The sequence below is a fragment of the Spea bombifrons genome, chromosome 6 (assembly GCF_027358695.1).
Source record: "Spea bombifrons isolate aSpeBom1 chromosome 6, aSpeBom1.2.pri, whole genome shotgun sequence".
Lineage (NCBI taxonomy): Eukaryota > Metazoa > Chordata > Amphibia > Anura > Pelobatidae > Spea > Spea bombifrons.
The window spans coordinates 47,572,316-47,716,494 of NC_071092.1; the positions used below are offsets into that span (position 1 = coordinate 47,572,316).

Sequence of the window (144,179 nt, forward strand, 5' to 3'; positions counted from 1 at the left end):
TGACACGTCAGGGGGACGCGTGATAAGCGAACTTATAAATACAGACAGCCGCTATAATAATTATATTATATACCCGCCGCAGAGAGGACTCACGAGGGGGGGGGGATTACTAATCATTTTACTGATAATTATAATAATTTACTATAATGTTAATTTAAAAAAAAAAAAAACTGCAAACATGAACAGAACGAAGCGTCCGGCTGTTACAAAGAGGGAGAGAAAGAGTTAAAAACGTGCCGGGGCTGAACAAATTAAACAAGACCTTCGCTCTGTCTCCGCGTCTCTCTCCTGTATATAAACCGAACGATCAGGTTTTACGGATGAGAAACAGACACAGCGGCAGCTTCTTCCCCTCAAACTGCAGCTTCTTCCCCTCAAACTGCAGCTTCTTCCCCTCAAACTGCAGCTTCTTCCCCTCAAACTGCAGCTTCTTACCCTCAAACTGCAGCTTCTTACCCTCAAACTGCAGCTTCTCCACGCGCAGCGAACGACAGGAAGAGCGAATTCCGATCTGCAGCTTCCCGATATTATTTTGCATAAACAGCAACCAAATTCAATCAAAAGTCACTTTTTTATCTGGCATTAATCATATGCTGAGACTCTCTCTCCATTATTTATATATTAGGGTGACTCCATTATTTATATATTAGGGTGACTCCATTATTTATATATTAGGGTGACTCTCCATTATTTATATATTAGGGTGACTCCATTATTTATATATTAGGGTGACTCTCCATTATTTATATATTAGGGTGACTCTCTCCATTATTTATATATTAGGGCGACTCTCCATTATTTATATATTAGGGTGACTCCATTATTTATATATTAGGGTGACTCTCTCTCCATTATTTATATATTAGGGTGACTCCATTTTTGATATAAATATAGCGGGTGAGATTTGCTTATAATCCCTTTGGACGCAGAGGGAAGGCGCGAGGGACCCCTAGGCGGGTTCAGCGAGGGTGAAGCTCTTAGTCTGCATATAATTTGTCGCTGAAGAAAGTAAACACTCGCCCTCAAGTTTACATTACAAGAAGCACTTGGATACGAGCGAGTATCGCACAACGATCTTCTTAAAGGGGCGCCTGCGGCATAAATAACAGGCAGCGAAGAGGTTTTGGGGATACTTTTTAAGGTTTACGTCACAGACGCAGAGATCAGCGACAAAAGCGGCATAAACGCCATAACTCCCAGTATATGAGCAACTTCTCCCCCCCCCACAAAGGATCACTGAACCAATCAACGATTTAAAGGAGCCGTTCCACCTGCTCGCTCTATTACTCCTTAAATGATCCGTTCATCTCTTGCATGCCACAAAATAAGTATTTATGTTTGAAAAAGACACTAATGTAACATACAGGGCAGGACTCTGTTGCTAAGCAGCACCTGAAAGTTAATTTACCTTGTAATGCTGCTTTTACGGGGCAGGGATCGTGGGGGGAGCGTCACGCCTGGTCATTTTCATTCCCTCTGCACGATGCAGAGATTATCTGGTTGTATTTTATTAGACATCATAGGTGTAACGGCAACTTTAACAGAGCAGAGCGAGGAGGAATAAACACAGATCTCTTTGCAGCCCTCGTAAAATTGCTAAATGCAATGTGCAAAAGTATTAATGGATTAGAAACATTTATACCAAATATAAAACGCACTAGAATTTACTACCGTCCTCACCGGCATATATATCAAATTAAAGAAAATAAAGAGTGTAAAACTTTCAACTTTCTCCCGCTATTATATCCGGGGGGGGGGGACCAAGGAGTTGGAAAATCAACCCATTAAGTGTAAAACGTCTCAGTATGCGCCGCGGACGAGCGCAGGGCATCAAAGACACTTAGAAATAAACAGGTTATTAACCCCATCAAGGTTAAAAAAAATTACGCCGAGGATTTAATTCAGTTTGTGAGTCACACGGGGGGGGGCGATGACGTGCAGGGTGCGAGTGCGGCCTCCACGCACAGATTAATGACACAAAGACTAAAATCCAGCTAATGACATCATAAAGAACTCCTCGGAGCAGACGCTCGGCCTTTATCCTCTGCATAGAAACACGCGGGATACGGTTTTCCGTTGTAAAGGGAGCATATTTTCTGATAAATGTTTGTCTGCAGACTGATCCTTGAATTCCTCCAGTTGTCGTGAATAAACTACTCCATAGTACCGTCTGGTCGCCCGTTTCTCCTGCTGTAACGACTCAAACCTTAATCAGTCGCTGGTCTCGTCTTAGATTCAGGAGCCGTATGTCTATCCCATGCGTGTTTAATCCCCTCGCTGTATTACCCTCTACCACTTCTGCTGGGAGGCTGTTCCACTTATCCACCACCCTCTTGGTAAAGAGAGATGGGCACAGAGGCAGGTCTGCAGTTTTTACCCCAGACTATTAGTCCGGAAAAACTTTTTGGAATTGAGTAAAGGACCTCTCTGCGAGGTTTGTCATACCTCCTGGGGCGCGTTTCTCCATCTATAAACACAAGCGGGACACCCGAGACCCCACTGCGACCGTCGCTAAGCCTGGAAACGCAGCCAAGTCGGAAGCTCCGCCGGTGAATTAGGATCAGTGAGATTACTATAGATGTGGAAATATACCTGTCGGGTATCAGCGACCGCAGAATAACCCACGAGCTGCCACTGGGATAAGAAAGTGGTGCCAACAACGGCATTTATTTGGGCCGCCGTCTGGCTATCCCGGCCCTTCTTCCAAAATTAAAACGTCAGTAAATTCTATTCACATCATTAATGAAATCAAAGGACTTGCAGATATAAGACAAAGTTCATCGTACTTCTCAATACCAGAATGGTGCGCAAAGTTTTTTCGGTGACCTTAATTCATGTAATATGTGCTGATCGTTCTAGATGTGAAACCTGGATAGCATGCGGCTCTGGGTGAGAATGCCTCGGAGTACTGAGCCAGGGAACATGCGCAGGGTGTAATCCGATAATACCGGGATGAGAACAAACGCTGCAAGGCAACCTGAAGGACGAGGGACAAGTCCGTCAATTACCAGCCGCACACATCCCTAAACGAGACCACAGAGACCTGTTACGTAAACGCGGCAGCCGGCTCCGAGACACGGCCCCAGCGGCCCCAGCGTGAAGGAAAAGACCAGCTAAACACCGAGGCATCTGCTACTGGAAAGAAGGACTTAACAATGACGAGCACACTGTAGCTACTATATTTCTAGATTGTAAGCTCCTTTGGGCAGGATTTGCTTCTGTAAATCCAAATTGTTTAGTGATGCGCTTCTCGTTATGCCCTTTTCACCTAGAGTACAGCGCTGTGTAATATGATGGCGCTATATACATATTTCTACGGCAGAATGGGGTATTTTACAGGGTATAAGGAGATCGTATACAGTATATGGAGACCGTTTAAAAGGGAACGCGCACGAACACTACCTTTAGCGGTTAAAAGCCCTATCGGTAAGAAGGCAGTGTGATGTAATGCAAGTCCGCCATGATGTAACTTGATATCGGGTCTAAATCGGTGGCATGATGTAAGCGCCATTTGTTTTAAGCTGAGTAAATGTAAAATGAGCAATCGCTTCTAAAATAAAATTCCGCACCAACTATAAAACCTTGCGTCTCCGATGCCACGAGATGATTCTGGGGCAGATTTGTGACTTCTTACCCATCGGTGCTCAGGCCGGCATCCGGCCACAAAACGGAACAATGGTTACTAAAAACACAGAATGCAGGAATTTTCAAAAATAGATATAGATTTTAAATATATAAATAAAAAAGTGTATTTTTTGCTTTCTGCCCTTAGTATGAAGTGACTTTTCTGTCCACAATTGGCAAGTTACATTTACATTCAATGGGGTGGATCCAGCCCCCCCCCCACCACCTATACAGTAATGGTTATACTTTAGATTGTAAGCTCACAAGCCGGGCCCCCCTTCCCCTGACTCTATCGCTGTGTCTCAGTCTGTCGGTTCTGGTTTTGTCAGACCCTTTGAACAAAGGGACTGTAAGAAGGGCTGCGGGAACTGTTGGCGCTATAGAAATAAAATATATTATTAATCTACTGCACGGAATCAAACCCAATGCATCTCCAACAACCGATCTCCCCTCGGTGATCTTACAGCAGATTTGGACAATTTAAGTTGCTCTGCTACAAGCTAACAAACAAAAACAATATTCAGATGCATAAAGATCAATGTCATTTGGACAGTTTAAATACTAACCTTTGCACCGATTATACCCGTTCAGTATGTAAGCCGGTAAAAAAACAGAATGCCAGGAAAAAATGTTATAGCTGATTTCAAAAAGCCATAAAACACAGAGATTGGCTTATAGGAAATAATCAGCGGTCAAAGAAAAGCACAAACCGGGACTTCCAACAGCTCCAGGAAGACGAGAAAACATCCCAAATCTGCAAAATCCCAGGAAACTTCTTATCAGCGTGCCGGCCAGCAGTGGAAACGCGACGCAGACCGCAAAAAACGGCTAATCCGCTGAATGCAGCGATAAAAAAAGGTCTGTTTACCGTCTACTGTCTGGGTATTAACCATAAAGAGTCGTTTATAATCCTCGGATACTAACAGCGAAACATCAGATCCAGCTATACCCTGGCGCCATCGCACCTTCACCAACCGCCATCGCACCTTCACCCAGCCGCCGGCACCAGCAGAGAGCCGACCCTTCACTAGATTCCCCCAAAGAATACCCCAAAATATAAGCCACCAAAAAGCAGAACCCATTCTCCGCGAGGACGGGGAGGCCTATGGTGCGTTTCTTAATGATAATAATAATAATGAAGTAAAACATGCGCAAGAGAGACTCAAATAACTTTTTTTCTTAATTGTATAATATGCCCCTGGCTACACATTTAATTTTAAGGCTACTAAGTTTTACGTAACATTTCTTTATAAATCATTTAGTAAAATCAGAAAAAAATATCCAATATGGTGATTCTTCATTTTTTTGCGGCCCTTTTTAATAAATTATCATGTGAAAAAAGAAACACGCTTGAGTCGTAGCGCAGGGTTAACGATACATTGCATACCGACTCTATTCCCTTCCTACTTGGCGACGGGCCGGCAACCTAGAGTAAAGCATCTGTGAATGGGTCGCCTTTTAACTAAAATTGCCGCCGAGTTGCAGAAACGGCATTTAAAAGGATGCGGAAGAAGAAGTTACCGTAACCAAGCGGAGAGATTTTATCGCAGAGATTCCGCTCCTCGTCTTGGCTCCGGATCACGAAACGCTCTGTTTGCTAAAGATCACCTTCACAGAATGTAAAGCGATCGTTTCCGTTCCGACCGCAGCAACGTATCGTTAACCCTGCGCCCAAGGAGAGTACATTGTAACGATTTATAACGCTATATATAAAAACATACACGCGATCCTGAAACATCACGCAGCGGTCACCTCTTACCTACATGGAGGACGTCTGCAGAGCTGCGCTTGGGGTTTTAGCGTAAATCGAACTGCCACAGATAGGATTTTTGGTGAAATTCCCATGTAATCCTCATTTCCTCCTCCCCTACACATTTACTGCACCGCTGTAGGGCATTGTACGCAACATACACACGCGGTCATCGGGACAATGCACACATACATCGCACAAACACACACTCTGTCATGAAGAACAGCGCACACCAACACGCACCGCACACACGCACCGCACACACGCACCGCACACACGCACCGCACACACGCGGCTATTTTTTTTGAAGTCAAAAGTGGCTTTTAAAATCTTTTCCCCAAAACAAAATAAGCGGAAGGATCTGCCAGCGCCGGTCAGATCACGGATTAAACAAAACCGCTCCACAACCCACAAAAGGAAGACTCATCACAACACAGTGAAAGGGATTTATCAGTAAACACACTTTACCCATCGCTAAAGCAACCCAAGAGCTTACAATTAAAAACCAGCAGCCTTCTAGAAGTTGACAAATTATACGAGAATTTTTAGATTCCAGGATTCACGGAGTTCGGGACACAAACGCGCCCCGTGCCAACAACCGAGCCCCGTGCCAACAACCGAGCCCCGTGCCAACAACCGAGCCCCGTGCCAACAACCGAGCTTAACCGAGAAACTGTAAAACTGCTGAAAAGTAAAGGTTGTGATCCACTGGGGGTTAAGAGCGGGAGTGGGCACAAAATACATACAAAAAAAACACACAAACACCACACACACCTCAAGAACAAAGGAATTATAAAACAAGAATAAAAGCAAGCAAACAGGATCAGCTCCCGCTGGAAGAGCCTTTAAACACCCATTATTGGCTCAGCGTCTCCTCGCCGGATACATAAAACGAGATTTTCTTCTTTTAACGAGCCTCGTGACATTCTACTGAAACGCGTCGAGCCTGGAGAACCTACGGCGAGGTTCAGCAATCGACACAACGCACGGCGCGCGGCCGGCACACAACAGCCTGCTCTCGCAGGGAAAGTCAAGGACTTGTTTACAACGGAAAATAACTTTTTATTCCTTCCATATTTTACCCTGGGGGGTGGGGTGGGTTCTACTACTTTATAGTCTACCAGAACTCAAGCAGTTAAAACATTCAGCGCCTCCTGAGGTTCGAATGTGGTCGGGGAGGAGGTGAAAGATCCGTTTAACGCACCGGGATCCACACAAAGTCCGCGCAGCGCATTGTAAAAAGAATCAGAATCTTGGCAGGAATTCCAAATTCACGTGGCAGGAAAACAGGGAGTAAAGTTACGCTTTATTACACAAAACATTCAAACTGATTCTCCTCGGCGTCAAACCTACACGTTAAATAGAAATTGGGTACAATCCAGTGCTGGGGGGGGCAGGCTGATGAAAACACCAACAGAGCCGCTCCCCATGCGCAGAATACAGGAGCAACAATATAACCGATGACAGCGCCAACACAGAGTAGGACTAAAACCGCTGGGTATGTAGAATAATAGACATGTAATATAAATAGTACATTTAAAGCATACGCCGATGATATAAGAATGACCAGCAAAGCATAAAACAAAATACCGCTTGTTAATAATAAGTGCAATGTGAGGAGGACCCGGCGCGTTTCGCCGTGCGGCCTCTTCGGAGGTAACGATCGACAGGCAGAAGTTTAAAACTCCTGAAAGCGAATGACAAATCGGTTTTATTCTCCCCCTCGCGCTCTACGGCCGATACATTAGGTGGATAACCGGATACTGTATCTTCACCCCAACAACCGTAGTGTTATTAGATCCCCTTTTACACCAACATTGCAGCTTTTATTCCGCAGCCACCTCGTCACATATCCTTTATTACCCCTGAAGAAGCCGTTAGTGAAACGCGTCAGGTCCTCTTCATATTGTGTTACTGAGAAACAAGCTTTGCGGCCTTTTTTAGATGACTGGGGTATGTTTTATGTACTATTTACATTCATTTATTTTTGTCTATTATTGTATAAACCCGGTGTCATTTATATTGCCAAACCTACAAGTTAACAGGATAAATTAACTCAACACGCGTACGTATGTTGTATATAAGCTGTTCCTATATAGTACGTGTTATATTGGCACAGCTTTTCCTTATTTACAGATTGAAAAAATAACATTACATGATTTAAAAGCCAGATAGATGACACGCAATTTATGTTCTGGCTGCATTTGTTAAGTCTGGCCAGAAATTAAAGTGAACGAATATGTTTTGACAGTTAAGCATCTGATGAAAGCCATCAATAATTGGTTTAATGTGTTATACGAGTCAAAAAAAAATTACAAAAAATCTGCATACTAATCCTGGTTTTAGAGGCGGATAAATTACTTGGATTTCTGGAAACCAAATGTTAAAATATCTCCAGATGGTCAGTTTTCAATCTGGCTTATAAACCAAAATCAGTTAATGTGTAAGTACTGAGTACACCCTTAGGATCAAAAGTTTGGGGTCACTTAGAAAATCTCCTTGGTTTTTGAAAGAAAAGCACATTTGGTCCATAACATGAAATGGATCGGAAATCCAGCGCAGACGGGGTTAATGGTGGAAATGACTATTGTAGCTGGAATTTCTTCATAGGTGTACAGAGGCCCTCTATCACTCCCATCACTCCTGCGTCCCAATGGCCCTTTATCACTCCCATCACTCCTGCGTCCCAATGGCCCTTTATCACTCCCATCACTCCTGCGTCCCAATGGCCCTTTATCACTCCCATCACTCCTGCGTCCCAATGGCCCTTTATCACTCCCATCACTCCTGCGTCCCAATGGCCCTTTATCACTCCCATCACTCCTGCGTCCCAATGGCCCTTTATCACTCCCATCACTCCTGCGTCCCAATGGCCCTTTATCACTCCCATCACTCCTGTGTTCCAATGGCCCTTTATCACTCCCATCACTCCTGTGTTCCAATGGCACGTTGTGTTTGCTGATCCAAGTTTAAGTTTAAAAGGCTAATTGATCATCAGAAAACACTTTTGTAATTATGTTACAGCCAGAAATGTCCTGATTTTCCATGAAAACAGCTCAGTGACCCCAAACTTTTGAACAGCTGTGTATTTATTTAATTGCTAGAGAAGCAGGATCATTGATTGTGTAGTTTCAGAATATTACACACAGAGGAGCGATCCGAATATTAAACACATACATTTATTGATCATAAAACTGATGTGAGGCCCCAGAACAGAGCTTTAAAGTGTGCAGCCTATGCAGCTATTCTATAACTCCATGCGCAGGCACATTGTATTTCACATCAGCACACACACACACACACACACAACCCCCCCCCCGCACATACAAGTAAAAACGATTTATTTAATACCATTAGCTGTACTATGAATGTTGAGGTTGCCGAATTGGTCTGGAAATATCAGGAAATTATAACTTTAGATAATATTTAGAAATAATTAACAAAAACAAATAAATAAAACACCCATAAAAAAGAAAGTAAAATTAGAACCAAACTCCCGACGCTGAGGAAGACGGAGCTGATAGAATATTATTCAAGGTTAAAAAGCCGGCCATGCAAAGGCCAACGTTCACGAGTCTCAGCAAAGGAAGTAAATGAACCACAATGTAAACAAACTCGCTGGGAATACAACTTCAAAACCAAAGGAACAGAAACGCAGAACCGGCTGGCAGATCGGCCCCATTCGGCCCCCGTCTAGTCGCCCATTTCTCCTGCTGTAAAGACTCAAACCTTAATCAGTCGTCTTCGATCCCATGCATGTTTAATCCCTTCACTGTATTACCCTCTACCACTTCTGCTGGGAGGCTGCTCCACTTATCTACCACCCTCTCAGTAAAGCTTCCACAAATTGAATATGTTTCATAAAAACAGGAATTCTGACAGACGCAGAGCATTAACGGGCGGGATTTGGGGTTTTATTATCTGTTTGCTTTGTTGAGACGATTTAGAGAATCACTATATGGTTTCATAAACAAGCGGAACCGATCGCTCGGACAGACAGTCACAGGGCGATATGACAGAACGGGCAACAGATTTATACTTTTCTCTGCTCTGCTACTGAATATAATTGCGGTTCTGCTCCAGGTGTATAGATTGTGTGCTGCGCTCTGCCTACACACTTACTATATAGACCCTCTATGATCCATGGACACAGGACCATCGCGTCAGTAGGAGGCACACACAGGGATTTGCCCCCTTAAGCCTGGCACATCATGTTGTGGGGCACTCCCCAAGTTCAATAGGTCAGGAGGTGCCGTGTCCTTTCCCAACAAGCCCGAAGCGACCCGCTGCACCACCTCTCCCTAACAAGCCTGATGCCACCCGCTGCACCACCTCTCCCTAACAAGCCCGAAGCGACCCGCTGCACCACCTCTCCCTAACAAGCCCGAAGCGACCCGCTGCACCACCTCTCTCTAACAAGCCCGACGCGACCCGCTGCACCACCTCTCCCTAACAAGCCCGACGCGACCCGCTGCACCACCTCTCCCTAACAACCCTGACGCGACCCGCTGCACCACCTCTCCCTAACAAGCTTGACTCGACCCGCTGCGCCACCCCCTTCCCAACGCGTCATGTTGTGTCACCCCCAAGAAGCCCGAAGCACTAGGCTTCTCTTCACTCCCACATTTGCCCATTCTGTGCCATGACCCTCAAAGCCAAGGCATCGCAGTGTACCCCACCTGCGCTCACGTCTGCCACAGCAGCCCCCTGGCATCTCACCTCATGGTTGCCCCCCTAGTCTGGTGCCTCAGGCTGTTCTGCTTCCCCCCTCCCAGCCCCGAGCACCCCGGTACCTCCTGTGATGGGCTCTCCCCAGTCAGGCGGGTTGGCCCGTGACAAACACTCCCTTAACCTGGCATTTCAGACTGAGGGGCTCTGCCCGTACCTTCTGTGCCAGGTGCAGTCATACTTCCTATTTGTGGTGTGTCAGGGCGCGCGCTCTCCGTGCCCGGTGTGTGGTGGGGCGGGCATTCGCTGCATGTATTTCGGATGGGCGCGCGTTCCCCGTGCCTGATGTGTCACCGGGGGGACGGGCACACTCCCTGTACGTGTGTCAGGTGGGTGCGCGCTCCCTGTCCCCGGTGTGTCTCTCATGGCAGGGCGCCCTCCCCGTACCAGGTGTGTCTCTCGTGTAGGGGCGCACTCTCGTACCGGTGCATCTCTCATGTCAGGGCACCCGGTGTGTCTCTCGCGTGGGGCGCACTCCCCGTACCCGACGTGCCAGGTTAAGGTAACCGCCTCGCCCACCCCCAATGCCCGGTGCCTACCTCAGCCTGAGTCCCGCCCCGGTTGTACGAACCGCAGCTCCCTCTGCCTGGTGTCACTCCGCTGACCTCTCACCCGGCCGCGCCTCGGTCTCACTCCGCGGTTGCCAAGGAGAGTGAGCGCAGGGAATGCTGGGGAGCAGCGTGACGTCAAAAATCCCTCCCGCGACCAACCCGCAGCTTCTCAACAAGTGGGCGGGGCCTGGACGAGCAGTCATATGTCACTTGGGTTAGAAAGCACAATTCCCATTACTCTCAGGCAGACTGAGAGGACGGAGACTCAATCCCATTTCCTACATTGCAACTCCCATCACGCTCAGTTGTATGGCTTGAAACTGAACAAAAAAAAGTATGCTTGTGCTGTGCACTACAACTCTTTAACGCTCAGCCAGCCTAGGACTAAATATCTACTAACCCCTGTCAGTCAAAGCACTATAATTCCTGTCATCTTGCATATCTCTGATGGAATGGGAGTTGTAGTATCTGAAATGACCGAGGTTGCCTGGCACTCCAATGTGACCCACCGTTGTGGCTGAGAGTGAAGAGAGTTGTTCTTCAAAGTTACCTTGGGCCTGGTTATGATTAAATCTATTCTGGCTGCATAGAATGATGGGAGTGGTGGTCAGCTGGAAAACGAACAGAAATATCCCCCCTAAAAATACAAAACTGGGTTTTAGTGCTGAGGAAGCAGTGTACTTTTTTTTATTAAAGTCAGCCAAAACCCCCCATAAATTGACCCAAAATGCCCTGGGCCCTTTTGTTGCTTGTGGCTCCCAAAGCTGGGAAATCAGCCCTTAGTGAGGCTAAGGGGTTAAAGTGATGCTGTCATCGAGGTTATGATGGCAGGACGGGGCCAACAGAAATCTTGGGGCCCAAACATGCCCTTCCTGCCACCCTGCCCATGCTTGTAATGGGGCCACGGGCTCTAAAATCTTGCATTGACTCCACTGGGCCACAAATTCTGGAAAGGTGTCCCCAGGCCCCTAGGTCCAGAAAGGGGCCACAATGCACAGAAATGGGGCCTCTAGGCCCCAAAGCATGAAAGGGCCCAGCCCCGGGTAGAGAGCCACAAGGGGAGTAATCCTATATAGCAGGCTGTGAGAGCCAATGAAGGAGCCCATAGCAGGTGAGAGAGGCCGGACCCCACGCTCGGGCCCTGCACCAAAAGTTTCATGCCACCCCAGTCTCGGGGCAGATTCTCGGGGTCACAGAGTCTGACTCCTTCCTATTACCCCCCCCCCCGCTGTGATCATATATAAGACTCCCAGTTGGTGCTTTTGCTCCCGGTACATTATGGTTAATATCCCTGCTTGAATGCAGGTGACTCAACTTAGTGTATCTTTAAATAATGACAAGTCAAGGTTTCCATGGTTATATTTTTAGCGGTGCTTGTGCTGTATGGTGACCCAGAATTTTCACCTTAAGTCATAACTTTATAGCAGGTGAGAATGATTTATTATCCCGTATTCAGGGCGCGGGGCAGGCTACGGATTTATTATCACCTATGGCACGGCATCCTCTGTTCCTTCCTCTTAGGACGACATTCCTCTGCGTGGCTCAATGTTCCTGAAACGGCTCAAAAAACAAATACTTTACGCCCCTACTTCTCCCTTCTGGAGCATCACATCCATCCGTATCATGGGAGCAGCCATCTTCACTTCCTGCTCTCAGGATCTGCTTATTTATTCCTCCCCATTGTGCCCTTTACTGTTCTGTCTTTAGAATGATCGTCGCCAGGGACGTCGGTGAAGTCAGAGCCCTTTGATGTCATTAATACGAGCCTTTAAACTTTATCAATGGAGATTCACCTCATGCCATGAATGTGTTAACCGGCTGGCTGCACTGGGCAGATGTAAAGCAGGAGCCGGCGGTTGCTGTTCTGGAACCGGGAATTCCAGGCAAACCTGTCCGTTATGTCAATTATTGTCCTCGGTCGGTCGGTGGATCAGATAAGATGACCTTTCAGAGGTTCGACCAGGGAAGAGTCCAGCGCTCAGACTCTGAAGGCTGTGGTGACGGCACTGGAGACCGTTCTGATTCAAGGCTGTAGCCAATAAGGGTTAATAAATGCCTCCACTGTCAGAATCGCTTATCCGATGGCCTCCACTGTCAGAATCTCCTATTCCTTACATGAAATTACTAAAATTGCTTATTTCAAGCCTCCCCATTGGTTGATCACCGAATCGATTATCCACCACTGTTCCAGTCACTCATCCCCTGCCCATCAATGTGACTTATCCCATGCCCCCAACTGTTAGAATCACTTATCCCATGCCCCCAACTGTAAGAATCACTTATCCCATGCCCCCAACTGTTAGAATCACTCATCCCATGCCCCCAACTGTTAAAATCTCTTATCTCATACCCTCAACTGTTTGAGCCCCTCCACTGTTGAGTATTCAGTGCCGGCCCCCGTTAGTCACTTATCCCCTTCCAACCACTCTTATAAATGATGACATCATAAGTGAATCCATGACTTGGAAACTCTCGCAGGAACGGCATTGTATTTCTTTCTACAGTATCTTGGGAACGCGGGCGAAATGCCTCGGCCGACTGTACCCTGGATACTTGTACCAACTTCTACACATTGGTTTCCAAATGGATGCGACACCCCCTACTGTCACAATCTCTAAAAAACCCCTACTGTCACCATCTCTAAAAGCCCCCACTGTCACCATCTCTAAAAGCCCCCACTGTCAGAATTGCTCAGTCGAGCCCCGTGCTGTTGTGCAGTAGGGGGGGCAGATATTAGTATGGAGGGGGGGTATTTAGGGTTCATATCTCAATACACCAAGCACCTCCTAGTTCCATTTTACATTCGCTGCTGCTTAACATTCCAAGATCTGAAGACAAGCAGGTAATTACCCTGTGCCTGTTCTAGAGGCGCGGACCCGGCCCCTGCCCGGACTGGCAGAACCTGCTGCCTGCGGTCTGCTGCCAAACGCCTGCAATGTATTCACTAACAGGTTCGAGCTGCCGGGTGCCGGTAATCCTAGACGGCGGATATAAATCACCGAGGCGAAGGAGACTCTGTACGGGGGGGGATCTGTCACGGGGTTGGGGTTTTGGGGGGTTATACGCAGTTTTTCCCCAGTATGGAGCTGCGCAGGTGCTGGGGGGTTTGGAGACGACCCGCGGTCCTGTCCGGGCAGATCCTGTGCAAAGAAACCTTCTTCTTTTGTTACAATGTAATAGGAATATTTTCTATTCTTTCGGATGAAGCTTCTGGGGACTAAATCTCATCACGCTCAGCCAGTTAAAGAGTTTCCCCCTTTCCTTTCTTCTCTCTTCTCTCCTTCTCTTCCTTTTCCTCCTCTCACTATATTTCTCCCTACTTTTCACGTCTTAGATTCAGGAGCCATATGCCTGTCCCATGCATCTTTAAATTATTTCACCGTATAAGCCTCTACCACTTTTGCTGGGAGGCTGTTCCATTTACCTACCACACCTATGACCACACCCAGTCACACCACCATGCACAAAATCCCAGAGTGTCCAGGAAACAGCCCTTCAAAAAGTCACAACCATAAGTTTTCCAGCTGTTGTAGAACTACGACTCCCATGATGCTTGTCCAACCCACAATAGGCTGTGCATCATGGGAACTGTAGTTCAATGGAACTAACTTGGGCCTTATACTTACATCAGATTCAGTACTAACCACCTGGGGCAAAAGTTTATTTTTATGGGGGCAAATGGGTGTGGCCAAATGGTAGACCCTCCCAGTCTTGTGCACAGCCAATCCGCTTCTTGGGCTGTAAATCAGTTTAAAAAACGCTGCGCCCGGTCCCCCGTCCCGCCGATCGCGTAAAATAAACATTTCATTCAATTCCGGACAAAGTTCACCAGATTTCATTCTAAAGAGGAAGGAGATAATCGGCTTAAATCCCTGACCCGGGAGACTCCGTTCCGTTCTCAGACGCCGGGCGGAAATTTAATTAGTTTTGTTGGAAAAATTGATATAATTTGCCCGGCAGACAACAAACGTCTCTTACATTCAATGTATTCAGCCTGTAAAAGGTGGGATCACCGGATCACCGGATCACCAGGCAGACCGGTGAAGGCGGAAGCTGACGGGATCACCGGATTACCGATCCCATCGGATTAGCCAGCAGCCTGCACTGTTTTGTCTGTTTTTCAATAAATTATTTTGGGGATATTTAGTTTAAATTTAGGTAAACTGAGTTTGGTGGCAGCCTGTGGCAGAGCCAGTTTTATCTGATCAAATTTATCTGATCTCTCCCTTCCCCTCGCCCACCCTTTACAACGGCTGCCTGAACCAGTCAGCAACAATCAGCGATTTAATGGCGGAGAGATAATTTAATGGGGAGGAATAATCCCGCAGATACCGGCAGCAGGAGGTTAAGGTGGCCGCCCCACCTGTTACTTGAGTTTGTAAACCTGTAAAGCAGGATTTGGAAAAGCGGCAGATCTGCCGTAACATCACCTGATTTACTATTCAACGGCAGTGACCTTATTTAACCCAGAAACTCAAACACCCCCCAATATCTACCCCCGGCGAATCGGGACGCTATCCGTGGGAAATGCGGGGCAGAGCTGCAAAATCGGGACTGTCCTGCACAAAGCGGGCCAGTTGGGAGGTATGCTGTAGCTAATGAAAAACCCAACAAATTGGTACCCCGCCATATGCATTTAATATTGTCTTAGGAATCAGGGGCAAATTTTGTATTTGGGTAATCAGGCGCTCACACCTCTCAACATGTCAAATGTCCATATTTGGGCACATTTGTTTTAGGGGTGTGGTTAGAGGCGTGACTGGGGCGGAGCTGTATCCAGACTATTTATGTGACTTTGTGCCCTATTGCTGGGTATTTGTGTAACTGGGTGGGGCATTTAGAAGAAGAATAATGGGGTTTATTTACCCCGTTTAATCTGAGAGGTATGATAAATGTTGTTTGATACATTTCGGGGAATGTGGCAGAAAGGATCTGTAGCAGATAAATCTTTTCTTCCCCTTGAGGAACTAACGGGTCTAAAGAAATGAGGTCAGAAAACACGATCTTAAAACGCGATTACAGTCAAGAGCTGCGCCAGAAAAATAACAACATGAAAGAAACGGCTCGTATTTTATATAAGAAATGCTTATTATGCTAATTTATCATGTAAATAACTATCCAAACGGGACGTTTCCCCTCGGAAATTATGTTTTATACCCTCTAAAAATCCACATCAACCAACCCTTTCTCAAAATAATTAAATGGAAAAAAATTTAAAGGCTTCGATAATTTCCTTCTCTAACGAGGCTTAGAAATTTACTGCAGATACAAAGTAGTCAAATTATTATTATTATTATTATAATATTAATATATTATTATTGTTATTGCTGCTATTAATATATTATTGTTATTATTAATATTTTGTTATTATTATTATATTATTATTATGATCTTTTATTTATATAGGACTACCAACAATTTGCACAGCGCTATATGATGCCTATATGATCATCCCCAGTCCGGCCCTGATAGCAAATCTATGTGTATTTAAACTCTGGCATTGAAAAGGTTAAAAAGTCACAATTTTTCTTTAATTTTTTTATTGTACAGGATTTTTTTTTTCCACTCAGATTTTTTTTCGCTCTCTGCCCAGAAGTCATATTTGGGGGTCAGTCACTACCTGATTGCCGAATCATATGTCTATCCCATGCATGTTTAATACCCTTAGCGTATTACCCTCTACCACGTCTGCTGGGAGGCTATTCCGCTTATCTACCACCCTCTCGGTAAAGTAAAGCTTCCTCCCATCCCATCTAAGCCTCTGACCCTCTAGTTTTAGATCATGGCCTCTTCTTCTAACATTTCTCCTCCTTTGAAATAGACTTAAAAAAAGGTGATCGATATACCGCTCACCTTCCTGGCACTCAAAGAGTTAATTTGTGATTATTCTTTTTCAGCTATTTCATAACTTGTCTTTTTTACAAAGTCCTGACGTGTTTTTTTTTTATTAATTCTGTTTTCCAAGATATTCCGGCGCCCTCATTCTCCGCAAGACCGCCAATAGCTTGTGAATGGCTACGATGCGACCCCCCCGTGGCTGGGTGTGCTGGGAATCGTCCTCCGTGTTGGCGGCCTCGGCCATTATGATTGCCATACCTCTCACAGAGCCTCCGGTCAGAGGAGTCATTCAGACGGTGCCATTCATGTACACAGCTTGGGTATAATGGAGGACGTATTCAGTGTTAACGTAAAGGCCGTAGGGCTTATGAATGGCGGCTGGGGGGGGCAGGCGCGCCTTCTCAGCAGCTCATTGTTACATTCTATAAAGGAATTGCCACGGGCTGCTGGTTACGGCCGCAGAAGGAACGCATTACTGCGGGCGGACGAGCTTTTGAGGTCACTGAAAAGTAAATCAAATTGTGTTTCTCCCTCAAGGGCAGATTCTGTGTCATTGGAGGCTTTAATGGGGGGGGGGGTTACGTATCTTCTCAAGGCTGAGAGAAATACATTGTTACATCTGCACCCCCCCCCTTATCTCAGTCGCCCCCTCTTTATAACGTGATTTAAAAGGAACCGGAGGAGCTTTGCTGGTGCGGAGCTTGTGCTTGGTTACATCGAGCAAACTGTGATTTGGGGAGGAATAATTATGCTGATCATGAGAATAGGATGTTAAGATGACTGCTCCCATGGGGTACACATAAGCATGGAGGGGGTTAATAATACATATATCTGTATATATATATATTGCTTTGAACATCGCAGCGGAGCCGCCTTGGAAAATGCCCCACTCTCCGGGGCGGAATGAATTGCCCGTGGCTATTTCTACAGGCAAATCACATTAACAGATGGAAGATAATAGCCGCAGACGAGGAGACCACTATGGCTTCAACCATGCAGGGTATATCCAGCCTTATCGCGCTCTGTATATAAAGCATGAGAAGACATGAAGTCCATTATAGAACCCTGCGATCCCCTCATACCCCGCAAACATTCTGACCTCCTAGAAAAGAGGGGCATCAGGGGGAGGAGAGAGGGGCATCAGGGGGAGAAGAGAGGGGCATCAGGGGGAGTAGAGAGGGGGCATCAGGGGGAGAAGAGAGTGGCGAAAGACTTATCTACGATCCCAGCGGGGAGAATAGGAAGGAGTCAGAGTGAGTGACCCCGAGAATCTGCCCCTTCACCCTGAGATTGGGGCAGAAAGACTCAGGGTCCCCAGGTATAGCAGTCACTCCTGGTCTCCGTGTGTCCGGATTAAAGCTGCCTGCGGTGCTGTGCCCTCCAGCGCTGAAAGGGTTAAATAAAATCCCTGTATGCTTTTCCATCTTCGGCTGGCAGACGCCAGATGTGGCCCCCGTCCCGCTTCCTGCGATTAAACAAGTCAGTGACACCAGATCGCGGTCGTTAACTAGAGATTGACCCTGCCGTTGGGGTCGTTTTAACATCGCCCCTTAACTCTTTCCGCCCCCCCCCCCGAGGGCCACACAGACATATCCCGGCACTGCTAGGGTTACGTGATTCCGGACGGCTCCTTGAACTGGATCTACGGAATAAATACGACGACCGAGGAAGCTGAATAGCCCGAACCCGTCAAGTAACGACGAAATAAGAATTATTACCGTTATTATTATTTATATAGCGCCATCATATTCCACAGTGCTGTACAATAAGTATGCAGAATTCATAGTAATCTCTACTGGGAAATGCAGCACATGTGCCCTCCTGTGGCCACACGAGGAACTGCAGCCTGTATTTCACACACTTTTTAATTATTGATTTATTCAGTACCATCATATACCGTAGAGATGTACAGTGGGTGCTCCATTTCTATCACCACACACAGAGCATTTCATGCAAATGCCCCTCTGCTTCCCATGATCCCGCAGTGCGGGACTGGAATTGGAATCCCATTGGTCAGCCCGAGCAGGAAGTTGGAAGCCGCTTCCTGTTCTCTCCCCGCGTTGGTTTAGCGGACGGCGCAGGAGCCTCTAGCGCTAGAGATTGTTTCCGGCCGCGCAGGTCCCTCCGTAACGCTATTATCACAGATATCTCACAGCGAGGGGGTGATTTAACCCTTTGATAGGGCAGCTAGATGGCAGCTTCTGCATTGAGCACAACAGAGGAGTAAAAAGGCAAGTTTTATGTTGGTATTTAGGTAAAAAAAAGAAAAAAAAACATAATTGATGAGACACATATAGCTGTGAAAATTAGGACTGGGGATTATCTTGAACGAGGCTGGCCAGTTTACGGCCCCTGACAGGCCCACTCTGTGAGTACTTTCATATGCATTCTTCTTCTGCGGTAGAAGCTGCAGCTTCCCTTCTCCTCTGTGGTTCTTTCCACTGATTGGCTGCTTGAAGCACGTATACGGACAAAGACATCTCTTGTAATGCAAATAGCGGGGGTGGTAAACGGGCAAATGAGTAAGGGGGTGTTTTGCAAAAATGTAAAGGAACCACACGGCTGTCATATACATTAAAGTGCATATGTGGGCCGGAGTGTTACTTTAATTATAATTCATGGTTAAACCTGACATCTGGCTGTTTGGGGTGTTTTGGGGTCTTTGGGGGGGGTCAGGGAAAATGCGACATCGTCCAGAACAGACAGTCCCATCTGCCCGCTTTGTCCTGCGTGAGGGTGAGACGCATTCCTGGAGCGAGCAGCCAATTACCGCAGTAATGGAAACACGCGGACGGAATCGCATGGAATGCACTCAGGGATGGAGAACATTGCATCTCGTGTTGTAAATACAGACAGTCTTTCATCTTTCACTTTAGTCTCGAGTGATGAGCTGAGGGTCTCGTCCACCTGGCTCTTCCCAGCGTCCGTCATTCTCGCTTCCATGGTGGAACGAGAAAAACAACATCACAATCTTTCTTTTTGTCGAAGACCCAGATGGCGCGCATAGGTGGTCTGGATGGTTTTAGGGGAGGAGGGGCAGGTAGAGTTGTTTTTTTTTTTTTTTACTTTATTTGGTAGAGGAAGGGGCAAAATATCAAATTATTTTGCAGAGACGCTAAAGCTTGTTTGAAATATGCTGCTTGCAGGGTAGCTTGTAATACCCTACTTGGACAGCAGGTGGTGCTAAAGTGCATTTGGATCCTGATACAAATATATGGAGTGTTTGAATATTACATTTATTTATATTATTATTTATTCTTTTATATAGCGCCATCAGATTCTGTAGCGTTGTTACAATAGGGAGCGGTGAAAATAACATTTAACACACAATAAGACATATTGGTACAGAAGGAGAAGAGGGCCCTGCGATTGTGAGTTTACGAAATAGTCAAATATATTGGAATATATTTAGATTTTATTTGGACGCTGGGTCGGACTAGAGTAAAAAAAATAAAAAAATTATATAATTATATATATATATAAATAAAAAAATAATAATAATAAGCCAAATTCCATTAGAAAATAAAAGCTCAGGCATTGGGGATGGGGGGGATGGGGGGGACCTCTGATCTCTCCTGACCAGCCTAGGGAGCGGTTAAATCAATGGGGTTTGCGCAGTTGCAGCCAGAACTCTATTGCAGTGCTCAACACGGCCACCTGGTGGCGCTCAGCAAATGCGCCTCTTGCCAAACATCCCCAAGACAAATGTCCCAGTTTACATGCTGGGGGGCTGGCGTTGACTATATCACGGCCGGACCCTGGCACTTTAAGGCCGCTGGCCGCCTAACGGGGTGATTGTAGCCAACGGCTGGGTGTGAGAGGCCACACATTAACCTTTTATGCTCACGTCTAGTATGGCCGGGCGTATCTAGCCGCTGGATGATTGTGGAGTAATGTTTTCCAGCGGCCCACCACGTATTTGCATAGCGTGCCAGGTGGTCAGTCCTGGGCTATGTCAGTTAAATGGCTGGAAGGACGAACATCACGATCGCCGAACGCGTCTTTACATAATAAACGGTGCTTTTGTTAGAAATAGAGATAAAAATAAATTCGGTATAAGGAACGTTTTGTGTTGGAGCCTCGAGTGCCCTGCACTGACACAACGTATCTAGTAAAGGTCCCTGAGACGTTCTGCTTCTGTTTATTCTGCGTCATTTTCCTCGCTGGAGGTGAGAGGAAGGTTCAATGATAAATACATCGGCGTTGTTATGTTCTTATATTCACTAAACCGAGCTTTTCACTTAAAAGAACAAATAGAAGCCAGCGGAGGATAAAAATATTCTGTGCGCGGTGATGACGTTTTGGTCCAGAGCTATTTGTTTAAAAAAAAATGTAATTAAATTAAACTTTAATGCTGCTGAGCTCACTGTTGGAGTCAGACAGTCCATGCTCTGAGTCTGGCACCGGTTATACATGTTAAAAACATTGATGTGCAGCCAGGCGTATCTAGTGAAAATAGCGCCTATGGCAAGCACTGAAATTGCGCCTATGGCACGAGCCATAGCTGCCATACCCTAGATACGCCTCTGTGTGCAGCCCTAGTGCACGCTGTCATGTGATCAACGCATTGGAAGGATCTCCCAGCAAACATTCTGAGCTCCTAGAAAGGAGGGGCATCGTGGAGGGACTGGCCAGACTAAACAGGGACACTTGTCAGTTATAAAATTAGCACTTGATTTGTCTAAATCTGTGCCATAGAGAAGCGATAGAGAAACCGTCGCAGCTGGAAAGGACGGAACGCATTACAGAGCTCCCCCTAGTGGCTGGTGGAAGCAAAACGCCCTCCTGTCAATAAAAGGAGCTTTTAAATGACTTTTATAAAAACATATATCATTTATAATATTTAAAAAAAAATCGAAGGATACAAAAGAACATTTTGTCCATTAAAATAACATAAAATGGATCAGAAATCCAGCGCAGACGGGGTTAATGCTGTAAATGACTATTGTTGCTGGAAACGGCTGATTTTTAATGCAATCTCTTCATAGATGCACAGAGCCCCTTTATCACTCCCATCACTCCTGGGTTCCAATGGCCCTTTATCACTCCCATCACTCCTGTGCTCCAATGGCCCTTTATCACTCCCATCACTCCTGTGTTCCAATGGCCCTTTATCACTCCCATCACTCCTGTGCTCCAATGGCCCTTTATCACTCCCATCACTCCTGTGTTCCAATGGCCCTTTATCACTCCCATCACTCCTGTGCTCCAATGGCCCTTTATCACTCCCATCACTCCTGTGTTCCAATGGCCCTTTATCACTCCCATCACTCCTGTGCTCCAATGGCCCTTTATCACTCCCATCACTCCTGTGTTCCAATGGCCCTTTATCACTCCCATCACTCCTGTGCTCCAATGGCCCTTTATCACTCCCATCACTCCTGTGTTCCAATGGCCCTTTATCACTCCCATCACTCCTGTGCTCCAATGGCACGTTGTGTTCGCTGGTCCAAGTTAAAGTATAAAAGGATAATTGATGATTAGAAACACTTTTGTAATTTTGTTACAGCCAGAAATGTCCTTGTTTTCCATGAAAACAGCTCAGTGACCCCAAACTTTTGAGCGGCGGCGTGTAAATATATACCGTGTATAAAATTTCTTACGATTTCTGTAAAACAGAAGCATAATTTCTGGCTGCAAATTATTCATGAGCCAAAACCCTCTTAAAAACCGCAAGGCTTTTATTTTCCGCAGATAAATCTTAAAGGCCGCTTTCTGGCTTCTCAGCGGACGGACGCGAGGTGACGGCGCCGGCGACTCAGTCGGCTTTTATACCGGTTTAAAAAAAAAAGAAAAAGAATGAAGAAAAAGGAAAAAATCTTTCATACCGGATCTTTCTGTCAGATCCGGTATGAATTCTGCCCACACTCCCCACTCAGCCGCTCCCTTGGTGATTACTGAGTTGGAGTCGGAGTGACTCTGATGGGGATTTAAAGAGACGCCAGGGATTTCCTCCTCTCTCTCTCTCTCTCTCTCTCCATCACCTCTCTCTCTCTCTCCATCCCCCCTCTCTCTCTCCATCCCCTCTCTCTCTCTCTCCCCTCTCTCTCTCTCTCTCTCTCTCTCTCTCTCTCCATCACCTCTCTCTCTCTCTCCTCTCTCTCTCCATCCCCTCTCTCTCTCCATCCCCTCTCTCTCTCTCTCCATCCCCTCTCTCTCTCTCTCTCCATCCCCTCTCTCTCCATCCCCTCTCTCTCTCTCTCTCTCTCTCTCTCTCTCTCTCTCTCTCCCTCTCTCTCTCCATCTCCTGTCCCCTCTCTCTCCCTCTCTCTCTCCATCTCCTCTCCCCTCTCTCTCTCTCTCTCTCTCTCTCTCCATCCCCTCTCTCTCTCTCTCTCTCTCTCTCTCTCCATCCCCTCTCTCTCTCTCTCTCTCCCTCTCTCTCCATCTCCTCTCTCTCCACCCTCTCTCTCTCTCTCTCCCCTCTCTCTCCATCCCCTCTCTCTCTCCATCCCCTCTCTCTCTCTCTCCATCCCCTCTCTCTCTCTCTCTCTCTCTCTCTCCCCTCTCTCTCCATCCCCTCTCTCTCTCCATCTCCTCTCCCCCCTCTCTCTCTCTCTCTCTCTCTCTCTCCATCCCCCCTCTCTCTCTCTCTCTCTCTCTCCATCCCCTCTCTCTCTCTCTCTCCCTCTCTCTCCATCTCCTCTCTCTCCACCCTCTCTCTCTCTCTCTCCCCTCTCTCTCCATCCCCTCTCTCTCTCTCTCTCTCCATCACCTCTCTTTCTCTCCATCCCCTCTCTCTCTCTCTCTCTCTCCATCCCCTCTCTCTCTCTCTCTCGCTCAGTCCGGACGTGTTGAGATCCCACAGGCTGATCATTCGGTTCCCTTTAGGGATAACCAAGCGGGGACCCCGAACCTGCGCAGCGCTGAGCGAACCCCGTAAGAAGATCAATGACTAAAACAAAAGCCTCGTTTACGGAAACGCTCAGATTTAACGAGGTTTTCATCAGTTTTTGGCTTTTTTCTAAACCGCGTCATGAATCTCATTCATTATTCCTCCTCCTTTAATTAAATAAAATCCGCGTTTAATGATTTCTGGGAATCGCGGCCGATCGATAATTCCTGGAAAGTCTAAAATGACTCAAAAAATCCGCGGCTGACGAGAGAGTCCCGGCTCCGTAACTAAAGTGAAAAGATATCGAGCGGCCAACGATCTGCCGACCGGCAGAAGCAACAGGGCCGGTCACTGATTTATCTATACATTATACAGGGATCCGGCTCGCTGATTTATCTATACATTATACAGGGGCCGCTCGCTGATTTATCTATACATTATACAGGGGCCGGTCACTGATTTATCTATACATTATACAGGGGGCCGGTCACTGATTTATCTATACATTATACAGGGGCCGGTCACTGATTTATCTATACATTATACAGGGGGGCCGGTCACTGATTTATCTATACATTATACAGGGGGCCGGTCACTGATTTATCTATACATTATACAGGGGGCCGGTCACTGATTTATCTACACATTATACAGGGGGCCGGTCACTGATTTATCTATACATTATACAGGGGGCCGGTCGCTGATTTATCTATACATTATACAGGGGGCCGGTCACTGATTTATCTATACATTATACAGGGGGCCGGTCACTGATTTATCTATACATTATACAGGGGGCCGGTCGCTGATTTATCTATACATTATACAGGGGGCCGGTCGCTGATTTATCTATACATTATACAGGGGGCCGGTCGCTGATTTATCTATACATTATACAGGGGGCCAGTCACTGATTTATCTATACATTATACAGGGGCCGGTCACTGATTTATCTATACATTATACAGGGGCCGCTCGCTGATTTATCTATACATTATACAGGGGCCGCTCGCTGATTTATCTATACATTATACAGGGGCTGGTCGCTGATTTATCTATACATTATACAGGGGGCCGGTCGCTGATTTATCTATACATTATACAGGGGGCCGGTCGCTGATTTATCTATACATTATACAGGGGCCGGCTTGCTGATTTAACTATACATTATACAGGACATCTCACTGATTATGTATACATTATACAGGGCTGTTTCTTCATGATGTTCAGCGTCCAGGAAGGGGTTAAAGCTCTCCCGCGATGTCCCTTTAAATCCTTCCCCTGGTGCTTCTGTTTTTCCTCCCCGCTATTGATTATTCCATGAGCTGCTGTTTGTGGAGCGGCTGCTTGCGCGATGCCCCGGGGAGCTCATTAACCGCATTGTGTGGGGTTTATAGCATCGCCTGGCAACCTGCATGCTCCAGACTCGCATCGGGATATTCAGGGGCCGGCCGGGGCCACCAGGGGCCCCGGGCTCCTTATCTGCACCCTCCGTGCAACCTCAACAACAACGGGAAATAAATAGAAATGATGTCATCTTGTTATATTATGTCCCGCCTTCCCTTTGTACAGCGCTGCGGAATATGCTGGCGATATATAAATCAATAAATAATAATAATATAAAAATAATAAACAATTCAGCATTTTCCTCCTCATAATGTGTTGTTTTTGGGTTAAAAACCAGCTGGCTGAGGCTCTGCTTTCTGATTGGCCGGCGGGGGACAGGGCCTCATCTGACTGCATCGCAGGTTTCCGTCTCCAGGAAGGAACATGTATGAAAAACCTACCCCGCGCATGCTTATATCCCCTCACTGTATTACCCTCTACCACTTCTGCTGGGAGGCCGTTCCACCCATCTACTACCCTTTCAGTGAGGAAAAATTATGTTTATAAGGCTAATTTGTTTTTATTACAATTTTTTGTTTTCTGTAGAAGATTCCGGAAAAGGTTTCAGCTTCTGAGTGTGGTGGAGATAAGAATCATTTCCCGGGAGGAGGCGAGAGTCCCGGGGGGCGACGCGGAGCACAGGGTCTCGAGAGAACGCTCTGAAAAAACACAAACAGCTCCCGTCGGTCCCGGGGCCCCTCTGAAGATTATTTCAGTATTTTTTAACCATTGAAATATATTTGGGGTCCGAGGCGGGACCTGCACCGTGCGGCCCCCGCCATTCGCCAGCCGTGACCTGGTCCCCGGTGATTAAATCTATCCATTGAACCATTTTAATCCAAGACATGTTTTCCCATCTACCACTTCTGCTGGGAGGCTGTTCCAGCTATCTACCACCATCTTGGTAAAATTAACTTCCTCCCATACCATCTGACCCTCTCGTCTCAGATTCTGGGGTCCCCTCGGTATCGCGGCCCCCTGGGACGGCTGGGATTGGAGGACGCTGCGTTTCCTGCGATCAGGTGTAAGCGGGAGATTCCCAACGACGTCTCCAAAAGTCAAGAGCGATAATCGCCCCGAACGCTGGAAACGATTTCCATAAGTAATAGAATTCCGCCGCTCAGAAGAGATGTTGCCACGGTTACCGGGATAAAAGGATGTATTTGTGAATGAAAGCGGGGATCGTACCCGAGAGAGGGGAGAGTTTGCGGGTCTCGGCCACCGGCGCTGAACACAACTTCAGTTTTCTTATGTTTTGGGATAAAATATCTTGGCCCAAAAAAAAAAACCTGAAAAATAATAATCTGCAGCAGAACTTCTTGGGGGGGGGTATTATTTAACAAATGGAGGGACTTCAGAAGCAATTGCAAGTGGCTTGGCATGTGCTACAAAACCTATTTTAAAGGTAACGTGTCATTGGCGCCAGTCGCTGCTTTAATAAAGAATGAGGAAGCGGATGAATGAATTCACTGCCGAGGAATGAAGTTTTACTTTACTGAGAGGGTGGTGGATAAGTGGAACAGCCTCCCAGCAGAAGTGGTAGAGGGTAATACAGTGAGGGTATTAAACATGCATGGGATAGACATACGGCTCCTGAATCTAAGACGAGACCAACGACTGTTTAAGTGTTTCTGTGTCCAGAAAATGCCACCTGGGGGGGTATTGGATGCCCCCGAGGGTCGGGTTGATGCATCTGATGCAGTCTGTAGTTTGTCGGCCGGGAGGGTGAATTTCCCATAAGATTTTCTGTTATTTTTAAGAACTGTTACCCTCCCAAAAGACCCCCGCGTTGTTCTGCCAAATCCCCCCCCCGGGACTTACCCCCCCCAACTCAGTCAACAAGAAGTAAACCGGCTACAACAACACAAAGGCAAAACCCTGTCCCATGCATGTTTAAATCCCCTCACTGTATTAGTCTCTACCGCTTCTGCTGGGAGGCTGTTCCACTTATCCACCACTCTCTCAGTAAATGTAATCCGTTTCTTTTCAAGTCCCAGTGTCGTGCAAAGATCTGGATCCACTGATTGTGGTTTAGGTGATGGAGGTCGGGGTGCTGGAGCTGCTAATAATATTCATGAAGTCCGGAAAATTCCGCCTATTCGCGATTCACGCCGCGTTACCGTCTGGCGGGAGATCCCACTTTAAAGCTGCTGTCCCGCTTAGACTTCCTTTTCTGAAGCAGCTTTATTGCGTTTCCATGGCTACGACCTATCAATGCCTGATTTTGTGTCACATGACAATTAAATCGCTGAACGTGTTGTTTGTGGGAAGGCAGTGATGGGAGTGATGATTCTAACGGATTTCTGTATTTAATGTAGGCGGAACCCCCCTCCCCAACGAGGTTATTAAAGCGCCGAGCGATACAAAGAAGCGGGACTGGAGTCACGGCGTGGGAGGATGTGCAGGTATTAACGTCAAAGAAACGAGAGATGAATCACCGCGGAGGCCGAAGGGGGCCACAAAGGATTCCCACCACGAGTGGAATGATTCACCGGTGGGGAGGAATAAGCCGGCGTGGGAGAAAGGACAACAATCAGGCAACAAATCCCCTTTAATTACTAAATAACGCGGCCGATCATCGCCCAAAACCAGATGCGGTGACCGCGGGTATTAAGTGCTGCCCCCTGCAGTATAAACTCCCAGCTGTTATACCTCACACAGACTGCAGGGCAGCACTCACTTTCCATTGGCTGGCGAAAGCCACACTCAGGGGTAAGTTTGTTGCCTGTTTACCCCAGCGTCTCCACCAAGTGCCCCCAACTCAGTGGCAGTTTGGCTCCCATTCGGCCCCCGTCTAGTCGCCCGTTTCTCCTGCTGTAAAGAATCAAACCTTAATCAGTCGTTGGTCTCGTCTTAGATTCAGGAGCCGTATGTCTATCCCATGCATGTTTAATACCCTCACTGTATTACCCTCTACCACCTCTGCTGGGAGGCTGTTCCACTTATCTACCACACTCTCAGTAAAGTAAAACTTCCCTACTTTCCATTAAAGCCTCCGACCTGAACGTCAGGACACACATTGGCCTTTAAGGTTGTGTACCGACTGCTTGAACGTCTGCATGATTTAGAGCATTAAAATACCCCGCACAAGAACCGCAGCCATCCACACGCTACACGCTACATGTTACATGCCACGCGTCACGTTATCCAGAAACATTTTAATTCACGGCAGCCAAATCATCAGCATTTGACAGAAGAAAAGCCATTAAAAAGTTTGTACGGGTCCCGTCCAGACCCCCCCCACATTATTCAAGTGCGTTGCGGTAATAAAGCACAGAGCTGTCCGGCGGGCGGCCCGCGGGCCAGGCGTAAACATCGAGGGTTTTTTCTATTTTATGTGCGGCCCACGACCTTCCTGAGAACCCGGCCCTTCCCATTAAGACGTTGGACAGAAGTTCCGCCGTGCGGCGCTGGGATTCCCTCTTTCCGGCAATTTCCGTGCTATTCAGGGGTGCGCACTTTAACCCCTCCCCCTCCCCAAACTCTAAAGGACCCGTCAGAGACACGCGGCCGGACCGACTCCATCTAATAACAAGCGTCAGGAAACGGTTCGACCCGTCCCTGCAGCAAAGTTCTCCTTCTCCCATCCCAAGGCCTGAAAGGTTCTAGAAGGTTCTAGAAGGTCCTTCCGATGCGCCGGTCACCTCACATCACCGAGCACTTCCCCTTCAGCTTGTCTTTCTTCCGCTGCTGCTTGGACCTTTTCCCGTCGACCTGCAGGCTGACGGCCCGTCTCTTCTCCAGGTTCAGAAGCTCCTGGAAGAGTTCCTGCACGTTGTAGTTGAGTTTGGCCGACGTCTCCATGAAGGAACATTTCCACTTGTTGGCCAAGCTCTCCCCTTCGCCGGCCTGGACCTCCCTGAGGGTCTCGTCGCATTTGTTGCCGACCAGCATGACGGGGATGTGCTGCGTGTCTCCTTTGATCTGGCAGATCTGCTCGTAGATGGGCTGGAGGTCCTGCATGGACTGCTTGCTGGTGGTGGAGTAGACCAGGATGAAAGCGTGGCCTTTGGAGATGGACAACCTCTGCATGGCGGGGAACTGGTGGCTTCCCGTCGTGTCGGTGATCTGCAGCGTGCAGATGTTCTTGTCGCAGCTGATCACCTGCCGGTAGGTGTCTTCGATGGTCGGGATGTAGGTTTCCCTGAAGGTCCCTCTCACGAAACGGAGAACCAAGGAACTCTTCCCGACTCCCGCCGCCCCGAAAACCACCACCCTGTAATCGTTGCTCTGCTCCGGCATGGTGCCCGGTTCCGGAACGCCTGCAACGCTTCTGGTTCTGGATCCGTTACTGGATTAACATCTCAGGTCCGGGTAGTCGGACACCTAGAACGATAAAAAAAAAGAAGAATGAAGGCGGATAATTCCAAAAACGTATAAAAGTACACCCAAAGTAACGGCGACCGCGGGGGGGGGGGATACAGAGTAACGGCGACCGCGGGGGGGGATACAGAGTAACGGCGACCGCGGGGGGGGGATACAGAGTAACGGCGACCGCGGGGGGGGGGATACAGAGTAACGGCGACCGAGGGGGGATACAGAGTAACAAAGTAATGGCAACCGCGGGGCAGATACCGAGTAACGGTAACCACGGGGCAGATACAGAGTGACGGTAACCGTGACATTTATCCACATAACGACATCGTTTGCCCCAAGCTCCCCGTCAGTCACCGCAGCACCTACACGCGTCGGGGCTTCTGATCCCGGCAGGACGGAGACCTCGCCGCCGGCTCTGCCTCGAGATTCACTCGCTCTCTGGATGAGGTTTGATTTCTGTCTCTCGGAGAAAAGCCGCCGGTTCCTCCCTTCACTCGCTTTTCTTTTTTTCTCTCCGATCTCTTTTGAATGTCTTTGAGATTAAATAAACTCTGCCACCTAGTGGCGGCGACGCGGCCCTGCGATCACTTGGCTTCAATTATATATTAATTAGAAAAATTCTAAAAAAATAAATAAAATAGAAGGTTTTTGGAACAACAAGAGAGTTTTAATTTACTGAGAGAGTGGTAGATTAGTGGAGCAGCCTCCCAGCAGAAGTGGTAGAGGGTAATACAGTGAGGGGATTAATCATGCATGGGATAGACATACGGCTCCTGATTCTAAGACGAGACCAACGACTGATTAAGGTTTGAGTCTTTACAGCGGGAGAAACGGGAGACTAGACGGGGGCCGGATGGGGCCCGATCTGCCGGCGGGTTCTATATTTCTATTGAATTATGGTTTTCCCACAGCAGTGAAAAAAAAATTCATCTTCACGTGTTGGTTTGTTTTAAAGACGTCCAAAACGGGTCACAAATACAGAGGATGATGTAACGGTGAAGCTTTCATCTCAGGTGAGCTATGACATCATCACCCCATTCATTCTATTGATAATATTACCAGAAAAAAAACACAGGATTCAACGGCTGGCGGAAAAAAAATAGATTATAAGCTCCTGTTCTTGGGGGTTTTTTTTTGTGTGTTTTAACCCTTCATATGCCAGAAAGTTAACAGAGCTCATTGTAAAGCCTTCTGGTTCTCAGAGGGTTAATTTAGAGCCTCTCTGTCGATTTCTGTGGCACTAATGAGCAGAAATGACTGGAATCCATTTAATTCTCTCCCGGGAATACCCTGCGGAGAAGACGGGGAGGAAAAAAAGCAGCCTCTGAAAGGCGCGCCACATCCATAGAACGAGCGCTCGGGTGAAAAGGGGCAGTTAACAAACAAAATACCCCGCTTTCTCCAAACAATAATGTAAATATTTCTCCCCCCCACCTTACAAAGGCTGCCTCAACCAATCAGCAACTTAAAGAGAGGAGAGAGAACTTAATGGGGAGGAATAATCATGCAGATCCTGAGAGCAGGAAGTTATGACGACCTCTCCCCCGGGATACGCAGCGGGCGACATATTTATTGCTTATTTTACCGTTAAAGATGTGCATTTAGCGTACATTTGGTCAACATGAATGATCTGCTTAAACTATACATTATACAGGGGCCGGACACTGATTTATCTATACATTATACAGGGGGCCGGCTCGCTGATTTATCTATACATTATACAGGGGGCCGGTCGCTGATTTATCTATACATTATACAGGGGCCGGCTCACTGATTTATCTATACATTATACAGGGGCCGGTCACTGATTTATCTTTACATTATACAGGGGCCGGTCACTGATTTATCTATACATTATACAGGGCATCTTACTGATTTATCTATACATTATACAGGGGCCGGTCACTGATTTATCTATACATTATACAGGGGGCCGGTCACTGATTTATCTATACATTATACAGGGGGCCGCTCACTGATTTATCTATACATTATACAGGGGCCGGCTCGCTGATTTATCTATACATTATACAGGGGCCGGCTCGCTGATTTAACTATACATTATACAGGGGCCGGTCACTGATTTATCTATACATTATACAGGGGCCGGCTCACTGATTTATCTATACATTATACAGGAGCCGTGTCACTGATTTATCTATACATTATACAGGGGGCCGGTCGCTGATTTATCTATACATTATACAGGGGCCGGTCACTGATTTATCTATACATTATACAGGGGCCGGCTCGCTGATTTATCTATACATTATACAGGGGCCGGCTCGCTGATTTAACTATACATTATACAGGGGCCGGTCACTGATTTATCTATACATTATACAGGGGCCGGCTCGCTGATTTATCTATCCATTATACAGGGGGCCGGCTCACTGATTTATCTATACATTATACAGGGGCCGGCCGCTGATTTATCTATACATTATACAGGCGCCGGTCACTGATTTATCTATACATTATACAGGGGGCCGGTCACTGATTTATCTATACATTATACAGGGGGCCGGCTCGCTGATTTATCTATACATTATACAGGGGGCCGGCTCGCTGATTTATCTATACATTATACAGGGCATCTCACTGATTAATCTATACATTATACAGGGCATCTCACTGATTAATCTATACATTATACAGGGCCGGCTGAGCCCATCCTGCAGCAGAAGCTCCCGGCCGGTATGAATATCGGGGAGGAAACACTCAGATCTCCCGCTTGCTGTCCTTGGTGCTGAACACTCGCTCCAGATCCCAAACTGACTCCTAAACCAGAGAGCCAGCCCTAGCCTATCGTGTAGCTCCGCCCCTTACAGCAGTCCTTAGATCCACCCCCTATGTTCATTGGCCTGGGACCTAAAGTAGGACCCGCTCCGCACACGCCGTGCCGGTCCATAATTTACAGCTTATTGAGACGTCAGAGAACCGAAACGGGGGGGGGCAGAAAGAGTGCGCTAAACTCTGCCGCATCTGGCAGGCTGTTCCATGTATCCACCACACTTCCTGTAAAAATGATGTTTGAATCCTTGGTCGCTGCTAAATCTCGTACATACGACTGCGTTGTGTATATGATTCTGGACTACAATCCCCATCATCCTCAATACAGATGGAGGGCAGCAGTTTTCCGGTTCTGACAAAAAGCTTCTGAGCATTTGAAACGGCAGCACCTATATATACACACAGTATGTATATATACACAGTATATCGCTATATAGTACATATACATATACATTCTTTACATTCAGCCGGCCCTTAACCATTTCTATGCCGCAGAAACAAGCTTTACTCCTATCTCTGACACCCGCTATACGGCTCCCAGCACCCAAAGGGTTTAAGCAGCATGCCCAAAACGCCCGCTCGTAGTTTTTATGCTCCGGTGACCCCGCTGGGATCTACGCAGTAACGGGGAACGCGAGCAGCTGCTGCGGGAGGGATTATAACGCCGGCAGTGTACTCAGCGCTTTGAAAAGGACACACAAAAACAAAAAGTGTATATTACTCAGTAATGATATAAAAGCCCCGGGCCGGGCGGCTCGCAGCGGGGGAGGGAGCCCCGTGTTATTACTTCTAAACCCACCCCACATACTATAGAGGGGTCTCATTAACGCTGTCCACAGAGGGCTTTAAATCGCAGGAGAGTCTCGTGGGTTAAAGGGCAGCCCCGCGGATCCAGCCGTGTCGGGATTGGACAGGACTCGGTGAGATTGGGGTACTTGGGCGTAGTTGGAGGGGCTAAGCGATAGATGACCATATAGTGTGACGGGACCCCCAATATGAATGCCTCAGATAGGGGCTTTTAAATAGTATTTACTGGGCATGCGCCGCGCCCCCAAATCTGCATTTATTTGCCTTTTTTAGGGTGAGCTTCCCTCCTTAACGCACGGATGATGCTTTCCCATGCGGCAGAGTGCCCGGAGTGCCCCGGGGTGAGATACAGGGGGCCCGCTGAATGTGACCCTAAATAATAAGCATTTGAATAATATAGTGTGTGGCCCCTGCGGAAAGGTCCCTAGGAGCCCTGGCCCACCGCGCAGTCTGTCCAGGGGCCCCACTTCAGTCACCGAGCACGACGAGCAGATCACTTACCGGCGGACGGCGGCAGCGAAGCGATTTACTAATCAGGGAGGAATCTCTCCAGCGACAAAGCAAGGGCTGGACCATTCCATTCCGGGGCAGGAGAGGGGGGGCTGCTTTTATGGAAATAGAAGAAATTGTAAAAAAAAATCCCTTCATCCAATTAATTACCGCTGCATTAAAACTTATGTTTTTTGATGTTACAATAAATATCACCTTTAAGACGCACGAAAGGTGGAAAAGTGCAAAGCAAATACTGGCTGGCCCCCCCTACATTTCATTCATCGTTTTAAGCAATGGAACATCCCATTCATGCAGCTGGAGAGTCAGAAAAACCTTAACCCATTCAGTGCCGGACAGAACGCAGCACAGAGGCAGATCTCACATGAGACTGTATAGTGGTGCTGGGTATCGCGTTCCTCGGGGTCGTAACACCGGCCTCTGCACTGCAGGGGCCCCTCAGGGTTTAGGGCCCCCACCTAAAAAATGGCATTTATTTGCCCCGTAATAGTTAGGTCCAACGTAAGGTAGATACATAGGACAGGGCCCCTGAATACAGCGTGCTGGGGGCCCTGGAATTTCGTGTTATGCCTCTGGCCCGCCCATACTCCAAGAATCTGCCAGAATCCGGCCTTCAGGGGCTAGAAAACTGCCACTCTCATCAAGCACTACATTATAACTTTACGTGGATAAGCATAATGGGAGTTGCCACAGCACCGGAAGGTCCCGAGTGTTATAGACGATACCATTTATTTACCCCCAAAAATAAGCTCAAATCCATGTTAAGATCGCAGTTTGTGTGTAAGAGACATCTGTGGCCCCTTTCCCCCAGAGAAGTGCTGAATCACAGCTAGATCATCATCAAAACTAGATCAGCCAAGACCCCAGCTGCTGCAGAACCTCCGAACCGTCCACCTTCCAAAGAGGTTCCGCAGCAGCCCCACCTGTACACGGGGTCCTCACCAATCCCTAGCACCAGATCCTTCTAATTATTATTAGTTTGTGGCGGCCAATAATACCTGATCCGTGTCGCGTGTTAAAAAGCGATGCTCAAATGATCCATAAGAGTACCGAGTACGTAGCAGACCTCATTGGTCCCTTCTTCAATTGTAAGGACTTCTAGCCCTACATTTGCAGCAAGAGGTGATAAAGTTTTCCATTTCCAGGTCTCTGCGAGTTGGCATTTAGTCGAGCCGGCCCTAATAATGAGGTCATCACGCGTGACGCTGCCGATTCTATAAACAGATACGTGCGTCTGCTATCTTTAGCTCTGACGTAGAGGAAAACATCGTGTGCGTCCGCAGAAATACGATAGACTTCCCGCGACTCCACAACCCGAGGACGGCAGATTCACTGACAGATGTACAAACACAGAACCCGCCGGCAGATCGGCCCCATCCGGCCCCCGTCTAGTCGCCCGTTTCTCCTGCTGTAAAGACTCAAACCTTAATCAGTCGTTGGTCTCGTCTTAGATTCAGGAGCCGTATGTCTATCCCATGCATGTTTAATCCCCTCGCTGTATTACCCTCTACCACTTCTGCTGGGAGGCCGTCCTGCTTATCTACAACCCTCTTGGTAAAGTAAAGAACCTTCATCTTTAAGTAAGTCGGAATCGCTCCAGGATATTCTACTGAAGCCTTTATAATAAACCGTTCTCTGCCGCCTGCAGTCGCTGAATGCTCGGTCGGTTATGAGCCCGTTATGTTATTTGACCTTTGTTTTACGGGGGGGTTTACTCCTCTGCGGGGGTTAAACTTTGGGGTGCCACAGACTTCATGCTTATGTTTTATACACGGGGCAGGCAGGCAGAAGCACCGTGAATAATGTTCTGGGCCACAAAAGATTTAATAACAAAGTGAGAGAGAGAGAGAGAGCTGAGGAGAGGAGAAAGCACCCTGCGTGAGAGAGAGAGAGAGAGAGAGAGAGCTGAGGAGAGGAGAAAGCACCCTGCGTGAGAGAGAGAGAGAGAGAGAGCTGAGGAGAGGAGAAAGCACCCTGCGTGAGAGAGAGAGCTGAGGAGAGGAGAAAGCACCCTGCGTGAGAGAGAGAGAGAGAGAGAGAGAGCTGAGGAGAGGAGAAAGCACCCTGCGCGAGAGAGAGAGCTGAGGAGAGGAGAAAGCACCCTGCGCGAGAGAGAGAGCTGAGGAGAGGAGAAAGCACCCTGCGTGGGACAGAGAAATGGGAAAAGACCCACACGGGACAGAGAGGGCGAAGGGGAGGAAGAACAGGGGAGGGGGGGATCAGCAGGCAGCTCATAGTCTGATTAATAACTAATCATGATTTTTGGAAGGCTGATTTAACCCATGAAGTGCTAGATAAAACCCGCTGAATATCAGAAGGAAAAAGCCATCGGAATGAATGGAGGGCTCTTCATCAGCGGATGAGGAGTCCGCGTGGAATCAGCGCCACTTCTCTCCGTCCGCTCGTGTCGCGTGTGATTGATTAAAGTGCACTCCACTCGCGTGATTAAAGATAATGTGACGCCGAGCGACGTGCGAGTGTTACAAGTGGCAGAGACGTGGGAGGCGAGCGCGTCTGTTATTACCAAGACACGGCGTGTAAAGGCTCGGGGTATAAATATGAACGAGGTGCGTGTATGAGGGGGATCTGGAGACCCCGGGGGCAATACGAACCCCAACATGGGCATTTTTCTATAATATACCTATAGCTCCTTATAGATTGTAAGCCCTTCGAGCAGAGCCGTCTCACTCATTTGTTTCTGTAATTCCACAATGTTATGTGATGCGTAGCGCATGGTTATGTCCGGTTTACCTGTTGTACTGCGCTTTGGAATATGACGGCGCTATAAACATCAATAATAATAATAATAATAATAATAATAGTCTGAACTACAGCACGATTCTCGTCTTGTCTCGGTGTACCGCCATCACTTTGCCTCTAGAGGGCAGAATATCACCGAATATCCAGCAATATAAAATAAAATGATAAATTCAATCATCAGGCAGGTTTTATAGAATTATTTCTTTTTTTTTGTTGCCTGATATCACGAGACACAATAACCGTTACCCAGCAACATTACAAAAAGAAAATTACATTTAGTTATATGTAAATGCAATTTTTCTCCTAATAGAAATTCTCGTTTTTTGGGGGTTTTTTTATCAGACGATGTCGGTTTTACACGCAGGTCACATATAAACGGAACTAGGTTGCCGTCTGCTTCATACACCGGCGCGGAGTACGTTGTTCCGGGTTCTGCATCTGTTGGCTGGCGGCTGCAGGCGCATCTCTGATGGCGTTTTATTTCTGCGGAAGCTGCAGCGGACGCAGAATCCACGGGAATGAATGACGCGTCGGAGAGCGACCTCTCCCTGTAAATACTACGCTCCGAGAAGCCGGGTTTTACACATTTCGGAAGCTGCCGGTCAAACTCGTCGGAACATTCCATGGAACGTGACCGGAATGTTGGTGTCCACCTCGGCTCGGGCGATTTCACTCATATCCTTGGCATCCAAAATCAGCAGAAACGACTGTTTCTGCCCCGCGCCGGGGCCAATAACCACACTGAGCAACACTCCTGCCGCGGAAAATAAATATATTTTATATGAAAAAAAAATAAAAGTGTATCCGGGGCAAGGAACGGTTATAAAAGAAGTGTTATGAGGGTCTCGGAATTAAAGCTCTTCCTAAACCAATTATTATAGGGAGAGGAAGAAGGAGTACGCGAGACAGGGAGAGCTGAGGAGAGGGGGAAGGAGCACACAGGACTGGGAGAGCTGGGGAGAGCTGGGGAGAGGGGGAAGGACCACGCAAGACAGGGAGAGCTGGGGATAGGGGGAAGGACCACGCAAGACAGGGAGAGCTGGGGAGAGGGGGGAGGAGCACGCGAGACAGGGAGAGCTGGGGACAGGGGGGAAGAAGCACGCGAGACAGGGAGAGCTGGGGACAGGGGGGAGGAGCACGCAATATTGCCCTTTTATGTGCCTCTTTCCAAAAAACTGACTTCCTCTAAAAGATGAATTGAGAGTAATTACCATCATCCTCCTCCAGGGCATCCGGACTGGATACAAATATCGGCTCAGAGGGATAGGTGTTTGGCTCCTGCCATACCCAGATCTCTTTGGTTCGGACATTCAGTTTAGAGAGCTAGAAAAAGACAAAGATTTCATCAAATTCCTTATCTAGTGATGGGGGGGAGAACGCGGCGACCGAACGACAAAATATCCTTACCCTGTCAGGAACAAAATGATTCAGTCCCAGGCCGTAGGCGAACGAATACGGCTTCCCCCCGTACTTCCTATAGTTGATTTGGGGGAATTCAAAGGCTGTGGAATTATAAAAAGTTTAGTGAAGATGCAAATCCCTGGCGCTGTATTCAGTAATATAACCCCCGACGCTGTATACAGTAATATAACCCCTGACGCTGTATACAGTAATATAACCCCCAGCGCTGTATACAGTAATATAACCCCCAGCGCTGTATACAGTAATATAACCCCTGACGCTGTATACAGTAATATAACCCCCAGTGCTGTATACAGTAATATAACCCCCAGCGCTGTATACAGTAATATAACCCCCCCAGCACTGTATACAGTAATATAACCCCCCAGCGCTGTATACAGTAATATAACCCCCAGCGCTGTATACAGTAATATAACCCCCAGCGCTGTATACAGTAATATAACCCCCCAGCGCTGTATACAGTAATATAACCCCCCCAGCGCTGTATACAGTAATATAACCCCCAGCGCTGTATACAGTAATATAACCCCCAGCGCTGTATACAGTAATATAACCCCCCAGCACTGTATACAGTAATATAACCCCCAGCGCTGTATACAGTAATATAACCCCCAGCGCTGTATACAGTAATATAACCCCCAGAGCTGTATACAGTAATATAACCCCCAACGCTGTATACAGTAATATAACCCCCCCAGCGCTGTATACAGTAATATAACCCCCAACGCTGTATACAGCAATATAACCCCCCCAGCGCTGTATACAGTAATATAACCCCCAGCGCTGTATACAGTAATATAACCCCCCCAGCGCTGTATACAGTAATATAACCCCCAGCGCTGTATACAGTAATATAACCCCCAGCGCTGTATACAGTAATATAACCCCCAGAGCTGTATACAGTAATATAACCCCCGACGCTGTATACAGTAATATAACCCCCAGCGCTGTATACAGTAATATAACCCCCGACGCTGTATACGGTAATATAACCCCCGACGCTGTATACAGTAATATAACCCCCCAGCGCTGTATACAGTAATATAACCCCCAGCGCTGTATACAGTAACATAACCCCCCAGCGCTGTATACAGTAATATAACCCCCAGCGCTGTATACAGTAATATAACCCCCCAGCGCTGTATACAGTAATATAACCCCCAGCTCTGTATACAGTAATATAACCCCCCAGCGCTGTATACAGTAATATAACCCCCAGCGCTGTATACAGTAATATAACCCCCAGCGCTGTATACAGTAATATAACCCCCCAGCGCTGTATACAGTAATATAACCCCCCCAGCGCTGTATACAGTAATATAACCCCCAGCGCTGTATACAGTAATATAACCCCCAGCGCTGTATACAGTAATATAACCCCCCAGCACTGTATACAGTAATATAACCCCCAGCGCTGTATACAGTAATATAACCCCCAGCGCTGTATACAGTAATATAACCCCCAGAGCTGTATACAGTAATATAACCCCAACGCTGTATACAGTAATATAACCCCCCCAGCGCTGTATACAGTAATATAACCCCCAGCGCTGTATACAGTAATATAACCCCCCCAGCGCTGTATACAGTAATATAACCCCCAGCGCTGTATACAGTAATATAACCCCCAGCGCTGTATACAGTAATATAACCCCCAGAGCTGTATACAGTAATATAACCCCCGACGCTGTATACAGTAATATAACCCCCAGCGCTGTATACAGTAATATAACCCCCGACGCTGTATACGGTAATATAACCCCCGACGCTGTATACAGTAATATAACCCCCCAGCGCTGTATACAGTAATATAACCCCCAGCGCTGTATACAGTAACATAACCCCCCAGCGCTGTATACAGTAATATAACCCCCAGCGCTGTATACAGTAATATAACCCCCCAGCGCTGTATACAGTAATATAACCCCCAGCTCTGTATACAGTAATATAACCCCCCAGCGCTGTATACAGTAATATAACCCCCAGTGCTGTATACAGTAATATAACCCCCAGCGCTGTATACAGTAATATAACCCCCAGCGCTGTATACAGTAATATAACCCCCAGCGCTGTATACAGTAATATAACCCCCAGTGCTGTATACAGTAATATAACCCCCAGCGCTGTATACAGTAATAACCCCCAGCGCTGTATACAGTAATATAACCCCCAGCGCTGTATACAGTAATATAACCCCCAGCACTGTATACAGTAACATAACCCCCCAGCGCTGTATACAGTAATATAACCCCCAGCGCTGTATACAGTAATATAACCCCCAGCGCTGTATACAGTAATATAACCCCCAGCACTGTATACAGTAATGTCAGTCATGTGATATTTTGGGTGACTTTCCCGGCTCAAACACCACACTGAGTTGATGCTAATGAAGTCCGTTCCTCCATAGACTTTCATTAGTCAGAGAGTCCGACTGTGCAATTAAGACTGAGCCATTCTATTGTTCCCCACAGGCAGTATGATAAGGAGTCGGGGGGTTTAGTAGATTGGGGATCAGATAACAGAGCGAGAATCATACAAACGGCTGATATGCAGCTGCCTGAAAACTTTATATTATGGGACAAAAAAACTATAACTGGGGTAAAAAAGAAAACAAAGCGATATTTTTGAAAACGTTTTTGTAATCTGATACGAGGAATGAAAAGATTTGGTGGAAAGTCTCCTTTAATTACAATTTAAATAATTTTTATACCTTGGCGAGGTCCTGAGAACAGAACTTCTGGTTCGAGCCAAATTGTGTCATCGCTGCGCAGGGTGGCGGTCGCCGTGGTATAGGGCAGCGATACTAAGTTCTTTCCGGCGTCGGACTGGATCAAAAACACAAAACAGAAGTCAATTTTTCCTCATAATGTTTTTGTTATTAAAAAGTAAATTGAAGGAAAAATATTTCTCCAAATGTAGGTTCTTTTTATGTGAAACCTTTTGGCCGGAGCCTGAAACGAAATGTTAAGGAGTAATAAAGTTATAAAGTAAAGTAACAGAGAACAGAGTAACAGAGTAACAGAGTAATAAAGTAACAGAGTAATAAAGTAATAAAGTAACAGAGTAACAGAGTAATAAAGTAACAATGTTCTGAGGGAAGAGGGGGTATGGGGGGGTCTTCTTTCTGGAAACGCACCTTCCGGATATCGAGAGGCAGCACGTATCTGCGGACCTCCGGCTGCGGTGCTTTCTCCGCGTGCTTCTTCACTTCTTCCCAATTATCCCGTAAATTGGCCAAATACAAATAATTATAAATGAACTCAAACCTACGGAGAGAAAGAAAAAAATCACCGCCGGGCGCTCTGTACAAAAATCACGCAAAAGACCCGACTTCTCCCAAACTACCTGCGATTTCTAGACTTTATCATTTTAAAGATTTCAGTAACATTCCTGGGTATTAGATTCAGGAGCCGTATGTCTATCGCATGCGTGTTTAATACCCTCACTGTATTACCCTCTACCACCTCTGCTGGGAGGCTGTCCTACTGTCTGTCTGCTCTTTCCTTTCCACTAGTTAACGTCTTCAACGCTCTGCTGGATGTTGGTTCTCTGTCTCCTCTACACCTTCTCCAGGGTCAGAGGTCAGGGAGGTGGAAATTACCCTTTCCAGCAGCAGAGATCCACAACCAGGAAGCCGTTATCCTCATACGTATTAATATGATGGAAAACGTTGAATGCCGATGTCCGGTATTTGATATTCAGGTATTCACCGGTGTGCTTCTCTGCCACGTGGATCCACGTCTACAAAACCAAACGTGCAAATATTATACGGTAATTACCCCCCCAGCGCTGTATACAGTAATTACCCCCCCAGCACTGTATACAGTAATATAACCCCCCAGCGCTGTATACAGTAATATAACCCCCAGCACTGTATACAGTAATATAACCCCCAGCGCTGTATACAGTAATATAACCCCCCCGCGCTGTATACAGTAATATAACCCCCCGCGCTGTATACAATAATAACCCCCAGCGCTGTATACAGTAATATAACCCCCAGCGCTGTATACAATAATATAACCCCCAGCGCTGTATACAGTAATATAACCCCCCCGCGCTGTATACAGTAATATAACCCCCCGCGCTGTATACAGTAATATAACCCCCCCAGCGCTGTATACAGTAATATAACCCCCAGCGCTGTATACAGTAATATAACCCCCAGCGCTGTATACAGTAATATAACCCCCAGTGCTGTATACAGTAATATAACCCCCAGCACTGTATACAGTAATATAACCCCCAGCTCTGTATACAGTAATATAACCCCCAGCACTGTATACAGTAATATAACCCCCAGCGCTGTATACAGTAATATAACCCCCAGCACTGTATACAGTAATATAACCCCCAGCGCTGTATACAGTAATATAACCCCCCAGCGCTGTATACAGTAATATAACCCCCAGCGCTGTATACAGTAATATAACCTCCAGCGCTGTATACAGTAATATAACCCCCAGCACTGTATACAGTAATATAACCCCCAGCGCTGTATACAGTAATATAACCCCCAGCGCTGTATACAGTAATATAACCCCCAGCGCTGTATACAGTAATATAACTCCCAGCGCTGTATACAGTAATATAACCCCCAGCGCTGTATACAGTAATATAACCCCCAGCGCTGTATACAGTAATATAACCCCCTCCAGCACTGTATACAGTAATATAACCCCCAGCGCTGTATACAGTAATATAACCCCCAGCGCTGTATACAGTAATATAACCCCCAGCTCTGTATACAGTAATATAACCCCCCACACTGTATACAGTAATATAACCCCTCCAGAACTGTATACAGTAATACAACCCCCCAGCGCTGTATACAGTAATATAACTCCCCAGTGCTGTATACAGTAATATAACCCCCAGCGCTGTATACAATAATATAACCCCCAGCGCTGTATACAGTAATATAACCCCCAGTGCTGTATACAGTAATATAACCCCCAGCGCTGTATACAGTAATATAACCCCCAGCGCTGTATACAGTAATGTGAGTCATGTGATATTTTGGATGACTTTCCCGGCTCAAACCCCACACTGAGCTGATGCTTTATGGCGATGCTAATGAAGTCCGTTCCTCCATAGACTTTCATTAGTCAGAGAGTCCATCTAGGTGATTAAGACTGAGCCATTCTATTGTTCCCCACAGGCAGTATGATAAGGAGTCGGGGTGTTTAGTAGATCGGGGGTCAGATAACAGAGCGAGAATCATACAAACGGCTGATATGCAGCTGCCTGAAAACTTTATATTACGGGGCAAAAAACTACAAACTGGGTTAATAAAGAAAACAGCGCGATATTTGATGCAGGATGCGGGATTTTCTTTAAATAACGGCTCTTAGATATAAGATTTCTAGCGATATGACATCATAGAGAGGACGTTGCCGGGTCGCTCACCCCCATAGTTTCGTGAGACTCGAAGCAATCCATGTAATTGGCTCCCCAGATACTCCAAGCCGACAGGAATTTGATCAGATTGATTTTTACCGGTTGTTCTACGAAGATTAAGTAATTTGGGGTCATTCCGAAGCTGGAAAAGAAATGAAAAATGATGAATTACCATCTAGAAGCGACGGACTGCAGGACGGGCGTCCCCACGGCTCTGAGATCGACGGGAAAGTAAATAATTCAACCTAAAAAACAACGTACGGAAAGTACAGAAAAAACACCGAAATACGGGGACCATCCAGAAAAATAAACGCAAGAAACGAGAAATACGGGTGAAAAAGGTAATATTTGTAACAGATTCCTGCTACAATGTTATCTGCATCCATTAAACCAATCACAACGCGGCTGGAGATGACAGCGATGGTCCGGTTCTCCAGTCTTTGGGTTGAAAAACATCGAAATCAGTAAATTCTGGTTAAATGATTTGATTGGCTGGTTGCGGGATGCGGAGCGTAGAGGTTCAAACGCAACCCGGCCGAGGACAACAACAACAACAACAACAACAACAACAACACCTTCTGTCATCTACGAGCCGGGCCGGGGTCGCTCCGCAGACGAACGTCACGTGGAGCCGCGGAGAAACACGTCGTAAAGGACACGCGACGGCTCTCAGCGTAACACGTGACATCACCCAACATACACGGAGGGCGACACGCGGCGGCTCTCAGCGTAACACGTGACATCACCCAACATACACGGAGGGCGACACGCGGCGTGACGGATCACCTGTGAACGTAGGACGGCTTGAAGCGATCGCTGCACGGAAACTGGACAACGACCTTGGCTTTCCTGATCGGATCCTCTTTGTCTGAAATAAACATACAGAGTAGATAGCTGCGGCAAGTGATAGTCGCTCATGCGCAAGTGGAGTCCTTAATCAAGTTAGACCTTCCTGTTCGGGCTGACAGAAGGCCATATGTCTATCCCATGCATGTTTAAACCCCCTCACTGTATTAGCCTCTACCACTTCTGCTGGGAGGCTGTTCCACTTATCTACCACCCTCTCAGTAAAGTAAATCTCAGCCTCTTGTCCTCTATCTTTCGATTATGACCTTTTCTTCTAGATGCTCTATAATCACATTATTTGCCAAGCAGACGAAGTCTCTCCTCTCTGATCTCCTCCTGAAAGGCTCCGTAAGAAGCCCAATTTATCATTTTCCACCCAAATTAAATATTTAAAGCGGTTGTTTGTAACGTTCACAATGAGTGAATTGAACGGACTGACTGCCGACGGCGGACGGCAGAGAAACCGATCGCTTTGGGCAACACACGTGAAATATCCCTCTGTCTGCGGTCACCGGCGTGTTTCTGGTCCCGTCGGGTAGATTTCCGGAGGAATCTGCAGCGCGTGACGAGCGAAAATCATTAAAATTTGCTAGAATTCACTTTTCTATCTGTCTTTAATACGGAGATTAAATACCCGCCCATCCGGAGTCCGGGGGAAATGAATCCAACTTTCAAGTTCCGTACATTTAAAGGGAATTGTCACAGCTTTTAGCAATAATTAGTATTATTAATAAAATAATATATTAATAATAATAATATATATATATTAAAAAAAAATGAAAAACTATATATTAAAACTTACCATAGTTTGTGCTTTTTGACTTTTCTAACTCAATAAAGCAGAGTTTTAAGGTAAAACACAGCAGAACCAGTATAACAATCGACTTTCTTAATGTTATTAATGTTATAACACCCCTCCCCCCACCGTACTTACAAAGGCTGCCTGAACCAATCAACAGCAACCAACGATTAACGAAAGAGGAGAGAGATAACTTAACGATGAGGAATAACAGGAAGTTGAGACGGACGATCCCACTGGATACACATAAAGGGGGGTTTCTTATTTAATTTGTAATCCCCCCCCGTGGGTTTATTTAGTGTTTAGAACTCTAAAATTTGGGAAAAGCTGACAGGTACTCATTAACCCCTTCTATACCCAGGAGGCCGCTCCGCATGAACCCCTTCTATACCCAGGAGGCGCTCCGCTATCTGCCGATGACCCCGCGAGACGCACCTGCCTGCAGCGGAGGGATCACTATGACGTTGTAAGCAAACGCAAAGTACTTCCCAAAGCAATTCCCGATATTATAGACGGTGCCGTCGTTTTCGATGTGAGGGTGCGCCGTGACCCCGTTAATGGCGACGTAGTTGCACAAATCCACCTGAAATCACATAAAGAAAATAACCATAAATCGGATTTTACACTCATTTTGTTCTTTTATTTTCTATATAAAGACATAAAATCGGAAATCGATACATTCGCCATAAGTTTTCGGAACTCTTTATGATCACGTTTAATGAAATAATGGGTGGGGGAGGGGCACTCACCTTTTCAATGGTTTCCAGGGTTTCTGGGTTCACCTTCGTAATGTAGTTGGTTTCTGTACATGCGTAATAATCTTCCCCGACGGGATAGACGTTCACTAACGCGTTATCCGTCACCTCCAAGCCTTTGAAGTATGAAAAAAACCTGGAGAGACAGGTTAACTATTATATTATGAACTATTATATTATATTATTAACCATTTTATTAACTATTATATTTTATTATTAACTATTATATTATTAACTATTATATTATGAACTATTATATTATATTATTAACCATTATATTAACTATTATATTATGAACTATTATATTATATTATTAACTATTATATTATTAACTATTATATTATTAACTATTATATTATATTATTAACCATTATATTATTAACTATTTTATTATATTATTAACCATTATATTAACTATTATACTATGAACTATTATATTATATTATTAACCATTATATTATATTATTAACCATTATATTAACGATTATATTATTAACTATTATATTATTAACCATTATATTAACTATTTTATGAATTATTATATTATATTATTAACCATTATATTATATTATTAACCATTATATTATTAACTATTTTATTATATTATTAACCATTATATTAACTATTATACTATGAACTATTATATTATATTATTAACTATTATTAACTGTTATATTAACTATTATATTATTAACTATTATATTATGAACTATTATATTATGAATTATTATATTATATTATTAACAATTATATTAACTATTATATTATTAACTATTATTTTAATAACTATAATATTATATTAACAATTATATTCTGAACTATTATAATATTAACTATTATATATACTATTATATTATTAACTATTATATTATTAACTATTATATTAACTATTATATTATTAACTATTATAATATTAACTATTATATATACTAATATATTATTAACTATTATATTAACTATTATATTATTAACTATTATATTATTAACTATTATATTATATTAACTATTATAATATTAACTATTATATATACTATTATATTATTAACTATTATATTATTAACTATTATATTATATTATTAACGATTATATTAACTATTATATTATTAACTATTATATATACTATTATATTATGAACTATTATAGTATGAACTATTATATTATTAACTATTATATTATTAACTATTATATATACTATTATATTATAGAATGTTGTAGAATGTTATGTTAGAATTTTTGGCATTTTTAGCATTAAAATATATTCGTAGCGCGCCATTGGCTTACCTGGAAAATATATTCCGGCATGGATCTGGGAACGCAAACGTGCCGAATTCTGTGATAACGATTCGCTTTTCCGTCATTGCCCTGACGTACGCATCAGTCCGAACAAACCTACAGACAGACAGACAGACAGAATGTCATGTGACCCGCGTTCAACAATTGTTCTTATGCTCTTTGATTGTGAATACAGGTGGCAGCCTGTGGCAAAGCCTGTCCCGTCCTGATGTTCTCTCCCATCTCCTCCCTCCCACCCTTACAAAGGCTGCCTGAACCAATCAGCAACTGAACATAAGGGGATAACCAACTTAATGGGGAGGAATAAAACAAAACTGTATTTTTGGATTACGGACCTGCGATGATACGTAACGTGCCCATCTTTAAACTCAAACTTGTGCAGAAGCGCCTGCCCGTCAAACAGATGATAATAGAATTCAGATCCAACTTCAAAGAGCCCAGGTCCGCATCTCAGGAGGCTTCCTGATAGCCAAGGGGGCAAGCGACCTAAATCAAAAACGGAGCCAAATGGTTTGATGAAAGAGGTAGTTTTAGAATTATTACAGAGCCGCTTAATTTGGTTTGAAATGAAACAAAAAAATAATAATAATACCGGTAATAATGATGATAATAATAATAATGATGATGATAATAATAATAATAATACCGGTAATAATGATGATAATAATAATTATAATGATGATAATAATAATAATAATGATAATACCGGTAATAATAATAATAACAACAACAACAATAATGATAATGCTAATACTGGTAATAATAATGCTAATAATAATACTAATAATTACAATAATTAATGTGATATTCCCTGTAAAGATTCTATAATCACCTCCCAAGTCCCAAAGATACAATAAATATTAAAAATGATTTATTCTAAATAAAAAAGCATTTCTGGGAATGCCTTAAATCGGATAATTTCAGGTTAGGAGATTCCTTTCATATACATGATTAGTATTAGATTTATACATAAAAGCGAATATTATTGATTTATTTATAATTTATTAATGTATAGATTCTGATAAAATAACAACTAATGTCTCCGTACCAAAAACAAGTTTAATTATTATAATTATGGAAAAAGAAAGTTGAATTATTCTAATTAAATGGAATTTTGAAGGTCGTTGTTTATACGTTATGGTTTCTGGTTTAATCGTTATCGGTATCATCTCTAGCTGAAAAGCCCCTTGATAAACGTGCGGGGGTCTCACCGGTAACGTGGACGCTCATCGGGGTCGCCAGCTCCTCTACGGTTTCAAACAGCTTCTTGTAACCCCCGGCGGGATGCTCCACGCTGCGACAACAGAACGAAAAACACAAAATACAACAAACTCGAAATTTTGCCAGGGCGGCCGCCTTCCCGGAGTCAGAAAAATACACCTTTCTTTTTTTGTGATCTTCACTGTTATTGAACATTTTACGTAGTGTTGCCAAGAAGGCATCAGGTGCAAAATTTACTGAGGGGGTGACAGATAAGTGGAACAGCCTCCCAGCAGAAGTGGTAGAGGGTAATACAGTGAGGGGATTAAACATGCGCGGGATAGACATACGGCTCCTGAATCTAAGACGAGACCAACGACTGATTAAGGTTGGAGTCTTTACAGCAGGAGAAACGGGCGACTAGACGGGGGCCGGATGGGGCCGATCTGCCTTCAGATTCTGTGTTTCTGCTGCAAGAATTCCAGGATCAAATCCAGATAAGAGGAGCCCTACAGCTCCTGTGAAGAGATCCTGAATCCTCCTTATAGACCCCAAACACTTTGCTACTTTGTTTCTCTAAGAATTCCTGAGACCCCCCCTGAACCCCATTAAACTATTTCAAGACTTTCAGCATCGGGCGGTTCGCGCAGCAGAAACACATCGTGAACGGGTAACGAGCCGGGTGGGTAATGTGCGGCTCGGTCGTAGCACTCAGGGGGTTAACAATTGGGCAAAAAATAATGTGACCGTGCTTTTAAGTTTTCTACCCTACAACAAGAAAAGATTCCTAAAGTACGTGATGTAGATTGTAAGCCTGCGAGCCGAGCCCTCTTTACCTAACGTATCGGGTCGGTTCTAGTTTTGTCAGACCCTTTGAATGTAGGGACTTTAAGAAGTGGTGCGGGAATTGCTGGCGCTGTAGAAATAAGATAATAATAAAAATAGTAATAATAATAAATATAATAATAAATAATAACGTAGCAGCGAAGCCGCCGTCGCACTCACCGGTTGGACATTCTGCGTCTCGTGACGTTCCCGGCCGTCGTGGATGAGACGGAGAGATTGAACTATTTATAAGAACTTTGATTTCTTTCATAAGAATAATCGTCTTAAGGAGACTCGGCAGCCAATCAGAGCGCAGGCTGCAAACAGAACGTTCTTTCACGAATCGCATTCTATTGACCCCCCCCCCGGTTTCTATCGCTTTTCGCACAACGAAGGTCTTTGAGAGATTTCTTTTTTCTTTTAGTCTTAAAATCCGACGGATTAAAAGAAAGGAGTTTGGGAAAGAATTTCGGGCTCCCGAGGGGATAAGGGCTTTCTACATACTAATTACTCACAAAAACGACAACAAATCTTACATCGGGAACCTGCGCAGCTCCAGAAATAAAGCAAAGGGGTTTTATTACGCGGGAAGGGGTTTTTCTCATTGATGGGTCAGAATAAAAAAAAAAAAAAAACAAAACAAAAACACTATTTCAAATAAAAGTAGATATGAATTATTTGGGAAAAAAAGTTTAGTTATTACAACATAATGAAATTCCAACCACCTCTGCTGTGGAGCCACTCCAAGTATCTAGCACCATGTATGTAAAGTACTGCTTGTGCACATTAACCAGCATTTTTTTCACTCTATAGCATCTTTTTATTGAGATAAACATAGCTTGTTTTGTATATATTGATGCTTACAGGGGATCTCCCACCATTGTTTTTATCCCGAACGTCAGATGAAAAATAATTATCTTGCAGTTTTCTTTTTTACCCCAGTTTGTAGTTTTTTGCCCCATAATATAAAGTTTTCAGGCAGCTGCATATCAGCCGTTTGTATGATTCTCGCTCTGTTATCTGACCCCTGATCTACTAAACCCCCCGACTCCTTATCATACTGCCCGTGGGGAACAATAGAATGGCTCAGTCTAAATAACCCAACTGGACACTAACTAATGAAAGTCTATGGGGGTTATATCACGGCATACAGTGCTGGGGGGGGGGGTTATATTACGGTATCCAGCGTATTTGAATTGTGTAGAAGGGAATTGAGTAGTAAATACCTTATTTTTAAATATGTTTTTTTATTTTATTTAATCCCAGACCCACTTTCAGTGTGAAATATAAAGTAAATGTTTTAAGGTTTTGAATCTTCATAATTCACAAAAGAGATTATATAATAAAATAAATAATTCTTAGAAACAAAAACGCAAGATGCCTTTGGGGTCGGAACTCAAAGATTTAAGAAAAAAACTAAATTAGACAAATTCCGTTATGGAAGGCATTGTTCATGGATTTTGGGGTCAGGGCGGCAGAGCGTTGTGTAACGGGATTTAAACGTCGTTTCATGCGGTTCTGCGGTTACTTTGTGCCGAGATCAGACCTTCGCCCCAGAACATCCACTAATGAGATTAATCCTCGGGAGTAAAACCGCACATTGCATTCAGGGAATTTCTCGCGCGCAGCACATAGAGCGCTAGCCCACCGGGCAAGACATGAGTGCCAGGACCAATCGGAGCGCAAGAACGCCCCCTACAGCAAGAAAGTTCTGCTTTCATGCTGTTTACGGGGTTACCCAAGCTATTCTTGGAAAAGACCCCCTGAGTCAGCCATTCGTGATGTAAGTCAGGGAGATGAAGCTGCAGCTTTCCTGCAAACCTCCCTCTTTAGTGAATAAAGCGGGCTAAATATCACAGAGACCAGGACTAGGAGAAGAAATTAGATTCATGTCAAACATTTCAAGATTACAAATTTTAATTTGAATAAAATTAAAAATATATGTTTTTGTGGCACAGAATAATATTTTATATTCATGCAGGAAAACGTACCGGGTATAAATACAGACGGCGACCACATAACAACGGAGTGCAAAACATAGCAATAAAAACAGGAAGACGGAGATAAAAACGAACATTATCTTAAAAACAAGGAGGACAAACGTTTTAAGGCACCTGCGGGATTTAAAAATGTGCAAAATTGGCAGATTTATGCATTTGTTTATCTTGGGGTCTTTAATCAAAGCCGATGATATTTTTATAGTTACACGAGTCCGACGGCCTCAAGATTTCCTTCGCTGCCCTCATGGATACCAAATGGTCTAAAGTAGCAAGAATTCGCCCGTTATGAGGAGCCCCACCCCCCAGGCGTTCAGTTTTGGCTTAAAATGTTAATTTTTTTGGCACCTGGGGGGGGAGCTCGCAGCGTCCGACACCATTAAAAAACACTGAATGTTAAATGTAAACAGGGGCCGCACTGGGAAGCTGCAGCGCATGGCTTTGTTTCCGGTTAGACGTTCCCCGCCGCGGGTCAATGTCTCAGACCCCGAAACTTTGGCTTCTTCAGGACCAGCATCGGCTGCTTTATCGTAGGTTTGTCTCCGAAGAGCTTGGCTTCGCTTTCTGTGGTCGGGAAGCGGCTGTGGTAAATTTCGGGGTATTCTTTCTGGAACTGGGGGGGGGGCAAAAATAAATGAGGCATTTCTAAAGTGACTTCCAGCATTAAAGAAAAGATCCAAAGAATGTCTGTTTTTTTGGGAGAGAATTAAGAAATTTCAGTCCATATTACGCAGGACGGACCCCCGGGAGCGCCCCCCGCAGCATGGGCTGAGATGTATACTTTACAGATCTCTTATTTAACGATACATTATACGGGGTCGGCTCAGCCCCTTGCGCAGAAGCTAAAATCAATAATTTACGGAGCACCGGAGCCTCGTCTCACCTGCTTGAGCTTTTTCTTCTTGTCCTTGGCGGACAGACGTCTGTCTCGGACGATGCTTTCCAGAAGCTCTTCGATGGCAGCCTGCGAGGTGGCGAATCTCTGCGCCTCGAACTCCTGCCGGCTGATCTGCTTACAAAAATAATACGAGGGAGCGGCGTCCGGCGCTTTCGCCTGCAAGACAAGGAGAGCCACGACTTTTACACGAGATCTTGCGCAGGACCGCAGGGGACGAGGGGCCGCCGTCAGAGGTTAGAGACCCCAAACCAAGGACGCTAAAGAGACCGTTATAAAGCTTCCCCGCTTTAGCTAGAGAGGTGCAAGTGGAACGGTAAGTGTGGGTCACCCGCTCACACTGGTTTAAAGTTGCTGTTCCAACTGCACTGCATATAGTACACTATGCTGCTATGGCAACAGCCTATCAGCGCCTGCCTTTGTGTCACATGAAAATTAGCATTCCCTGACAAATTCTGAGTAAGACAGAACTAAACTTTTTTAAAGCATTATTTCCGGGCATTGAGCGGCGCGAGGAGTGATGTCCCAACGCCGCTGTCCGTTTATAAAGCACTAGTTGAGCAGAGCAGGTGGAACAGAAGCTTTAAATGATTTTAGGACATGACTTTCTGGGCTCACGTTTTATTTTATTTTTTTTTTTAGACTGCGGTCACTAAACGTTTGTCATACGTGTGCTCTCTGCAGATACTGTATGTGGTCCTGGACGGCGGTCTGTAGGTAACACGGCACTTGGAGGACATCTTGGTGATGGTCCAGCAGGAAGGAGACGAGCCGCGTGGCAAGTAACTCATCCAGGTCGACCTCCTCGGAGCAGCACAGGACGCATCGAGAGAACGTCTGAATCATCTGGGGGGGCACAAAAATTATAGAATTAGAGCCTTTCATGCAGAATGTATAGTAATCCATCCATCGAGCCGCTCATCAATTGGCTGCCATCACTCTTCCCGTATCTCAAACCTGACCAGCTGTCGGCCCCAACTCAGGCATTCATTAACACACAGCTACTACCATATCTGCTGGACGAATGTGTCCGGCGTCAACTGCATTCTCAATCACTACAGGCATCTTTCCAAGAAAATAAGAAGCCGTGGAGACCTGGTCACAGCATTTCACTCCAGATCATCAAAAAAGCCGGTCCCAACAATAAGGTTAAACGCTAAGAAGTCGCATGTTTCCGATGGCGCTTAAAAGACGTCCTTACCAGCGACCTGGTGCCCATCGCGTCGTGGAGCCGCGGCATGTCGACGTTCTGGCTCATGCGCGAGATCATTCTCATCAGCAGCTGCAGCTTTCTGCGGTTGTGAGGCGGGAGAAGGAGGCAGCAGAGCTGCAGCGCCTCGATGGCGACCCGCTCCAGGTGCGGCTGCAACAGACCTGGGAACGGACGGACGCGTTAACGCCGGGACAGACGTGTGGCTGGACGGGGGACCCATCAATTACTTAAAAAATAAAGAGGAACGACACCGAGGAAAACCCGTCACCCAAAACCAGATACAATAATGAGAGTTTGCAGGGATAGGAACCCAATTCGGGGCGTCCCGAGCACACACAGGTCACAGAGGGCTTGGAACGTAACCCGAGCGGCATTCGGATGATTAGACCGAGTGTCGGGGTCAAACCTTTTAAAGAGGGGGACAGCGATCTAGCGTAAATCTCGCACGGTTCTGATTGGTCATTAAATGTGGACGCCGGCGATGACGTAAGAACGCTGTACAAAGCATTAGACGGATTACATCGGCTCATGTGATTAGCGTTAGAAGCGGCATGCAGCATGCAGCGAGCGGCGTTGGCCTTACTTTGCGTGCAGTTTGGGGAGGTTTGTGGCCGGAAAGCATTAGAGGCGAGAGCGCGACCGGAGAGCTCCATCGTGCTGTGACACAGTCTCTTCGTGACCGCGATCCCAGGATCCGCCGGCTCGCTCGTCGTGAGGGAAGGCAGGCGCTTTTGGGCAGAGGGTTGCGCAGACTGGCCGGGCCGGATCGTGATCTCGGCGACCGGCGCGTTGATGTTGGCACAGGATCCGAGACCGTCCCCCATACTCTTGGATCGGGAAAGTTTTCTGTAGTCCAGCTGCCCGCCGCGGGGGTCCTCGTGCAGCGCCTTAATAGCAGGGGGCCGGCGAGGCGCGGGATCGGTGGGAAGGGCGAGCAGAGACCCCGCTTTATTTCTGGACCGGTCTGCAGAGAAGCCCCCTTCGGATTCCGAGGGCAAATCAACGATCGGTTCCATAGAACAGCTCCGTACCCCGACTTTGTAGAGCGCATGCGCGTCCGTCGCGGAGAGAGAGAGGTTCTGACAGCTCCCCCCAACGAGCCGGCCGCCCCTCGCTCTCCTGTCCAGAGACGGATACATCCGGGAATCCGCGCTCGCTCCGTGTTCTCTGCCGATTTCCCCGAAGCTCCGATCCTCCTCGTCTTCCTCTTCCTCGTTGGGGACTTTACTCAACAAGCTGAGGAGGAGGCACTCCGTCGACTTAAAGTTTGCCTCGTTGGCGCGCAGCGTTTTAGAGGACGGCTGGCCGGACGCGTCATGCTTTCTGTTAGGCCTGTTAGGAACCGTTATGTAGCCACAGAAAACTATCAGGGAACGAAATAGAAACGATAAGAAGTGTCATAGAAACGGGATGGAAAAAGCAAACAAATTGGCAGCTCGTTAGCGTTAGTAAGTTATTGCAGACAGCGAGGGTACAAGCGGCCGGGTACAAGGTCATCCCAATAACACCCTGACTGTATTTATATAAAAGAGGTAAATAGAGTGGAACAGGGAGGAAAAAAAAAATGGTAACAGTGTAACTGCAGTAAAGTTCATTCATATTAAGAGTTACAAACCGCTGTGGAAGCAAAAAAAAAAAAAAATGGAAGATTTTAAACGTACCTAAAATATTAACAAAAAGCTCATAATACTCGTAGGTAAGCAGGGGCTCGGCGAGGCTCAGGAAATAGTCCGCCACCGTCCTGAAGACGTCGCGCTCGAACCCGGGGTACGTCGGCTGGCTCAGGTCGTTGTTCCTCGGCCCTGGGAAGGGGATACAGATTTTATTTGAAATCTATAACTTTCCCCGTGTTCTGCGTCCAAAAACGGCTGCAAGGGGGACAAGTCTCCTAAACAGGTATATTTCCCGGCAAAAAAAAATTAAATAAATAATAATAAAAAAAGTGTTCCATGGATAGGAAAAAATAATTATAGGAAAAAAGGGTTTGTAACGGTACTCGTGATCTTTATTAAATAGGAAGGTTCTGATTTTCTATGGACCCCCAAGCCCTTGACACGAGCCAACGCCGGCATCCGACAGCCCTGAAGGCTAGCGGGTCCAGGCCAAGCGTTCACTTTCTGTGACATTCCCCGAAGGATCGACCCGTCACCCCCAACCAGTCATACTCACAGTTTGCAAGACATTTCATGGCCGATAAAACCCAATGAGGAAGATCATCTGAAAATAAATAAATAATAATAATAATATTGGTTTATCAAACATTTGGAAATAAGTTTGGCTCAGGCAGCCGGTAATCGGTGGAGACGTTTAACCCTCCGACTGACCCGTTTTATCCTCCAGGACAACGACGCCGTGTTTACTCGTGTGTGTCATGTTGTACATGATGTGACCTGGGTTTATCTGGGCAGGATTTAAAACCTCATCCAGGGACGGCAAGGCCAAGATCTTCTGAAGACTGATGAAGGAAAGGGTTAAAAAAACAAACAAAAAAAAGTTTATTTCATGCTAAACTTTTCCATACAGAGAGCGCGATATGACGGCTGCTCCCAGATCTTACTGCGTCAGAGTGATTCTCCCCCAGATCTCTTCGATGTCCTTCGTCGTCAGCTCTTTGGGGCCATCGGTGCCGCTCTCCAGATCCTCGTCCATCTCACACGCTTCGTTTTCCTGCTCATCCTAAACGGGGTTCAAACAAAACGCATTCAACAGAATTCTAACACTAAGAATAATTCCTCGGCCCTTCCCCGGCCCGGCGGGCTCACAGTACACTTCTGAGGAGTTTTAGAAAGTTCTAAAGACTTGTAAATAATAATAATAATATTAATAATTTGTTTCTTGCACAGAATCCATTTTAGGCTGCATTTATTATCCGTAATGGGAAACGGTCCAGGCTCCAAAGAACACCGCTAAAACCTTTAACCTCCCTGATTAAATTATACATTGTCTGGGGATCGTGGGACAGACCCCGCGGTCTTTAAGAAACTAATTAAACAGATAAGGGCCCTCGAGCCGCCCGCACCGTCTATAGACGCAGCGGGGAGATATTTGGTGATTTATTGCAACGTATTTGACCAAAGGGGTCTATTCACTAAAGGGGGGCGCGAGATGACCCGGCGAGCTTCTTGAGCTTGGTCGGACCTGTATAATGTATGATTCAATCAGTGAGATCCGGTCAACCCTTCATAGCTGAGAATAGCGGAGGGGGGGCCAAACCCCAACTCTGCCTTTAGTGAATAAGCCCCAGACACGGCGGTGACCTCCGTACCTTATTATCCGACGAGGCGCGCTTCCTCGGCACCTTCCGGGAGAAACTCGCCAGCTTGAAGATGTTGTCTCGCTCCTTGAAGACGTTCTCCAGGCTGCTTCTCTTCCACAGGGGTTGGCGGCTGGGAACGGCCTTCACCGGGGAGCTGGACGGAAACCTAGAGGGGAGACAGCGGGGGGGTTACACGGTCGGGGGGAGACGGCTGGAAGGTCCCCGTTCCCCGGGGAGGGAGGGACGTACCGGTAAAGGTTGTTGTTGTCGTCCAGGTCCTCTGCCCCCCACCTCCCTTTGATATCCTCGATAACGTGGTTCTTGAGGAACTTGCGCAGCAGCTGGACGCTCTGCTGCCGGGTCACCTCCGCCCCGAAGTTACTGTTGTTCTTGAGCAGGTGGTGGAGCCAGTCCACAGCCTCCGACGCCGTGAAGCAGTTCCCGTACGTTTTGAAGTGCAGCCGGTGTCTCTTTAACGGCATCCCGGCCCGAAAGTACTTTGTGACTTCATTCCACTGAAGGACAGACAGACAAATTAAGAGATTTCCTGAAATAGTGCATTTCGCTGCCAAAATCGCTCGGTTACACAGCCTCGGGGCAACGACCACCATGATGCGGACGCAGAGACCGCTGGCTAAGATGGGTAAAAATTCTAGCCGCTTTACTCTACAGTCCGGTAACAATGTAGCCCAAACTACATGAAGTATATTTACTGTCACGATACCAGACGGCAGTCTTACGCCCCGCAGAGGATCCGGCATACCGGAGAATGAAACCCCGTGCCGTCCGACAGGCTCAGAAACCTCACGGGGCGACACATATATGATCCACCCTTCCATTAACCCCTTAATGACAAAGCCCGTACATGTACGGGCTCAAAATACATTGTTTTCAATGGGTTTAGGGACCGCCCATTTTAAAGGCGCTGATCCACTTAGACTAAACATGTTAACTAAATAAACCTCATCAGATCTGTGCGTTTAATCGCATAAAACAAGAACCTCTCTTGGTTTCTATTGGTAGCACCAACATATTCTGTAGTGCTGTATGCCAATGCCCTGTCATTGATTGCTTTAGGGCCACATGACAAACTGTACCCCATTATATATATATATATATATATATATATATATATTTATTTATATTTCTGGACACACAACAGTACTGGGAATGTGTTAGAATACGGCACAGTGGAACTGCAGAATTAAAAGCAACGATTCCTTTATATTGTATAAAACCCACAAATAGCAGACCCAGAAATACATTATATTGTATATCAGTATTATTATACCGGAGCCTCGCAAACCAGTATGGAGGAGCGTATTTAATACACAACATGACAGACACTGGCAGCGATATATTCTTCATTCCCGGGGTGTAATTAAAGCTACATTTTAACAATTAAAAAAAATAATCACAAGATTTTTTTTTTTTTTTTTTATATCGCCATCATATTCCACAGCGCTGTACAATGGGTAAACAGGGCATAAGTATATACCAAAACAATTCGACTTACAGAAACAAGGGGTAAGGAGGAGCTTACAATTATCAATATATTCTATTGCTATAGCGCCAACAACGCCCGCAGCGCTGCTCGCCGGTCATACATTCTAAACTGGAACTGACAGCTGAACCGATACATCAGATAGAGGGGCTCGGCTCAGGAGCTCACAATCCTACTGAACAACTGGGACTCAAAAAATAGAATATTAAGCTGGAGGATCAATAACAGGGGAGAAACTTTTGCAAAACACAGTGCAGAGAACCTGCCGGCAGATCGGCCCCCATTTGGCCCCCATCTAGTCGCCCGTTTCTCCTGCTGTAAAGACTCAGACCTTAATCAGTCGTTGGTCTCATCTTAGATTCAGGAGCCGTATGCCTGTCCCATGCATGTTTAAATTACCTCTTCTCCTGGGAGGCTGTTCTGCTTATCTACCACCCTCTCAGTAAAATAAAACTTCTTTGCACTATACCCAAACGTCTAACCATCCAGTGTCAGATTTTGAATTATTGTTTAAAGTCACGAAACACCATAGGGATCTGAGCTATTTTATTTTCTTCAGGATAAAGTTTTATTCCGGTGATAACTGCCCAGCAGACAGGTACCGTGTTTATCAGGCTGTCAAAAGGTGGGGAGGAAAAAACAAAAAAAAACAAACAAAACCAGTAAATTATAGAAAACAAACAAATTCTTGCAAGAGGCAGGACTGATGCAGATGATCACTGCGAGAAGTCAGCTATTGCTGGGGTGTAAGGGGGGCAGCCCTGCGGAGGGATCTCCCATAAGCAGCTTGTGGGGCAGATGTCATGCCCCCCCTTCCCCCTTGTTTGGCTGCATCTGCCAACTTCTACTCCTCCACACAGGGGAGAATCAGCAGGGGGTGGGGTGCTAAATACAGTGCAGTCACCATAGAAACCATTGGAATGCGCCACGGGGCGTGGGAGCAGGGCAGAGGGGTCACTGAGAGGGTTAATTGCTGGCTAGGTATGATAGGAATGTCAGTTGTCGGGCATAAGCTTATAGACAGGGACTGTGGCATCCAGCCCCGGCCGGGACACCCGCTTCCCGCACGGGACAGGCCCCGTCACACTCACCAGCTTGGTCGCCCTGTACGGGCCCGGGGTAATAATCCGGCTCTCCATCTCTCTGACACCGCGCGAGCCGCCTGCGGCTCTTTAACCCCTCCGGACCACGTGACTCCGCGGACTATGCGAGCAACCGTCCGAGACTGGTTTGAAAAACGAGCCACGGGAAGCCGCACGTTCTGATTGGAGTGTTCGACAGCCACGTGACGCACCACTGGGAAAGCCCATCCTTAGACTTGGGGCCTGCAGGGCTGTACCAAGAGACACTGCAGGGGTGCATTCCCCGTGTCAGTCAATGACAGCGGATCGCTGATCTAATCCACAGACTGTGCTGATATATATATATATATATATATATATATATATATATATATACTACACACCAAGTGTCCCTGTTTATTTTAACCAGTCCCTCATTAACCCTCCTAACATCCTGTGCCCCTTTTGCCCTGTTGCCCCTCTTTTCTAGGAGCTCAGCATGCTTGCTGGGTTTGGGGGTATCACAGGGTTCTGCAGCCCTAAATACCCCAATTCTTTTATATTCCACACCATAACACGTTGTAAAATGAGGGCCAGGGTATTATTTCCTCCGTATGGCAACACAAGGGATTCGGTAAATTATTATTAGTCTACAATTAGCCATAAGACGTCTTAATAAAGCGGGGTAGAACTTTTTCCGTTTATTTATATAGCGCCAACAGATTCCGTAGCGCTGTTACAGTAGGGGGACAAGGAAATATTTAACAACCTAAAGTAACTTTAACACGCATTAAATCGTGTGAATTAGGAGGGGGGCCTTGCTCTTGTGCCAGCATGTCGTTATCTCGCCCTCAAGGACTTTACGGAAACCAAACACGTTTGTCGGGTTATCTGCCTTTTAATTGTCTTTCTGTTTACGATGATTTCATTACCAGCCAACGCCGCATTAGCCTGTAAATAAACCAATCAGAATACAATAGCAGATCTCCGCAGCGAATCAGGACTAGCGGGCTAGCATTTTATTTATAACAAAAAAGTTCACCTTGTACCAATAAACTCCCTTTATCTGCAGATCTGGAGCCGCCGGTGCTGTCAGTCATATGATATTTTGGGTGACTTTCCTGGCTCAAACACCACACTGAGCTGATGCTTTATGGCGATGCTAATGAAGTCCCTTCCTCTATAGACTTTCATTAGGCAGAGTCCCTCTGTGTGATTAAGACTGAGCCATTCTATTGTTCCCCACAGGCAGTATGATAAGGAGGTAACAGAGCGAGAATCATATAAACGGCTGATACGCAGCTGCCTGGAAATATATTATGGGTCAACAACTACAAACTTGTTTAATAAATAAAAAGGGTAATATTTTGGGAAAACATTATAAATTAAGTACTATTAATTTAAAACAAACATGTTTCGGCAGAGCTCTCGTTAGTATTTATCACGTTTTCCATATCTTTCTGTTACCCATATTTAGTAGATAAAGTATCTGTTTCAAGGCAGAGCTGATACAGTAACAGATCGAAAGAGTAAGAAAAACAATTTGTGATTTATTTCCAGTCTTTGTAGGACAGTAACGGCTTCTATAGAATTAACTTGCACTTTGGGTGCAGAGCCCTATTTTCCCCCTTTTGGAACCACCACTGCTGGGTGGCTGTGCACAGTGCTTTGAAAAACAGCCAATAAAAATTCTGTAGAGACATAACGAGCCCCCTTCAGAGGCAGCAACCGGTGCTGGAATGGGTGACGGTGGGGGGGGGGGTAACCCCCTTTTGGGGCTGCTCTGCAGGTGGCCCCCGACTGTCTGCATTCATCATCAAGATCCTGATAAAGGGACATGTGGCCCCTACACAGATGGTGAGCGCCCATGGGATAGATGCAGTGCCCAGAGTGCCCCAGGGTGAGCCGAATGTGAACCTGAATGATAGGTCTGGGGGTTACACGACATTATGGGAGCCACAGACCTAAGGTCCCTAGGAGCCCCGCACCCTCTGCAGCCAGTCCAGGGGCCACTCTGCAGCAGAAGCACATTTTTTCGTATTTTTCATCCAATTCGGAGATCCGGCGCCGATTCCGGGTTGTATTCGGCAGCCAAAATATCTTCAGACAGTAATACAGCATCGTTAAAGTTTCATATTAAAAAAAAAAAAAAAAAAAAAAAAAAAAAGAACGTAATTGGCCAATCAGTCAGGTCCATTGATCGGCCTCCATAGCGCGCGGATTCATACACACATTCTATGTTATATTATGATACAGCGCCGGCTAATAAACCGGATCGAAGGCCCGTTGGGTTTAACGTACTCTCATCAAACACGCAAACAAAAAATAACAAAAACACCTCAATGTTTTATTGCTTGCTGGATATTGCCTTTCGAACACAAAAAAGGAGTGTATTTTACGGTCAGCGATTAATGGTTTCCCAATAAAGTCATCATTAAACAAATAGAAAACCTACAGGAATAAATCAGCCGCTGTGCAGAAACACGGAGATTATAACCGTTAGTGCGGAAAACGCATAAAAACTCATCGTCGAAAGTTATAATTACATATAAAGTATAAAAAAAACCTGTTACAGACGGACGCAACGCCCGTCCTAACCGAGTAACTCCGCTATAAATACTGCCGTCTTCTCGTAACATTTCGGAGAGATTTATAGATAAACTAAATATGTCTACATCGCGCCCCCCCCCCACCCCCCTGACGGGATTTACTCCTGGGACTCCTTGCCGGCGAGTCTGTAAACCTCCGTTGGTCCGTCTAGGCTGGTAATCGTGGTCGTCAGCTGAATCTCCTCTGCGCTGCCCATGCCTGTACTACCTGAAAGGGGAAGAAACCGTCAGAAGGAACGCATGCGCAGCGCAGAACCAAGAGGTGGCGGGTTTAATGACCAGAGGTGCACCCGCCACATATGTTCCAGGTGCCAGAACAGAACACTCTGCAATGTAGATCCAAATGCAATTATTATAACAGAGGGTGGTCGATAAGTGGAACAGCCTCTCGGCAGAAGTGGTAGAGGGTAATACAGTGAGGGTATTAAACATGCATGGGATAGACATACGGCTCCTGAATCTAAGACGAGACCAACACAAGGGCAGGAATCAGACGGTTGTTTGCGAATGCCGACAATCTGATCTACCTACAGCTACACCGAGTGGCGGTTCCATGCACAGAGTCCTGCTCGCAGGGCAGGGATCATATTTTTGATAAGCTTACAGCGAGGTTCGGTTGCCGCTGCTTTATTGTGAATCTACGTTAAAAGACCCCCCCGTCGGAAGCCTCACATGTACATTGAAACCTAAAAGCCGCGCATCCCGTGAGCAGGAAGTAAGAGCGTCAGCTCCCGGGGCAAAGTCTCACCGTTTCCCTGGCCGTCTCCATACTGCTTGTGCGAGGGCGCGTAGAGGAACATGAGGGCAAAGACGTAGAGGTTCCACATGCCGTAGACCCCGGTGAAGAAGGCGCTGTTCAGTTCAACGGAATATTCTCCCCATTTCAGGTTCCCGTCCGAGACCTGCGGAGGCAGAAGCCCAGCGCGGAGTTACAGACGGGGACAAAATATCTCCAATACATTTATAATCTATCCACGCCGCTAAATCCCAACTGCACTGGGCTTCAGATCCATCCGAGGATCTAAAGGGGTGGCCGCTCCAAGGCCGGATCCCTGCTGGGCTTTTAAACGTGTATTTAATATCCCAAATAGATTGTTTTGGGTTTGTAAACAGCGTGGAAGCTGAAGCCCTATCTGCAGGATCAACTGGACAGGGCAAACAAAATAAAAAAAATAAAAATAAATTAAAAAAAAAACAAAAAAACCCCACCTAAAAAGAAAGACCTGCGCGTACCTGAGTAGTGATGAAAAAGACGACAGTCAGAGCTGCGCAAGCCAAGGTCACAATCATCAAAAACTTGAATCGAAATATCAGCCCCTGTGGGAAGAAATATAATATATCTGTATATTCTATATAATAACAGAGACACCCACTAACTACCGGGCAGTAAACAAACATTTACATACATAAAGGGGTTAATAAAGCGCAGGAGGGAAATTTTATTTGAAATTAAAACAAGAGTCCGGAATCTAACACTAGAGGGTCAGAGACTGAGATGGAACGGAAGGAAGTTTTACTTTAAGGAATGGTGGTAGACAAGTGGAACAGCCTCCCAGCAGAAACGCCCATATTATGTATAGAATACACACCCTACTTCCAGATTCTGAAATATTTCCAAGGTGTGTTCAAACCGCTGCATTACCCCTTCCTACCAGCAGGTGGTGGTATATACGAGTGCAATAAAAATATATTTACTTTTTAAACAAAAAAATAAGGAAAATGGAAGCTTTCCCCCCCCATCCTCCATTTACTGCAGCTTCATACATGTAATATTTTAATTAAGTGGCATGTCTTGAACAGGTGGGATTTTTTGCACCCTGGTTACGTATATCATTTATCTCAGAGTAGGCAAAAATCAACCATATTTTGGCAAAGTTTAGCAGAAGGAAGATCACCTACCTGGTAGTGCAGCCTGCGCGCTTTACTCATCGCCGGCAGACTGGTCTGCTTCCCGCCGATGTTCCGGAAGACCTGGTAAACCATGAAACAGAGGAACAAGAAATAGAGACAGGCGCAGATCCCGGCCACGATAATGAACGCCATCTGGGCGCGGGCGTTAAGGAACGAACAATTACAATCTTTATCCTCAAAAAACAAATAAAAAATACAATAAAAAACATCTGCACCAAGACGGTAACGAGAAAACCAGGGGCAGGATCCGCGTGCGGATGGGAAGCCAGACATCTGGAAACGGTCCTGGAATATGAAACGGGGGGGGCCCTGGAGGGTAATTTAGGACAACCCCCCCCCACAGACACTGGAAGGGTTAAAGGAATTCTATTGTCTATCTTACAGAAGCCTGGTGAACTACAACTCCCATTAGTGTTTGCCAGCCCAGCACACGGCTGTTATATTTACAGGAGTCGGATTCCAGTAAGAGTCGGAGGTCCAGACTATCGTCCGAAACCAGCGTCCAGGACACTGAACGTGTGGCCAGTGGGCACGGAGTTGGCCACGTAAGGCACCATATTAGTTTTTGCTCACTGCCTCCACTAACTGGGTTAAAGATGCCGGCCGTCAGCCAGAAATAAAATATTAAAGACGTTAATCACACTTCTACGGGTTTAAGTAAAATAACTCGTCACTTCTGCTCAGCTGGTGTGAAGAGACAGGACTCGGGGGGGGGGCAGTTGATAGGTGTGATGGTGCTCCCCACCGCCGGCACAGAAAGGCATTCGGCATACCACAATTTATCTGTGCGATAGAGATAGATATATTTATATATGTAATATATATACACACACCTCTTAATGATTAGGGATTAAATAAAATTATATATATATATTATTTAAGCCCTAATCCTCAAAAACACAACATCCCATCACCCACCTGATCCGTTTGCCGTATATTAAAAGACTAAAATTTTAAAAAGTGAATTCTGTTATAAATAATACATTTTCCAACGTGACTGGTGCACAGAGATACGGGACAACGGTACGGAAAAAGAGGTTCCACCCAAAAGGAAATGTCTTTTTTCGGAAAGTTTCCAGCTATTTTTTTTTTTTTTTTTTTTTTTTAAAGAAAACATAAAATCACCAAGCAAGATTACGTCGCCGGACTCTGGGGTCCTACATAAAGGATACAGCCAGTTCTGCACCAACATCTGTCGCCCAAATGCTGTAGAACGGGTTCTTCAGCTGCACCCCCCTGGGAAAAGCAAACACAGGTAAAGTAACTGGGAGGGCGAATCGAGACCACCTCTGCCCCCCCGCGTTCCAAAGGGGGTCCCGGCAGCCCGATGTCCCCAGACAAGGTGCCCAAGATATACAAAAAACAAAAACTGTCTGCGCTTCTTACCCTAATAAAGTTGGCAACAAATATATAAACATAATATAAATGAGAGGTTTTGGTTATATGAATTGGCCAAAGCATAATTAAGCTCACCCGCCACGTCAAGGCACACTCTCAATAGGGTGAGAACCTACTCTCACCTCCTACATAGTGGGCACACAAAGCAGTTTATACTGCTACCAAAACCTTATTAATGTGTTGGGGGAGGTGCAATTAAACCTCCTCCCTATTAACCCCTGGACAGCAAGCTGCAACCAGACTGATGAGGAGCCAACAACCTCAAATATGTGCAAACAGGGAAAAAAAGAAATGTCGGTGCGCTAAGCTAGTCACAGGCTCAAATAATACAAATGTATAATACGAGGCCTACCAAACAGGTGTAAGCATGCTGCAAGAAACAGTGTATTGGCTGTACAATGTATACAAAAAACAAAAACTGTCTGCGCTTCTTACCCTAATAAAGTTGGCAACAAATATATAAACATAATATAAATGAGAGGTTTTGGTTATATGAATTGGCCAAAGCATAATTAAGCTCACCCGCCACGTCAAGGCACACTCTCAATAGGGTGAGAACCTACTCTCACCTCCTACATAGTGGGCACACAAAGCAGTTTATACTGCTACCAAAACCTTATTAATGTGTTGGGGGAGGTGCAATTAAACCTCCTCCCTATTAACCCCTGGACAGCAAGCTGCAACCAGACTGATGAGGAGCCAATTATTATGTTTATATATTTGTTGCCAACTTTATTAGGGTAAGAAGCGCAGACAGTTTTTGTTTTTTGTATACATTGTACAGCCAATACACTGTTTCTTGCAGCATGCTTACACCTGTTTGGTAGGCCTCGTATTATACATTTGTATTATTTGAGCCTGTGACTAGCTTAGCGCACCGACATTTCTTTTTTTCCCTGTTTGCACATATTTGAGGTTGTTGGCTCCTCATCAGTCTGGTTGCAGCTTGCTGTCCAGGGGTTAATAGGGAGGAGGTTTAATTGCACCTCCCCCAACACATTAATAAGGTTTTGGTAGCAGTATAAACTGCTTTGTGTGCCCACTATGTAGGAGGTGAGAGTAGGTTCTCACCCTATTGAGAGTGTGCCTTGACGTGGCGGGTGAGCTTAATTATGCTTTGGCCAATTCATATAACCAAAACCTCTCATTTATATTATGTTTATATATTTGTTGCCAACTTTATTAGGGTAAGAAGCGCAGACAGTTTTTGTTTTTTGTATACATTGTACAGCCAATACACTGTTTCTTGCAGCATGCTTACACCTGTTTGGTAGGCCTCGTATTATACATTTGTATTATTTGAGCCTGTGACTAGCTTAGCGCACCGACATTTCTTTTTTTCCAAGGTGCCCAAGATGTTTGCCCACCCCCCAGTATTCACAAACACGTATGTTTTAGAGTAAGGCACTCACCGCTCACACATGTCAAATATAAAGAGACAGCAGGATCCAAAGGCAATGGGGCCGACCTGCTTCCAGTAAACGGAGATCCGATTCCGGTCGCTTTGATCCTACAGACGCACAGCACAAAGACCACCGTCAGCTCAGTCTCACAAATAGATAAAGAAGGGGACAGACGAGACGGGCTCGGGGGGCTTTAGCTGCCTTCAAATGCTTTGGCGTGAAATAAAATGTTCTAGGAGGACTTGGTGGAAAGAAGACGTCGAGTTATAAGTAACGGGGTCATTTAAATGACGGGGCTTTTAAAAGACAGCAAGACTTTGAGAAGCGCGTGAAGTCCAGCAAGGTAACCTGCGGGGAGCCAAAGGATCTCGTGGACCAACCAACCCTGGGCTGCTGGGAACGACTTCTACGTTATACACCATGTTTCTAAATCTAAGAGATATATACACATTTATATACACGGCTACAGAGCCTTTAAACCCCACCATCATGTGCTCTCCGCAGAAGATGATCCAGAAGGACAGCAGCATCGAGTAGAAGATCCCCTGCCGGATATCACCAAACAGCAGCATCCAGGTCCAGTCAAAGCCGATGGAGAACCACTCGACGGGGATATTGATGAAGGTCATGGAAAAGCCCAGAGCGAAAATCACTCTGGGGGCAAAACAGAGCAGTTTGGGTTATTTTTGTTTTTTAAAGCAAAGACTTTAATGCTCCCGTGAAGCCAGCGGCTGCTTGGATGTCTTCTTTATAATCAGGATTTCAAAAGCAGACAACAAAAAAATATATAAAATAAAAAAACCCTACTTTTCCAAGAGAACCGGTGACCGCGTCATCATGGTGATCCTCCTCCAGTACCAAATCATGATGATGATGATGCTGGGCGTGAGGAAGGTCTTCATAGCAAACCAGACTTTTGTGAAGCCCCCATTCTGGAATATACTCTGCGAGGAGGAAAAAAATAAATAAGTAAATAACACTTTTTTCAGCAATTAAAAAAAAATAGTCACATTTAATCTCAGAGAATGTCGAGCATTTATTCAGGTTTTGTTAAAGGGAGTTTGGCCTCCAGCCTCCTGCGCTTATAATACGCAAGTGACAGGCCAAGTTTCGTCAGAAAAGCTGCGTCCCCTGCAATTAGGTGACGCAGTATATTATATATATATATATATTTAAATTTTAATGGTCACCGGGCCACTGCTACAAACCCCCACCCCGCTCAAAACACAAAAATTCTCACCACAATATGCAGATCCTGAATTTCACCAATTCCGATGTTGATTTTCTTCCGTTCGTTGACCGGCAGCCGGATGTTAAGCAGGTAGAATTTATGGGCTATGCTCCCGAGCTCCAGGAGCGGAAGGGTATCGCAGTCGTAATTACGGCCCTCGTTCTCGTGAGTCTGAGAGGAGAGAAAATACGGAGACAAGAAACCGATCGTGAGTGACGGCGAAGTGAAGAATTCGGGGGGGGGGGGGTTCCATTTAAACAACAGCTTGCAACTTTAATAAGCGACCTTTAATCTTCATTTTCGGAACCAACCTTGGGCACCGGCAGGATACACTTCAGCTTCCGCTGCTCCACGGACCGCGCCATTTCCGTCCAAGGATCGTTGGGGTCGTCGCGGTAGGCCATCGCCACGTCCAGCGTGACCATCGCGTTTTCCTCTGAAAGGCAAGCGGTAGAACGATCAAGAACATGGAAATTCCGGTGTTCTAGAACTCCGCTGGATAGATTGTTACAGTCACCGGATACTTTGAGGGTCTCCAGCAGGCAAAGAACCGTCTAGTAAAGGCATAATGCTAAGAGGGTCCTGCAGGATCTGCCCCAAGTCCTGTCCTATAAGGGTGGTCCTCCTCAAGGGCCCCGTTTTGCAAATTCCCATGCATCGTTTGCGACTATTTATTGCAACGGGAACGTTAGCGGTCAGAGAGGGGGAACATAGGCACGCATGGGCTCGGCCCACGGCTCCTGAACGAGACCAACGACTCAGAAGAAATAAAATAAGCAGACTGCGGCTCTTAAGGAAATCCGCCTACGAACCACCTGCCTAAAAATGGTGCATTTCCTACCAAAAACAGCAATTTGGCCATATTTTTTTTTTTCCAGACCACCTCCGCTGAACTCTTATTCACGCACCCACTGCCCTTACTCTAAAACATTAAAACGCTTGTCTTCTAAAAATTCCCCGTTGGCGGCCGGATTCGTGTGTCTGCTGGAAAGAATCCAACTCCCTAAGCCTCGGCCGACGAATGTCTGGACTATTTACAGACATCACAGGAAAGCGTAAGCTGGCGGAATGACACGATGTGACGAGTGTTATATAGAACGTTACAACTGTATATAAAAGTTAGAAGCCACGCTGCGGACTGGGAATTTCAGGCTCCGGAGCCCAATCTAACCCGTTTATTATTAATACTTGGAATTACTTAAAATGCCAATTATATGCATTTACACAGCTCTGACATAAGTGATAAAAAGGGTCTTTCGATGCAAAATTGTCATTCATTTTACAGAACCCCACAGTGAACAGTAACATAACCCCCCCCCCCCAGCGCTGTAACCAGTAATGTCTGGTTTTATCTCATTTTGTTCCAATAAACTCCCTTTATCTGCAGACCTGGAGCCGCCGTTGCTGTCAGTCATGTGATATTTTGGGTGATTTTCCCGGCTCAAACACCACAAGCTGATGCTTTATGGCGATGCCAATGAAGTCCCTTCCTCCATAGACTTTCATTAGTCAACGAGTACAGCTGAGTGATTAAGACTGAGCCATTCTATCGTTTCCCACAGGCAGTATGATAAGGAGTCGGGGTGTTTAGTAGATCGGGGGTCAGATAACAGAGCGAGAATCATACAAACGGCTGATATGCAGGAGCCCCAAAACAGTCTGCAGAAAGCGTTCGATAATGTATTTTTAATACCCTCTTATCCCTCTTGAGGAACCGATTAATCATGTCCCCCCCCCCCATTAAGCGCAATAAGTTAAACCCCTTATTTTCTGTGGGAGCCGCCATCTTGCTTTCCATCACTTGGTTTAATTTGCACCCCCTCAACCGGAGATATTTGCGATAATCTCTAGCGCTAGAGGCTCACGTGCGGTTCCCTAACAACGCGGGGAGAGAACAGGAAGTGGCTACCAACTTCCTGCTCGGGCTGACCAATGGGATTCCACTGCAGTCAGCAGCAAGGGATCATAGGAAGTGAACATCTGGCATAGAGGCTATTTAGTGCGGGATTGCTCTAAATTATCTCGGACACCGGGATCTGAGACGGATTTCAGATAAATTACCGATGGCGTTTCTGAATTTGAAGACGACGTTCAGCTCCAGGATAATCAGCATGAACTGGAACCAGGAGCTCATCTCGTAGCCGCTGAACGGGATGTGGACGGAGAACACGATGTCGTTGGCCTCGATGAGCCGGCTCATGGCTTCGTCGAGGGACTGGACCTTTTCGCACTTGTCTTTCCCCCACGGCATCAGCCACTTGTTGGAGCCGTGGTGACCTTTCCGGATGTCGATACATTTCGCGGCCAGGAAGCGGACAGACGTCGTGGGTTTCGGTGCTGAAAAGAAAAAAAAAAAAAAAAAAGAAACGTTGAAAGCCCATTTTACCAACTATTGTGTTAAGAAAAAAAAATAAAAAAAAAAAAATTATATATAATATAATAATCCCTAGGGAGAAGCTGCAGCTCCCCTCATCGTCCTAGTCGGTTTCCATAACTGACTGGCGGCGGGGAAAGGAGGGGGGCAAACAAATTTAAAGGGACCCCTCAGCCATCGCAGTTCAAAGAAAATTAAATGGTAAATAATGCATAAAGGAGGCAACACACGAACATCAAAGATTGAAGACGTTTCATCTTAAGAGACCCCCGAGGTCCCAAAAGCTTGCACAGCCCGACAGCCCTTCTGCCGGCTCTTCCATTAGCAAACAGACACTAAGGAGCTGACCTCATTTCAGCAAAACTACGTTGAAATAATAACTTTTTGGGTTTTTAACGACCCTTTTCTCTCTAAAAAGCCGTCCATCAGCTTCAACGCGACTGAAGCCTCCATTTATTAAAAAAAAAAAAAGTACCCCCACGCCCCAGAGTTACCCGCATATGACATCACTGGGGCCACTTAAACACTAATGCAACCGCATAACAAAAGTGAACATTTTCAATTTTTTTTTTTTTCTGCCCATAAACAAAAAAATCATAACATGTGACTAATACCCCAGGGTGGGGCATTTACGTGGGGTGTGCCGCAAAAGGTCTTTCGACAGGTACATCCGAGCCAAATAGTCTCATAACTTTACATCTATAAACATCTGCACTGAACAGAATACGCAAAAAACAGCTCTTTTTAAAATTATATAATCACACACTTTAACAGTTTGGGGTCACCCAAAAATAACATGAAATGGATCAGAAATCCAGCACAGACGGAGTTAATGTTGGAAATGACTATTGTAGCTGGAAACTGCTGATTTTTAATGGAATCTCTTCCGACGCACAGAGGCCCTTTATCACTCCCATCACTCCTGTGTTCCAATGGCCATTTATCACTCCCATCACTCCTGTGTCCCAATGGCCCTTTATCACTCCCATCACTCCTGTGTTCCAATGGCCCTTTATCACTCCCATCACTCCTGTGTTCCAATGGCCCTTTATCACTCCCATCACTCCTGTGTTCCAATGGCCATTTATCACTCCCATCACTCCTGTGTTCCAATGGCCCTTTATCACTCCCATCACTCCTGGGTTCCAATGGCCCTTTATCACTCCCATCACTCCTGGGTTCCAATGGCCCTTTATCACTCCCATCACTCCTGGGTTCCAATGGCCCTTTATCACTCCCATCACTCCTGTGTCCCAATGGCCCTTTATCACTCCCATCACTCCTGTGTTCCAATGGCCCTTTATCACTCCCATCACTTCTGTGTTCCAATGGCACGTTGTGTTCGCTGATCCAAGTTTACGTTTAAAAGGATAATTGATGGTTAGAAAACTCTTTTGTAATTATGTTACAGCCAGAAATTTCATTGTTTTGCATGAAAACAGCTGCGTGACCCCAAACTATTGTACATATAATAAAAGATTTATACCTCCATTAGCTTAATATTTTTATATTAGAAAACAACAGGTATTTGGAACGATAAACATCAGTATTTATTTGAGGCTTCATTGGCTTTTTTTTGTAATATATAATAAACATGAAATTAGTGTAGAATTATTAAAATTCTGTATTTTATAAATCCAGCGTCAGTCACCCGCAGATGAGATCCATTTTTGAACCCGAAGTCAGAAGGCGTGGGGTGCGTTTAATTGGAGAGTAACCCCGGGTCCTGCAGCAAAAGCAGTCCTTTCAACGTCAATTACCCAATTAGAGGCGGAATCGCAGCGCCCTCACCCTGCGCGAGCGTCGCACATTCCTGTCTGTCTATCCCCCCAATTACCCCCTCGTGCGAGGATCCAGTCCCTGCGCACACATACAATGCAGCTACGCTTCACTACACCGAGCAGCAGCGGGGCACAAACCAGCTAAAGGGAACCTATTGTAAAGCAGAGGCCGAGATGGAATGGAAGGAAGTTTTACTTTACTGAGAGGGTAGTAGATAAGCGGAACGGCCTCCCAGCACAAGCGGTAGAGGGCAATACAGCGAGGGTATTAAACATGCATGGGATAGACATACGGCTCCTGAATCTAAGACGAGACCAACGACTGATTAAGAGGAGTTAACCCACCTACATGCAATCATTCACACAAGGGGCATTTTGGGCATCCGCGGAAGAGACTACGCTGTCAACAACAACAAAAAAAAACGGCAAGTAATAAGCCTCAGCAACATACACATAGCAGTAGAAATGCCCAAGAAGATTTTTGCGCTGCTACAGCAACCACTTTCAAGCAGCACCCAATATACACATTAACAAGGGTTTTTTTTGTTTGTTTTTATATCTGCCCAGAGTTTGGCCGCCAGCGACGTCCGGAGACGATTCCAATAACTACCTTTTCTTTTAAAGAGTTACAGTCGGCAGGCGAGACAGCAGCCGTGGTACGTATTCTAAGAGTTCCAACAGAGTCTGCGGCGCTGTACAAAGAACACAGACGGACTTAAAAGCGATCAATAATAAAAGATGTCGTTACTGCTCCAGAAAGAGTTAACGTGCCTCTGGCTCATGTACCCCGGAAGGGGGTAATAGTATTTTGGGTGAGGGGGAGACGAGTTACGACACGCGAGGCGCAGGAAGCGCTGGGAGGCCGGAGCTCATTCTCTCCACTTAAAAGCATTCCAGGAGGGATCTGTAATCACTTCAAAGTACCACGGGGTATTGTTACACGATTACTGCCCCCCTCCCACCCCCGCTGCTCAGAGCCCAGGGTCCGAGACCCCATAAAGGGGCAAAAACCTGGTCTCCAGAGAACAGCCCAATGCCTCAGCTGGATGGGGTCTCTGTGGTCGCACAATAGCCCCCCTACCTGTCTGCGGGGTAATTAACTCTGCAATTTCACGCCCTCCCCACATGCCATTCCCTGTTCCCAGGACAGAGGGGAGGGACGCCATATTTAGCAGCTATTTGGGAATTAGGGGTTATAGAAACTTTAAAGTACAAAGAGGCAAAGGGAGCGCCTTAATGTATATAATGCGGGGCTATTTAAAAGTGGCGTGCGATAATTTGTATATAAAAAGAAAAAAAGGGGGGGGGAGATAAGTCTTGATATACTCATCACTTACATCTAATATTAATCCGCTTTCAGGATTTTAAGCGAGTTAATAGTATAGGAACTGAGGTTATGGCCCCAATATTCCCTCTTCGTAGCAGCCGGGGGAAGCAAATCACCATTACACCTTGCATTTCCTATTAGGTTCACGGTCACTTCCTGTTTGGATCACAGGATGAAAATAGTGTCCCCCATCTTACCCTACCTCGGCACAAAATGGAAAACACAGTATAGGTTGCCATATGGAGTTCATTAAAGTTAAGTTCATTCAAAGATATAAATGAAAAAAATCGTAGACATCTCTAGCGTGCTGCGCGAGTCAGACGTGTGCCTGCGCGCTCCTCGGACACACGGATTATACGCTCTACCATTAAGCAAATAAACCTTCAAAGAGCCATCATTTTATTCTCTTATGAGGTGAATGGCAACAGCCAATCAGTGGCTGCTTCCTTGTCACATGACAATTATGCATTCCCATAAAAAAAAAAGACATACATTATATATATAATGCAGAGTAAAATAATTAGGTCTCGGTAATTGGGATAAATACAGTAATACAAAGTAGACATCTGCTGTACAGAACTTGTCAGCAGACACCCATCACCCTCAGCACCTGCCCTGGTGTCTGGTGCTGTGTGAAGTAGAATACCCCCTTGATGATAATTTTGAGAGGGCTGCAGCCGACAGAACGGAATGAGGAATAGGGGGAATTTTTGGCGGGATGCGGCTGATACGGAGTATCGAGTATAAAACGGAACCGGCCTTTTCAGAAGTCTCCACCTTCAACAGCCTACCTGCGGGCGACGGCGCTACAGATGGGGGGGGGGGCAAGAGGTGCAGCTGCCTTCGGGCTCAACTAGGGAACCGACATTAGCCGTCCCGTGGGCTACATCACCAGCTAAAGGTCTGAGGGGAAACGATGATGTCATATCCCAGCACCTGACATCATGTCCAGGAAGCCGGCACCAGGTGAAGCACACACAGCAAAGGTGGCAGAACCGATGCAGACCCCCAGCCCCGCCCCTGTACTGCGCCACTACCGATGACAGAGACATGGGTGCGGGTACGAACGGGCATGGGGTCTCCTGGGGTAAGCCCGATAACCCTGCCTAGAGCAACCAGCACCGAGTATCCAATCAGCACCTCAAGAGATACATTGTATACCTTTCTCTGCAAGATTAAAGCCATATGAAGTTATGACATCATCACATATTATATGAAAGCGAGTGGATCGAGACAACTGGGTTTTTCTATTAACCCTTTAAAGACACAGAGTGGCAGATTGTACGACTGGATGAGGACGCCCGACATTCTTTTTCTATGAAAACCAATATTTTAAACACCAGCCCTTTATCTAGCCGTCCCGGGGCCCCCCTGTTATAATATTCCGGCAGATTAAAGCTCTGTTTATTTACAGCTCGTCGTCAAACAGAAACCGCATGGAGGGCGAGACAGACCCGGCCACTCAGAGCCGACACGCACAAAGGGTTAACCCACTAAACATACCAAGGGCATTAGTCCTGTGCCCTGAGTCACCGGCGCTGCTGCTCAGAGCCCGCTTGTCCTACACGGAATTAAAGGGACAGCACCAAGAAGAAGAAAGAAAAAAAAAAAACACCTTATATGCCATAATAATGTTTAAAATCTTATAGTAAAATTTGAATATTTTTTCCGTGACTGCTTCATAAAATATTAAGGTTTACCCGTGTGCACTTTTTGTTATGGAGCGTCCAAAATGTCACCCTGACATTTAAAAAAAAAAAAAAAAAAAAAAAAAAAAAAAGGAGGAAGAAAAAAGAAAGAAAGAAATCGGCCCCGTCTGCCGGCCCGGCAGTGTTTATTTTACGGACTACGGTACACGAGAGACACTCATTTGCACGGATTTCACAAGCACTGATCCAGAACACGGCTCTCATGCACCAAACACGATCCAGCTGCTGTGCACTACAACTCCCATGACACTCAGCCAGCGACCGCCTGCATCACTGCGCACAGCTGGAGCGCTTACTTTGAACTCAGTTATGGGCCGATTAGGAAATGTAACCTGCATAACGGTGAGAACCGTCCATGATATATTAACCCATTCCATACCTCTTACATATTAGGAATTAGCTTAGTGATATGGGGGGGGGCCCTATAGTCTGCGTTAACGGCAAAACATTAATCTCGATTTATAAGTGAATTCTTAGCAGCTCCTGCTTTGGAAACTAACCCCAGCAGTCACTCATTGATGGGAGTTGGAGTCCACGTCCCCTTGGCCTCTAGCGCCGGTTAATCCCCTTCTGTGGGGTAACGGAGGGCAAGTAAATTCCTCGGGAACGATACGAGGTTCACACGGCCTGCAGTGTCCTTTAATAACCATCACAGAAACACAATGAAACGGGACAAAAACTTACACCGTCGCAGGTTAACTCTTTGGGAACCACACTGGAAGCTAAAACACATAGCACACGCGCAGACATACATACATACACACACAGCACATGCGCAGACAACACAAAGTATACCTAGTACTATGAAATCTTTAAACACAACAACAGGATTAGAGCTGGAAGCAAAAAATAATAAAAACGAAAAATTAAGTAAATTCTGCCTGAAATCTATTAAAAAAAAAAGGGGGGGGGAATTTCATTTCACTCCCATGTTACAAGATTTCGTTAAATCAATTTTATTATCTGAACACGAAAATTCTGCCGAATAAACCCAAAGCGCTAAACGCAGCAACAATCACTATTGTCCTCGAAATAAAACCGCTGACGACCAAATTCTCTCGTCACACGGCGGGGGGGGGGTCGGATTCACCAAAGAATTTGGGGAATAATAAAAAAAAGAAGTAAACAAAGGAACCGAAATGCAGGATCTCCAAAGACTTTTAGCATAAAGGAGAAGGAAGGGTTAAAAGAAAAAGAAAAAAAAAGGAGGAGGACGCTGGAGGATGAAAACCAGAATTACTGAAAATGTCCTGTTTTAAGGCACATCTTGAAATGTATATTTTAGGATCTGACCCCAGATGTGAGGTCACCAGACCCCCCCCCCCCCATTATCTCTTGTACAAAACCAGACTAATTTCCTTGTTCATTGAAGTGCAGAGCGAATGGCGCACACATGCGCAGGAGCGTCCCCCCGATTTAAAAGGTACGGGCAGTAGCCAGCTGAATGCACCACTTGCCACTTTTTTTTCACTCCATGTTCTCTACCCAAAAACTAAATTATTCGGGATTATTTAGAGGTAAAAAGCATACATTTTAAAAGTTTTCACCCCCCGATTTGCACTTTTCTCTATAGAATACTAGAATATACTGATTTCATAACTTTTGCAAACAGATCACTTGTAACAAATTTACTTTCTACCCACAAATAGATACAAAAGGAGGCCATGCGCAGCTTGGGGAATCTCTATTACCCTCCTGGATTGGGGCAGAATTAAGGGGGGGGGCAAGCAGTGAAGGGTTAATACAAACCAGAGGTTATGGGGGGGGGTGCAGAATACCCTCTAACTTTTACCCCCCAGCCCACTGAAGATTGCCCCCTGCTTTGGGATGCATTCTGGGGGTAAACGGGGAGGGGGGAGGGGTAAGAGCGAAAGTTTCACTCACCGATCAGCCCCCCGACCAGGAATGCCAGCACCTGGAAGATCAGCAGGGTGACCCCCACCATGCACAGCTTCTTGGTGCTCATGTTTTCTATGATCGCCCCCGCCATGATGACTCCGGTGCGGACTCGGTGAGCGGACTCTCTCGGTACGGATTTATAGCACAGGCTGCCGCAGCCTCTGGGTCACGTGACTTGCTCGCTCCCTGCGCCTCCCCTGGCTGCAGTACCGCCGCGCGGCCACTGGGGGCAGAGCAACCCCTATCTCTGCCGCTGAGCCTTACCTGCCGAGTGTCCCTGCTCACAAGGGTCAGTCCTAATAGAAATCGGTAATATCAGTGATCATATCAGTACTGGACAAATTATAGAAGTCCCTCTTGTTCTTGTCATGCCTTGAAATGCTGGCAGCAGTTGAATAAATGTCCTACTATCCCTCCTATCGCATGATGGATGAGTAATGAGTATCTCCCTGAACTTCTCAGCATTGAAGAGGCCATAGGCCATTAATTCTGAGAAAATCCCCAACTCTATTTGCAGAAATGAAGCCCCAAACAATGCTGAGCTGGTGGCACTGCTGGACATCTTCTGATTGCCATGGGCATGTAAGCATGATGTGTCTACCATCTGCTGCACTAAATTTCCTTGGCCCATCACTGCGCCTACGGCCCTCGACATTTCCCGTTTCTTTGTCCTTCTTGAAAAAAGGTCTGATAGAACATCTGGAAACCCCTGTCTGCCTTCACATTTCTGTCTGTGAGAGACCTGGCAGGGTGTAGCTACCCTGGGTGTTGTTGCTGTGCTGAGTCTTGCGTCTGGTTTGAGAGGTAGTCTGCGCATGCGCAGAGCCCTATACAACACTTTTGCACCTGATCAGTACCATATATTGGACTCCTTGGGAGGCGGACCTTTGGGATCAGATTTGAAAATTTCTGCACTTTGTGAAAATACGCAATATGGATTTCATTAAAGCACAATGTATACTTTTTGTGTGTTTTTTCTTCCCTGGCCCAGTTTTTTTCAAGCGGCCTGCTTTAGCACAGGTAGACAGGTAGCTCATTTTAAATTTCCTTTTTTATGGTCCGGCTTTCCTTGGGATTCTTTTCGTTGAAGGTTGATTTAAGATTTAAAAGGACGTGAGTGATGGATGTTTCTTCAGGACTCTGGAAAACGGCAGTGAGATCATGTCTCAAACTCACGCAACAACAATGTCACCCGACGCTGAATGTAGAAACAGGCGGCAGGATCCGCAGAGACTCTCAACTTCTTAACGTTATTAAGGAACAGATTTTTAGTGACTCGTTATTCACTTACAATTCACAGCTGTTACCGGGGTCAAAATAAAGATGCTTTAAAAATATTGCGCTGTTTCTTTTTACCCCAGTTTGTAGTTTTTTGCCCCATAATATAAAGTTTTCAGGCAGCTGCATATCAGCCGTTTGTATGATTCTCGCTCTGTTATCTGCCCCTCGATCTACTAAACACCGCGACTCCTTATCATACTGCCTGTGGGGAACAATAGAATGACTCAGTCTTAATCACCCAGCCGGACTCTCTGACTAATGAAAGTCTATGGAGGAAGGGACTTCATTAGCATCGCCATAAAGCATCAGCTCAGTGTGGTGTTTGAGCCGGGAAAGTCACTCCAAATGTACAGTGCTGGGAGCTATGCTCAAGGAAGAATAAATATTAGGTTATTGTCTAAAACTAAGGGGCTCAGATACATTGAGAGGGTAAGATAAGTGGAGCAGCCTCCCAGCAGAAGTGGTAGAGGGGTAATACAGTGAGGGGATTAAACATGCATGGGATAGACATACGGCTCCTGAATCTAAGACGAGACCAACGACTGATTAAGGTTTGAGTCTTTACAGCAGGAGAAATGGGCGACTAGACGGGGGCCGGATGGGGCCGATCTGCTGGCAGGTTGTGGGTTTCTATGTTTTGGGTGTAATTAACCGGTTATTGCCGAGTCAGTCACTGAAAGTCTATCTCAGGATTCCTGACCTGACTGCAGATGTTGCCGGGGTTGGAGAGATTCCAGGCTGAGTTCGGGTATCGCTGCCAGCGCTCGCTATCACGCAAAGGGCTCTTTTGTTAAAACAAGAACTCAAGATTTAACCCCTTACTGGAACGCGCCGGAGAAATCAGACGTTTTGGATACATTTTAGCTAATCAGTGAGAGTTGGCAGTTGTGGCCCCCGCTGGAAACCAACGAATTAAATGAGCTGTGATATGCTTATAAATACCTCCCAAGTATCCCTGATTAAGAAACACAGTCCCTCTTTGGTCCCCACATGTCTGTGCACCTCCCGTGCCCCCTCTCTCCCTCCTGTTGCCCCTCTTTTCTAGGAGGTCAGAATGTTTGCTGGGTATGAGGGGATCGCAGGGTTCTACGGCCCTAAAAGCCCCGATAATGTGTATACAAACAGCAGTATATATATATATAAATTAAACACAATGGGATTTTCCTGTCCCCAGCAAAGTCATCCACTCAATAACCCGACGATTCCAGAGATATTTAACCCCTTTGGGGATGGGGTAGATCCCAATCCATGAGGCACAGTTATATGTGACGTCCTGAGACCCCCGTACTGTGTAATATTCCCATGAAGCCCCCATCTTGGCTGACCTTGTTATTCGATATAAAATGTTCCAGTCCAAGCAATGTGACAAAATATTTAATGGCATCTAATTCTGGGCAAAATGCCTAAAATTAGGGAAATAGTGTCCTCAAAACTGCTCTGAATTCAGAGACTGTAATCTGTAAAGAGGACAGTCCTTTGGTGGGCTCCAAATCCCCTGTGCCCCTCTTCCCTCCAATGATGCCCTGTTTCCTCTCCCTGTGCCCCTCTTTCCTCCCTGTGCCCCTTTGTGCCCTTCTTCCCTCTATTGATTCCCCTCTTTCATCTCCCTGTGCCCTTCTGTCCTCCTCTGTGCCCCTCTTTCCTCCCTTGTGCCCCTTTGGAGTTGGGGCTTTACTTGCCCTAGGGCCAGAAGGTGCCGACCCTCCCCCACCCCTGTCCCTTATTATTATTGTTTCATATAGCGCCATCATATTCCGCAGCGCTGTACAATGGAGAGGAGCCGAGGCTGGTGTATTTGAGACAGGGTAGGGGCTTTCTTCGGGGGGAATGCCGCAGAGATGACAGGCGCTGGCGGAGATTCTTTCATGTCAGGATTCTCGCTGCCGCCTGCTGAGGCCGAGAAAGAGAGCGCTTTCTGCGGGATTCACGCAGCGACTCTGATTAATCCCGAGGCTTCCCGCCGGCCGCCGATCCCCCGCAGCCGTCGTCCGGATCTTTAATGTGAGATACATGAGAGACTGAAACCCGCAGGCATTCCGAAAAATTATTTTCCATTTTGCTCTTTTTACCTACTTTTTTTTTTCTTTTAATGAATCCAAATAATTAATACAAAAATCTCAACTTCACACAGAATTTTCCCCGAAAAAAATAACGAGACGGTAAAATACCTTGTAACATAAAGAATGTATATATATACACAATATTTATTAAAGAGAAGATTTATACCCCCAAAAAAACATTTGGCTTATGTTAAAAAATAATTTGATTTGTGACGTTGGAAACATTCCCTGTAAAGACAAATAAATTCAGCGTAATAATTTTTTGATAGGAGCGGCCGTAAAATATTATATTTATTATTACTATTATTATTATATTTATTATTACTATTATTATTATATTTATTATCATTATTATTACTATATTATTATTATTATGTGGATTTATTGTTATTATGTAATTTCAGGCATGACAAAGTCTAGTGATGTCATAGTATGTAAAATGGTATAGAAAGAGGGATCTGAGTTGTCAACTCTCAGGGTTTTTGCCCCAATCTCGGGGTGAAGGGGCAGATTCTTGGGGTCACTCAGTCTGACTCCTTCCGACCCCCCCCCCCGCTGTGATCATATATAAAACTCCCAGCTGGTGTCGGTGTTATGGTTGATATCCCTGCTTGAATGCAGGTGACTAAATTAAGTGTATCTTTAAATAATGTTTGCTGGGTATGAGGGTATCGCAGGGTTCTACATCCCTAAAAGCCCCGACAATGTGTATAGAAACAGTATGCTCTAAAATTAGAGTCGGAGGCTTAGATGTAATGGAAGGAAATTTCACTTCAACAAGTGGGAAATAGGTAGATCTGCCTCCCAGCAGAAGTGACAGAGATTAATACTGTTGAAAATGTGCAGACTAGATAAGCCAAATGGCTCTGTTCTGTTGTCTTACCTTGATTCAGGAGCCCTATGCCTGTCCTATACATGTTTTAATTCCCTCACTGTAGTAACCTCTACCACTTCTGCCGGGCGGCTGTTCCACTTATCCACCACCCACTCATTAAAGTAAAAGCGTTATATATAGTCAATTTAATGTCATTGTTAATTTTCCCTGCCCCAAACTGTAACAGCGCCACGGAACCTGCCGGCGCTCTATAAATAAAAGGTGAGCTCATTTCGGTATTTATATTCCTCTGGCCCTCTTGTGGCCGCGCTGTGCATTACACCCGCCCCCTTCTTGTGCCTCTCGTGTTGAATCTGCCACTCCGAACGCACAGCTGGGTGTGGGAGGGGCGGTGAATCTGCCGCCCCGGAGCAGGCGCCGTGTACTTGCCCTTCAGTGAGGGTATTGAGTAGATGCGGGAGTTGGGACTTTGCCCCGCAGAGGGTTATTATTCTGGGCGCTGAGGGCAGGCTGAGCCATGGCAGCCCGGGCACTGTACAGGTTACCCGGCCTGGGAAGGACTGCTGTGCCCCTCACCTGCTCGCACTGCCCCAGGTTTAGCAGTAGGGCTGCAGGGCACGGCAGGGGGGCCCAGTCCTACCCAGTGATATCGGGGGAGATTCTGTCCCTCTATAGGCATGTGTATGAAGCTAACACACGGAACAGTGAGGGGTGCAGACAGAGGTAAGTTACCTGCCTGCCTACCTGCCAGCCGGGGCGCCAACCCCTCATAACAGGTGCTACGGTGACAGAGCCAAAGGGTTTCAGGGGCATACCTCCCAAGTGTCCCTGTTTAGTCTGTCCAGTCCCTCTTTGTTCTCTGAACCCCCTTTTCCTCCCCTGGATGCCACTCTTTTCTAGGAGGTCAGAATGTTTGCTGGGTATGAGGGTATTGCAGGGTTCTACAGCCCTAAAAGCCCCGATAATGTGTATAAAAAAAAAAACAGGAATGGCTTTATAAGACACACACGCACATATTATATTATACACACACACACACACACATATATATTATACGCACACACACATATATATATATATTATATACACATACACATATATAAAATACACATTACACACACACACATATATATATATATTACACACACACACACACACACATATATATATTATACACACACATATATATATTATATACACATACACATATATAAAATGCACATTACACACACATATATATATATTATACACACACAGTTGTACGGCAGTTAATGACGTTTTATAAAGTCCTGCTTCCTACCTGCCCCTCTGGGAATTGTAACTGTCAGGAGGTATGTAAATTTACAGCAATAAACCGTGTTTATTCATCATGTGACCCTTTTTTGCAGCAGCATTTATTCACATAGGAAAGGAATCTGCATGCACCGTGTATAATGTATACCGCTGGCCCCAAATATAAGAACGTCTCAGCCAACAGGTGTCAGTCCGGCTCCTGACTACTCCCATGATGCAGAGCCATAATTCAGCAGGGTCATCCTGGTTTGACACCTCGGTTACTTTAAGGGACAGCCTGGCAAGGGTTGCAGTTGTGTTTCCTTATAACCCAGATAGAGATCCCGTGTGGGCACGAGAGACGTCCTCAGCGAGAGGGAAACCTAAGCCGAGGGACAGGCCCGGGGCATTAAAGGTGCTGTCCCACCTATCAGTTTAACACTTTGGTAACTTAATGCAGCATTCGAAACACCAATACAAGGGTTATTTAACGGACAAATCCTTAACAGATATAATTATTTTATTATCGGCCGTTTGCCATGGAAACTTAAGAAGTTTGCTCTTTTTGTAAAACCTTTAGGCAGAAGTAGAAACTGAGAGATCTGCTGAGGATTATTTACATTCAATTAATATTTAAAGTGGAACATTACCTTTAATTTAAATGCTTGCATTACATGGTGAATCCATACCCTGCTCTGCGGCCCTGAACATATATCGTTCACTTCTACACTAGGGTTCAAACGTTTGGGGTCACTGAGCCGTTTTTATGGAAAACAAGGACATTTCTGGCTGTAACATAATTACAAAAAGGGTTTTCTAACCATCAATTAGCCTTTTAACACAACGTGCCATAGGAACACAGGAGTGATGGGAGTGATAAAGGGCCATAGGAACACAGGAGTGATGGGAGTGACACAGGGCCACTGGAACACAGGAGTGATGGGAGTGATAAAGGGCCATTGGAACACAGGAGTGATGGGAGTGATAAAGGGCCATTGGAACACAGGAGTGATGGGAGTGATAAAGGGCCATTGGAACACAGGAGTGATGGGAGTGATAAAGGGCCATTGGAACACAGGGGTGATGGGAGTTATAAAGGGCCATTGGAACACAGGGGTGATGGGAGTGATAAAGGGCCTCTGTCCGCCAATGAAGAGATTCCATTAAAAATCAGCTACAATAGTCATTTACAACATTAACCCCGTCTGCGCTGGATTTCTCATCCATTTCATGTTATTTTAATGTGCAAAGTGTGCGTTTGAACGGTAGGGTGCTATTGAAGGACACAGTAACTCATGATGTTGGACGTACCTCTACTTAATGGACTTTTGTCTCGATTATGTACAGATTTTACGTTATTTATGTTATTTTTTGGCAGGTATGAAGAGTTATTAGAAGAAGTGAAGCGCGGCGGTGGTGAGAGCGCCATTCTGCGACATACCCAGAGGAATAAAAAGCTGCTGGTGCGAGACAGATTGAAGCTGCTTCTGGATGATGAGCCTTTTCTAGAGTTGTCGCCGTTTGCTGGCCTGGGTTTACCGTACGGTGACGTTCCCTCCGCAGGGTGTCTGACAGGTAGGTCGTCGCATCCGTTTAGTTTGGAAAAATCCCTCTTTGGCCCCCAAATCTCTCTAGTTCTCTTCCCTCAACTCATTACTGCTGGGGCAGGCCTGGCTATCTGGCCAGTGATGTATTTACGTTTGGGGCTACCCAAGGACAGCTCCCCCAGTTACCTCCTCCTCCTCTGGTTGGCACTTTATGGCCAATGGCAGCCCGTGGCATACATGGCAGATCAAGTAGCGGCCCACCGGGGATTTGCCCAATGTGTCAGATGCAGTGACATATCCTATGTAGACCTTGGCCGGCAGACCCCCCTGTGTCCAGCTTCACAATGGGCCCCCGTGGACCTGCCGTCCTAGGCCTATGCAGTCGCTGTATCTGGTCCATCGGTCAGATACCCGGTGGGCCGCTGCCCGATCTGCCACATGGGCCGCAGGCTGTGAGAATACAAAAACATAAGGTGTGACCACAGGTGCATCATTTAGCTTCCATGGGCCTTAAAGTCATCTCACGTCTGGCCCTGGCTAGGTGTATTTAAGGTGCAAATACCTCCCCCTAAGACCCATTGTGACGAGTTAAAAAGATTTGAAGAAGGTCAGGTGCTTGATGGGAAATGCGCTAATTCCAAGTGTATGCGAAAGAAATGTTTTTACGATCTGTTTTGGGATGTAGGCAGGTTTATTGATTATTTTCAGTTTTTTCAGGTTGTATTTTTTTTCCCATTTTTTATTTAATTTGTTTTTAAACCGTTTTAGGGGTCGGAAAAATCTGTGGAATTTGGTGCATGTTTATTGCCAACGACGCCACCGTCAAAGGAGGGACGGCGTATCCGATTTCAGTAAAGAAGCAACTAAGAGCACAAGAGATCGCCATGAAGAACCGGCTACCGACAGTGTACTTGGTGGACAGCGGAGGAGCGTTCCTACCCCTGCAGGTAGCGGCCCAGCTTTTATATATATATATATATATATATATATATATACACACACATGCCTGATGACGTAACCATTATAGCTCATATTATTCTATGCCTTATGATTGACAGGCAGAGCTGTTTCCCGACAAAGAGCACGGAGGGAGGACGTTTTATAACGAGGCCATAATGTCTGCTCTGAAAATTCCCCAGGTACAGATCTCCCAGCAGCCACTAGATGGCAGTGTGCAGCCGTCAACTGGTAAAGGGGCAACAACTCAGATCACCCTCAGCTAACTGGCGTGATGGGAGTTGTTATCCAGGCTGTAATCCTGTGCATTCTGTAGCCTTTTATCAAGATGACAAATAGTTTGTTTAGTAATTACTAATAGTTTTAGTAAGTAAGTAACAAACCGTTACTCCTCACCTTCTGTCTCATTCTCCTTCAACCTTCTGTCAAGTTTTGGATATTGTCAGTTGTAATGTTGTTAATTTTCATTCTCCCTATGGGAATAGAACTATAAGGTAGTATAATGTAAGGAAGATATACTTCTAGCGGAACAGCCTCCCGGCAGAAGTGGTAGGGGGTAATACAGTGAGGGTATTAAACATGCATGGGATAGACATACGGCTCCTGAATCTAAGACGAGACCAACGACTGATTAAGGTTTGAGTCTTTACAGCAGGAGAAATGGGCGACTAGACGGGGGCCGGATGGGGCCGACCTGCCGTACGTGTGAAAAAACACACTGCCAAGGAACAGATTAGAGAAGATTTATAGATTGGAATAAAGCAGGAGTCTGATTGGATCCTCTTTTTCCGCTTGCGTATAATTTTTGATTGGTTAAAGTGCACTGTGACGCTAAACGAGGCGCGCATGTTACAAGTGGATCTAGATGTATAATGAGGACGTCTGCTATTACTAAGAAAATCTTGGTTCTGAAGTCTTTTGCTTGAAGAGGCTTATGGAACAGGGCTTAAAAAATGTGAGGAAAATGCAAAAATTAAGTAAAAAAGTAAAAAATTACAAAACCTTAAAGTTCATGTATTTTAAAAATAATGGGAATATTAAATAAAATATTATATCATACCCCCCCCCCCCCAATATTTCAAGACTCCTGTGTTGGGTGGTGTGTCTAGAGGCACGAGGGATAGGACCGAAGCCGGGCAGGGCTGGGACTATTTGCCCGAAGAGCCACCTGGGGGGCATGAGGCAGGGGGGCAGTGGGTCAGTGCCTGAAAACTGGGAATGTCTGCAAAACAACGGGACACTCGGGATGTCTGTTATTTGTTGTCTTAATGGTGTATTTCATATACTAATCAGGTGGCTGTGGTTTGCGGCTCCTGTACGGCAGGAGGGGCTTATATACCGACGATGGCGGAGGAAACCATTATAGTAGACCGCATCGGGACTATATTTTTGGCTGGCCCGCCGCTGGTTAAAGCTGCCACCGGCGAAGACGTCTCCGCCGAAGACCTTGGAGGAGCAAAGCTGCATTCGAGGTGAGTGTCACGTTACGTGATTTTTATTCTATAGCGCCACCAATTCCCGCAGCGCTTCTTACAGTCCCTACTTTACAACGGGTCTGACGGAGCTAGAACCGACAGACTAAGGCGAGCCGATGCATCAGGGAAAGAAGGTCTGGCTCACAAGAGCTTACACTCTATAAAAATAGTTTGTTTTTACGATAGAAAAATAACAACTTAGAATTAATGTCTAAATCTTAGATTTATTTTAGATTTGATATCATTGATTGGGAATTCTTTTTGTTTATAATCTCCTGTGATATAGATGTTATTTGTTGTGGATAGAACTTGTAACGATAAATGATTCCGTGTATCTTTAGTTGGCCGTCGTTAACGGCGTCCTGTATTGCAGAGTCAGCGGCTGCGTCGATCACTTTGCGCCAACCGAGGCAGAAGCATATAGTCGCGCGCGGCTGATTATTTCAACCTTGAACTACGAGCCTTCGCCTATAGAAACCAGAGAATACGAGGAGCCCTTATACGACGCTCACGAGCTGCAGGGCCTAGCCCCCCGGGATTATAGCTGCACCCTCGATATTAAGCTGGTAAGTCTGTTTTGGACTTTGGGACCACACTTTGAATATGTTTCTCAAAACCCAACTGGAATAAAAACTGTTTATCAGCAAGAAACACCGGCAGATCGTCCCCATCCGGCCCCCGTCTAGTCGCCCGTTTCTCCTGCTGTAAAGACTCAAACCTTAATCAGTCGTTGGTCTCGTCTTAGATTCAGGAGCCGTATGTCTATCCCATGCATGTTTAATCCCCTCACTGTATTACCCTCTACCACTGCTGCTGGGAGGCTGTTCCACTTATCTACCACCCTCTTAGTGAAGCATAACGTTTCTCGCTGCCTATATTAGCTGTAAAAAGCCCCACGTCAGTGAAGACCGATGGCTTTTCATTGCGTATTTCTAATTGTGTTCCTTTAATATTTAAAGGGAAACCCTCTTTCTCTGGATCATCAATTAATCCGTTGAATTTAAAACGTTTTAGATTCTGAATAAAAACACAATAAGGACAAGGCACTAATACAGTCAATTGTTGCTATAGTAACGGATAAAGCTTATGGTTTTGTGTAGCGATAGACCGTTTTACCATCCGAGGTTCTCTGCAGAAGACATGGCTTTCTCCGTAGTTTGCTAGTAATGTTTTTAAAAGCAGATTCTGCTGCAGAACATCTTGGTGGAAATCTGCGCCTTTGTCTGAATAAACTCTGATCGCAGACGGAAGCCGCCACCGCGTTATAGTGAGCAACGTTGTACGCGTTGACGCGTTGACGCTTTATAAATAATAGTATATTAGGGGTGGAAGGGGTACACGTGCTTCTCTCTGTGCCGCGCTGACCTGGAAAAATCTTCTTGCAGATCGTCGGCCGGCTGGTAGATGGCAGCAGGTTCTTGGAAGTTAAAGCTGACTACGGGATGTCTTTAGTTACAGGATTTGCTTCGGTTGAGGGGTATGTCTGACACGTTGCTGCCTCGTACACCAGGCAGGAGCCTCTTTCTATATGTCTAATGTTGTGTTACATTGTTGCGTTGACATTGACTTGCCCCGGACCCCGTGCTCCCGATAGGTGGTCTTCTACCCCCCAGTGTATAAAAACTTTAACAAATCCCAGCCTCGCCATTCCCTGCGGAGTGACGACATATGACGGCGTGTCTCCCGTTTCTCTATCAGACATTTGGTCGGAATTGTGGCCAATAACGGAGAACTGACCCACGACGCCTCGTTAAAAGGAAGCCACTTCGTACAGATCTGTAACCAGCGTGGCGTCCCCCTCCTGTTTCTGCTCAACACCACCTCTCGAGAATCCCCGCCGCCGAGTGTATTAAAGGTAAGGAAAGGCGATTCTTCCCGTTTCGGGTTCAAATACCCCAAGGTTTATATTTTATTTAGGATTCCTTTGATCTCAAATCTCTTTAACGCTCGTGACCGGCGAGAGCTGAAAAGTCAGGGTACTCGTGAACTTGGGGTCTGTTCAGATTTGGAGGACCGTTATCAGCCGCGGGGAACTCTGCAGCTCAATTCAGGAGTCCTCTGATCATTTAACGTCTCTGGGAAGCTCTCGATTCGCTTGGCGTGGAGCTCCGGGTACTGGGGGTAACGGCCACTCTATGCATGTGGGAGAAACTTAGACATTTGTCACCGGCAGACCCCGTGGGCATCTCTTCAAACACAGAGCCAGAAATCGATCCAAACACCAAGGCCAAGGGACAAACCAGTAGCGAAAGCCAAAATTCTAGGTCAGCCAGGAACCAGTCCAATCCAGAACATTAAAACAAAGGATAATCCAGGTGCACAAAGCAACCGGGTCGGATCCGGATCTCAGCGGAGACCCTGTAACAATCCAGACGAGTAATTTGAGAGCCAGAACGAAAACGCGGGGGTTATAGGAACAAGCAGATAATTCAGCACCGCGGGACCCTCGAGTACCTGTTTGGTCCGCTGATGGGGTTTAAATACCTATGCCTGACGCAACCCCCTAATTGCTTAATTGGCCACAGGTGAGCTGGAACCAAGCAGGGGGGATCCGTTCCGTGAGGAGGCCGAGCACCGCGTAGCCTCTTGGGAGAGAGATAGGTAGATGCGGGCAAGCACACAGTCGCTGGTTAAAGTCCCGGCTCCTGACCTCAGGTTCTGGTTTAAATTCCATTCTTAATTCATCCGAGCGATGTTACTCAAATGATCGCTTATTTTATCGTCTTTCAGGCAGAAGAGCAAACGAACCGATTAAAAGCTCAGGCGTCTATGATGGCGGCCGTAGCTTGCGCCTCCGTGCCGAAGATCACGCTGGTAGTTGGCGGCTGTCATGGAGGAGAAAGCTTTGCCATGGTAAGGGCTGTAAGGACACAACGCTCCTGGGTGTTAAGATGTTGTCATCATTGATGGGTGGAGGTTCGGGGCTGCAGTGGAAATCGGCCCCATCCGGCCCCCGTCTAGTCGCCCGTTTCTCCTGCTGTAAAGACTCAAACCTTAATCAGTCGTTGGTCTCGTCTTAGATTCAGGAGCTGTATGTCTATCCCATGCATGTTTAATACCCTCACTGTATTACCCTCTACCACCTCGGCTGGGAGGCTCTTCCACTTACCTACCACCCTCTTAGTTCTGATGTGTGCCTGCGCAGGGAAAGCTGGAATGCCACCTTTTTCAGAGCGATGCATTCATTCTCCACCGAGCTGATGTGTATCGTTACTTGTTTTTTTTTAGTGTGGAAGGTCATTTGAACCAAACTTTTTGTTCCTGTGGCCAAACGCGAGAGTTTCCCTCGTGGATCCGAACAGCGTAACAGCAAACGTGCGCATGGACGAGGAGCGCCCCGAAGATGAGAGAGGACAGACGGCCAGATTGGAGAAGTACGAGTTTTACCGATGCCAGAAACGCAGTTTATTTGGTTGTTTTGTCCGTCATTCATGTCTCGGGCAGCAGAGTTAACGGAATCCCGGTTATTGTTACGAAGGTCTTTAGCAGGACTCACAATCCCGTAAAATGCAGCAAATAACATAAAACGGGCACCAATAACGTATATGTAAAATATAGTATAACGACATATACTGTAGTGCAGGTCTGCAGCATCCTAATGGGTCTGATAAAAACTCCAACCTCTGCCACTTCTGCTGGGAGGCGGCTCCATTTACCTACAGCTTTCTCAGTATATTTTTTTTTATAATAGCTCTGCAAGGCAAGTGAAAGGTGACGTAATTGTACTGAATTGTCCGTTGAGGGGTGCAGGGTCCCTCATATTTATTTTACCCAATTTCTGGGCTGCCCGGCTTGCAGTAAGCTGTTGATTCTGAGCTGTTGGGTGTCTTTTGCTTCACAGGCTGAAGGAGGAGAGTTCTGCATTTTATTCATCGGCCAGACTGTGGGATGATGGGGTTATATTACCGCAAGACACCCGAAAAGTAGGTGCCACCAATAACTCGGGGAAAAGAGTGGTTTTGAAGGGTCAGAGGCAATAGGGCAATTATCCCCAACTGGCAAATCCCCCTGGTAAATATATTTTATAATATGGGGTTGATGCGACACTCAAAATCTGGATCCAGATTGCAAAGGGTTATATCCAGAGTATAATATAGGTTGTATTATTATCTGGGTTCAGAGTAACACATACATTCTCCGGGGCTGGGGTATGATGTCTGGGGGTATTGGAACTCACAATTATCAGAATGTGTTTACTATTTTGGTAACAATGTTTCTTCATTAATGTCTTTTAGAAAGAAAGGAAATAATATGTCAGCCCAAATTACCCAGAATATTACTTTACTATAAAACTAAATAGTACCAAAATAAGTTTGGGGTCACTTAGAAATGGCCTTGTTTTTGAAAGAAAAGCACATTTTGTCGATTAAAATAACATGAAATGGATGAGAAATCCAGCACAGACGGGGTTAATGTTGTAAATGACTATTGTAGCCGGAAACGGCTGATTTTTAATGGAATCTCTTCATTGGCGCACAGAGGCCTTTATCACTCCCATCACTCCTGTGTTCCAATGGCCCTTTATCACTCCCATCACTCCTGGGATCCAACGGCCCTTTATCACTCCCATCACTCCTGTGTTCCAATGGCCCTTTATCACTCCCATCACTCCTGTGTTCCAATGGCCCTTTATCACTCCCATCACTCCTCTGTTCCAGTGGCCCTTTATCACTCCCGTCACAGCGGTATGAATCCAGCGTGAATGTTGTCGCTCCTCCTGCTCACCCGGAATCTTTCCTCTCGCCAGGTGATTGGAACGTGTCTGAGAATCATCAGCCAACAAAAGTATCAGACGCCTGCCTTTCAACCAGGTCCTTTGCTGAGAATGTGAGTTTGTTGCCAAGAGAATATATTTAAAATAATTTGTACATAATGGGAATATAATAAACATTTCTATAAAAATCTACATTCTTTTTGTGTTTTTTTTTTTAAAATCTTTGTTGCAGGAAACAAATAATTTAATTGAAAGGATCCTTTTGGCCGATGGGGGGTCCTCTCTGTTAAATAATATCGGAGGTTTCTTGTTCTTTTCAGCGCAGTCCGTGGCAGGTAGGTGCTTCCGAGTGCCTGGTGGGGGGGGGCAAATGCAAAGGGGGGAATCTGCAGAACCCCCCCCCCATAAACATTCCCCAAGGTCCCTCTGGCATGATGGGACTGAAAGGTGGTGATTAGGGCTGTAATAAAGTGTCCTCTATCCCTGTTACCTGCACCCTGCGTATAAAATAAGCTGACCTGTGAGTAATAAAGTGCACCGCCGCGACGCTGCCTCTGGGGGGCAGTATTTCCCCAAAAATGCAGGATTGTGGAAAAAATGTGTATTTTCTACAAATTGAATCATCAGCCATAGTTTGTAAGAATTATTCCCCCTCTTTAGTCACCTGAGGTCATGCAGCACAGAAACCGTAACAAACACTTCATGTGTCGGACACGCAGGTCACATATAAACGTAACTAGGTTGCCGTCTGCTTCATACACCGGCGCGGAGTACGTTGTGCCGGGTTCTGCATCTGTTGGCTGGCGGCTGCAGGCGCGTCTCTGATGGCGTTTTATCTCTGCGGAAGCTGCAGCGGGCTCAGAATCCACGGGAATGAATGACGCGTCGGAGAGCGACCTCTCCCTGTAAGTACTACGCTCCGAGAAGCCGGGTTTTACACATTTCGGAAGCTGCCGGTCAAACTCGTCGGAACATTCCATGGAACGTGACCGGAATGTTGGCGTCCACCTCGGCTCGGGCGATTTCACTCATATCCTTGGCATCTGAAATTAGCAGAAACGACTGTTTTTGCTAATAATAAAAATATTAATTATTGTATTTATTTTAAAGAATTGCAAATAATTTGTGTTTAAATAAAAGTGGAAGTAAATAGTTATTTTCCCTCCTGGGCTTGAACCTGTTGCTTCTCTAGCGCTAGAAGCTCATGCGCCGTCTGCGTATTTTAGTTACAACGGAAAATATATATTTACGTTCATTTTACACTAAAAAAGGCATTTTTAGCTCATCACGGATTTTATGTCGGTAAAGAGGATGTTTAGAAGCATAATTAGTCGTTATTCCCAAATGAAACGTTTCGCAATGTTTTGAAGGTATGGAGGTAAAATCATCTCCGGTCGTTTCGGGTAAAACACCTGAAATATCCCCCTGTCTGCCGTCACCGGCACATTTCTGGTCCCGTCGGGTAGATTTCTGGAGGAATCTGCAGCGCGTGACGAGCGAAAATCATAAAAATTTAATATTATCCACTTTTCTGTCTGTCTCGTTGTTTAATAAACTCTTTAATACGAGTTTAACGGGTATCTGGCGGATACACGATCTGTACAGGTCTCACCGACGCAGGATTTTATGTATTCATATAATTATTATTATTATCATTATATTATTACTATATTATTATTATTATTATTATTATTGTTATTATCATTATATTATTATTATTATTATTATATTATTACTATATTATTATTATTATTATCATATTATTATTATCATTATATTATTACTATATTATTATTATTATATTATGACTATATTATTATTATTATATTATTACTATATTATTATTATTACTATATTATCATTATATTATTATTATTATTATTATCTTTTATTTATATAGTGCCAACAATTAACGCAGAGCTTAATACAATCCATATATTCAAGGGGTCTGACAAGATGAGAATTGACAAACTCGGCTCGCAAGCTTACAATCTAAAGTGAATGGGGCGACAAACATACAATAAAGAGCCGAGTTCCGTACATTTAAAGGGAACGTACGGTGCTTATTACCGGTAATAATTAAATTAATTTATTAATATATCCTTGTGCTTTTTTGTTCAGCGCTGTGTTTCTTTTTTTTGGAGACGGGTCTTTTCGTGTTTAGGCGGGGAATACTTCATTGTCAGGTGACGAATACGCAGCTGCTGATAGGTTGTTGCAACAGAAACTTAATAAGCCTCTCAAAAGTTTCTGTGGTTTTTTTTGTGATGAAAATGACTCTTCTGTTCGTATTTATTTACTTCGCACACGAGGGGGGACAATGAAATGTTTTGTGTAGGGCTGCAACTAACGATTATTTTAATAATCGATTAGTTGGCCGATTATTTTTTCGATTAATCGATTAATCGGATAAAAAAAATGAATGTAAATTTTTCATTTACTTAAAATAATTTACTAAACAAATGATGTTAAATACAAACAGCAGAATAAAAAAACTTTGATAATAAATTTCTTGTCTTTATTTCCCAACCAGCCCCCCAATATATGCACATTTGAGCCCAGGCTTGCTACGCTGCCTCCCAGACATGCCATGCTGCCCCCCCACATATGCCATGCTGCCCCCCCACATATGCCACGCTGCCTACCACAGCACTCCACGCTGCCTCCCACATATACCACACCACGCTGCCTCCCACATCTGCCACACCACGCTGCCTCCCACATCTGCCACTCCACGCTGCCTCCCACATATGCCACGCCATGCTGCCTCCCACATATACCACACCACGCTGCCTCCCACATCTGCCACTCCACGCTGCCTCCCACATCTGCCACTGTGCCTGATACGCCTTATATCCCCTGATACCCCACTCCATCCTCCCCAGACATGCCACCCTGCCTCCCAGACATGCCACTTCTCTACCCCCAGATATGCCTTATACACCCTGATACACCACTCCGTCCTCCCCAGACATGCCACCCTGCCTCCCAGACATGCCACTTCTCTACCCCCAGATATGCCACTCTACCCCCAGATATGCCTTATACACCCTGATACACCACTCCGTCCTCCCCAGACATGCCACACTGCCCTCCCCACATATGCCTTATATACTGTATATGCCTTATACCCCCAGATATGTCACTTCACTGCCCCCAGGATTTAGATTCCCCTAAATTAACCCTAAACTCCCCATTAACCATAACTGCCCCTAAATTAACCCTTAACACCCCCTTAACCACAGCATCCCCTAAATTAACCCTAAAGACCCCATCAACCACAGCATCCCCTAAATTAACCCTAAACACACCATTAACCACAACTGCCTCAAATTAACCCCAAACACCCCATTAACCACAGCTGCTCCTAAATTAACCCTAAACACCCTATTAACATAACTGCCCCTAAATTAACCCTAAACACCCCACTAACCATAACTGCCCCTAAATTAACCCCCACCTCCCCTAACTTTCAGTAGCCCAAATATATATATATATATATATATATATATATATTACATACATATATACACATATATATATATATATATATATATATACATACACATTATATATATATATATACACATTATATATATATATATATATATACACACACATACACATTATATATATATATATATATATATATACATATATATATACATATACTTACAGTTAGATGAGTGTCACAGCCATGTGGTTCTGGCCTGGAGAAGGAAGGGGCGGGGCCAGTTGTCACAGTGATTACAGGGAGGGGGAGTAAGTAGGAGCTGCTGCTGTGAGACGGTGAGTCAGACTAAACGGATTATATAATGAGGGGGATTTTTCAGAGCGTTTGCTCTGAAAAAACCCTCATTTTATAATCGATAATAATCGATTCAACTAATCGATAATGAAATTCGTTGCCAACGAATTTCATTATCGATTATTATCGATTTTATCGATTAGTTGTTGCAGCCCTAGTTTTGTGTAAGGGGAACAGCAGCTTTAAAACGAAAGTCACAGCCCCCGGGGAATGTATGTTAAACGGCGCTTGTCTTTACTCTCTCGTCGTGTATTTAGCGTCAAAAATAAAGCCGATTGAATCAGATTATCTGACGGGTCTAATAATATTTATTTTGCTCCCAGGTCTGGCGGTCGCCGGCCCGGCGGAAATAATTCCCGAGAATCAATAAAAATATCGTTTTACTACTCAATAGAAACTCAGTAACCGCAACAGAGCAGCAAATAAAGGGGATCTCCCGCCAAATTCTTTTATTCCTCGTGTCAGAATAAAACAAAGTTTTAAAACATATTGCGCTTTTTTACCCCAGTTTTAGCCCCATAATATAATGTTCTATGACGCTGTCCATTTCTACTCTGAGTTCTTACTCTGTAATCTGAGCCCCAATCTACCAGACAAACTCCCCCCCCGACTCCTTATCATACTGCCTGTGGGGAACAATAGAATGGCTCAGTCTTAATTACCCAGTCGGACTCTCTGACTAATGAAAGTGAAGGATATGAGACGCGTTTAGGTGAATAACCGCATTAGCGTTTAATCCGCCGCCCCCCTGGACCTGCAGCATAACATCTAGGTGTCCACGTCTCCTGTAAGCCGAGGAGCTGGGGGGCAAGGAAAGGGGCAAATCCATACCGGGGGATTGTGCAGACCCCCCAGGATAATGTGAAGGGGTTGCGCGGCCGGTATATACAGCTTCTCCGGGATTTTCCAGAAATGTCCTCTCGGTGTCGCAACAAAGTTACCGCGGTGAAAACGTTTCCCTGCATTCGGCATCCTGGAAAAGTAGCCAATGCGGCGCGTCTGGAGGGTCTCATTCATATACATTTGGGAACCCCCCCCGATCCTGTCCCGACCCCCCCGAAGCCCCCCCCGCGTTTCACCGTAACGGCAGATTTATGAGAATTCATTAAATCCGGGAGTTTCGTTCCTCGTTTATTATCCACGGTTATCCGTCACCCGTTCGCGCAATTAAAAAGGAAATATCTGTGTGTTTCCATGGCGCCGGAGCGCTGCGGCTCACGGGCGGCCCACACAGGGGCCGACCGGCTATAAAATATTCATTCCCTACAAACACGTTTGATGTTTCCAACTCTCAGTAATCAGAACGCCTCTGTGGCCACTGTTTGTTTAAATTCCCTTAGTGTATTAGCCTCTACCATTTCTGCTGGGAGGCTGTTCCACCTATCTACCGCCCTCTCAATAAATTAAAAAACACCACCAGCGACAATTACGTTTTGATTAAAAATGTCTGTTTATTTCTGATGACTTCTGAAGAAGAGACCCGTGAGGTCCAGAAAGCTTGTATTAAAACAGATGAGTGACGGTAGCCCTTTAACCCTTCACTGTCTGCAGGCAGAGACGGACAGCGACCGGTGCTGAATTTCTGTCTGCTGTGCCCCCTGCTGGTGACGTCTATATTTGTGTTATATGTCATTTAATGTTATGTGTAGAGTAATATAGCGCCGTCATATTCTGCAGCGCTGTACAATGACTAAACAGGAGATAAGAAGTAGAGCGTCACGTAACAATTTGGACAGAAAGAGATCCCTGCCCAAAGGAGCTTACAATCTGTACGATCATCTCAGAATTTATGTCAAAGACTCACTGAAAATTTGAAATGTAAATATGCCTGGATCTCACATAATAAACAGGAAATATTACTGTATACAGCGCTGGGGGTTATATTACTGTATACAGCGCTGGGGGTTATATTACTGTATACAGCGCTGGGGGTTATATTACTGTATACAGCGCTGGGGGGTTATATTGCTGTATACAGCGCTGGTGTTATATTATTGTATACAGCGCTGGGGGTTATATTACTGTATACAGTGCTGGGGGTTATATTACTGTATACAGCGCTGGGGGTTATATTACTTTATACAGCGCTGGGGGGTTATATTACTGTATACAGTGCTGGGGGGTTATATTACTGTATACAGCGCTGGGGGTTATATTACTGTATACAGCGCTGGGGGGTTATATTACTGTATACAGCGCTGGGCGTTATATTACTGTATACAGCGCTGGGGGTTATATTACTGTATACAGCACTGGGGGGTTATATTACTGTATACAGCGCTGGGGGTTATATTACTGTATACAGCGCTGGGGGTTATATTACTGTATACAGCGCTGGGCGTTATATTACTGTATACAGTGCTGGGGGGTTATATTACTGTATACAGCGCTGGGGGTTATATTACTGTATACAGCGCTGGGGGTTTATATTACTGTATACAGCGCTGGGGGTTATATTACTGTGTACAGCGCTGGGGGGTTATATTACTGTATACAGCGCTGGGGGTTATATTACTGTATACAGCGCTGGGGGTTATATTACTGTATACAGTGCTGGGGGTTATATTACTGTATACAGCGCTGGGGGTTATATTACTTTATACAGCGCTGGGGGGTTATATTACTGTATACAGTGCTGGGGGTTATATTACTGTATACAGTGCTGGGGGTTATATTACTGTATACAGCGCTGGGGGTTATATTACTGTATACAGCGCTGGGGGGTTATATTACTGTATACAGTGCTGGGGGTTATATTACTGTATACAGCGCTGGGGGGTTATATTACTGTATACAGCGCTGGGGGTTATATTACTGTATACAGCGCTGGGGGGTTATATTGCTGTATACAGCGCTGGGGTTATATTATTGTATACAGCGCTGGGGGTTATATTACTGTATACAGTGCTGGGGGTTATATTACTGTATACAGCGCTGGGGGTTATATTACTTTATACAGCGCTGGGGGGTTATATTACTGTATACAGCGCTGGGGGTTATATTACTGTATACAGTGCTGGGGGTTATATTACTGTATACAGTGCTGGGGGGTTATATTACTGTATACAGCGCTGGGGGGTTATATTACTGTATACAGTGCTGGGGGTTATATTACTGTATACAGCGCTGGGGGTTATATTACTGTATACAGTGCTGGGGGTTATATTACTGTATACAGTGCTGGGGGTTATATTACTGTATACAGCGCTGGGGGGTTATATTACTGTATACAGTGCTGGGGGGGTTATATTACTGTATACAGCACTGGGTGTTATATTACTGTATACAGCGCTGGGGGTTATATTACTGTATACAGCGCTGGGGGTTATATTACTGTATACAGCGCTGGGGGTTATATTACTGTATACAGTGCTGGGGCTGTAGGGAAGAGACATGCTCTGTAGTGTGAGACACGCGGCGTCTCTTTCGGGTTGTGATGAAGTCATTTTCATTTCTACTACAGAGATTGTAGACGATTAATAGAGATTCCACCCAAACGCCCGGAGGGCCGGATCTCGTGTTCTTCCTGCAGTCGATGAATTTGTTACAAGCCATTTTCTTTAATTATTAATCCCTCTCTTGGTATTAAACATGCATGGGATAGACATACGGCTCCTGAATCTAAGACGAGACCAACGACTGATTAAGGTTTGGGTCGTTACAGCAGGAGAAACGGGCGACTAGACGGGGGCCGGATGGGGCCGATCTGCTGGCGGGTTCTGGGTTTTTATGTTTCAGATGGTAATTCTGATTGGTTGAATGAAATCCACACGCAATTGGTGCTTCCTGGAACCCTTAAAATTAGGATTTTTGTTTATGTCTGGATATTGGGGATAATTTAACCCCTTCAGTTTCAGGATTTTATTTTTGCGAAACACATTTTCAGGTTTAATTTTTTAAAGAATTTTTAAGATTTGAAATTTTTTTTAATACATTTTCAGGATTTTTTTGGTTTCGTGGAACATACATTTTTTTGCAGTGGTCCTGAAATGGGATCGAAAAAACTAAATGTAAAAGCAATGAAATGATGCAAATCATGAAACACATGAAAACTCTCATCATACTCAGCCAGCCACGAGCAACCAATTTCCTGTTTCTATACACATTATCGGGGCTTTTAGGGCCGTAGAACCCTGCGATCCCCTCATACCCAGCAAACATTCTGACCTCCTAGAAAAAAGGGGCATCAGGGGAGGAAAGAGGGGGCATCAGAGGCCGAAGGGGCGGGGCAAAGGGACTGGCTAAACTTATCCAAGACTGTTTGCAAGTATGACATAGGTTTCTAGGTAATGTAATGGATTATTATTCCACCCCACCGCGGAATGCAGTAATACTGTGGCAATAAGTGGCAGTTTAATGCCGTGACGCAGTTTATTGGGGGGGCCCACAGACGAGAGACGCGGACGGTTAGCGCTCCATAGAATGAAAATCACTGATTGGCAAAATTCTATCAGCCGCAGACAGATGGAGGAGAAACCCACCCGATGCGTTTTACTCAGTTACCCGTAAATCACCCCGCCGAGGAGCCGGGGGGGGGGTAGGGGGGACGGTCGAGCCATCTCTTAACCCAACTCACTCCGAAAACAAAGTTCTAACTGGTCATTGAATAAGGTGTAACAGGAAATGAGGGTGGCAGATAAATGGAACAGCCTCCCAGCAGAAGTGGTAGAGGGTAATACAGTGAGGGTATTAAACATGCATGGGATAGACATACGGCTCCTGAATCTAAGACGAGGCCAACGACTGATTAAGGTTTATACAGCAGCAGACTAGACGGGCCGAACGGGGCTGATCTGCCGGGAGATTCTGCGTTTCTGAATCACCTTCCAAGTGTCCCTGTTTAGCTCACCCAGTCCCTCTTTGGTAGCCAAACCCCCGATACCCTTCTTTTCTAGGAGCGTATAATGAGATTAGAATCATTTAAATCCTGTCATTGGCTTATCTGCTTTCTGAATGAGTTTCGCCATCGATACAGTGAATTATTCATTGTCTGCCGAGTAACTCCGCTGCGTGCGCAAAACGCGGAAACCGGGCCTCAGAATCGGTTTGCCGAATATATCAGAAGGCAGAAAGTGCATGGAAACGACCCCGTCATGAGCGGAACTCAATCAGCGTCGCTTCGTTATAAATCACTCCGCAAAATGCGTAGCAGCTGATTTTACAATGTGGAAGAAAAACTCCTGGGGGCGGAGCTTGGGAGTGTCACTCAAACTGGCAGGGCCACTCTGCACGTGCAGAAAATCGAATTATAAAAACAAATTGTTTAAACAATTCCGCCGCCCGCTGTTTTCCGCGGCCGCGGGGAAATCGATCAGAATCGGTGTCAACGAATCGCCGACCAATTCCCTTTTAATCTGTAAATTTACTGCAGAATATGGATTCATAGATTTATATGTTTTCTGGATTCTGGTTTCACATAATTTTAGTGAATTCATTTGTAAATAATAAACGTCATCTTTCCATTCTTCCCAAGTGTCCCTGTTTGGTTTGGTCAGTTCCTTTTTCATACCCCGATGGCCCTCCCGATGGACCCTCTTTCCTCCACTAATACCCCTCTTACTTCCCCTGATGCCCCTCTCTCCTCCCCTGATGCCCATCTTTCCTCCCCTGATGCCCCTCTTTTCTAGGAGGTCAGAATGTTTGCTGAGTATGAGGGTATCGCAGGGTTCTACGGCCCTAAAAGCCCCGATAATGTGTATAGAAACAGCAGGGAACGGCTTTATACATTAAACGGGGTAAATAAACCCCATTATTCTTCTTCCAAATGCCCCACCCAGTTACACAAATACCCCGCAATAGGGCACAAAATCACATAAAAAGTCTGAGAAATCCCCCCAAAACCAGAAAGTGGTCTGGTCCAGGATCTTTCACGGAGGGCCGGTCTGACTGGGTCACTCGAGGAGACGGGGGACGCAGTGATGTTACAAAGCGGCCAAAAAGAAAGCAGCGGATGAGGTAAGGGGGAGGGGAGGGAGGGAGTACCTTCTACGAAACATGCGAAAAAGTACAAAATCAACCTTTCTCAACCTAAAATTAATTTCAGTCCTGCTGCAAATAACTGCGCACCCCACACGGTGTCAGGATGACCTTTTTGAATAACATCAACGTTTCTGCAAAATATTTTTCTCTTTAATATATTATCTGAGACACGAGCAGCGGAGAAACTTTAAACCAAAAAAACTTTACTGAAAGAGTGGTACGTACATGGTACAGCCTCCCAGCAGAAGTGGTAGAGGGTAATACATTGAGGGTATTAAACATGCGCGGGATAGACATACGGCTCCTGAATCTAAGACGAGACCAACGACTGATTAAGGTTTGACAAAAAAAACAAACAGAAGCAGGATTCACAGTTTTCCTGTTCCCATGACAACTGAATGTGTTTAAAATCAGTGATTTCTATGACTTGCAGCTTAAAAAAAACAGCTTTCTCTTGGTGAATACGGATTTACGAGATGATAGAAGAGGCCGAGACTTCATGGTGGTTCTAAAACCGAGGCCTTAGACCACGAATGGCCCTCACAGGAGACCTGGAGCCGCCGGTGCTGTCAGTCATGTGATATTTTGGGTGACTTTCCCGGCTCAAACACCGCACTGAGCTGATGCTTTATGGCGATGCTAATGAAGTCCGTTCCGCCATAGACTTCCAAGCGGGCAGTCACCATAGCAACCAACAGAACGCCAGGGTTTTCTGCATATATATATCTTTCCTGATTGTTGCTGTTATATATTAAAGGGGGGGTTCTATCAGGACTTTAAGAGATGGGAGTGATGGGAATTGCATTCATTTGCTGTGCACTGGAAATTTAATGGTTAAATCGTATCCTTTTTATGTACCAAGATAGTGTTTAAAACACTCAAATTCCACCAAAAATATTTGATGTATATAAATATATTATTTTTGGCCGACGTGAGGAATTCTTTCTTTCTTCATCTCGTTCTTTTGACGGACGCCGCGGTATCCGGGGTGACAGCTAATTTCCAGCCGGTGATCTCGTTACTCTCACCCCCCCCCCCCGGCAGATCGTTTCTCGGGGTGATTGATGAGTATTTACCCGCCAGCTGTCAGATTTATTAAAGATCCCGTTCCACCTACTCTGCCAAAATTAACACTTCTGTAACTCGACACAGCATTAAAAACATCATTCCCCAAAAAATAATTCATCAATCTTGTAGAATTCTGTCTGGCTTTGAATTTTTGAAGGGAATGATTATTTATCATGTGTCACAAAAGCCGGCACTGATAGGCTGTTGCCATAGAAACGGAAGGCATTTCTTAAAACCTGAGTGGGGCATTTAGAATAATAATGGGGTTTATTTACCCCGTTTAATTTATAAAGCCGTTTCCTGCTGTTTCTATACACATTATCGGGGCTTTTAGGGCTGTAGAACCCTGCGATCCCCTCATACCCAGCAAACATTCTGACCTCCTAGAAAAGAGGGGCATCAGGGGAGGGAGAGAGGGGCATCAGGGGGGAGAGAGGGGCATCAGGGGGGGAGAGAGGGGCATCCGGGAGATAGAGGGGCATCCGGGAGATAGAGGGGCACAAGGATTTGATGCCCAAAGACGGACTGGAAAAACTAAACAGGGACACTTGGGAGGTTAATAAATGTTATGTTTAATATTTTTAAATATTTTAACATTTTTTTGTCCCGTTCTAAATGTTTCCAGTAGAATACGGTAAGAATGTGATTACTTCACACAATAATTTAATTCATTATAATCAATAACTTTCCGGTACTAATTTTCAGCCGATTTAATTTTATAAATGCCAAAGAAAACTAAAAAATGTCAGAAATAATTTTAAAGCTAAGTTTAGCAGAGTACTCCCCCCCCCGCATATGCAAAGCAATGTCTTTTTCAATCAAATTAATTCCATAAATGATTAAAAAACATTTTTCTTCAAATTTTCATTAGGCATAATCTGCTTTTTTTAGGCATATATTACTAAAAATTCCCACGGGACATTAAAATGACGAGTTCTTAAATAGAATTTATTTCCTATGAAGAACCAAGTAATAAAAAAAAGCCTAAATAGCGATAACTGATGAATACGCGGCTGGGCTGGAGACGACTCGTGGCGCTGGCGCTTTAAGGCCAGTGGCCGGCTGATGGTGTAAGTGGGACGGATGGAGCGGCAGCGGCCCACCAGGAGCTTTCACGATGTGCCAGATGGCCGGTCCTGGTGTCGAAGAATATATTATTTGCATATTTTTTATTTTAGATTTTTTTAAAATTTATTTTTTAATTAAAAAATGATTGCTCATTAATAAAACTGTGATTGACAGGCGCCATATAACTTGCTGAACTCCTACTATTACTAACGATTTTTAATATATTAAAAAAATATTAAAAAATATAAAATATAAAAAAAAGTAAACAATATCGTATAAAATTGTCACCAAAACTCAAAATTTCAAAATTCGGAGCTATTTCTTATTTGGAAAAACGGAAGATCACAAAAACTGTCAAAACTAACGTAAAAGTATTTTAGATTTGGATTTGTACAAATTTTAGCGAAATTATCCAATTTTGCAAAGTCCGAATTATCCAATTTGTACAAAGTCCGAAAAAGTGGACGGACCCCGAATGTAACAAACAGAAATGAGAGTGTGAGAGTGAGCGTGAGTGAATGAATGAGCGTGAAAGACAACACATTTTCTTCTCTGGATGTAAAAGCCCTACGGATTTTTGAAGGTTAGGAACCGAAATTGGTTGTTTGAAAATGAAAAATTCGTAAGAATCTTTAAGTTAAGAAGCTGCCCCCCCCACTGTATACACACAAGGTGGGTTTTTGATATATATATATATATATATATGTTGCCCCCCCCCCCGAAATTAACAGATTCAGGACTGAGCAGGGATCCCATCCACTAAAATGTAAAAAATAGATTTTTCAGTATTCAATAAAAAAAAAACATTTACAAAAATCTATATTATTGGATGAGAATTTACCGAAGCCCCTTTTCTTTGCATGGCGGGTAGATTTCCATCGGCAATCACAGCTAGAGAATGGTATTTAAAAAGGGCTCGGAATATCGATCCCGCCGAATACTTCTTATCCGTCTAATAGGAACGAGTCTGATTTGTTTGTTAGCAGAATCCCCTCTCACCCAAAGTCCGCGCTCCGCGAGTTTTTAAATGAATTGTTACGCTTCGCAAATCAATAGGGTTTCCAGCGCTAATCAATTCCTCGAGGTAAATACCATTTTTTAAGTTGCCTTGTGAACAATTTTCTACAATCCATGTTTTACTAAATGCCGGGAGAGTCGAGCGATCTACAGGGAATCGGCCAATCAATTCCCTCCCAAAGTAAATTGACTTATGGAGTCACCAACCTAGCACTTAAATCTAGAATTTTTATCGAATGGAATTCAATTAGCGCCGCCAATATAAAATGAGGCATTTCACGCGGACGGCGCGCGTGTGTTCGGAAATATTTCTATATGTTTCTTCATTTTTCTAGATATAAGTTACGTACACAAACTTTACTAAAAGGGTGGTAGATAAGTGGAACAGCCGCCCAGCAGAGGCGGTAGAGGGTAGTACAGCGAGGGGATTTAAACATGCGTGGGATAGGCATATGGCTCCTGAATCTAAAACGAGATTAAGGTTTGAGTCTGGGGGCCGAAAGGGGCCGATCTGCCGGCAGGGTCTAGATTTCTATGTTATAAACATACCATCCATATGAAATCAATGACTCCATGCTTCTTCAATCTGCATCATCTTTGTGTCTGTGTACAGAATTCTGGATTTAAAGGGACCCCATCATGGAACATTTTACACAGAACAAAACGGAGTATTTTAGTAAAAAAAATAGACAGCAAAAATTGTAGAAAAAAAACATAATAATAATAATTATAACAACAATAATAATAACAATAATAATATTTAATAATAATAATAATATTCCGCCTGCTGATCTAAGCAGTGGCTACCCCTTTAAGCCAGGTTTTCAAAACTGTGTTTCTTGAATGGAAACCCCCCTTCAAAAGGGACTGGCTGGGGTAAACAGGACACTTGGGAGGTTTGTCCGAAGGAGGTTATAGGGAAGACGCCAATCTCCCCGCTCCGAAGTCACGTTCTGCGCCACTCCCCTTGTTTAGGCTGCGAATGTCTCATAAAGCGTGTCTTGGCACCGAGGCGTCTGAATAAGGATTTGGGCTTCCATGTAAGACATCTGAACGAGCCATAAGGTCCCCTACAGCTTGGCACCAAATATCCCCATTTTTTTCACACTTTTCACTGACTGTCTCTTTTGAGCTGAAAACCCTCGTTTTTGGCATTCTGTAGACACTTTGCTCATTCTTGGTATAAAATATATTTTAATATCGTTACAATGTTTCTATTCGCAGGGTATATAGATTATACTTTATGGACTTGGCCTCCTAAACCCCAAACCTTTCCCCCTAGCTTCCAAAATTGTGCCTTTTGGGTCCCTCACTGGCCCTACTGGAAAGGCTCAGCTGCAGAGCGTCGCGGGGCAGCCATGCGGGAGCTGCAATGGAGCTCTGCGTTGCAACCATTGAGTTTGCGGCTCCCTGGGTCATCGGGGGGGGGGGGTCAGAGGACCCCCTCTACTCAGCAATAATCCCCACTACAGTGGGACGAATGGGCTGCTAGCCACTACAGTGCCTGGAAATCAGGACTATCCTGCAACATCCAGGACTGTTGGTATGTATGTGTTCCTAACTCCAGAGACCAAACTGGTGACTCGTTACTCATATAGCCGGTTGGATGCTGGGATGACATTTTTATTGATTTTATCCAGACTGTAACAAGAAGGGGTTAATATTCACACCATACATCAAAACCTGAAATCTTCGCGAACCCTCCGAGCCGCCGTGCCGTTGGCGGCAGAGAAGTCGCCCGGCGCTCCCATGCATCGGTAATCGCCGGCGCGCCCCTCCGAGCTGCCAAAGCAGAACTAAAATTAGTCCATTTAATACAAAATTCAGAAACATGTTTAATTTATCGAAGCTGTATTTTTAAACCAGCGCCTCGGTGGCTTCTGCTTCGCGATGGGCCGCTGGGATGATAATATGAACCGAGAATTGTGGTTTTCGGCTGTGTGTCGTATCTTATTTATTTTATACTTTAATCGAAGACGCGACGCAGAAGCAGATAACCGTAAAATATAAAAAAAAAACATATTTTACACTTTTAGGGTTCTTTTAAATGAAAATCTCAATGCAAATTAGTAGACTGTTACATAGATAGAAGAACCCTTAACCCTATCCTAACCCCTAACCCTTAACCCTATCCTAACCCATAACCCATAACCCTAACCCTTAACCCTATCCTAACCCATAACCATCGTTACAATGTTTCTATTCGCAGGGTATATAGACCGTTAACCCTATCCTAACCCATAACCCTAACCCCTAACCCATAACCCTAATCCATAACCCTTAACTGCTAACCTCTAACCCTAACCTGACCCATAACCCTAAACCTTAATCCTCACCTAACCCAAACCCATAACCCTAACACTTATCGCTTAAGGCCCTTTATCACTCCCATCACTCCTGTGTTCCAATGGCCCTTTATCACTCCCATCACTCCTGTGTTCCAATGGCCTTTTATCACTCCCATCACTCCTGTGTTCCAATGGCCCTTTATCACTCCCATCACTCCTGTGTTCCAATGGCCCTTTATCACTCCCATCACTACTGTGTTCCAATGGCACGTTGTGTTCGCTGATCCAAGTTTAAGTTTAAAAGGATAATTGATGGTTAGAAAACCCTTTTGCAAATTACGTTACAGCCAGAAATGTCCTTATTTTCCATGAAAACAGCTCAGTGACCCCAAACTTTTGAACAGTGTGGCAGAACATCAAAATACTATTGCTGCTAATTGTATTTTATATTTAAAGGGACCGACAAATGCCTGAAATGTATAAAACTTTCACCACAATCTCAGCTGTCTCCAAAAATAGTTTTCAGTTAGAATTCCTGAACCTTCTTTCACACGGCTAGAGAATTCTTCCATTCTAATCAAATTGTTACATCTCTTCCAGCAGCCAATCCGTGGCAAGAATTCTTGGACCACCCAGGAGGAGCACAGCTTCAGGTGAAGAGCTGCAGCTTCTATCTCATATTATTCACAGAATGCTAGGGCTATTCACAGTCAGCGGGCTCCGGACCGGCCATCGGGCACACCGGGCAAATAACAAGTGGGCCGCTAGCCAACAGTGCCCCATTCTCACCCAGCCACTGACCTTCATCACCACCAGTCCAGCCCTGGCTGCCAGGGATAGGAAACTGTCCCTTTAAGAGTATTTTTTACAAAAAAAAAACAAAAACAGATGGCTGTTATAATTCAACAAATTTATGAAATATTAATTCCAAAAATGCCCTTAAATCTAAAGATATTTCATGACTTTGTTGGGTAAGAATCCCTCGAATCACAAACTTCAGAAAAGACACAATCTTGGTAACAATCCAGTAAATCGCAGGAACATCTATTTTTACATCCAGCCACCCAACGTCATGCATGATGGGGAACGGAATCCAAAGCGTCCCACCTGGGCGTGAATCTCAAAATAACTCATTCAATTCTGGGTGGAATTTTTAGCAAAAGAGAATTATTAACAAAAAAAAACCAAATCCGACTCAGGCCGGAACTATCTGCAGTGAAAAGGACTTAGAATTTCCATCCAATGTTTCTTTATTACCGGTATATTTAATTTATATTTATTATATTGTTTATTATATTAGATTATTTTTATTTCTCTACCCACCACCTATGACTTCTACTGCAAGGGTTAAAGAAACGGTAATCCTTTCCATGGCTGGAGCCGAACAGATCAGAGACACCATTATTGAGTTATTATTTAACGGCGCGTGGAAGAAGAAATATGGAGCGGACGGCGCGGCGCTTAATCACCGCTCCTCATATCAAAAAGAGTTTGAGTTCAGGGCAGAGAAGGATGCGATGGCGGCCGCGCGTCCAACAATTCTTATAACATTTACTAACTGGCCGGCGGTACTCACGACAGCGAAAGTCATTCATCAAAACACCCAGCGTACAGCACTGTATACAGTAATATAACCCCCAGCGCTGTATACAGTAATATAACCCCAGCGCTGTATACAGTAATATAACCCCCCCAGCGCTGTATACAGTAATATAACCCCCAGCGCTGTATACAGTAATATAACCCCCAGCACTGTATACAATAATATAACCCCAGCGCTGTATACAGTAATATAACCCCCAGCGCTGTATACAGTAATATAACCCCCCAGCACTGTATACAGTAATATAACCCCCAGCACTGTATACAATAATATAACCCCAGCGCTGTATACAGTAATATAACCCCCAGCGCTGTATACAGTAATATAACCCCCAGCGCTGTATACAGTAATATAACCCCCCAGCGCTGTATACAGTAATATAACCCCCAGCGCTGTATACAGTAATATAACCCCCCAGTGCTGTATACAGTAATATAACCCCCAGCGCTGTATACAGTAATAACCCCCAGCGCTGTATACAGTAATATAACCCCCAGCGCTGTATACAGTAATATAACCCCCCAGCACTGTATACAGTAATATAACCCCCAGCGCTGTATACAGTAATATAACCCCCAGCGCTGTATACAGTAATATAACCCCCAGCACTGTATACAGTAATATAACCCCCAGCACTGTATAAAGTAATATAACCCTAGCGCTGTATACAGTAATATAACCCCAGCGCTGTATACAGTAATATAACCCCCAGCACTGTATACAATAATATAACCCCAGCGCTGTATACAGTAATATAACCCCCAGCGCTGTATACAGTAATATAACCCCCAGCGCTGTATACAGTAATATAACCCCCCAGCGCTGTATACAGTAATATAACCCCCAGCGCTGTATACAGTAATATAACCCCCCAGCACTGTATACAGTAATATAACCCCCCAGTGCTGTATACAGTAATATAACCCCCAGCGCTGTATACAGTAATATAACCCCCAGCACTGTATAAAGTAATATAACCCTAGCGCTGTATACAGTAATATAACCCCAGCACTGTATACAGTAATATAACCCCCAGCACTGTATACAATAATATAACCCCAGCGCTGTATACAGTAATATAACCCCCAGCGCTGTATACAGTAATATAACCCCCAGCGCTGTATACAGTAATATAACCCCCCAGCGCTGTATACAGTAATATAACCCCCAGCGCTGTATACAGTAATATAACCCCCCAGCACTGTATACAGTAATATAACCCCCCAGTGCTGTATACAGTAATATAACCCCCAGCGCTGTATATCCCCAGCAAACACAAATCTCCAGTCTTGTGGCAGCCAAACTGGGATGAATTGGGGAAGTTGTTGCTATTAACTCTATTTGTTAAAGTGCCCGATGTTCTGCGATGCTGCACTTGTTTTGTCCTCTGTATACCCAGCGTACAGCGCTGCTGCATATGATGGCGCTATGACAATAAATAAGAATGAAGGGCAGGATCCCAACGTATTTTTTGTATTTTTTGGCCGGTGTTTTTTGACTCTCGGGCTGAGATGATCTATAGCCCCCCCACCCGGGGAATGTATAGAATCCCCCTTTAACCCATCTGTGCCAAATGCATTGTTTGTGTCAACCGCTGATATCATAATTAACCCTTTGCATGCAGGAGGCGTGTAATGTAACCAAGAGCGCCGTGCTTCACCGTTTAGCTGATGCGTGCTTTACGCGGTTACCATGGGAATGTTTTCTGAAATGAGTTCAGATTCATCAATGTTTCAGAATTTTTAAATAACGAGTACCTGACCCCCACCTCGCCTCCGTCCCCCTCCCTGAAACTGTAACCCCCCCAAACACGGAGTACACGGCGATAACTTACCCCATTGAGTTAACTCTTTCTTAGCGTTAAGTTACGGTGTGATTGCGGCGGTCTTTGTAAGGGTCTGAGGGGGGCTTCAGAACAGGGGATTTATTAGATCATTAGATGCTGGTTCTGCCACAGGCTGCCACCTAGAGTTCCAAGTCAGGTCCCTTAATGTGTCAGTTCCCCTTTTGGGGACTGTTACTTTGTATCACACTGGGATACCCCGTTCCTCATTCTATCCCGGCGCCCAATTGGTTAAAAAAAAACAATATTATAGTAAAATCTTTATCTCTGGGCATAATTTGTCTCTAAACACAGCTGCTTCGCAAACATGGGATTCCTGAAATATGGTAATAGTAAATATATCTATTTATCCAGATTTCCCGGATTCCGCGTGCATTTAGCGTGTGTGGCACGGAGCGGCACGTGTGGCGGGTTTCGTCTGCTTGCGCGAAGGTGAAATTCCTCGGAGCGCTTTTGGAAAAATGTAAAACGAAGCAAATTGTGTTAAGCAGATAATTAGAAGGGGGGGGGCAGATCGCCCGTCTGCGCGGAGGCAAAAACGACATCGACTCGCAACAGCTTTCGCACCTACGGGAGCAGTCGTAGAGAGGATGACTTAATGGTTGCCCCCGGCAACCAGCGGCATCCTCCTGCCAGCCTCTCGCGACTGCGTTACTGAACTGGCACGGGATTCGGCGCCCGCTGCCGGGGTCGGCGCCCATGCGGCCAATCTGGAGCCGGCGCGGGGTGAACGGGAGCTGGCACGGCGCGGGAACATCGTGTATCGGAAACACGGGCCCTCGGCATCCGTTACAACGCTCCATCCCGCTACATTTTAACATCAGGTTTCCGTTACTTAACCCCTTTTGTGCCCGAGGGATGCGACGTGATACTCGGCGTGGGCACTAGTGACGTCTCGGTGCGAATTTCTTCAGCGACCCCCGTATCTAAAATACATGAACACACTATGACACACACGTGCTCTAACAACATACACTTACACACACACACACATATATACACACACACATATCTATATATATACACACTATCACACTCTGTATGACACTCACACTAACACCATACACACACTCACTCTTACACCAAATAATAACACACATGCACGCTAACACCATACATTAACACCCCCACACATGCTTATATCATACATGTAACATACACTTACACACACACACACACACACATACACATACAACACACATATATATGTATGTTACTACATATGTGTATGTTACTAACCCTGATCTTACCCCTCACACTAACACCATACATTATTACCCCCGCCACATGCTTACATCATACAATAACATGTAACTAAAATACATGCACATGCTATGACACAAACATGCTCACACACACGTATATACACACACACGTATATACACACATACTATCATACTCCCTCACTCCACTAACCCTATCTTAACTCATGGGCACTTCGTTTGCCAAGCTCCTGGGGGCCGAGGACCTGCCGAAGTGAGCCGCTGACATCATCACCGTATTGCCCATCCACTGGCCTAGGGCTGAGGTTTGTTTCAGGGAGAAGGCCGCCCCGCTGCTACATGATCAGGGGCAGATCGACCTAACGGGTAATCAGAGCGCGCCATGAGACAGCTGGCCCACATATACTATGTATGTGCAGAATTATTCCTCCCCATTAAGTTATCTCTGTTATGCTCTATCGTTAAACGTCTAATTGTGGCGGGAGTAGACGGGAGAGAACGTCGGGTTAGGAAATGGATTCGATAATGCTGGTTCTGCCACAGACTGCCACCCATCTCAGCAGACGACTGGCAAACAGAAACCACCGACGACGTGTAAAGGTAATGCAACGATGCGAAACGATGCAAAACGATGCCAAACGATGCGAAACGATGCGACGGGGGCAATTATTCTTTAGTTTATTCCTGGAAAGATTCTATTGCACTTCCTTCCGTGTGACATGAAGCGTGATCGCGACATATAACACGGACTGAACACGAAACGCCGCGGGATCTATGCGCGTTTGTGGCTCCTCCTGGAGGGAACATTTTTTTCTGCATCTGATTGAAATTTTGGTTAATTGTTAAAACGCCCTTTTTTCCAGCTTCCTCTCTCTCTGTTACTTTTAGTTAAAATTTGCTATTTTTGAGGTTTATTAATGTAACTTTATCTAAAAGTAACAAATTCCCCCGGGAGAGACAATTGGATGATGATGGCTCAGAGGTAACGGCCTCATCCTTCCATTTTAACCGATTTCACTTGATTTATTCACGTATTTTATCCTCTGAATCTGTATATTTTTTATATATGTGTATTATTGAAAGAATTTAGCTGGATGAGCAGTAAGCGCCTTCTGATTGGCTGAAAGCACCAAGTAACCAATCAGAACCCAGCTTTTATCACGAGACAAGGCATATTTGTAAAAATGGATAGTTACAATAACTTCCCTAAATTCCTTTTTATTTTATTGCAGGAGGGACGGGAATCTCGTGCCAGACAATCAGAGTTAAGTGAACGGCTTTATCAAAGAAATTGTCCCTTCCAATGAAACCAAATGAAGAAACCGGCGATCCGGCCAAACGCTGTCCAACTTACTAATGTGCCTGAATTTTCCTTAGTAAGATCAAACAACTCATTAGTAATATTTCACGTTTCCATGGCAACCTAAAAAAAAAATCAAGATCGGCAATTAGCATTTTCAGAGTGAGAGGTGCGATCCGAAGCCATTTTCATCGGCACGATGATCCAAGGAAACGAAACGGAGTGAAGGTGGAGTAAAGTTACGGGGAACGTTTCATGATGTGAAGTAGAGCCTGCCGGCAGATCGGCCCCATTCGGCCCCCGTCTAGTCGCCCGTTTCTCCTGCTGTAAAGACTCAAACCTTAATCAGTCGTTGGTCTCGTCTTAGATTCAGGAGCCGTATGTCTATCCCATGCATGTTTAATCCCCTCGCTGTATTACCCTCTACCACTTCTGCTGGGAGGCTGTTCCACTTATCCACCACCCTCCCAAAGGAGGAATATAATATTATGGCACTTTGCTTGCACTATATCAGAAAACGAAGGGACAATGACATTATCACACGGTATATGGGGACAGTAGAGGTGAAGGGGTCATTGGGTCATTACCCCACCGCCTATGGGCAACAAAAAAAGCCCAATAGTATATTATATTTTAAACACCCAAAATAAACTCACCCATGATGAAGCAATCCATGTCAACTTGAGTTTCAGGGAATCATCTCCTAAGTGATGTCCACGGAGACGCAATTCCCACAATTAGCGATTTCTCTAGTATGTAAACATTTGTTGTTTTTTTTTTGCTACGTTTTTGACGTTCTCAGAAAAACCACCCGAGGTGAGTTCACGACTCTGATTACACACAGAGGACTCGGAGACCTTTGCGTCACTTACTCAGTTAAAGTACTTCAAAGCGCGATGGGGTCCGACCGTTGCAGCCGGCAGCACTTTATTAAAGCGAAAGCTCACTTCGCCGCGTGAAGCAGGGAGTATTGATTCAGCCGAGCGCCGGCTCCAAGATGATAAAGTATTTGAAGATGAAAATAAGAAAAAGGAAATGTTTGTCCCCCCCCCCGATTCATCATCCTAATGACTAAACGGCGTGTTATGATCTGATTATGAATCAGGAGAATGTAAATCATTATTAACAACGTTCCGCGGATCAACATTAAACATCAATGGAAGGTTACGCTTCTTATTGTGAGACTCTTTCACTAGATTTCATTTCAAAATATTGCAGCAATTTGTAAATGACATAATTAAGCTGGAAACAATATATTGAAAAATAGAACTAATTCATCTCGATAACGGTGTTTTGGAATAATGGGGGATTAGCGGCACGACGAGTGTTCAGCAAACCAGACGCGTTTCTTTTAATTGGCTTATTATATGCCAGCTGTAATGGGTATTGATCGTTAAGGGGAAGCTGCAGCAGATAGGGTGAACGCAATGCAGGTCCTCTCTCTGGTCCTCTATGGTCTATCTGTGTACAGACGGTGCCGTGGCTGCACTGCCTCCTAGTGGAGACGGTATGCAATTGAACATGACTGCTATTCTTACAATATACCGCACTGCCATCTAGGGATGAAATAGTGTAGGTGTGCTTGCTACTGATTTCCTTAACCTTTTATATATAGTTCACTTCCATCTAGTGGCCAAAGGGTGTAAGTGCGCCTACCACTGATATCTTTAGTTTTTTTTTAAATATATACATAGCACGCCTCTAAAGGGTGCATGGAGGCTAGTCCTTATTAATGCCTCCTGCAGGACTTCCCAGCCCTGGACCTACCACCCTAGGAATCCACCAGTGCATAGAATGTATGTGTGCCTGCCAATCACATCCTTAGCCTTTGATATACAGCCCAATCCTTAACTTTTTTATTTGAACTACATTGAATCCTAGTGGTGAAAGAATGTAACACCCCTTTAGAACGTAAGCTCATCTGAGAAGGGTCCCTTCTAGCATTTTGTGTCTTTAAATCCACATTACGTGATGTACTTTTTGCCATGTCCTGTTTGGCCATTGTACAGCACTGCGGAATATGGTGGCGCTATATAAATCAATCAATTAATAAATATAGAACGCCAGCCATTGATATCGTCCTCTGCTGCGCTACCTTTCACTGGTGCCTGTCACTGGAATCCTCAGCTTTTTATATTCATATCGAGATATATATCGGAAAGCTTTATTGGCCAACAGAATATTTTATTAGATAGGGAGACATTAGGCAGGCTTTTTAAAACGCTGAAAAAAATCTAGATTCACCCCGAGGGCAGGAGACAAAAAAGCAATAAGCTCTGTCTGCGAATAGAGAAACAATAGTCGGATTCTAGTTGGATCAAGAAAAAAAAACCTTTTATCCGACAGTACGGGATCCATACTAATAACTTGCCCATTAGTCACTTCTTCCATGCGAAGTTCCAGCTGTGAAACGGCCGAGAGAAAAGGAAACGGTTTGTAGTGAACTTTCTGCCAGGAGAATGAAGAATTATCATACTTACTGCAAAAAAAAAGTGCCAGAAGTGGGGTGAGGGGGTATTAGGGTAGCCCCGGGAAATGGGTGCCTGCCGTTCGTGGCGGCCACTTTCATGACCCCTCGGGGGCGGCTCTCTTTTATTTTCACTGTAAAAATGTCAAAACACTCGATATAGATGAAAACATGCAACAATGTCGCGGGCAGAAGGAAGACAGAAACGTACAACGTGACGACCAATGATTGAAAGAAAAACATTCTATCACAGCGTTAACCAACCAACACTTATCATCACATCATTATACCCTAAAGATAGGGACAAAGGGTTAAAAAACATGATCCAGGGACTCTAGGGGTTAAATGGCCTGGTCATCAAGAAGGCATAGAAACAGTTAACTAGCGATACCAAAATATGCAGTTTGCTTACAAAAAAATGGGAATTAACCCATTAAGCCACATGTGCATGTTTTTTTTTTTTTTTTACAAATATTAGTGATTCATTTAGTACTTTTTGATGGTTATCAAATCCTGTTACTTAATAAAACATATTAATGCAATAATAATAATAATAATACTAATAATAATAACAATAATAATAATTATTATTATTGAGGAGCCGGCCCATGTGAGTGCCTATTATTATTATTATTATTTGTATTAATAGTATCAATTAATTTATATAGTGCCGTCATATGCTGCAGCGCTGTACAATGGGTGAAAGGGACACAGTAGTGCAAGCCATAGCAATTTAGACAGAAACAAAGGGTTAAGAGGACCCTGCTCGAAGAGCTTACAATCTAAAGGTATAGTTAACACTAGTATGAGGCGGCTTAGCTCCAGCTGGCCCAGCTATATCCAGAAGCGATTGACTCGAATGATTCTAATTATAGGGGAAGAAACGTATAGCTGAGCGAGAAAGCCTCTGTTACACGCTAGGTACGCGGTGGAGTGGAGTCGAACATTTTCCTGCAGTATTTTCTGGGCCAAAATTCCTGATTTTAGTCCATCTGCGGCAACTCAACAACCGGAAAAGCGCCACTTCCCACCCCTGATAATAATAAACTTTGGGGTCGGGTGCCATTTCTTGGCGGCCAAGCCGTTGGAATAAGGGTCGTTATGGAAACCGTTACTTGTCAGGAGGTAAAGATATTCTGAATGAAGTCACCTGTGTTCAAGCGATGATGTCACTCGTTGGACCATTTTTAATTGACATTAATATGAAATAAAGTGCTCAAACTTCTGAAATCTAAACATGATCCACCAGCCGGGAGGAGGTGTTACGGCGGATGATTGGAAATAAGTCCTAAAAGCAGGAGATATTAAAAATATCAGATCGTGAGACGCAGCGGGAGGGAGCAGCGCTCAGAGCAGAATGTACGAAAACGGGAATATTCCACGCACGCCGTCTCTTTGAAGCTTTGAACGTCTCGTTCGCGGGTCACATCCAGGTAATCTCTCCGAAAAAATGTAAGGTGTGATTTAATGTCATTACCGGGGAAGCGGATCCGGGCCCCGCCATCCGAGGCGTCGTTACGGAAACGCCGCCGCTGATTATCACGTCTCCTCTGACCTGGGATTTTGATAGAAAAATAATTTTTGCAGTTTTGCTAAATTATTAATGTGCTTTCAAAACGTACCCCGCAGCGCTGCCTGCCACACGGCTCATAAACACGGGAGCGCAACGTCTGCGCTGATGCTCCATTATTGGATGCGTTGTGGACACTAGAGCATACCTCTCGAGTGTCCCTGCTCAGTATGGCCAGTCCCTTTTTGGGCCCAAAATTTCTTTCCACATCTTTCCTCCCCCTAATGCCACTTCTTCCTCCCCTTAAAGCTCCTCCCCTAATGCCCCCTCATCCCCTGATACGACCTTTCCCTCCCCCGATGCCCCTCTTTCCTCCCCTGATGCCCCCTCTTTTCTAGGAGGTCAGAATGTTTGCTGGGTATGAGGGGATCGCAGGGTTCTGCAGCCCTAAAAGCCCCGATAATGTGTATAGAAAGAGCAGGGAACGGCTTCATAAATTAAACGGGGCAAATAAACCCCATTATTCTTCTTCTAAATGCCCCTAATAGTTACCCTAATAGCCCCTCCCTGCCATGCCCTAACCACACCCCTAAACAAAAAGAAATGCTTTTTGACCATTTTCCTGTGGATGCATAATGAGCCAAATGAGCGTGGCTAAAATACTATGACCAATCCCGTAGATCCTAAGGCCAGCCCAGCTTGTGACATCCAATAGCCACTCTTTTTGTTGGAGGTGTATGTGGATTGGCCCCTTTATCGGTTTCTAGAGCAGATCCTAACCAATCCCACAGCTCCATAGGCCAGTAAGGGCAAAACCGGGACTGTCCCGCAAAAAAACAGGATGGCTGGGAGATATGCAGCAAGATGGCAGCTCCCACGTACAACACCGGAGGCAAACTTTATATTAATATTTAGGTGAAAAGGAAAGATTAGTAAACTGTACAAAAATAGAATCAGGAATATTCTAGAATAACTCCGTTTCCATTGGAAATTGGATTATTTAAATCAGCGGGACTCCCGTTGATATCTCTGCCGGGGGCCACCTATCTCCTTATTCTATACGAGATCATTAGAATCACGCGATATATTCTGTAAAAGCATCCAAATTTCATTGATAAGCAGTTTAACCCCCGCATTACCCTGGTGGCTTCAGATAGCATCGGCCGAGCGATAATATTTTTTACGGGTTTCTAAAAATGTTTAAATAAAACAGAATTTAGAAAAGAAAAAATCAAATAAACAGGACGCTTGGCGAAAGGACTTTGTGAGGTTTGTGGAAATCGGCTAAAGAGTGGAAAATTGCCTCGTGGAATGAGTCACAAATCGGCTATTTTAGAAATTCTAGTAGATAGTAATTTAAATTCGCACTGAGATAACACGGGAGAGGACGGTCTATCATTAAACGCGGTATCGTTTTTTTTTTTTAAAGAAAACCTGTAGCGCTATGATTTTTATATCTTTTTTTTTAATTAGTGACAATGACATCATCATCCCTTTTGTATGTTTGATTATTACTTTTTTTTTTTTTTTAAATCCGCTGATATTTCTCTTCTTTCGGGATAAAATCCTTATTGCTGCTCAGTAGGAATGTTGAGTGGAATCGACGTTTATGGATCGGCTCAGCAAAGGGTTAAAAAAGAACCTAATATTTTTTTTTAATTGAAACTTCTTAAATAAAGAAAAAAAAACAAAAAACCATGAAACATAAACCCCCAGTGCTGTGTTCTTGACTTCGATTTGAATATTTTTTTTTGTTTGTTTTCTTTGTTTTCGGACGACAAATTTCGTTTCCCAACTTTTCGAATCCAGACAAAATTCGGAAGTTTTTTTTTTTTTTCCCGCCCGAGATTTGGAAGCGATATTTTGGACTCGCCTTTCACTTACAGCATCGGAACGGCACCAACGGCGACATCCATCCAGCAGCGAGCCACGGGACGCAATTCCTCCTAAAATTGGACCATTTGGATGAATCGATCCCCTAAAGTAAGAAAGGAGGGACTGGCGGACGGAGTCATCCAGCCACATGGCACGGGACAGAATTCTCAATTTTTGGGTCTTCTTTACTGGGGTTTAGAGTTAAACGGCGAGTGCGATACATGGTGGTTGTACTATTCTTAACACCTTAAGGACAAGGGGCGGCCCCTAAAACCATTGAAAACAATGCATTTTGAGCCCCGAACATGTACGGGCTTTGTCATTAAGGGGTTAAGAACGGGGAATACACAGAATTCTCGAGGATAACGAGGAATTAAATCTACATATCAGTTTGGGGACTACTGGAGATTACAGAGGATTAGGAAGGTGGAAAGGTAGGGAGCGGAAAGTAAAACGGAAACTTCATAAATAGGTCGATTTACATAATAATGACTCTTTTAGCGTTGATTTTCTGCAGTACTTATCTAAGCAAATCATAACGCGCTGCCTCCTTCATTAAAGGAGCTCTTATCGATCATTTTCCATGCCTTAATGTAAACATGAATTCATTGATCTCTCCTTCACCGCTGTGAGAAATGTCTGGCGTTCAGCAGTAAACGTCACCTTATTTACTTCCAGGGTTTAAATGGTTAACCCTCTGTATCATATTTAATCATTGGCCAGTAAAGTAGGACAAAAGGGCCGGTTAAATAGGCATGGCAACATTTTCAATGGCAAGAGGGGCACTTTTGTTTTAGGGGGTGTGGTTAGAGGCGTGGCTGGGGAGGGACTTTAGCCAGACTTTTTATGGGACACTTTTCCCTATATGGAGCTTTTAGATGAAGAATAATATGTTTTATTTACACCATTTAATTTATAAAACTACTTCTTGCTGTTTTTATACACATTATGGGGGGTTTTAGGGCTGTAGAACCCTGTAGCTTTACAACCCAGCACCCTGCTTGCGTTTTCCAATACTTTATTGCATTACCTGCTTACTTATAGATCCTCGGAAAAAAATTAAATCCCTTTCCTCTGTCAACACTGACAAAACTCTGCTCCCAATGCTATATTCTGCCCCAAGTGCATTATCTGACATTTATTAACGTTAAACTGCAGCTGGCACATTCTTGACCATTCTTCTGGTTTACTTAGAAAAAGGACGGTATTCGGAGAGAGGAGAAAAGGTGGGCACAAAGGGTTTGGGGAACAAAGAAGGACTGGCCAAACTAAATCGGGACACTCGGGAGGTATGGATACAGACTAATGGAACAAACTTGCAAACCAACAGGTTTCCAGGCGAAAGGTGATTTCATTATTCCCGTGACAAGTACAGGAATATTATTCTTTCAAGCCTTTCACAGAGTGGGTGTCCTGCTTGATCCATGCTGCTGCGTGTGGGCCGATACTGGCAAATATAAAGAGCGCCGAATTTCCTTCAATACAAGCGTGTAATTAATTTCATTGTGAGGACTTTGGGGAAAAAGGGAGGCATTTCGCTTTATTCAGGCTGTTTGTTAAAAAAAAAAAAAAGATTTCTGTTTTTTCATAATGTGTCACATTTCTAAAAAAAAAATAATTTTCTGCTTTTAGCCTTGGCAGCAAGGGATTTTTTTTTTTACATGTACCTTTGTGTTAAAAATAAAAAATAAAAAAAAAATCTATAAAAAAAAAACAATTAAATGAAAACACAATTATACAAGGAAAATAAAAAATAAAAACAAATAAAATAAATAAATAATAACAAATATATATATATATAATATTGCATAATATATATAATGGGCCCTCCTCACCTGTTGTCTCTATAAGTCAGATTGTTATGTTATATACTGCTTGTTAGGTCCTGTCCACCCATTGTACAGCGCTATGGAATATGATGGCGCTATATAAAACAATAAATAATAGTAATATAATTATATATATAATATTTATTTATGTCCCTTAGGTAATAATATGGCATATAATATAATATAGGCATTATAGAAAAGGCCTCATGGTAACTTAAATTTAATATTTTTATTTAATGTCTCTTTTTTTGCTGTTTTTTTGCTGTTTTTTTTTTGTACTGTGTCTAAAAAGACCTTGGGAGAGAAAAGATCAAAAACATTAATAAATAAATCAGGAATTATGTCCGGGGCATTGTGCTGAAATATTGAACGTGTAGCTTGACGCGGCCTACCAGCGATGAATGCTAATTGCCGGCCAGTAATATATTAAGCGATATTCACAGATGAGTCGGGGACGACGGCGCCAATTTCTGCATCCAAACCGGCGAGACGCAAAATTCAAATAGTTATTGGTTAATATTGATTCCTTTTCGCGATTGGCAAAGAAAAAAAGCAATCAGTGAATTGTTTTGCTTTATAATATTATTTCAGACGCACGTGGAATGCGTTTCATTTTTAGAGATTTGGGTGTTATTTACTATATTCACAAAATTTAAGTCAATGACTGCCTATTTTTAACATTGGCTGTTTGGGTCTAAGCATTCGTTTTCAGGCTACAACACTCATTAGGCTCGGCCGATAATGAGCTTTAGCTTGACAGAAAGTATAATAGAGAAAAAAGCATTATGGGAGGAAAGAGTTACATTGCGGGGGAGGAGAGAGTTAAACTGGGAAGGAAGGGGGCATCAGGGAAGCAGAGAGGGACATCAGATGAGGAAAGAGGGGGACATGGGGCAAAAGAGGAGGAAAGAGGGACATCAGGAGAGGCAAGAGGGACACATGGGACAAAAGGGGGGCATTAGACGAGGAGAAATGGGTACTGGGGGAGGAAAGAGGGATGGGGTAGAAAGAGGGGCATCAGGGGAGGAGAGACAGCACAGGGGATGAAAGGAGGCCATCAGGAGGAGGAAAGAGGGATTCTGAGGGATTCCAAATCCTGTCTACTTTAATATGCATTATTTAATATGCACCCCCCCACTGACCTTTGGTAGAAGCTGCAGCTCTCAGCCTCCTCTGTGGTCCAATGAAGCTTGAAGAAGCCAATCAGTGGTAGGAGACAGGCACACGGGGGGGGGGCTCCTTATCTCTCTCGTGACGTTTGGCGAGCCAGCGATGGCTGATGGTAAACTTATCACCTGCAGGGAAAATAGCTGGTGGGGGCAAATACAACACAATGACAGCGTAAAGGGGCCACGTAGCTGTCATAGGTATTAACCCCTTACATGTACGGGCTCAAAATTGCTTTCAATGGGTTTAGGGACCGCCCCTTGTCCTTAAGGGGTTAAACTGCATATGATGGCTGGAGAGTCCCTTTCATTCCTTAGCTTTGTCCATGTGCAGAAACTTATATATAGATATAGATATATTTCAAACCTGGTTTAAAACGCACTTATTGCGAAAAGCTGATTTAGAACCCATGTGCTGAAAAAGAAGACGCAGAAGCCGTTTGTGTTACTTTTGTATCTAATGAAGTACAATTATTTTCTGCTTCCATTCCAAGCCGAGCGTCATACGATGGGGAAGCTGGAGAAACAATAAGAGATTACAGTCTGTGTCAGAAGTTCTTCGTTCCTTGAATCTTTTGTACGAGAATGCGGTTTCAGCAGCACTGTTAATTGCGACGGAAATGCGCTATTGTGTAGCCGGTTTCTGAAAGAGTAACGACTCGTCGCGAGTCGGCCCGAAAGTCTCCAGGCAGAAAAATCTGATAACGGAGATGAAACAAAGTCTCTCGTTTTAAACGCAGGTTAAATAATCGCTGGAATTCTGCAAACAGAAGGAATTATTGATTTGTTTGGCGTCTTCGGAATTGCGACGGAAAGATAATGGTTTGGAATTGCTGAGCTCCAAACGTGGGATTAAACGGACAGCTCTTGGCCAGAGATCAGCCACAGAGCTTTGATACGGAGCTAACGCTAATAACGCTAATAATGCTTAATGCATTATGATTTCAGTAACACAAACCTGCCAGGTGTCCATGTTTTATCTGGCCAGCCCCTCTCCTAAATAATATGCCCCCTCTTCCTCCCCTGATGCCCCTCTTTCCTCCCCTGATGCCCCCTCTCCCCTCCCCAGGTGTCCATGTTTTATCTGGCCAGCCCCTCTCCTAAATAATATGCCCCTCTTTCCTCACCTGATGCCCCTCTCTCCTCCCCTGATGCCCCCTCTCTCCTCTCCTGATGCCCCTCTCTCCTCCCCTGATGCCCCTCTCTCTCCTCTCCTGATGCCCCTCTCTCCTCCCCTGATGCCCCTCTCTCCTCCCCCGATGCCCCTCTTTTCTAGGAGGTCAGAATGTTTGCTGGGTATGAGGGGATCGCAGGGTTCTACAGCCCTAAAAGCCCCGATAATGTGTATAGAAACAGCAGGACACGGCTTTATATATTAAATTTTCATAAAAATGACTAAAACTAAGTTGGGGCATTTATTTTTTAAAAAGCCTTCCATAAAGTTACAAATATAATTTTATATTAAAAAAAATAAAAAAAATAAAAATAGATTTTTTTTGTAGCAGAAAGCGTTGCATGAGGTTTTCGGTATGAAGAAGGCGCTAAGTGATATTAATGAGTCCCTGCATTCCAATATTGCTGTAGCGGGAGCCGCAAGGACATAAACGTTCATTTTAATATATAGTAGTCAGAGAGTTACTCAATTTTTAAAGCTTTAATCACGAAAGTGGACGTAGGGGGTCTTCTAGGAAAAAAAAACCCTTCTATTTCCCGTGAATCCGCTGCGGCTGTGTATTACGGAATGACTTGTGGGAAAGAGTTAATTTAACGATTATTTTTCTATTTAATATCCCCGTGAAAAGGAAACATATTCCATATTGTGCTTTTGCATACATGCGCAATGACGCATTTATTTATAACAGAAAAAATATACATCCTGGGGTCTTTTCCATGGAACGCCTTACCTCCTGATAAACGATGTTAACCAGTAAAAAAGGATACATTTAATATACTCGTCTACGCATTTTTGCTTGGTTTTCAAGGATATGATACATTTGAAAGAAGAGTGAGCTTTGTATTGAGTCTAGCTTTTTCTTGGGTTAATCCTAATAGCAGGTCTCACTTTACAGCCTGCTGTTAATTAGAGAGTTCATTTACTCAGTGAGCTCAGTGGGTCTCAAATGCTGAAAAAGGACCCGTTGAGCTTCATTTTTCAGTCTCCTCTACCCAGAGACACCAATGATCGCGTGGTCAAGTCGAGCTGTTTGTGAGGGCATGAGTTGCCAGCTTCAGGAAAGGGCATGCGAGTTCAATTTGACCTTGCATGTCTTCACCTGAAACTCCCAAAATATAATACCCTTTAAAAAAAAAAAATAATAATAATAATAATCATAATAATAATAAAATTAAATGCAGCCCCCATTAAATATATTATTCTTTCTAATGCAGAATAATTATATATACCGGTATGTATATATATATATATATATATATATATATATATATATATATATATAACTAAATATATAAATATATATATAAATGGGAAAATCTGGGTAGTGTTTTCTGGGTACTGGATAATGTTTTTATGAATCAAATTACTTCTCTTGCATACCACACAAAGACCTCTCTCTAGATTGTAAGCTCTTTGAACAGGCCCCGCCTTACCTTTACTTAAATTCCAATTACCGCACTATTATCCCATGAACAATATATGAAAAATGACGATTCATTTAATAACTAGAACTCTCCTATCCAATGAAAACGTTCTGTTGGAAATTAAGGGTTTTATGTTTCTTTATGTATTTAATACATTATAATTTAATAACATATTCTGAGTTTGTCGCTCATGTAAAGTTTGCTCCCTATGCAGGGAATCGGTGGAAGTCTGAAGAAGCCGGAACGGAGAGGACTTTCATCTTCGACGTGAAGTTAGTAGATCGCTCTGAAAGTCGAGAGAGAAGGGGCTTTCATCTTGACAGACAATAGCAGGGTACGGCTTTTATCTTTGAAGTCAGTAAGGAGCTCGCTTTACCTGGATACAGAGTAGCAACTTCACACCTTTAGATTGTGATAGAAAGTTACGGCACTTACGCCCAGCTCTTATCTGACACGTTACCTGCGACAACGCCTCGCATTAATAAACACGCATTAACATATAATCATACATTTAAAGGTATGGGAGAATTCGATTTTTTTCTCAAAAAAGAAAGAATCTAAGAGTACGTAGGAGAAACCGGCAGACTAAATGGGCTGAATGGTTTTTGCTTCCTGTGATCATACGGTTAATTTTTTAACCATCGAAGGGAAGTCAAGTTTGTTACCTTATAGAGCTTAGTAAATATGGAAATTATACCACAAGACACATGTTTGGTTCTTAAAACCAATCCCCTGTATATATCTGGACCAGAAAGAATTATTGTGTGTGTGCGCCAGGGTATGGTTTTAGAGAGAGGTGTGTGAGTGTATGGGGCTAGAGTGACTTTGTGTGTGTTAGTGTAGAGTGTTAGAGTGCATGTGTGTATGCTGTTAGTGTGTGTGTATGTGAGAGTATGCATGGATGTTAGTGTGTGTGTATGTGAGAGTATGCATGGATGTTAGTGTGTGTGAGAGTATGCATGGATGTTAGTGTGTGTGAGAGTATTCATGGATGTTAGTGTGTGTGAGAGTATGCATGGATGTTAGTGTGTGTGAGAGTATGCATGGATGTTAGTGTGTGTGAGAGTATTCATGGATGTTAGTGTGTGTGAGAGTATGCATGGATGTTAGTGTGTGTGAGAGTATTCATGGATGTTAGTGTGTGTGAGAGTATGCATGGATGTTAGTGTGTGTATGTGAGAGTATGCATGGATGTTAGTGTGTGTGTGTGAGAGTATGCATGGATGTTAGTGTGTGTGAGAGTATGCATGGATGTTAGTGTGTGTGAGAGTATTCATGGATGTTAGTGTGTGTGAGAGTATGCATGGATGTTAGTGTGTGTGTATGTGAGAGTATGCATGGATGTTAGTGTGTGTGCATGTGAGAGTATGCATGGATGTTAGTGTGTGTGAGAGTATGCATGGATGTTAGTGTGTGTGCATGTGAGAGTATGCATGGATGTTAGTGTGTGTGAGAGTATGCATGGATGTTAGTGTGTGTGTGTATGTGAGAGAATGCATGGATGTTAGTGTGTGTGTATGTGAGAGTATGCATGGATGTTTGTGTGTGTGTATGTGAGGGTATGCATGGATGTTAGTGTGTGGTGTTAGAGAGTGTGCGTGGTTGTTGGCGTATTTTGTTAAATAGTGAGTGTAGGTTTTAGTGAGTGAGTGTGTGATAGTGTATGGTGTTGGAGTGTGTATGTGATAGTGTAAGGGTGTGTGTGATGTTAGTTTATGTGTTAGTCTGTAAATGTGTGTAAATCGTACACCAAGGCGTTTAACCCCCGGATCACCTCATTTTGCTTTTGAAAATCCTCCCAGACGTATCATCACCGTTCCACGCATACGTCTTTATAGCCTTTGGAGTTCATCGCATCGCTTATTTAACTCCTACACTACCGACAATTACTTTTTTTTCTTTTAATACATTTTGCCCATCTGCAATTATTACAGAATGTGTTTATTTTTTATGGAGCTTCCTGGGTTGAAACTTCCACCCCGGAAACATTAATAAGCGAGAACGATATCGGACTATTAGCTGATAAACCATGTGCTGGAAACCGAGATTATTCTTATAGCGAAGCCGAGCAGATCCACCCAACGTCTTTTCATGTCGATCTGAGATTCTAGTTTCTATGGTAACCGAGTGAGAGTTTAGTAAGTACTGTTAAACTGTGTTGCAATTTTGCTTAGTCTAAAAAAAATACGGAAGGGGAGCGGATCTCATTGGCAGGCAGATCCTTCGATGTTATATATTATTTTCTTTATTACACCAGGAAAATATTTAAAATAATCAGATTTGGTTAAGATACACGATCGTGAATAAATTTATGAAATCTAATATTGAAATAGATTTGCGTCATTGCTTCATCACGTGACACCACATGCAAATCCGATATTGTATGTTGTATTTGTAGATTTGCATATGACATCGCAGGATGATGTCACAACAGGTAGAGACGCATACAATAAAAAATATAAACCCTGTGATGTAATGGTTTAGTTAAAGCTCATCACAATTATTATTTTTTTACATAATTAATAAATATAATACATGATGGAATATGATGGCACTATATAAAACAATAAATAATAATAATAATAATAATACTAAAAATAATAATAATAATAATAATACTAAAAATAATAATAAAAATAATAATAATAATACTAATAATAATAATAATAATAATAATAATAAAAATAATAATAAAAATAATACTAATAATAATAATAATAATAATAAAAATAATAATAATAATAAAAATAATAATAAAAATAATACTAATAATAATAATATATATCACAAAGCCCCACATTCTTCAGTCACGGAGCTTCCAATTACAGACATTACCATCAGTTACGTTTTGCCGTTCTAATTGGGAATTAAAGCGCTTGATGAGGACATTTCACCTGAGCGCACAATTGTTCAGCTCCGTAAAATAATCTTTGCTACGCACACACGGCTCGTTTTTCCCCCCCAGCGGAAACATTAGCTTTTAGGTTTGAAAGCCAATTATTACAGAAGGGAGTGTTGTGGGATCAATACACGTCGGAATCGTCTGAGTCTCTCTCTGGTTTGTCTTCTTCTTTATTTTGAAGACAAATAGAGCGTTTTTACGCTAGAAAGAATTTCAGGACAAAATTAAATGAATGAACAGACGGCACATTCAGCCGTAGAATTCACCGGGTGTTGTTGTCTAATAATTATTTTAGGCGCCATCAGTTATTATCCAATCGTTACATTCCCCGAGGACAAATTCTTTTGGTTCTTGAGTTGGCGGCGGCCATTTTTTGTCGGTCATGTGATATTTTGGGTGGCTTTCCTGGCTCAAACACCACACCGAGCTGATGCTTTATGGCGATGCTAATGAAGTCCGTTCCTCCATAGACTGTCATTAGTCAGAGAGTCCGGCTGGGTGATTAAGACTGAGCCATTCTTTTGTCACATGGCACATGGCCTCTCCTTATCCTTAACAGTTCCCCCAATGAAAAAAACCACACTATTACTGTCAGAATCTGGTCCCTTTCTGCTACAATGTAACACAAAAAAGAATAAATTGTATCCGCTTCGCTGGTCTGAAATGCCACAAGATTGTCCCGGTCCTAACGTGCTGACCAAGGCGGCATCGAGCCGCAGCTGTCTGGATGTGGTCCCCGGGACATTATGTTCTTCATGTTGACCTGTTTGGTTAAATAGTATCTGAGATGCGTCCTTCAACTTGCAAAACATCTTCTCCGAGGGCCGAGGGATGCGAATTCCTTTCATGTCTGTATTGGCAGATTGCTTAGCAACCGAGCAGCGCTTAACCCCTGCTATCCAAAACTGAAGGTACACGTCCAGATGGAACGCGGCACTTTAATTACGGTTTGTCTAAAACATATAGGCAACAAACATAAAAGCATAGAACCTGCCGGCAGATCGGCCCCGTTCGGCCCCCGTCTAGTTGCTCGTTTCTCCTGCTGTAACGACTCAAACCTTAATCAGTCGTTGGTCTCGTCTTAGATTCAGGAGCCGTATGTCTATCCCATGCATGTTTAAATCCCCTCACTGTATTAGCCTCTACCACCTCTGCTGGGAGGATGTTCCACCTATCTACCACCATCCCTCAGGAAACTAAAGCTTTCTTACGTTCCATCTAGGCCTCTGACTCTCCGTAGTAACGTGACAATTGAGCTTGGTCTTTAAAACAAGCAATTATTGTTTAAAAAGACTCTATTTCTCACATCCTACTAAAAAAAGCAGAAATCATTTACAATAAATTAATTCTAAAGTAGACATTATTATTGAGATTTATCATTGCTAAAAAAGGCAGCTGTGAGGAGATGCATTCAAATGTTACATTTCTGGTCAAAAAGCATCACTTTAGACGAGGTGACGATATCTTTTATTTTGCTCATTTTTTAGGCATAATTAACTTTGTGAATTTATTTATAAAGAAACATGATAATTATCAAGGGGAAAAAGGCACCGTAAGCAAGAACGCTCCCCGATTTAAAGCGAACGATCAAATTCCGCGCAGTGATTGGTTGATGATTTAAGACTCGTCGATTACTCGCTCTTTCAGCAGATTGAAGCTCAGACCAACAGAAAAACTACCCCTACAGAGTCTACGCTGGATTCAGGTCACTCGATTTCGTCTGTCACTCGGTCCTGCCCACGATTACATTCCCCGAGCACTAAAGTCTGATAGCGTGTGTGATATTAGTATGTGTGTGTGTGTGTGAATATATAGTGTTAGCATGTGTGAGTGTTCCTGTATGGAGTTAGAGCATGGTCTGCACATGGTGTTAGCGTGTATATGTTGGTGTATGGTGTTAGCATATGATGTTAGAGTGTGTGTTAGTGTATGGTGTTAGTATGAGTGTGTGTTAGTGTATGGTGTTAGTATGAGTGTGTGTTAGTGTATGGTGTTAGTATGAGTGTGTGTTAGTGTATGGTGTTAGTATGAGTGTGTGTTAGTGTATGGTGTTAGTATGAGTGTGTGTTAGTGTATGTTGCCAGAGTGTCAGAGCTATGCCTAGAGTTAGATCACTGTAAAATCCGACACTGGTTTTTCCGCCCCGTACTATTTTTAAGAAGCGACATTTTTGTCCAGAAAATTCTATTGCATTAACTCACTTGGGTAACGGTCACATTTCTAAAATCACTCAAAATCACCTCAAAAAATAAGCTGAGTTTATTTTCTTCTCCAGTGTCTGTCCCCCATCCGGAAAATCTCCAGACTCAGGATTATATTTTAAAAAAAATATATCTCTCATGATCCAATAAAAATGAATGGGCGGAGCCCCCGCCGTTTCCACGGACGCTGCGGTTTAATGAATGAGATATCTCCGTATTTCCGTTCGTTTTTCCCCAGATACCTCCTTTCTTAACATCTGTGCTTGCAAGTTTTTAAATGACTCGCTGACTCGGGGAGAATCCGTTCCTTTCTTGGTAATTAGTAAGATTTAGTACTAATAGTATTTTTAACCCCTTAAGGACAATGGGCGGTCCCTAAACCCATTGAAAGCAATGCATTTTGAGCCCGTACATGTACGGGCTTTGTCATTAAGGGGTTAATAACTGGTTTTTAACAGAAAAGTGCTGCAGCCGGTAGTAATTGCGCTTCTTATCGCCCGGGTAACGTCTCCGGCACGAACTTCGCGTGTTTATTAATGCTTCTCAGGATTAATGATCTCACCTTCTCTCATTCCAATATTTGTTATGCGGATTATTAGAAATATTTAGTTTTTTTTTAATGTAATTAACTAATTTCCTCGCGTTTAAAAGACGTTTTTGCATACGGATAATTTCTCAATTACAAATTTCTGCTTTCCAATAATGGCAAATACTGCATTATTTTTAAACTTTTATCATTATCACACACGCATATATAATATATATAATATCAAGGACCCTACATAATACCTGTACGGTCTTTGGCCAATAAGTGAAGTTGAAATATTCAAAACATAGAAGCCTAGAATCGGCCGGCAGATCGGCCCCCATCCGGCCCCCGTCTAGTCTGTCCGTTTCTCCTCCTGTAAAGACTCAAACCTTAATCAGTCGTTGGTCTCGTCTTACATTCAGGAGCCGTATGTCTACCCCGCGCATGTTTAATACCCACACTGTATTACCCTCTACCACTTCTGCTGGGAGGCTGTTCCACTTATCTACCACCCTCTCAGTAAAGTAAAACTTCCTTCCATTCCATCTAAACCTGTCACCCTCTAGTTTTAGGTTATGGCCTCTTGAAGGGGTCCTCTTAGGACCCCCAGATACTCGTGGTAAAGAGGTAACTGCATTTCTCCGGTCTGTAAACATTATCTCCGAGGGGACGGCGCGAGGTTAAAGATATTCCACGTTTCTGTCATCACTCACATTACATCCGTACGCCGCCTTGTCCAGGGAGCGTTCACTTCCGTCTGTCATTTATATTCATCGAAAAGAAATGCTTATCATAAAGTGGACAGGATGATATCGCGCAGGTGCTGGGAGGCAGATGGGCTCTCCGATACTGTCTGTACATGAAATGTGAATTGATTGCAGGTAGATCTTATTCAACGCAAAATACTGACTGTAAAAACACATAGTTAACGAGGATGAACCTGCCGGCAGATCGGCCCCCATCGTCCCCGTCTAGTCTGCCCGTTTCTCCTGCTGTAAAGACTCAAACCTTAATCAGTCGTTGGTCTCGTCTTAGATTCAGGAGCCGTATGTCTATCCCATGCATGTTTAATACCCTCACTGTATTACCCTCTACCACTTCTGCTGGGAGGCTGTTCCACTTATAGATTCAGGAGCCGTATGCCTATCCCATGGATGTGTAAATGCCGTACAGTAACGCACACGTATAAATACATATAAACACACACACTCTCGCTCATCATCAGCGCAGCTCTCCCTGTTTTCATGCCGGAGCTGTATATATTTTGTAGATTATATACTTCCGTGTGTATTCTTCTATACTTTGTCGCCGCGTCGACCAATACAATGATAGAAATGTATAATATTTATATAAGGAGACACTTTTAAGAATATAGAAAAATAATAACGTGATTTATTAAATATGAAAGTAACTGGAACCACACATTGCTTGTTATATGTAACATAAAATCCCTAACAATATCTGATATGCAGAACAGGCAGCGCGGGATTTAAAACCTCGAATAATTCATTGATTTTTCTTTCCCACAGGACAATCCAAAAATAATGGGTTTAAAATAAGCCAAAAAAACCCCCAAAACATCAATATATCAACCCAGGAGAGATATGATGTCATTTCACTTCGATTTCTGGCAATGGTCTCGTTGCTACCCTTTCTCGTAGGATACGCTTTGAATTTATAGAGCGGAGGTGTAATAAGTCAGGTAGCCTCCTCGGTGGGAAATCGTTTTATGGTCTGTATTTAATGGGAAGTTGGATTCCTGGGGGTTTATCTCACGTCTGGAGCTTTGATAACGTCTTTCCTTTTTTAAGGGAATTGATAAGATTGGAGCGTAACACGCGATACGGGTCATACTGTCCGCTGATTCACATTCACTATTCGGAGGCTCGTAGTGACGTGGAACCCTTTAAATCTTCGCACGCCCATCAGTTGGGTCGCCCAGCACAGGCGGATCATCTAGCAAATACCCCCGGTGGGCAAGTGCCGGATGGTGCAGGGGACACAAGAGTGTTAAGAGTTAAACATGAAGACAGCGCTTAGTTGCTACTGGGTGAAGTGATTCTTTACCTACTCCTCATAAAACATACACACACATACTAACACATAAACTCACTCTAACACCAAACACAACCATACACACACATACACACACACTAACATACACACACATACTAACACATAAACTCACTCTAACACCACACACTAACACCACACACTAACACACACACACATACTAACACATAAACTCACTCTAACACTCACTCACTCTAACACCACACACTAACATACACACACATACTTACAAATTAACTCGCTCTAACACTCACGCACTCTAACACCACACACTAACATACACACACATACTTACAAATTAACTCGCTCTAACACCACACACTAACACACACACTAACACACACACTAACACATAAACTCGCTCTAACACCACACACTAACACACACACACACACACAGCTATTCCTCCCCATCATCCTTACCCTTATAGGATTGCCAGAAATGGTGCCTTTTTTGGAGTTTTCTGTGCTAAGTACACGATTCCTATGAAATTCACGCTGATTATATATTTCGAGGAGATGAGGGCCCAATCATAAGGTTTTTGTAGAATGCGCGTGTCAAATTTCATTGAAAAGATAAAAATAAGATCCCCAAATGGCATGCCTGACATCTTGTGATGATTTAAGTGGAGGACACCGAGGGACAAACCGCCTGATTTAATATTTTCTCGCAGACACGGAGTTCAAGGAAAGACGGATTCTTGAAAGAGAGAAAGTCTTCGTTCTATATGAATAAAACACGGAAATAAAGATACATGGAACAAGCTTATACTAAGGAATTATTATTTTTAATATATATATACACACTGGATTTGCATATTCGTACTTTTACAAGTACAGGGAAGTAGAAACAGTCGGAGAAAGTAGGGAGAGGGTGAGTGAGAGTGAAAGATAATGAGTGAGCGAGAAAAAATTGTTTTTTCCAAATAAAAACGCCCTCCAAATTTCTTCCGAAGTGATAGGGAAATCTATCATTTCTGTTGTTTTGGTTGGAATAAATTCTCAGGTTTGTGCAATGCTGACTACTTCTACATAACTCCCGACAGCCCCGGTTCTTGGGCACTATCCTGCTGCCCTGGGAAGCTGCCCCACTCTCCTGTTTTTGTGGGCAGTAGGGATCCTGGGACAGTCGGGGAGATCCTCTGAGTTCCCGTGACCGGTCCAAGGAGATGAAAAAATCTATCGATGGGGGGTACGGACCTGCAAGTGCTATTTACCCAAATACAACACATCCAGTGACCCCTGATATGAGTCAAATTACTCAACACGTGTTTCCTATTGTCCTGCAGCCTCGACAACGTACTCCTTGTGGCAAGCGGGCATCAGCCAAGGATCCACTGTGCCCCCCGGGGTATCTAGTTGACTCATATTATCCAAGGAAAGGGAATATTGCCCCCCTCCCCCAGGGCTTTATCATTTCAATCATTTCATGGCTGTTAAAGGGTTATAGCTAGCCTGGCGGGAATGGCTGCGTGTGGTGTATGAGGAGCAGGATTGTCTGGATACATCGTGTCCACGCGGCCCTGGCTTTCTCCTGCACATTCTGATGCATTACCTGCAGTTCCCATCGTAGTTCTGAGCCCTGAGCCCTCATCATGCGTAGAATCTCTCCTCTTCTCCTCCCACGCAGTCTCCGTTGCTCTGCATTTGCCTTTTCTGCAGTGATCCGTTAGCACAAATTGTTTTAGTAATTGTTATCTGTGTGTTTTATGGTTCCAGGGACAAACATCTCATTCCGACTCACCCTTGATGCAAATCCCCTCCCGTTCTTTTTTAATTTTCCTCCAAAATCTTTGATCAGGGGAAGTCTGGCTTCATTCCTGAAATCCCAAAGCCTTCCCCTTGCTCTCTACCTAGGGGTTTGCTGGTAAAGGAGTGAGGGGTGCACTGGCGCCACCTTCTCTGTTTTTTAAATGCCAAGTGGAACCTGACAATATTTTTGGCAACACTGACCATGAATGGCCTTCCTGATCCAAGCCGCAGGAGTCTGGGACATAGTGCCGGAAAAACCACCGCTCAACATCTACCCACCATGGTAGGTGAAAGCAGGACACGAGTCAGGAGAACCTGGGTCCGGTAACAAAATCTCCAGTCCTGACACGGTCAGACGGAAGCAAAGTAGTCTAGGCGGGCCGAGGTCATACGCAGGCGGGCAGGTAAAACTAACGGGGCGGAATGGGTCAAGAGAAAAACAGGAGCTGGGAGCCAGGTTCACGGAGCAGGAGCCCTGAATACCAAGTTGGAGACTCTTCTATACAACTTGAGCTCTGAACTTCAAGAGGTGGAAGAGGTGTCACATGGTGGGGGAAGGGGTTAAAATGACTTGGTTCTTCTAAAGCCCTTTACAGTTCACGTCCTGGAAGAGCAGCTCTCCCTGTGAATCAACATTTTGAACCCAAAGATACCCAATGATGCCCCTCCGTTGATCTGATTGTTGGCTTCAAGTGTGCCCAAGAGCGGGCGTTCTGCGTGGAACCGGTTGGGATATCCAGTCCTCCAAATACATTTTTTTTTTTTCCAAAATATAAGATCTCTAGGATTTCAAAACAGACTGAAAATTCCCAGCTGGTCCTCTGTAACTACAAATGTATCGGCACAAAAGTCACCCCCCCCCAACCTGAGATCAATAACACGTTTTATTATTATTTTGATTATTACGACCTTTTTTTATTAAGTGCCACCAAATTACGCAGCGCTGTACAATCTAAACGGGGCGGTTAACACAAACATAACAAGCATTAACATGAACACCTACAGATACGACAGGACTCTGCCCTCAGCCGTTACTTTTACACCTGGCAACAATGTATCCACATTAACACTTTACAGGCCAACGTCGGCATGCCTTTAAGGGGGTTTATGACCATTTTTATGTTGTCAGTGGAACTAATTAATGGGTTAAAGAACTTCAACTGTCAGGAACTTTTTCTAAAATTTCAGGGTTTTTTTCTTAAACCCCCCCCGCCCCCCCCTCCGGTAATTATCTCGTCTCTCGATGAATCGACACAAATTTTCATTCTGCCAGAAGTCTTTTGTCGGAATATTGTCCTAATGGGCTCAGGAAGTATCCTCTCTCAGACTTGAATCGAGTTGTGATGAGTTGCTTCCGCAGAGAAAAGCAAAATGTTCACTAACCACAAATCATACAAATAAACCGTTTTCAGGGCATCGGCGTTGGAAATGTTTATGGGATTTCTGCTGTTTTTTATGAATAGGCTGCACGCTTCACATTAACTCAATATAAAAAATAAACGCTCAGACATCAACATAAGGGGCCTTTAGCGCTCAAGCCAGAATGGAGCCCAGAATGGATCATATGAACTGTAGTGATAAGAATTAATAGCTTAGCATCCGTAATGAATTTCACATCAATGGCTGCCTCAAAACGTCACAAACGTGACGCATAGACCTACGTTCACCGTTAAGGCATTTGTGTTGCTCAGTCACCTCGTGTGACTTCAGCTAGGTCACCATATTTGGGTACATGCTCCTCAGGGGCGGGGCATTATAATGACGAATGAAGAGTGTAGACACAGAATTGGCTATGTATTTTATATATTATATATTATGTATTTTATAGTATTTTAGCTGGAAACTATAAAACAAACAAATATTGTGATTTCTGCTTAGGTAAGGGATATAGAAGAAGAATAATAGGGGTTTTTTTTACCCCGTTTAATTTATAAAGCCGTTTCCGGCTGTTTAGAAACATATTTTTTAGGGCTGTAGCACCCTGCGATACCCTCATACCCAGCAAACATTCCGAGCTCCTAGAAAAGAGGGGGCATCAGGGACAAAAAGAGGGGCATCAGGGGAGGAGAAGGGGACATTAGGGGAGGAAGGGGTGCACGGGGATTTGGGGTCCAAAAATGGACTTGTCAGTTATTATTAAATGAATTAACCTCAAGGCAAGTTATGATGAAAACATTACGGGGCCCACGCTTACACCCAATGTTCTGAACTCTGCTCTGTGCTGCGTGTGCACTTTGGCGTCTGTCTTTCTATAAAGCTGTAACCGTACCCACAGCCGATTAATTGTTGCATTTCACGTGATGCGGACAATAAACCTGCCAGACATTTCAAAGAAAATGGTTCGGGTTAAAAACAGTTCAGAGCGTTTCCGTCAAATCGCCCGGGATATAATTGCTCCGCAGGGTCCACACGCGTGTTACTACACAACTTGAAGCCCGTGGGAGATCTTAAGATCTGCAGCAGGAATGTGGAACATTAAAGAACGGGCTATGAGAGTACAGGGGTAACATTATTATTATCGTCAAACTGTGAAAAGGAAGAAAAACTAATTCCAGAAACCCCTACACGCTAAGAAATTATAACACAGATTCAGCAGGGGCAGCGTGGCTAAAACACCTTCATTCTAACACACAAACTCATTCTAACACCCACTCACTCTAACACTCACACATACACACATTACATCTCTCTTCTCTCCTCTCCCTCACACCACTAACCCGAACTCTCACCCCTGACACCCCAAACACTGACTAACATCATATGATGATGCACACACACAAGTCAACACCATACACTAACACACACACTCATGCTAACACCATACAGTAATACACAGACACATGCTAACAGAATACACTCACACATGCTAACACCACACATTATAACATGCACACTCTGCAACTATAAAGTCACACACTCATGCTCACACACATTTACTAGTACCATACAGTAACACAAACTCACTCTACCACCTTACACATACACACACTCAACACCATACTCTAACACAATCACACATTCTATTGCCTCCTCTCCCCTCCTGTATAATGTATCCTGTATAAGACATGACCGACGACTGATTAAAGTCTTTACAGCAGAAAAATGGGCAGAATGGGGCCGATCTGCCTTTTTACGGACTTTAGTTGCGAAGGTGTAATGGTTAATACGGCAGTGTTGATTTTTTTTGTGAGATGCGCCCCTATGTGTGGTATAAGTGTGCGGCTTTAGGTTTGTGCGGACGGCATGCGGTGCCGCGGATCTCTAGTAGGGTGTTAGTTATGACCCGGTGGGGCGGGTATCTCCATAATGCGGCCCCCCAGTTACTCTCTGCTGATAACGGGTTCCTCTGACCTGTATATTTCCTATTGGTGTCAGCGAGTGTTCTAAATTAGAACTCACCGGCTAATATCCGCTCCCTGCGGACTTTTCATTCTTTTCCAATCAGTCTTTTTAATCCGGAGTCAATTTTTATATTTATATAAAAAAAACGTCCACTACGGCGCGAGGGCTCCCTGCCATAATGTACAATCTCACAATAAATACGGCTCTATAAATCACCCGTGATGCCATGCAGGCAGACGTTTCGGAGATCTCGCACTCAGCAGCAGGCATTGAAAGTTCCCGATGGATATTGAGCCGCCAGAATTCATTCCTTTGTCAGCTTGTTTGCAAAATCAATTAACACCTTCCAAATAATTGTGCCGGAGGGACGCCCCTCGCAATCCATATTCCTATAATACCAAACGCTGAGCATCGCGCACGCCGCGCCATAATTCAATTATCTATCGTGGTAATGTATACACGCACACATATACATACATGGACTCTAGGACTGACGTGGAATAATAGACTTTAAAAGGGAATTGCTATTATTTGTTATCACTAATATCAGATTTATTGCTGTTAATAATATAAAGTTTTCAGGCAGCTGCATATCAGCCGTTTGTATGATTCTCGCTCTGTTATCTGATCCCCGATCTACTAAACCCCCCGACTCCTTATCATACTGCCTGCGGGAAACAATAGAACGGCTCAGTCCTATTCACCCAGTTGGACTCTCTGACTGATGAAAGTCTATGGAGGAATGGACTTCCTTAGCATCGCCATAAAGCATCAGCTCATTGCGGTGTTTGAGCCGGGAAAATCAACCAAAATATCACATGACTGACAGCAACGGCGGCTCCAGGTCTGCAGATAAAGGGAGTTTATTGGGAAAAAATGAGATAAAACCAGGTTTTTGTCATCAACCGATATTACTGTATACAGTGCTGGGGGGTTATATTACTGTATACAGTGCTGGGGGGTTATATTACTGTATACAGCACTGGGGGTTATATTACTGTATACAGTGCTGGGGTTATATTACTGTATACAGTGCTGGGGGGTTATATTACTGTATACAGTGCTGGGGGTTATATTACTGTATACAGCGCTGGGGGGTTATATTACTGTATACAGCGCTGGGGGTTATATTACTGTATACAGCGCTGGGGGTTATATTACTGTATACAGCGCTGGGGGGGTTATATTACTGTATACAGCGCTGGAGGTTATATTACTGTATACAGTGCTGGGGGTAATATTACTGTATACAGCGCTGGGGGGTTATATTACTGTATACAGCGGTGGGGGGTTATATTACTGTATACAGCGCTGGAGGTTATATTACTGTATACAGTGCTGGGGGTTATATTACTGTATACAGCGCTGGGGGTTATATTACTGTATACAGTGCTGGGGGTTATATTACTGTATACAGCGCTGGGGGTTATATTACTGTATACAGTGCTGGGGGTTATATTACTGTATACAGCGCTGGGGGTTATATTACTGTATACAGCGCTGGGGGGTTATATTACTGTATACAGCGCTGGAGGTTATATTACTGTATACAGTGCTGGGGGGTTATATTACTGTATACAGCGCTGGGGGTTGTATTACTGTATACAGCGCTGGGGGTTATATTACTGTATACAGTGCTGGGGGGTTATATTACTGTATACAGCGCTGGGGGTATATTACTTTATACAGCACTGGGGGGTTATATTACTGTATACAGCGCTGGCGGTTATATTACTGTATACAGCGCTGGGGTTATATTACTGTATACAGCGCTGGGGTTATATTACTGTATACAGCACTGGGGGGTTATATTACTGTATACAGTGCTGGGGGTTATATTACTGTATACAGTGCTGGGGGTTATATTATTGTATACAGTGCTGGGGGTATATTACTGTATACAGCGTTGGGGGTTATTACTGTTTTTTTTTCACTGCAGTTCTCTTTTGAATAAATAATATCTGAAATAATACTTTTTGGTTGATTTCTTTATTCCGGGGAGAAGAGGAGTTATTCAGGATAAAAGATTCCGTTTATTTCGCAGCGTAATACCTTGCCATTTTAAAATAAGCAGTTTGTGCTCTACCGTTACCATGGTAACCTAGTTCTATAGCTCAGAAACCAAACAGCAAGCAGATTGCAAAATACTGAAATTTATATGTTTCTGGAATGTTCTGTAATTTCTCAGTTTGTTATCTTATTAAACACACTGCGGGGGAGGGGGGGGGCGGGGTATATCCACATATACCGGCGGGTTTCTAGAATGACCTGCGCGGGAATGTCTTGTTAATGCCCGTTTCCGCGGTACCGTAGATTACTTACGGTAGCGCTCATCTACACCGACACGTCAGTGAAGCTACGGCAACAAATGAGTATATATTCTACACGTTTCATGTCCTCCAAATTAATTAAATTGGATCTGATGGAAAAAAATGGATAAATCAAGCATCGGAACAGGGAACATGTACAAAGAAATACCTACAGAATCTGGAAAGTTTGCAATTTAACGCAATTCAGTCAGCCAATAAAGGTATCATCCCAAATTCTGTCTGCCTAGTACATCATTTATCGAGAGGGTGGTAGATAAGTGGAACAGCCTCCCAGCAGAAGTGGTAGAGGGTAATACAGTGAGGGTATTAAACATGCGCGGGATAGACATACGGCTCCTGAATCTAAGACGAGACCAACGACTGATTAAGGTTTGAGTCTTTACAGCAGGAGAAACGAGCGACTAGACGGGGGCCGAATGGGGCCGATCTTCCAGCACATTGTAGATTTCTATGTATATGTACCCTGTATGTATATATATATATATATATATATATATATATATATGTGTGTACTGTGTGTTTATGTGTACTGCATCATACACAACTTTATTAAACACACACTCCACTGTCAGCCGCACAAAGCACGCTCTAGCACATACGACTGTAACCGCACAGCTAACACTCTAACCCACATCCCTCTCTGCAGGGCAGCCGATCTCAGACACTATATATTGAAAGAAACTTCTTTCTCTTTTTGTATTCATGTTCTTTTAAAGGGGAAGCATCACATTCCAGATAATCCATTATGTTATTGTCTATATTTGGAAGCCGCCATCTTGCTGCCCCATCAAAGGGTTAAATCGCCCGTCGCCCTCAGATATCTGTGATAATAGCGTTACGGAGGGACCTGCGCGGCCAGAAACAATCTCTAGCGCTAGAGCCTCATGCGGCGTCCGCACGCTGGGAGAGAACAGGAAGTGGCTTTCAACTTCCTGCTCGGGCTGGCGAGAGGCAAAGAACAGGAAGCGGCTTACAACTTCCTGCTTGGGATTCCAATGCAGTCCGCACTGCAGGATCATGGGAGACGGAGGGGAATTTGCATGAAAAATCCTCAGCTTTGCTGACTGAAAATATAAATAACTTGAAAACAGAGCATTAAAAAGATATAAGAATAACGCTGTTGATGGTTTTTACGCCAGCGCTGGCAGCGCATGTTCTGGTTGCCGTGTGGACGAGGAATGTGTGAACGATCACAGCGGGGTTTCTCCTGCGCGACTCACAATCACATTCCAGGCCGGTTTTGTACGCAGAACAATTGCTCTGTCACTGTGATTATCCCGCGGTGACACTGAGCGGCAGCGACGCCGAGTCTCTGGTGCGGCGCCGCTCTCTCTTGCACTTGCCGGCTGCCGTTTAAATCTGTTAAGATGCGCGGCCAGATGTTAAAAGATCCGCCGTCCGTCAGAAACGCTGCGCTGCCGGCGAGGTCGCCGAACAAAAAGGTTTCATGTGTGACGCCTGCAAAGTCATTTCGCCATTTAACGTCCGACCTGCACAAATTTTACTCACAAAGAATTTCTGCTTCCCAACCTGCAGCTGAGATTTGGCAAGAGTTAAAAATATGGACTTTGCCGGCAGATCGGCCCCCATCCGGCCCCCCGTTTCTCCCGCTGTAAAGACTCAAACCTTAATCAGTCGTTGGTCTCGTCTTAAATTCTATCCCATGCATGTTTAATCCCCTCACTGTATTACCCTCTACCACTTCTGCTGGGAGGCTGTCCCACTTATCTAGTACCCTCTCCACAAAGTTAGACTTCAAAGCTAGCCATGAACAAAGCTAGCCATTGGCTCTCGGATGTTCCCTCACATGGTCCATTGAAATGTTGACACATCAGATCACATACCTGCATCACGGTCTTATCTGGTGGACAGATCTCCAGGATCATTGGCAGAGTTGGGGCAGGCTACCCGCCGGAGCTCTCCCTCTTCTGGGCAAGTGGCTTTGCAAGGGGGGAGGGGTGGAAGCCATCAGTGGAGGTGGGACAAGTCACATGTGTGGGCATTTGTCCATCTAAATTGGGCTTAAAGAAATTCTACGTGCGACCTGGAGGCCGCCATTGTTGTCAGCAGGGCGATATCATCGGTGACTTTCCCGGCTCAAACACCACGCTGAGCGGATGCTTTATGGCGATGCTAATGAAGTCCTGATTATGAAATGAAGTCCTTTCAGTAGTCAGAGGGGTCTCATCGATGTTGAGACGTGTCACTTATTTGGCCTATAATGACTAAAATACACATAAATATATATGTAGATTGTGAAAATATTGTATAAAAAAACAATAGAATAATTTTGACAAATAGTTCCTGAGATCCCAAATCCCCCGTCCTCTCCGCAGGGTCATTAAAAAGACGGGTGAAAGTATACATTATACGGGGCCGGCTCGCCCAAACTCCACTGAGAAAGCAATGGGCTTCAAACATTCCGTAACCATGGACCGGTTGCTAAGCAACCCACTCGTCTGATGAGTGAGTGGCTGTTACTGTATCAAAAAATGACATTTTTGAGAAGATTAGAGTAATGACGAGAACTTCTTCCTATTAAACTGTTCTTTCGTTGTAGGCTTCAGTGGAAGCTTTCAGGGCCTCTTCTTCTGATGGAAACAGAGTTCAGGTCAGAAGAGACCTCTGAGGCGCCGAAAGGTTACGTAGCATCTTTTCCCTATGTTGGCCCAATAAAAATGTATGCATCCAGTTTCTCTTTTGGGTAAATATAGCCATTTTTCTTATTCTGCATTCGGCAGTCATTTTGTGATACCCGTCGTTTTTTTACATTTATTTACTATTAGGGCTGTAGAACCCTGCGATCCCCTCATACCCAGCAAACATTCCGACCTCCTAGAAAAGAGGGGCAACAGGGGAGGAGAGAGGGGCATCAGGGGAGGAGAGGGGGCATCGGGGGAGGAGAGAGGGCCATGGACGAGGAAGGAGGGATGACAAGGGAGAAAAGAGGGGCAACAGGGGAGGAGAGAGGGGCATCAGGGGAGGAGAGAGGGGCATCAGGAGAGGAGAGAGGGGGGCATCAGTAGAGGAAAGAGGGGCATCAGGGGAGGAAAGGGGGCATAGGGGAGGAAAGAGGGACAACAGGGGGAGGAAAGATGGATATCAAGGGGAGGAAAGATAGGCATCAGAGGGAGGAATGTGGAGCACAGAGATTTAAGATACAAAGAGGGACTGGCCAAACTAATCAGGGACACTTTGGAGGCACACTCCAGACTAGAAGTAGAAAGAGAATTTGACAGACGATAACAACCATTTGCCCCTTCATTCCACCCATTTTTCCTGCTGATGTCCCTCTTTTCTTTCTGTTTCTTTCTCTACCCGGTGCATTGTGGGTAATGATACGCAGGTGCTCAGAACGCTGATTAAATCCCTTAAATAAAACCCATTATCATCCTTCTAGATGACATAATCAGTAAATTGCTATCGATAAATAGTCTCTCTGAAGCCCCACCCCCAGCCCTATCTCAAACCACGCCCCCTCCAACAAAACTGCCCCTCCGACAGCTTGGAACGCTGACAAACGGGATGGAAAAACCCAACAATAACATTGTATCTGAGAATAACGCGGCCAAAGCCCACCGCGCAGCCAGCTGCGTCTGACTCATCCGAGGGACTCAAATTAAGAGAAGAAATGTTATTTTTTGTGAATCTCTTGACTGCCGGCTAATTGCAGAGGTCACCAGAACCAGCAACCAGAATTATTAATAACACCGCTTCAGCGTGCCTTTTCCAGACAAATAAACATTTATTTACCGCTTAATAATAGCAATCAACTGCCGCAAGGGATTGTGGGTAGAGATAAGAATGTGAGGACAGCGCAGGACGCAAAGCACGGGGTCAGACAGAAACGGTCTTATCGCATATTATTACCCACAATACCCCTGACCGGGAAAAGGGGGGCCAAACGGACTCCCTGACCCAGAAACATTGTTTCTCAATTTTAAATATTTCATCTAATATTTATTTCTTAAAAGTGTGAGTGAACTCAAACCTTAATCAGTCGTTGGTCTCGTCTTAGATTCAGGAGCCGTAGTCTATCCCATGCATGTTTAATCCCCTCACTGTATTACCCTCTACCACTTCTGCTGGGAGGCTGTTCCACCTATCTACCACCCTCTCCGTAAAGTAAAACTTCCTTCCATTCCATCTAAGCCTCTTCCCTCTAGTTTCAGTTGCATTATGAGAAGTAAAAGATCCAGTTACTTATTTTTTTTGGTTTTCGTGATTAAAACCCATTTAGACCGTTTATTCTACACAATGTACAGGTACCATTCCTTCCAACTGTCCTTGTTTTTTTAGCGAGTCCCTCTTTGGAACCCAAATCCCTCTTTCCTCCCCGATGCCCGTAATGTTTGCTGGGTACGAGTTCTCCTGTTGTGTCTGCTTGTGTATAAATATATCTTTGCTATGTATTTGTTATCCACCCCATATTTAACATGTACAGCGCTGCGGAATATGTTGGCGTCTTGAAATAAAGAATAAAATGATTAATTATACATTTTACCCCTCAAAAGTGCCTACCTCTCCAAAACCTGCTTTTTTAGACCCAAATTAAATCACTCGATCCCTGTTTAATATTCAGGATATGCCTGTCCCGTGTATTTTTAGCCTCTACCACTTCTGCTGGAAGGCTGACATACTTATCCACCACCTTCTCAGTAAAGCAAAACTTACTTACATTAAGCAAATAAAATCCAGCAGGACAAAGGGTTAAGTAAGCATAAAATGCACATAATAAAACTGCCCCGATTATAAAACAAACCTGCGTTCAGAAACATGTCAGCCCGGAACATTCTTATCCCGCAGAATAAATAAATAATTAGAATAAATGAGTTTGGAACCCGAGGAACGAAAACAATCATTCTACAGAATATCCCGGAAAATATAAACCGCGGGATCTGGTAATTTTGTTCTATTCTAAAAATGTTGGTATTTTGTGCTGAATGTTATTCCGCTCGCCTCTCTCTCCTTACATGCATTACATTTATTTTTATAGCAGCAGATTCTGTAGCGCAGTTCAGAAAAATCATTTAAATTAAAACCACAAACAATAACAAATTGGCACAAAAGGAGCTTACAATCTAGTCGATGTAAGGAGCTGATTGGATAAGGCAGATGTGCCGCCATGCGCGACGAGCTCTCGGGGGGGCAGCTGGCGGGTGGGAATGGAGTTTAAGTAACGAGGTCTTCGGCATCAAACAATTCAGTGATGGGAAGCAGCGGGGTTAACGTTTAAGACACGTAGCGAATTTAAATCTGCAATGTTTATACAGTGCCTCGCAGACCATCAGAGGCGGTACAGGATACCACCTGCATGCACACACACATTCACACACACACATTCACTCACACACATTCACTCACACATTCACACACACACATTCACACACACACATTCACTCACACACATTCACTCACACATTCACACTCACACATTCACACACATATTCACACTACCATTCAAAAGTTTGGGGTCACTTAGACATTTCCTTTCTATGAAAGAAAAGCACATTTTGTCCATTAACATAACATGAAACGCATCAGAAATCCAGCGCAGATGGGGTTAATGTTGTCAATGACTATTGCAGCTCTACCACTTCTGCTGGGAGGCTGTTCCACTTATCTACCACACTCTTTGCATCTAAACATCTAAAAACCTTGAACATAAAACACTTTTATGACGGCTGCACTAAAAAAAAAACATATAAAATCTGATTTTTTTAATTAATAATTTTTTTTCTGTTTAAAGAACCAAATAGCCAGTTTTGGTGAGCGAGCTATAGGCGGGATTTTGGGAGTCGGGTTGTTGGCCTCGTGCAGTAATTACCCGCAAACATCATTATACACGCTGCTGCCGAAACATACTTATAGCTGAGAGCTCTTTATCAAACCTCGTAGAGGAAGAGAATTTAGAGACAAACAGGAAATTATAACACAGATTAAGCCCATAAAAAAGGGATTTAACCATTGTGCTGCCATATTCGGTATAAAGGGGTTTTTGGGTGATAAAAACTTTAATTTGGGAGAATTTTCCTAAATATTGGCTAAATAGCAGGAAAATAATGGCTGCGACGCTTAAAAGATCTTTAAGCTGCTTCCGTATTCATAAAATAAATAAATCACACTTAAAACCTCAAAGGTCCCTTTTTCAGGTGTAGTTTGGAAGGAACAAGGATATGGCCTGGAAAATAATTTTAACGGACTGAGAGGAACCGGATGTAGGTAGAAAATAGTGGAGATAACTAAAACTTTACGTAAAAA

General features: G+C 44.6%; 6 protein-coding genes across 7 annotated transcripts in view; 1 reads left to right on the forward strand and 5 right to left on the reverse strand.

Annotated features, from left to right (window-relative positions):
• GNG12 (G protein subunit gamma 12) overlaps positions 1–10,781 on the reverse strand; it is a 33,341-nt gene extending 22,560 nt beyond the window's left edge. The window contains exon 1 of the mRNA XM_053470045.1: positions 10,642–10,781. The gene's annotated coding sequence lies outside the window, so the exon portion shown is untranslated. The remainder of the gene's footprint in view (positions 1–10,641) is intronic.
• A 17,499-nt stretch (positions 10,782–28,280) lies between these two features.
• Positions 28,281–29,032, reverse strand: DIRAS3 (DIRAS family GTPase 3). Its single transcript, XM_053470039.1, has one exon. The coding sequence runs from the start codon at positions 28,952–28,954 to the stop codon at positions 28,358–28,360; it is 597 nt and encodes a 198-aa protein (XP_053326014.1). The 5' UTR covers positions 28,955–29,032; the 3' UTR covers positions 28,281–28,357.
• Positions 29,033–36,068: 7,036 nt separating this feature from the next.
• RPE65 (retinoid isomerohydrolase RPE65) lies at positions 36,069–48,668 on the reverse strand. The gene is made up of 14 exons (XM_053470028.1): positions 48,620–48,668; positions 47,626–47,708; positions 46,750–46,900; positions 46,403–46,510; positions 45,116–45,257; positions 44,802–44,949; positions 43,508–43,589; positions 42,731–42,863; positions 40,923–41,062; positions 40,458–40,587; positions 40,032–40,146; positions 37,307–37,401; positions 37,111–37,222; positions 36,069–36,653 (listed from the first exon to the last, which is right to left on the reverse strand). The coding sequence occupies exons 1-14, from the start codon at positions 48,628–48,630 to the stop codon at positions 36,502–36,504; spliced, it is 1,602 nt and encodes a 533-aa protein (XP_053326003.1). The 5' UTR covers positions 48,631–48,668; the 3' UTR covers positions 36,069–36,501.
• A 2,134-nt stretch (positions 48,669–50,802) lies between these two features.
• DEPDC1 (DEP domain containing 1) lies at positions 50,803–58,526 on the reverse strand. Of its 2 annotated transcripts, XM_053469133.1 has the most exons (12): positions 58,396–58,526; positions 56,050–56,315; positions 55,810–55,966; positions 55,102–55,220; positions 54,869–54,999; positions 54,714–54,761; positions 54,206–54,346; positions 53,128–53,907; positions 52,533–52,705; positions 52,001–52,177; positions 51,320–51,490; positions 50,803–51,049 (listed from the first exon to the last, which is right to left on the reverse strand). In XM_053469133.1, exons 1-12 carry the CDS (start codon positions 58,441–58,443, stop codon positions 50,909–50,911), a joined length of 2,352 nt encoding a protein of 783 aa, XP_053325108.1. In that variant the 5' UTR covers positions 58,444–58,526; the 3' UTR covers positions 50,803–50,908. The 2 variants fall into 2 exon arrangements, with proteins under 2 accessions (XP_053325108.1, XP_053325109.1); XM_053469134.1 differs by lacking the exon at positions 53,128–53,907.
• Positions 58,527–60,691: 2,165 nt separating this feature from the next.
• WLS (Wnt ligand secretion mediator) lies at positions 60,692–76,186 on the reverse strand. Its single transcript, XM_053469752.1, has 12 exons — positions 75,993–76,186; positions 68,979–69,254; positions 67,229–67,353; positions 66,927–67,088; positions 66,494–66,630; positions 66,172–66,340; positions 65,696–65,793; positions 64,058–64,121; positions 62,874–63,017; positions 62,208–62,291; positions 61,723–61,876; positions 60,692–61,182 (listed from the first exon to the last, which is right to left on the reverse strand). The coding sequence occupies exons 1-12, from the start codon at positions 76,096–76,098 to the stop codon at positions 61,073–61,075; spliced, it is 1,629 nt and encodes a 542-aa protein (XP_053325727.1). The 5' UTR covers positions 76,099–76,186; the 3' UTR covers positions 60,692–61,072.
• Positions 76,187–80,627: 4,441 nt separating this feature from the next.
• LOC128500651 (methylcrotonoyl-CoA carboxylase beta chain, mitochondrial-like) lies at positions 80,628–90,340 on the forward strand. The gene is made up of 12 exons (XM_053469881.1): positions 80,628–80,906; positions 82,834–83,030; positions 83,771–83,949; positions 84,061–84,141; positions 85,253–85,431; positions 85,808–86,000; positions 86,820–86,911; positions 87,133–87,289; positions 88,165–88,287; positions 88,663–88,808; positions 89,276–89,357; positions 90,182–90,340. Exons 1-12 carry the CDS (start codon positions 80,701–80,703, stop codon positions 90,263–90,265), a joined length of 1,719 nt encoding a protein of 572 aa, XP_053325856.1. The 5' UTR covers positions 80,628–80,700; the 3' UTR covers positions 90,266–90,340.
• Positions 90,341–144,179: the final 53,839 nt, after the last annotated feature.

Excerpts from the sequence above, each read along its gene's own strand:
- DIRAS3 (XM_053470039.1), bottom strand. The coding sequence starts at position 28,954 with ATGCCGGAGCAGAGCAACGATTACAGGGTGGTGGTTTTCGGGGCGGCG.
- RPE65 (XM_053470028.1), bottom strand. Across the intron at positions 46,901-47,625 it reads GATGAGCGTCCACGTTACCG|GTCGCTTGCCCCCTTGGCTA; the intron begins GTGAGACCCCCG and ends TTTTTGATTTAG. Across the intron at positions 40,588-40,922 it reads GATCTCTGCTGCTGGAAAGG|GTTTGAGTTCATTTATAATT; the intron begins GTAATTTCCACC and ends TTCTCTCCGTAG.
- DEPDC1 (XM_053469133.1), bottom strand. The coding sequence starts at position 58,443 with ATGGAGAGCCGGATTATTACCCCGGGCCCGTACAGGGCGACCAAGCTG. Across the intron at positions 55,000-55,101 it reads GGGAGAATCACTCTGACGCA|TCTTCAGAAGATCTTGGCCT; the intron begins GTAAGATCTGGG and ends TTCCTTCATCAG. Across the intron at positions 52,706-53,127 it reads CTCCCCAAACTGCACGCAAA|GTCTGTTGCAGCCGCACCTG; the intron begins GTAAGGCCAACG and ends GTCCGTTCCCAG.
- WLS (XM_053469752.1), bottom strand. The coding sequence starts at position 76,098 with ATGGCGGGGGCGATCATAGAAAACATGAGCACCAAGAAGCTGTGCATG. Across the intron at positions 66,631-66,926 it reads TTCAGGATCTGCATATTGTG|AGTATATTCCAGAATGGGGG; the intron begins GTGAGAATTTTT and ends TCCTCCTCGCAG. Across the intron at positions 63,018-64,057 it reads ATGTTGGTGCAGAACTGGCT|ATGGCGTTCATTATCGTGGC; the intron begins GTATCCTTTATG and ends GCCCGCGCCCAG.
- LOC128500651 (XM_053469881.1), top strand. The coding sequence starts at position 80,701 with ATGGCAGCCCGGGCACTGTACAGGTTACCCGGCCTGGGAAGGACTGCT. Across the intron at positions 84,142-85,252 it reads CTGCTCTGAAAATTCCCCAG|GTGGCTGTGGTTTGCGGCTC; the intron begins GTACAGATCTCC and ends TATACTAATCAG. Across the intron at positions 87,290-88,164 it reads CGCCGCCGAGTGTATTAAAG|GCAGAAGAGCAAACGAACCG; the intron begins GTAAGGAAAGGC and ends ATCGTCTTTCAG.